The sequence below is a fragment of the Ananas comosus genome, linkage group 4, assembly GCF_001540865.1.
Source record: "Ananas comosus cultivar F153 linkage group 4, ASM154086v1, whole genome shotgun sequence".
NCBI lineage: Eukaryota > Viridiplantae > Streptophyta > Magnoliopsida > Poales > Bromeliaceae > Ananas > Ananas comosus.
The window spans coordinates 1,374,548-1,499,722 of NC_033624.1; the positions used below are offsets into that span (position 1 = coordinate 1,374,548).

The window sequence follows — 125,175 nt, forward strand, 5'->3', positions numbered from 1 at the left end:
GTAATTGATTCTTTCGCGAGGGCCCACCTCAGAGCGACCGCACAGTGGAACTGCGCCACGTGTCCAAGCGATCAACGAGATCTGAGATGGACACGTGTATTGATACCAGATACTGTATTACGTACGTTGCAGTGGGTTTTGGATTTAGTTCGAATAAAATATTAAAAAATTATTATACGAGGTTCCAAATTTAAATTTCGACCAAACTTTGGGTTTCATTTAATATCACTTCTTTTTAAATTGGAGCTAGTTAAATGCAGCAAATATAAACAATACATGAGAAAAATATCCCAATATGGTAGTAAACAATGGACAACTTTATTTTGCAATTGATCTACAAGTTAATAACAGTGATTATATATAGCTTTTGTGAAAGTTACAATTAAAAATGTGAATTTATCACACCTTCCTGCTGATCAACAAATATTATTATATTAACCAAACTTATCAAATCTCACTTGGATACATACACCTTTACAAACCAATAGGAAAAGAACAGTTCTACTGCATAACACAAACACTACAAGTTCCTTTTACACAATCACTTTGGTGGTTCAGGAATTACACAAGCTAGCATATAGTTCTGATATAGGACATAAATCGCCGTATATTTATCCTTTATTCTATGTTACTTTGCCCTGTAGTTCAGAAGGATTTACAAAAATTAAGCGTCGCGTTGTTTCTTGATAATTCGCTTACAGCGGAATCCATGCCTGCATTATAGATTAAAACAAGGCTGGTAGTTTATCAAACAATGAGGAAAAACTGAGTTGAATAAAATGTTACGATTATCTAATCTTTTGCCTTTTATGCCCGAAATGTCGAGTGATTCTAGGATGAGGGGTTGATTTTATGATTCTTCTAAAGTTCGGTGACTACCTGTTCATTCTAAGTTATGTTAATGCTACAGAAGGTAAGTTTATGCACCTTAATTGACCCAGTTTCAGTACCGCAGAAAATAGTGTCATTTGCTGCAAGAAGGCATGTAATCTTGCTCCCTGCTGATAATCTGCCTACCTTCTGCTGCTTCTCTCTCAACCAAATCTACAGAAAGTTACTGTGTTTTACAATCAAAATAATCGAAAGATAAAAAATAAAAAGAATAGCAAATTAAATTGAACTTTACTTTATTTCTCGACCAGTTAAATCCCCCATTTACCTGAAGTGTCATCGGAGTTCTACTCGAGTTCAAGTAAATGAAGTCCTCCACTATTGCCATTGCCTGCACATCCACTCCCCTCGACATTGCAATCGAGACTTGAGGTTGGCGGCGTCTTCTCCAATCCTGGTTTTTTTTCTTCCGTGTCAAATTGAATAAAAATGGTGAAAGCAAAACTTTCGGTTGGATGCAGAACAGGTACCTTTATGCTAGATCCTTCAACAGTAGCACCAGCCAAGTACATCCAGTCTTTATAAATTTGGATTGAATTTATGAGCTGTTTTCTGATCCTCCAGATTTTTGTTGGCGCCCTTATCTCGATCTTATTGTCCTCCATTATATCTATCTCCTGAAAAACCAGATTTGTGGATTGAAGAAAACTAATTCTAGAGTGATTACATTAAGACCCCTTCCTGCTAGCAGCTTATGCAGAAATACTGTTTGAGTAAAGGTGTTCTAAGAAGTATAACAGGTTTGTTATTAAAATCTCCTCATTTGCTTCTTGCTGCAGCTGAAGTAGAAACATCAATAGGAGCCTCTGCTAACCCAAAAGCTAATTTTAGCTTCTCTCACAGCTAAAAATTCATATATTTGTTAAACACATGCCTGATTTATGTAAGCATCTACATTGTGTAGTAGACAAGTTGTTCAAAACAAATAGGCACTAGTAACCATAAATGCAAGCTTAACATTGTTGAATGTTGCTGGAAATATATTGAACAAACCTGTATGCTGGAGTCAGCGCATCCAAGGTAAGCTCTCCCCTGGGCTATAGCTACGCATTTAACATGTTTATTCTTGCAGATAGTTTGCGCACTTCTTGATGCATGGGAAACCTGAATAATTTCCGCTCAAACATGAAGACAAGATAATATGCTTCCATAATTTAAGTATTTCAAATCGAATAATTTGAACTTCATATTTTAAATTGCATAAAAAAAATAAAGAAATAATTTCTTACTTTGATACTGCGGTTCTGCATTATTACAATAATTTTGTCACCATAACTGTCCAACTTTTGAACTGGTTCTTTCATCTGTATCACTTCAACACATTCAAGCTTACCTTGTACCGTTTTCCAAACCTATAGAGAAAAAATATTGTATATGAGTTTTTATTCTCATGCACTTTTCCAATTTTCAGGCTAAAAGATACAATAATAGTATTTACCCGAATAGATTTATCGCAAGATCCACTTAAGAGATTGTCCCCAGGTTCAAAAAGAGCAAAGCAAGTCACAGCTTTCTTGTGTTCTTTAACCTCTGTTGCGAGCACCGCTCTTTGTCGTTTGATGTCCCAGGCCTAAATTTCAACATCTACTTATTAGACCTTGAACCCACACCCCCCAAACCAACCACACACACACAAAAAAAAGAATGTGCATTTGCTATTTGATATGCTACATGATTTCCATTTTATGCTCAGAGAAAGAAGACATGTTATGTGGCATATATCATCAATCTCGTGCTGGTACTCTGAATATGCTACTGCTGTGAGACTTGCAGATATTTACATATATTCCCCTGTAATTATCAGTTTACATACAAATCCCTGCACAATCTAAGTTTTGTTATTTTCCTTCAAAAACTGGAATTTTCTTGTAGTTGTAAGGTAGGCCCCCACTAAAAAAAAAATAAAAAAAATCTTATCTCAGACAACTGCTTACCTTAATGGTACCATCAGAATAACCAGCATAGAGTTGCCCTTTGAAAAAGGTAATAGCAGTTGCAGCACCATTACCAGCTTGGCCTACTTCTAAAATTTGTGTATGTACACAAGAGACGCGCTGCAAATTGCCATTAGGTTCAATTAGATCTCATGCAGTTACAGGTCCCAAACAATAAAATATTTGTGTAGAGTACGTAAAAATGTACAGACCTTACGACAGCTCTAGGGCATTTCAAAAGGACTACCAAAACTCGAAATTCAGATTTTAATACCTATCAATTTTGATTTCAGAAAAGTCTGTCAAATTCTGTCAAACCTCAAACTTCATTCTTAATCCGGGAGAATTGAGGACAAAAGGACAAGCATCTTATATGTATAACATATATCTTTCATTGTCAAAAATCTGGGTACTCTTGAAATTGAGAACTCTTTAGCTGAACTAACCGGCTTGGTTGGAATGAAGTAATCCGTCACTTTTAGTAACTCTTCAGCCATCCATGTAACAGGAGAGAGGCGTCTAAGAGATTCCCGTAAACCCTCTGAAAAATTCATCAATTTCTGCTTCCCTGCATTTAAAAAGAAAGGAAAAAAAAAAAAGAAAAAAAGGAGATCCTTGAATGGCAGCATGAACGAACAAAAACTGAATTGAAACTCCCGAAAAGGTTGCCGCAATTTGCCCTATATAATTTCCTTCAAACATATTTACTACCTTCAAACATATTTACTAATCTATGAATTCAACAGCATCCTTTAGAATTACCTTTACCAGAAGTGTAATTATACACAGAGAGGCAAGCCAGAATCCTTTCATCGAGATCTGAACCAGGATGGAGAAAGCGGGATACATCACCTAGCAGGATCTCACAAGCAGAATATCTAAGGTCGTTGGGACCCGCAGTAGCCATTTCATTTCCTAGCCATGAGGCACATACAAGACAGTCATGGGAAACATTCTTTATTTTGCTTTGCATTCCTTTAGCTAAAGCAGTAAAGACAGAAGTCCCGATTTTGATAATACCCCGCGCAGCTCTCGCACTCCATGTACTTGTTTCAGAATCCTGCATGATTTGTGGATTTTATTTTTTTGCATAATTATATAATTTTGAAACCGAGAAGTTTCAATTTGGTAAGAAAATACAGATATCTAATTTAGTTTGGTTTGACTTCTTTTGGTGCATGGGGACTTTTATATGAATAGCCTGCAAATTCATTTATTCGAATCTATACATGGCAAAAAGTGCAGCTTATTACAAAAATTTCCTTATCTTAAGTTGGTGCGTGAATTCATGAGAAAGAAGTATCTTAAAATTGGGTGATAGTGAAATACAAGGGTACATATCTGAGAAAGGACATTTTTAAAGGGCATATGCAGTAATGTAACATAAGTAATTTTGCAGGGGAACACAGATGAATATATTCAGTGTGAATAATGTGAATAGGAATAGGAATTTCGCTTGAAATACTCACCTGCAGGCAAGGGTCAATCCAGTCAATGTTTCTGATCATGTTCCGATGACAAATTGATGTTAAGCCGGCCTTTCTTACTAACCAAGCAGCTGTATATGTTTCTCCTGTCCACGAATAAGTTCCTCCAAGATTTGAAAGAATAAATGCAGCTAGTGCCCGCGTACTGCTATTCTCACCAGAGGCTAATGATTCTAATAGGGCTTCCACTGCCTCCTCTTTAAATACACTCTTACCAGTAGATTTCCCCTGTTACATATTGAATATGAATAATTTTTTATCCTCTTTGTAGCTATATTTTCTATTTAAAATAAATTTAGACAAGCATAAATTCCTTTCTGAAATGAGAACATTAACAATGAACTCATAGTTTCAGTATGGTCGAGTTGCAGAAATGGTAGTTTTTTGATGTTTTGTTTGTAATGATGATGTGGACATGGCTTTTCTTTAGGTGATTGACTAACTAAAGGAATTGTTCTGCAGAACACTTCGAGGACTGGAATGTCAATTGAAACTCTGAGGTTGTAATGGAAATCTTGATCAAACTTCAGGGGCCTAAATTTGTGATTAAATCCTCTGAATATGATATAAAACTTATTTTGACAAGGGCAGTGTAATTTCACATTTCTAAACCGAAGAGGAAAATGGATGATCATCCTTATTATATCTCCTACATTTCTCTTTTATAGTATACAATTTTCTTGCCCCTGGTAACTCCAAAAGGCAATCCATTGCTCTGAACAAGGAAAATAAATGCACTATACTTTAGGAAATTATACCAGAATATCTAATTGGATCAAAAGATTTGCTGCCAAAAGTCGGTGCTCGAGATCAGATTGACGAATACAGGCCATTAATGTATGCATAATGCTAATACCTCCTTGTTGCCGTATCTGTTGAAGAAGATTAATAGCTGAGGACCTGAAGAATATTAGTGCTAGAACTCAGAAAGGTTAGTTTATTGGATCAGTATATCACCGAATATAAATACATGCAAAAAGTTCTCAGCTTTTCACATCAAGTGCATGTTTGGCCTGGCTGAAGCTTAACATAAAAAAGTGCAGTTTGTAGAGCTGTTCAAGGACTAACTCTTTTTTTTTTTCTGTGTAAATTATCCTTTACAGCTTCTCACTGCAATAGAAGCAGAACCACCGAATTGGATCTGCTTCTGGAACCCAAAAGTTCATTTTAGCTTTCTATCACAGCAAAAGCTCCAAATTGTTGGTAAGTCAAATACCTCAATCCTCGAAGCTTTTGCTTTCTGAATAATGAAAGCAGTTCTGGAAGCCTAACAAACAGGTAATAAAGGCAGTTTGAGGTTTTAAGTGGTTTTATGAAGCAGTAATACAGTTTTAGTAACATCCTTACCAGTAGCTTTTCTTCACAACAGAAGTAAAACTCCTAGAGTAGAGAAGCTCTAGACAATTTTTAGTAAAATGCCGAGTTTCCAGAAGCTTATGCTTGGGCGATCATTGCAGAAGCTAGGCCAAACAAGACAAAATGTTGCAAAGAGACTAGTATACTAGATATGAAAAATGCTACAAGCTAATTCATCAGTTAGAAATAGATTTGAGTATAAAATATACCGAGGCATTTGAAGAATCTCGTAGAAGTATTCAAGTGCGGTGAATTTCGCACGCCTCTCCTTTCTTTTGAGGAGATGAAGGAATGGGTCAACAGGAGTGACTTGTGATAAAAAATTTTTGCAGTTTCCATTTAATCGCATACACCTAACAAGAATAGCTGCCAAGGCCACACCTTCTTCCAAGTTGTTATTCATTGCCACATTTACTAGCTTAGAGAGGATTGGCAGAGAACTAATTGCTGCCAAGTGAATATTGTTCGTTACATAATCAAACGAAGTAACTAAAACTTCGATCATGGAGATTGAAGCCGCTGTCGGTGTTATTGGTAATAACGAAAGCCCCTTTAGGCCTTTTGAATTGCAAGCAACCTCCACGAGAGCTGGTAAGATTTCTAAGGTTTTCATCTCCAGAGGTGAAGGGTTTAACAAATAAATAAGAAGAGCGACTTCATGAACATTTCTCTTTAAGGCATTACCCAAATCATATAGAAATGATTCCTTTCTCTTAATGTCTTCTAAAATACTTCTGTCTTCTGATATTAGTAGAAGAAGTATGTACACGGATGCCCTGATCACCTTCTCCTTCTTGGAGGTTGAAATGCTATCCATTAACTGCTCGAGGATATCTCGTTTTATTGTACCGTACATAAACTCTGATTTACCTTCTAGCAAATCCAATATATTTGTAAATTCAAATTCAGAATCTGCAAATTTTAATGCTTTCTCAAACCTTTCCGAAATTTCTATTTGAGTATCTTTCCCACAAGTCGAACTTCCGTCACTCCAATCCTTCTCGCTGCTTGAAAAGCTTATAATTTTTCTTGCGAAGCTTCCACGAGAAACTAGTTCAGATAAGCTATACTTCTTCAGAAACATTTTGCTAAAGCATCTGAGATTATGCCTTAGTGGACTTTCTCGATTAGTCTCTTCTTTCACACCATATTTGAAGGAATATGGCTCTACCTCTCTAAAATCTAAGATTGAATTTTGTAAATTGCTGAGTGAACCTTGTGATCTACTAGACAGTAGGTAGCTTGTATTTGGTTCGAAAGATTCCTCATGAACTGGGTATTTTGGAGATTCATGATAGAATTTTGTACACTCAGGAGATGTGCACCAGGATGCACGGACTCTGTTAATATTTGCACAGTTATAAAGTTGGTTAGAGCAATAAAACATAAAATATTTCAGTACAAGCCAATAAAGTACCTTTCACCAAGCTTCGATGCTAAAAGATCTGCATCTATTGGCATAATCTTTGCTGAACTTTCTTTATGACTCAAATGTACCTGTCCAAACGAAATAAAAATAGTTCAGGTCAAATAAATCTAGCAAATAATCTTTTCTCATGATGATCTGGTTGTGAACATATTATTACCCTCATTAGCTAGAAAAGTTAGATTTCTTTTAAGTATTTAAATGCATAATGCGACATTTAACTTTTTTTATTACAAAACTGGCTTCTTCCCATGAATTAGATGACTTCCCAACTTAAACATAAGGGTTCCTTTATACGCTTCAAGGTATATTTTTACATATAAATTTAGATTCTGAAGGGGTAAATATATGTAAATAGATGATTTTGCAGGGATGCACACACATATATATATATATTGAATATCCCCACAAAGAATACATGCAAGTGACAATGTTACCTCTGAATCACTTGCCTCTATTGAATCAACATTTGAGTAGAAGGAAATTGGTGAATCTGATTGGGATTCTTCAAGCATATCTTGGAGACACCTCATTTCGAAGTTTTCCTTCACCTCTTCTTGAAATACTTTGTCGAAACTCTTAAGAAGAGAATGACCATCATTTAGTTCAGCAAAACCACCACATCTCTTGAAATTGGATGTAGAGGCCTTATCGTTATCTACTGTAATTCCATTACCCACTAAACAGGCTTGTGTATCCTGCAGAAATAAGAAATATACAGTAAAATTCACAAGATATATTGGTTTTTTATGAGAATATTTTGCGATAGTATTTATAGTAGAATGCTAAATAAATTTATTTAGTCATTTATATCTTTTTGTTATAGTAAGTAATTATGCACAGTTTAGGATTTGTTATCATAGTGCGTGCAATTTGAACATGTCAGCAACAATTCAAAAACAAGTTTGACTCAGCTTTCTAGAACAGCTTCTCCACGGGAGTACAAACTGGGAACTTTGTCCTTGTACAGGCCGGATTTGTAAAGAAAACTCCTAGAGCTTTTGCTCAAGTGTTTTGCAGGGGTCACAATTCAATATTAGTTGCATGCATGAAAATCATGACTGTGAAGGATCCATCACTTACATGCTGAAGATTCGGCCTGCTAAGTATGAGAGAGCTCTCAAATCTCGTCCCAGGAATCTGTCTATACCTGTTCATTGACAATGATCGAAGATGAGATGCAGAGTACTGGAATAGTATTATACTTGAAATTTGCAGAAGTTTAAACAGCTGAGTACTAGAATAAAACATAATAATTAGCGATAGATTTCCAAAAACTCAATTTTCACATCAATGCAAACGTTTGCGTGTTCTAATTCTATCTTATGCCCTACAAATCAACCTCATATATTCATTCTTGTTCATCCATGAGTTGCAAGCAGCAGCATCGTTACTTTGTTTTTATTGCTGTCACTAATGCATGCAAATGAGGCATACCACAATAGGCGGCGGCAGCTTCTGAAGCATTTCGTTGCAAATTATGCATGCATATCAAGAAAACGAACCAATTACTCACCGATGAGCGCACGGCTCAATCTCACGATCCTCACAAGCCGAGAATTTCTTATTCCACGGCGGAATCTCGCCGTAGGAAACCACCTGGTAGTACATCAACCAGTACTTGTACCTCCTCCCCTGCTTCCTCGCTGCCTCGTCCGCTTCCTCCTCAGTCCCCCCCGCACTCGTAGTTTTATCCTCAAAGAGGCTTTTCCACAAGCACGTCGCGAGCACCGTTCTAACCAACTTGGGGAACACTATCACCGACTGCAAGAAATTCATGGTCATCTGCCACTGATCCCCCCGAAGCTTCCGAACCAGGGCGAGGTAGAAATAGGAGTAGCAAACAATGTATCTGTTCTCAATTCCCCCGATTCTCCCCTCTTCATCCAACAAGGCGGGAACTTGCAGCATCTTCTCGGAGCCGGCGAGCCGAGAGGCCCTCTCCTCGGGCGAACCGGAGGTGATCGCGAGCTCGAGGGATTCGACCCCCCAGTAGAGGTTGGAGAGCACGGACTGGTCGGAGAACTCGAAGAAGCCGCGGGTGGGGCCGGAGAGGCTGGCGCGGCAGGCGAGGTGGAGGGCGGCGCGGGCTGCGGGGTCGGAGAGGAGGCGGCGGATGTGGCGGTCGACGAAGGCGACGAGTGAGTGGGTGGAGTGAAGGTCGAGTCTTTGGGGGAGGTGGGTGGTGGTTGGGGAGGAGGAGGAGGAGGAGGGGGAGGTGGAGAGCGCCATGGGAGGAGGAGGAGGTGGGAGTGGAGAATTGGGGGATCGGGGAGGAGGAGATAAGGGAGAGGGAGGAGAGAGGGAGAGAGATGGGGAGCATGGAATGGAACGTTCGCTCGTGAGTGGAATGGACAAGATACAAGGAGGGTGAGCCCCGCGCTACGGAGAAGACGACGTGCTCTGTGACCGAAGACGACGTGCTCCGTGACCGTTGCGACCAAGTGCTTTTTCGCGCCACGGGACAAGTTTCAGAGTCTCTCTCTCTCTCTCGATCTTTCTTTCGCGCCACATGAGAGCCATGTACTCGGGCTTTTTTTGCAAATAGCCCCCTTACAAAANAACTTTCTTTCGCGCCACATGAGAGCCATGTACTCTCTCTCTCTCTCTCTCTCTCTCTCTCTCTCCCCCCTTTTTTTTAATCATCTTTTTCAGGTCCAGATGAAAGTAAAAAAGACCGATTCACTCTTTTACGTACCTCATTATTTCTTACGTTATGGAAATGTTTGATTCATCTAGACTTTAAAATTAATAAATTTATTTATTTTCAATTATAAAATTAAAATAAAATTTATTAATTTTGATTGTTGCTATTTATTTTATGTAAATAGGATTTTAATTTCTATTCCATTCTGGAATGAGAATGGCCAGATTTATTAATGATCCAATCGGATTTTAATCATTACAAAGTAAAATACTTAAAATTCTCTCTTTCAGCAACAACTCCTTTCCTCTTCTTTTATCACTTTTCTCTCTCTTAATCAAAACTCTCATTAAAAAAATTTTAGATTTTTATTTCGATTTCTATTCTAATTAATGATTCAAATATTTTTGGATGATTCGTCATTCCATTTTTCATTTCAAAACAATCTAATTCTATTTCTCATTCCTATTTTAATTATAAACCAAACATGCCTTAAAATGAGATGTCAAATATATTAAATATGAAAAACATTCAAACATTATTTTTTACTAATTTAAATTTTCAGAGAATAATGGTAGATTCATATTATTTAACATAGTATCACAGTATAAAGTTCTGAATTCAAATCACTTGTCATGAATTTAAAAAAATAATCTCGAACTTGGAACCTCGGATACCAAACACCAAGCCCTTTGCCACTTGCATTAGAGACGATCGGTAATTTATCAAATATTCATTTTAGTGTCCTGTGGTTTACCGAATTTTTACTTCAGTACTCTCTGATTTTAACTTTGTCATTAATTTAACAAAAAAATTAACAAAGAAAATAACGAAAAAAAAAATCATAATATACAAAAGTGATATATTTTAAAGTATAGGATACTAAAATGAAAAAGTACGAAACCACGGATGTGGTATTTAAATTTTTCCCTTATTATGATGCTTCATCGTACAGTGTCGGTCGCAATGTGGCCAGCTATATAATTTCCACGGCATTATGAAAGGACACAACTCCATGCAACATCGTCCTCTGAACTATTTATTTATTTATTATTTTATTATTTTTTAATCACCAAGAATCTTAATACACAATTAAGAATCACTAAACCCATAATCTAAGACTCCAATAATTATTCCTCACCATTAATTTATAGCCCTAGAATGCTTTGCTGAATGTTTCCTTCCATTCTCTGAAACAAGAAGAAAAGAAAAAAAGAAAAAGAAAAGGTGTGATGCACACCCTGTCCTTATGGTCCCAATCTTAGAATTATTCAATAGGATGGGGTTAAAATGCCCAAAATAATGTATTGTTGTGCGTCTCTTGTGTACAAAAGAGTTGCTGACACCAACCTGGACATGGAGTGCAATGAAAGGAACTGTGCCCCATCCTTACTGTCCTAGCTCACGGCCACAATCTGCACCAACAACATTCCAACACATAGAAGAATCCTATCATGCATTAGCCAAAGGTAAAATAATTTTGCTTTTTGATTATAAAAGCGCTTTGTACAAAAGCGCTTTTCGACGATGAGCACAAGAAGTTAGGCCTAGAGTTAAGAGCAGAAACTAGGCTGCATCTTCTTCAAGTAGGAGTTTGATTAGATGTCCCAACTCCCCACTGCGAACACTACAATTTTGTAGTTGGAACGTCGCATTTTTGTGACGTAAATAAGATCGGTTCGAAGAAGATGACATGATGATTGAATTAGCTGTTACATCATATATCCATTACCAAGGTGTAAAAGGCATTCAACATTTGGACATAGTTGTGACAGAAATTAAAATTTTTTTTTTGTATCAAGTCACAAAGATTAGAAGTTGGTCATCTAAGTGAAATGTGCACCACCAAAAGAGCAATTGATAAAGCTATGGAATATTCAAGCTCCTTAAGCTAGAAATGAAGAGAAGCTGATATCATAAGGACACTCTCGACGCAAGAGAAGCAAAAGTTTGGCATTAGAGTTTCTACTTTTGGGCTCAAAACCAACAAAATTCAACAAATTTTCACTTTCGGACACAACAAAGCTGTTCTAAAAGTCAAGCTAAATGGATACTTGAATATACTCGTAGAAAATATATTGAATAGAATTTGTTACAAATTAAACATATATAAGGGAATGGGAGGAAACTATCAAAGCATAGAAAAAGTGATAACATACTGTTGTTGAGTTAAAATTAGTTAAGAAGAATATTCAGGAGACAGTATGACAAATACAAGTTCCCCAAAAAAAAGGCCACCTTTTGAAGCTTTTCGAGTTGGGGCCACATAAAAGGAAAAACGACAACAGTGAACTTCTAAAAATGTCCAAGCCACTTCCTATTGCCTAAGAAAGTGACAAAACCTTTTCCAGCAAAAAGGAAAATAAAAAGAAAAACACAGCCTACCATGAAGAACTATGATTTACATAGTTTTTCTTTTTCCTCTAAAATATTTGAGAATTTTGCAAAATCAAGCCTTCCTCAGTATATTTCAATTTTAATAAACTACTGTTTTTACCACTTTGGGCCAAAAATGTGCTCTTCATGGAATTGTCCCTAGCCAACATGATGATGATAGATAAACTTGTGACAAGATTACAGCTAGATTTTCGAGTAAAAAGATAACTCCGCTCAAAGTTGGAAATAATGAGCTAAGGAGACCGATCATAAAATCCAAAAAAAAAAAAAGGTGAATTGTTTTTACAAAATGGCCATCCGTGTGTGCTTAACATAAGATACTCCGTAAATTTACAGGCTAACCATCTCTCTGTACAGGGTCACTTTTGTACTATATGAGGATGAATGACTAAAACATATTACATGGACTTCATATGGCATGTTCAAACAGTCCTAGACAAGTTTCTTGCATCTTTCTAATGTTCTCAATAAAAAGCTACCCCTGACTTGTCGTTGATATAGTAACTCACAGTACATTTCTGCATCTTATGTTCTCAATAAAAAGCTGCCCCTAACTTGTCGTTGATATAGTAACTCAGAGTCCGTTTCAACATCTCCACCTCCACACAGTTTTTACAAACTTGCATTCAGATTGGCAACAATAAGACCCACAAATAATAGCTAACTACCGATGCCTTACTGTAGCAAATAATGTGTGGATTCGGAGATTACAGGATTCAAGAAATAGCAAATTATATGATTGCCAAATATTAGCAAGAAAATGGACTCAATACAGTAAGATTAGCTTAATTATAGAAACTGTGCATCATGGTTAGCTCTAAAGAAGCCCCTATTTACAATTGTTCAGGAAAAGACATTTAACTCTTTATTATTTACCATAGGCTATTTACCTAAAATGTGCTAATGATTATTATCTCAAAAGAGAGAATTTGCACATGTTACCTAGAAGAAACTAAAAAAGCTCGTCAAAATGTCTTCTCCAGGAAGCTCTTATTATCCAATCCTGCCTCTTACTCCATCTGATCTGTATTTTGAACATATGAAGGCTCAAATTAATATCAGAACAGTGAATAATTTCAGGCTTAAAGTGTAACAAAACCACAATGCCATTAAAAGGTACTACAAAGAGTTAATCTAATCCTGCACCTTCAAGGGCATCAAACAACATTTAATGAATGAGTTAAATATTTTAAAATCTCTTGACACAGATCTTCAAAAGTCAGAAACTTGCAAGTCCTGTTACATACATCTTTTCTCGTGTTCACTCACAAAAAGAAAAGTAAAATTACATGTTTTCACAGCAAGCATCTGAAGGTTACAATGCATGAGCACATGACTGAATGAGAGAATATAAGCCTACTATTCTATATTTCTATGTAAACAAATGACTTATATATGAAGAAGAGTAGTTCATTATTCTAGAAATGTCAATTCTCACATGATATCTAATAGATACTCCAACAAAATTTGCCTCAAGCATCTTACTATTCAAAACAAAGGCAAAATATCAATAATGACTTGTATACATCAGGCTAAGCTCTTGAAATGCTCTAAGCTCTCAATCTTAAACTCCTGTCAACTATCCGAATCAATTCATTATACAGTGTATTAAACTTATGTTTTGTGTAGTAGCAGGAAAGTGTTCTTTTTGCGTATTTACCGATATAGATATACAAAATTGTGCAAAAAACACTCCAACGCTGATATCTGCATATGTGTCCATGGCAACTTACTTTTTAGTTTCTAGCTCTCAAAGAACTTATTTCCGAGCACACCTAAAACTAAGATAAGTAAATAAGATTTTGAAGGGGCATACATGCAAACAGTACATCTCGAATGGTATTTAGTATATACAAACTCTCACATAGTTGAAAGGGGTGGGGCGCTGTGTGTGTCTGTGTACAGAGAGAGAGAGAGAGTTTGGCTAGAATACTATTGGTAGTAAACAGGTTCCGCTACTACCCCGCGCGCGCGCAAGAGAGAGAGAGAGAGAGAGAGAGAGAGAGAGAGAGTTTAGCTAGAATACTATTGCTAGCAAACGGATTCCGCTACTACTGATTTATTCTCGATAATAGGTCATCCAAATAGATGGTCTGCACTGGTAAGCATGATATTTTATAATTTGAGGTATATGCAAATTGAATTTCATAAATTTTCTGACAGTAACCTCTTACACATCGAGCAGACACAACAATCAACAGCCGAAAGTGAATATCCTTAAAAAGATAAAGATATGATTCTTGCGTTTTAAGATAAAGGGTGCAAATCTTATTTTAAATAATTTCAAAAAAAATCACCAACAAAAAATCAACTTCTCTGTGTTCTTTACCACAGTTAAAGAAACAAATGTCCCGCATCGATTATATTAAAATTAAAAAATTTGCAACTATTTAGTCATTAGGTAAGGTAAATGATGCCAAAAAATTAATTTCGATTTGGATGGCCTATTATTGGAAACAACTCGGTAGTAACTTTCTGATCCAGCTAATAAGATTGTCACCACTTTGGTTGTTCGATCTGAAAATGTTCATAGAAGAAAGTGTTGATGATGGTGGGACTATAATTAATTTAAAAAAAAAAAAAAAAACAACCCAACATGAAATAAAGAATATTAGAGCAGGACAGTAATAAAAGAGAAAAAGGATTAAAATTGCACACGACCTCCCATCCGTTCCTCCCCGGAAAGCTGCGGCGGTGGCGCATCGCAGCTCGGAATGCATCTCCCCGCTTCCTCGAGCGGGGGCAACCAGCTCTTTCTCCTGTCCTTGCGCCTCAGCACCGGGGCCTCGCCGAGGCCGGATCCCGGGCTCTCGTCGACCACCTTACGCTCCGCCGCCGCCGCCGCCTTCGCGGCGCGCCCAGATAAGCACAAGCAGAGGATTAGCCGAATTAGGTCGGGTTCGATGTGCCAGGGGCGCCGCCGCCTCCGCTGCGGCGGATGACGCACCTCGCCGGCGAGCGGCGGGAGGGATTCACGGAGGCCGGAGAGATCGAGCGCGCCGTCATCGGCGGAGGCGGCGGCGGCGGCGGAGGAGGAGGTGGTGGAGGCGGCGCGATCGGATCGGTAGGGTTTGAAGGAGACGGGGGTTAGGGTTTGGGGTCGGAGGAAGCGCCCGCGTAGAGGCGAGGGCTTCGCCTTCTTTTGGGATTCCTTCATTTCTTCTTCTTCGTTGTCTTCTTCTCCTCCGTCGTCGCGCTGGATTTCGAGGATTTTAGGGTTTAGGGTTTTGTTCATTATTCTTAGTTACAACTCACAACTACATCGGATAATAATATAATATAATATAATATAATATAATGCGTTTCAACATAGATTTTTTTTTTTTTTTAATTATAAACACGCGTAGAACTGGAAGAAGAAATATTTTCAGATATATAGAAGTTTAAATATTTAATTAATTACCTTCGAATCTCTGAAGAATAAATAATGAGGATCCAGGATTCGAACGCACGAACAATAAATAAATAATAAAAAAATAGGAAAAGGGTTGGGTCGCAACTAGGCCAGTTTCTAATGGGCCTCCATTTTTAGGCCCAATTTTGGTCCAAATTGAGTGGGCCGCATCCACTAATGGAAATGTTAGGGCTAGCCAAGTTTACGATCGGGTCCAATCTAATTTACCAGACCGGACCGGACGGGCCGGTCCGGTTTGATTAGGCTTAACCAAAGGTAAACACATTGCTAATCCCCATTAATCATCTGTACTGTTCCTCCTTAATGGAGATTATAATTATATTATCTCCATTGTGAGATAGTCAAATCCATCCTATATCACATGCACGGCTCGAATTTCAAAATAATTATGAATGGCGAATTCAATGATCTCAACATGTGGATGACCTGTATAAAATTTTTATTTTTGTGATGGAAAATATGTTGTTTTACAAACCATCCTTATCGCCCAATTTTAGGATCCTTTGCCGTAGTCGGCTTATTTTATAGCACTTTTTTTTTTTTTTTTAAGAGATAGGTAACATGTTATTCGTTTCGTTTATTTCATTTAAAAATAAATTTAGCTAGAAATGTAAATTAACTAGAATTCGAATTTAGATCTAGGATACCAACCATCAAGTCTTTTGCCACTTGCTCTAGAGACTGTCGGTTTTATAGCACAATTGTTCATCTCTTTTCTCCCTTTCTCTTCACAGCTAGTTATACCTTTATCATCTTGATTCAAGGATTTTCGACTTTGCCGCGGGGGTAATATTTTTCTCTAGTTGTGGCTAGAATTGGATTGGAATGCAAAATTTTGTGTATCAGTAGATATCATTTATCAATGTAATAGTATTTTTTCACAAAATTTTGCAGCGATCTATAATTCTTGGATTTATTTACTTGACATGAAAATAAACTCCGAGTTGAAAAAAAAAAAAAAGCAAAAAAATTAGTAATTCAATATTTGGTTATAATAAGGAATTAATCATGATATAAAATAACCAAAAATATAACAAATTAAGTTAACAAATTTGAGCTTGTGTTGGATTCAAATTTCCAACAAAATACGTTATTCAAAATAATAAATAATCATTCAAGCACTATTGTAGAGATTGTATTTTCATATGCGATCCCAAAAACCTTATTTATTTGCATATTTTATAATTTAATAGCGCAGATATTCCCGTAGGAACTCGTGTGCATGCAAATTTCAACTCTGATATAGTTTCTAAATTTTTGAATTTAAAACAATTCGTACTAACTACATTGAGAAGTTCCAACAGGGTTATTCAGGGTCTCTAATTAATAATAATCCACTTTATATAACAATATCTATGTGCTTAATATACATTTGTATTTGACACATTATGTAACGTATAATAAATTATCATCTGAGAGACTATTTATTGTCCTTATAATCTATGATTTGGCAAAGATACCTAACTTGGTCATATTAATCCACTTTAATTTTCCCAATCCAATTAAAGTTGCTATCCATGATCAATGAAGCTTACTTGTTCCTCGCAGCAAAAATAATTATTATTTAGCTAACCAAAACAGCTCCTTCTAAAACCCCATCCCCCACTACCATTCACAGTGGTGGTCAATTTCATTGGTTCCTTGATTATAAGTAGAGCTTATCCCTCTAAGATAATTGTATTTATATGTAGTTGTTGTATCTAATGACATTAAACATAATTATCAACACATTAAGTTTGAGTTCAAAATTAGATGTTTATGGCATTCGGTGACATGTCTAAATCACCAATTATTTTGTGTCATTAGAGACCTCACTAATCTTGTGAGTATTCATTTAGTCAACACAAAATATAAACCCAACCAAATTAATCAATTTGATCTGACGGTACTGAGCGCTGTGGGCCAACGACTTAATAATTGATATCTGAGATTTCAAATTCGAAAACGGGTGATTTCACATTTTTAATAAAATTTATTTTAAAAAATAAAAATAATTTATAAAAATAAAATGCCTATTTTTGTGATCAAATCCCTCTCTCTCTCTCTCTCTCATGTGATGTGTTAAAGCCCATCACATGCTTTACCCCCACCACAAGCCATGTGGAATTCAAATCCCAACCTCACTCATTAATCATTATTCAAACCAACCCCTCACCTCACTTTATCTTCTACCAAAGTCCCAACTCTTATAACAAACATCTTCTTTATTGTACATGTATAAATATAAATAGTATTAGCACCCGTACTTAAAATCTTAAAAAGCGAAAAAAAAATCTCAAAAGTTAAACCCCATGTAATAATTAGATGAAAAGTAGATGGAGACCCCTTAGCTTTAGACTGTTAAATATAAAAATATTTAAACATTATTTTTTAACAGCTTAAATTTTTAAAGTACAACGATTATTTCACATGATATCAGAACAGAAGATTCTGAGTTCAAGTAATGCCAGACTCCTAGCATATTAATTTTCTCCCACTTAATTCAAGCCTACGTCATGGCCAGACTAGAAAGTTTCGTAACGCCATTCTCTAACAGCTTAAGCTTTTAGAGTACAACAATTGTTTCACAATTTTGTAACAAATTCCTTGACTACTTTTATTTGTAATTGATATATTTTAAAATTAATTATTTCATATGCTATGAGTCGTTGAAAATTAGCGAATTTAGTAGCGTCGTCAAATATTAAATAAGTGCTCTAAAAATTAGAGTTAACAAATTAAATAAAATTTTAATTTAATTAATAAAAGTTAAGATAATAACAATCAAAAGTAGAATGAGTGACACGACCAATAAAACGTATTTTCATACTTATAGATATATTTACTACGTGCATCGTAATTTAACACAGTTCAACCAATTTACACAACCTACAATAAAATTAGTTATATTAAATATTTTTATTAAAAGATAAAAAAAGTATATTTATCATTTTGAATTAGCTATCTAATCTTTCAAAATTTTAATTTTACTATTCAATTTTTTAATTTATTTGATTTGAGTCAACCAATGACACTTAAACTTAAAATTTGAATATATTGTTTAAGTATATTTTATGCAATTCTCATAACTAGCTTAAATTTTAAAATTAAAATATCCCTGGCCAACTTGAATTAAACAATTTTAAAATTTTAAAATATCATATAGCTAACTTAAAATGGTCTGTAGTTCATAGCCCAAGTTCATCTTTACCCTCATTATTAAAAAAAAAAAAAATACTACTTTCTTAGAGGAAAAGAAAGGAAGGGTTCTAATTTAAAATAAGGTAGAGTAAAGGGCTCATTTGCACATTTTCACCTTAGTAGTTAGTAAGTCTCAGGCATTTCTCAGCAATAAATATGTTAAGACTAAGCACCTCCCAATTCACAATCTGACCCACTCTCTCTCTCTCTCTCTCTCTCTCTCTCTCTCTCTCTCTAAAGCTAAATTTCTCACTCCTCTTTCTCTCTCTCTCTCTCTCTCTCTACATCTATTTCTCATCTACATACGCAAACGAAGAAGAGGAGGGAGGGGGGAGAGAGGATCGTCACCTGATTAGGGAAGCGATCTCGGATCCAGGTGAGCAGCGGCGCGGGGGTGCGGCATGGACGAGGGGCAGGGAGCGGCGGCGCCGCCGCACGGGGTGCTGTTGGCGGCGGTGGTGGCGGCGGTGGCGGCGGGGCCGTTCCTCCTCGGCGACTGGGAGGCAGTCACGGAGTGGATCGCGGAGCTGCTGAGCCCCGCGGGGCTGCTCCTCCTCCCCGTAACCCTAATCCTGCTCATCCGCTTCCTCTCCTCCGACCGCGCCGCCGCCCTCTCCGACCTCCTCTCCTTCTCCGGCGCCGGCGCGGCGGCGCCCGACTCCGCCCCCCGCGTCGGCGGCTCCCCGTTCGGCGTCGCCCTCGTCCTCGCCCTCATCCTCTTCCTCCTCTACCACCGCATCTCCCTCTTCGGCGGCGGCGGCGACGACGGCGAGGACTAGACACCGCCCGCTCCCCGAGGCCATCCTTATCTTCTTCTTCTTCTTCTTCTTCTTCTTCTTCGCTTATTATGATGCTTTGCAAATGCGCTAGTACTGTTTTTCCGGTATGTATAAGTTTTATTTAAGACGACGCTGTAAATTACCATCAGATCCGATTCGTTCGGGGTTTGGAAATTTAAATACGAATTCAGAAACTTCGAGATTTTCATTTTTTTTTTCTTCCCTGAATTTAAATTCTGAATTCAAAAGCAACCCTCTATTTTTGTCGTCTTCTTTAGTACTCGGTACTCGCGAGCCACGCTTTACGCACTTTTTTACCACGCCAACGAGGAGCATCAAAGCCACAGTTAACATCATGGCCTCTTAAATCTCTTCTTTTGATTTTAGATCTTCTTTTATATGTTTTAACTGAACTTATTATTTTATTTCAAAATAAAGGGTTGAAGAAGTAGCTAGCTTGTCAATTGCAATCTTTTTTGGGACAAAAAAAAAAAAAAAAAAAAAAAAAAAATTCGTCGAAGTTTGTTGAGCCGTCGATCGTGACCTGACCAGCTCGGATTGTGGAGCCCACAAATGGCGCAGGGAAGACCACTTTGCCGTCGCTGACACCTGTGCCCAGTCAACTACCGCGTCAGGTGGTGGTGTACGAACACCGGGTCCACCACGGGATAATTTTTAAAGGAAACGAAAATAAATAAATTCACATAATAGAGAGCTAATTTTCTACAACGCAATCAAGTTTTTTTTAGAAAAAGAGAGGAGATAGTATTAACAGTAACAGCTTGGAATTGTTTGGATTAATTTAATTGCCCTTTTAACTGTGAGACAAATTATAATTACCCTGTTAATGTAATAATAATAATATAGTAAGTATTGCTGCAGTGTCAGTAAAGATCACGAACCATAATCTGCCAATTATAATAGGCTTCATTTGTATCATGTATTCTTCATTACCTGAACTGATCAATGTCTTTAAAGCTTCTTTTCTGTTTCCAAGTTGAAGAGGGCCGAGTCTTTCCAGATCTGTACGTAAGAAGTGAAAAAACTATGAAGATTTTTGAGAAAAGAAACATGGGCACTGCATCTGTTTAATTAAAGAGGAAGAAACTTTAATTCGAGTGTTGATCATGCAACCAAAGACACTGCATGCCTGAGGTAAATTGCTGCTGGAAAAGATCGACTTTGAACAGAAGATGGATTGCTTAAGATAACATGCTATGCAACATGTAATGTTTTGCATGCCCAGATGTTACAACAAAACAACAAAAATGTGATGGACGTTATTACGACACGCAGGACAGGCGACGCAGTATATATAAATATATTCATCAATAAATCTTGATTTTGTCTTTTTCTTTGTCACTAAAGAAAGTGTATTTATTAGAAGAGGATAAGCTATAATCTACACATTTAAACACATATAAACATTTCCTCTACCTCATCTCCAATAGGGTAAGGACTAATAACATACGCTACATACCGACCGTTCCTAGAGCAAGTGGCAAAAAGGTTGGTGGTTGGTACTCTGATGGATATTGGTACTACCCACGAATTCTTTGCGGTGAGTGAAGCCGGGTGGTTCGGACTTGCACTACGCATGGATGAGAGTCTGATAACAGCGAGGAGCTCGGAGGCCCAGACTATTGCCGGTCTTGCGAGGGAGGTGCCTGTTGGGGTGGACTCGTGGTGGGGTGAAAGCTAAGTTCATGTCGGTACCCTGTGATCTACACGGAACGCTAGGCTTGGCTACTCCGCTAGCCAAGGGACGACCCATGTCGTAAGACCCAAGTTCGAATCCTAGTTGATTCACATTTCTAGCTAAGTTTATTTCTAAATAAAATAAACGAAACGGGTAGCGTGCTATATATCTCTCAAAAAAAAATAACATACGCTACACCCCTACATTTACCATAATTGTATTGACGTTGGCAACACGAGATCATAATAATTAAGATAAGCAAATAATTTAATTAATTAATTAAAGATTAAAAATAGGAAAAGGGTTTGTTAGCTAAGTGGGTCGCAATCGGGCCATTTAATGATAGGCCTCCATTTTATCGGCCCAATTGTGGTCCAAATTGGGTGGGCTGGGTCAGGTAATGGAAGTCTCAGACCAAGCCGGGTGAACCAAGCTCAGACCCAGGCCAGTTTAACATCCGGTCCAATCTAATGTACCAGACCCGACCGGACGGGCCGGCCCGGTTTGATTAGGCCTAACCAAAAGCATTTGATACAGAGCAAATTTTTATTTATCAGTAGATATCATTTATCAATGTAATAACTAACATTTTTCACAAAATTTTGCAATGATCTATAATTCTTGAATTCATTTACTTGACATGATAAATAACCCACCCTTTGTATACATGTCTTAATTTGCTAGAGAAATATATTTTACAAGTAGGTATTCCTGTAGGAACTCGTGCGGAAAATAAAGTTTCGCATTTAATTTTTATACAATTTACTTGTAAATTTTTTTTATTGTTTAGTATTTTATGCTATGTGCATTGTGGAAAATTTTAGAATGCACCAGGTAACCGGTGACATTGCGTCTCCAACCAATCAAATCAATCCTTTTGAATTAATCCGTCAATAATAAAAAAATATTTTTATTGTATTTTTTTTTGAGAAGAGATGTGATTAGTTGGTTCTTATTGATATAGTGTATGTGTAATACAGTATACTTTCTCTTGTATTGTAACTAGGGGTGGAAATGAGCCGAGCTCGAGCGAGCTTACCTCGGCTCAAATTCGGCTTGAAATTAATTTCGAGCCTAAATTTAAGCTCAAGCTTGGATTGAAATTAATTCGAGCCGAGCTCAAGCGAGCCTAATTTCAAGTCGAGCGAGCTCGAGCCCTAAACAAGCCGCTTGAAATTCTCAACATTATACGATCAATAGTTTAATTTGTATAAAATATTATCTATAATTTGATACAAAAATATGTCTAATAGTTCAAAGTACAAAATAATTATATGAAATATAGTATTATAATATGAAAAAAAAATAATTTATGAATTGAATATCTAATTTTTTCAGTCTCACATATCTTTTCTTCCGCCTTCAATCTCTATATTATTCATTTTCATTTATGCAGTCAAAAATAAATAAATTATATAGATAAATATTAAATTAAACTATCCAATCATATATAACTAAAATTAAAATTTTATATGAATAATAATTTTTTACTTTAAAAATATTCTGTATATTTTCTCAAGCATACAATTAATAGCAAGGTAGGCAACGGCGGACATATATGTTACTTGGTAACTTAGAGGGTTTCCGGCTTGGCCACTTAGGGTGAGAGACAGAAAAAGAGAGAGAGAAACATATTGAAAATTTAGAGCTCTGTGAAAGAAAGAAAGAAAGAAAGAAAAAATATTTAGTAAAATTTTGCTCTTTTATTTGTCTATTGGGCTTGTTTTTATGGGCCAACAACATTGGCCCGATTTTAACTAAACTCAGACTATTCACTTAGCCTATATATAATTAAAATATATTATATTTATATATTTTTTAATATATATATATAGAGAGTGTGGAACTACTATACTATCAAAAATATAGAGAATTTAATGTTTTTGAATTTTTCACCCTTTGATTAAAAATTGTATGGTCAGGATGATTGCGGTTTCCCTTAGAATTAAATAATACTCTTAGAATTGAGTGGTCACTACAAGATAATAATAATATTAATCCAAAGATAAGAAACGATTAAAGGGATTGATCTAAGAATCAAAAAATCGAAAGCACCATATCTCTATACTTTCGATATAACATAGTAGCTCTACTATATATATATATATATATATATATATATATTCGAGCTTTTCGAGCCTAATTCGAATGAGCCGAGTAAAACTCAAGCTCGGCTTGAAATGAATTTCGAACCTTTTTTTTGTTCAAGCTCGGCTCATTTAATTTCGAGTCGAGCTCAAGCGAGCCAAATATCAAGTTGAACGCGATTCGAACGCGAGCCGGCTCGCTCATTTGCCGGCCCTAATTGTAACATGTACTTATTAGTATAATAATATCTATGTGCTTAATGTACATTTGTATTTGACACATTAGGTAACGTATGATAAATTATCATGAGAGACTATTGTCCTTATTATTATCTATGATCTGGCAAAGATTCCTAACTTGGTCACATTAATCCGCTTTAATTTCCCAATCCAATTTATTGATGTCCGTGATCTATTAAATTTTTCTTGTTTCCCAATCAAAATGGCTTCTCCTCACACCAATACAGCTATTTATAAAATGCCATACCCCACCATTATTCACGTTAGTAAATTTCGTTGGTTCCTTAATTATATAAGTTGAGCTTATCCCTTCAAGATAATTAATTATATTTAAATGTAGTTGTTGTTGGGCCTAATTATATTAAACATAATTACTAACATGTTAAGTTCAAGTTCAAACTTGGACGCTTATGGCATCCGTTGATATGTCTAAATCACCAACTATTTTGTGTCATTAATTAGAGCCCTTCGACAAAGCTTCTAATATCATACATGTTCGCCAATGAAGTGAATATTCATTTGGTGAAAATTGCCGTGCATGTGTGACAACATACAAACGTCCCAACCTAGTTCATCAACCTGGTCTGACTTAAAAAATAATTAAATTTTAATATAAAAGCTTATTTAAAATATTGACGGCGAATTTATTGTTTTGGTCCAATCTGGTTGAACCGAGGTCAATCAAGTCCACAAATACAATCATTGTATAAGAATTCCTAACCGTAATATGATCTAGCGAGTGATTGGTTGAATAGTATGATCAAATGGATGAAAATAATTAAAAAGATAGATTTAACAGCAGAAAATTTGATAGTACCAAACACTTGATAGTATCGATAGTATAGTAACCAGACTCTCTCTCTCTTTTTATTTATAGCATATGAGCTATTAGCTTTCGGAAGTATAAAGGGTTGGTATATATTTTTGATTTTTTAATATTTGGATTAAGAATTATGCGTTTCGAATGAAAATTGTCCCATCTAGAATCGAGTGGTCCCCCGGGAGAGTAATATTAATTCAAGATTAAAAATAGACAAAGAGGTTGATCCAAAAGCCAGAAAAGTCGAAAGCAACAATTCATTTATATTTTCAAAAATATAATAGCTCTGCAATATATATATATAGTGTGAGGCTATTATGCTTTTGGAAGCACGAAGCTTTTCGTGCTTTCAGATCGTTTTCGATGTTGCGACTTTCAAATCGTCGATCAGCTCCGTTAAATTTGATCTAGAGTATTTGAAGTATCTAGAAAATAAATTTTATGATTTTTCAATATCATTTGCCTAGTGATCGAAGAGGCTCAAAATCAATAATTTTAATGGTCATAATGAGCCGTTTGCAAGTTTAACGGTGTAGAAATATCCAAATCACGTAAAATTTTGATAGAAAATTCTTTATACTATATAAAACAAGATCTATATCTTTGATCTAAAATTTTAATGTTATATTATCATGTTTTGTAAGATTTTTATTTTCAGCCGTTAATTTTGAGCCCCTTCGTTCACTAAGCAAATAATATCGAAAAATCGCATAATTTATTTTCTAGCTACTTCAAATACTCTAGATCAAATTTAACAGAGCCAATCGACGATTCGAAAGTCGCAACATTGAAAACAAAGTGGAAGCACGGAGTCCTCCGTGCTTCCATAAACATCCTAGCCTATATATATATATATATATACCGGAATGTCATCAATAGTCCTAAGTTATTGGTGTTATTATGTTTCGGCTCTTGGATGAAGAAATTTACAGTTAGAATAATGTGGGTCTTCCAGAATTGAGTGAGTTATTAGTTGAATAGTATAATCTGACAGGTGAAAATAGTCATAAAGTTAAATTTACCGGTGAAAAATTTGATAGTACTATCGATACTATCCCAACCGGACTCACTCACTCACTCTCTCTCTCTCTCTCTCTCTCTCTCTATATATATATATATATATATATACACACACACACACACAGGGGAGTGAAAAATTATTATATATATTTAGTATTGTAGACATTCTATTACATACTTATATTATATGCTTATATCAATTTATCATATAATATAGTTTTAATATATTTAATTAGAAAATATAAGTTATAATAATAATAATAATAATAATAAATAATAATATAGTATTATAATTATTATATATAAATAATATATAATATTATATAATAAAAATATTATTATTTTAACTAAATAAGTGTGACTAAAAAAAAATCCTACAAACCAAATATTAAAAGCCTTTAAATTTTTTTGCACCATTTTTTTTTTTTTATAGTTTAATTTACGTAGAGCCAAAAACGCGACTCATTAGCATTTAGCAACCTCTCCATTCACAAGCTCTCTCTCTCTCTCTCACTCTCTGAAGCTAAGTTTCTCACTCCTCTCTCTCGCTCCCTCTTTCTCTCTCACATCTATACACGCAGTAGAAGAGGAGGGAGGAGGGAGGAGGGAGGAGAGAGAGAGAGAGGATCATCACCTGATCATTAGGAAGCGACCTCGGAGGTGAGCTGCGGCGGGGTGGTGCGGCATGGACGAGGAGCAGGGAGCGGCGGCGGCGGCGGCGGTGGCGGTGGCGCCGCACAAGGTGCTGTTGGCCTCGGCGCTGGTGGCGGCGCTGAAGGCTGGGCCGTTCATCCTCGCGGAGCGGATCGCGGAGCAGGTCGCCCAGCGGATCGCGGAGCAGCTGAGCCCCCTGGGTCTCCTCCTCCTCTCCATAACCCTAATCCTGCTAATCAGCTTCCTCCCCTCCGACCTCGCCGCCGCCCTCTCCTTCGCCGGCGCCGAAGCTGGATCGCCCGACTCCCGCCCCCGCGTCGGCGGCCCCCCCCTCCGCGTCTCCCTAGTCCTCTACCTCTTCGGCGGCAGCGGCGACGAGAGCGAGGAGTAGACACCGCCCCTTTCGCCCTTCCGAGGCCCATCCATCCTTTTCACTTACCATGCATTGCAAATGCGCTAGTGTTTTTCCCGTATATACGTATGAGTTTTATTTAAGACGACGCTATAAATTATCAGATCCGATTCGTTCGGGGTATGGAAATTTAAATACGATTTCGGAAAATTCGAGATTTTTCTTTTTCAATATATATAATATCTAATATTCATTATATATATTAACTATAGAGTCTGGAACTGGGCTTACTATTAGTACAAAATCCTATTATTGCTAGACCAGTTTTTAGCCTTTGGATTAAGTTCTTTTTAATATTTCTTAACCATATGAATTAAATATTAAATAACCCAGTGGTCCACTGCAACCCTAGGACCACTTAACTCTAACCGACTAATATCATCTGACCATACAATTTTTCATCGCAAAAGGTTAAAAATTTGATAGGCAAAAACGTTTTATACTATTAATAACGTATTCCGCCTAATTCATTATATAATTACTAATATATATATATAGATATATTAGTATAATATTTAATATTAAAATATTATATATAAACCTGAATCAGCGAAAAGTAGGATACTATCCAAACTCGGGGTCAAAATTTCTAAAACGTTCTTGGTGAAAAAATTGATGAAAGATCCCACCGAATCAAATTAATCCATGATCTAAAAGAAATATGAGAAATTCTTGAAATTCGCTCAATAAATCTGCTCTCAATTCGAAACTCCATGTGATTGCAAGTGATGCGTTCATTGATTCCTGCCTAAAATTCATTTCAATTGAAAATTGGTTATCACGATGTACGATGATCCCTTGTTTACATCCCATGGCTGAATGATTAAAGCAGCCAACTCATAATGGCAAAATCGTCAGTATATATAGTGCGTCTGGTATGCTTATGGAAGCACAGGAGCGCCTCCGCGCTTCCACTTTGTTTTCGATGTTGACTTTCGAATCGACGATCTGCTCCCGTTAGACTGATCTGACTATTAAGTATCTAGAAAATAAATTTTTACTAATTTTTCATACTTCATTGCCTATTGATCGAGTGGACCTCAAATCAACGGCTGAAAATAAAAATCTTACAAAATAATGATGAAACGACCCCCCAAATTTAAATTTTAGATCAAAGTTATGATCTGTTTATAGGTATATAAAATTCTATTCAAAATTTCAGCGATTTTGATATTTATACACGTTAAACTGCAACCGCTCACCACGGCCGTTAAAATATTGATTTTGAGCCCCATCTTGCGATCACCTAGCAAAGTGATAGTCGAAAAATCACAAAGTATTTCTGGTACTTCAAATACTGCTAGATCAACCTGCTAATAGAGCCGATGGCGATTTCGAAAGTCCGAACATCGAAAACAAAGTTAGAAAGCACGGAGAGGCTCCATGGCTTCCATAAGAATACCAGCCTAACCATATATATTATATATATATATTATATATAGAATATATTAAAGAATATATATAATTAAGCCAGTATCTTGTAAAATTAACCAAGCACTATGGGCTTTGGTAAATTTTACTTATTAAGATGCTACGCTTTAATTATTTTTATCTGTAAAATTATACTATTCAATCAACCACCTGCTTAACCCTAAAGGATCTATATCATTCTAATCATATATTCTTTAATGCAATGGCCAAAAATTTATAATTACCAATAATTCGGTACTTTAAAAAATATAAGGGCTCAATTCTATATATTATATACACATATATTACAAATGCCTCGCCATTTGCTTTGCTTTGGTTTCTTGGCAGTCACATCGTAAGCCTTAGTACCAAAGAGTCTCTTAAATCCATTTTTTTATTTTTGATTTTTTTAAAATCTTTGATAAATTTATTATTTTTGTTAACCGTATTTAGAGCATATTTTGTTTAAAGTAATTAAGATTTGAAATAAAAATCAAAATAGGATATCTATTATCTATTACTATTTATTATTTCTTCAAAATTTTGCTACATGGTAGTATTCTCTTCAATATTGTTGGTTGTGAGCTCCACCGGTTTTTTTTCCTTTACTTGAACCGAACCGGATTGTCAAGAATGAGTGCCATTTTGAACCGACTCAAGTCCTTCAAATAATTTCACCTTTTTTTACTTGAACCAAACATGATTTTTCTCTGTCTCTACTTAAACTAGACCGAGTCAAATTGCTTCATTGGGCTGAACCAGATCAATTGCTTTATACATTTTCATTTTTGAATCGTATTTTTCTTTTAATTGTTTGAACCGAATCGATTATAATTGAATAAGGTCTTTACCCTAAACTGGCTTAAGATTTTTTTTTTTTTTTTTTTTTTTTTCCGCCTGACCCAAACCAGTGTCCTCTTTTTTAGCTTGAACTAGTCTATTTCATTGGACTGAACCAGGCCAATTGATTCATAGTTTCCATCTTTCAACCGGTTTTTTTGTTGAGTGAGAGCTCCACGTTAAATGATTATATTAATTTGTATACGCATCACACTCTAAACCAAACTCGCTCATTTTTTTCTTCTAAATTATTCTATTATCTTAATAATTTGCAGAATAAAATTATTAAGTTTCAACTAATGATAATATTTTACTTCGAACGTGAACCGCGAACACTTTATAATTATATATTCTCAATAATATAATTTTTGTCAAATATTATTTTATCTGTGAACAAAAAAAATATTTTTTTCTCCTTTTCTTTTGCTTCTCTATATTGAATTTTTGCTTGAATACTAAATCTGAAATTTATTTGGCAGTGAAATTTTTTTTTAAATAATGACAATTTATTAATATTGTATTATTTAACTAAATATATACTTTCTAATATTAATTATAAATTAAATATAATATTAACTACCATCATATTGCGCTGATACCTTAACTAGTTTTTATTGTAGTGTTTGTATTCCCATTTTGGAGGAATTTGAATCCCTCATAAGTGACTTGGATTGAGAAAAGATTTTTTTTTCCCACTAATAATCATTTGAATTCAAATATAAATTATATAATTTTATTAGATTATATCATAATTTCAAATTTAAATTTAATATATGAATTTAAAATTTTAATTTTAATTTCTTAAATTTTAGTTTACAGTTTTAAATTTAAAATTTTAACAGATCTTGAATTTGAATTGTAAATTCAAATTTTGATTCAAAATTTGAACAAAAAATTTATATTTTACTAAAAGTGTAATTTTTTTATTTCAATTTGAACATAACTCTAATTCTGATTTCTCGTATTAACGAAATAAATTATTATTTTTATCATTCAGTTCGATTTCGATCAGTTTTTATTTCTATTTCGATTTTGATTCTTTTTTCATTCAATTTCAATCCATTTTTATTTTTACTTTGATTTTGATTTTCCTTCTGAACAACCAAATATGTCATGTAATTTGTTGAAAACTTGATGAGAGGGTGGTTGGGGAGGAATTCTACACTATTACACTTGCACCACATTATTAATAACAAGCCAATAATTTTCCTTCTTTTCGAACAAGAATACAATAAAAATACTTTTTTTTAACCATGATGAGACATATATTTCTAAAAAATTTTTTTTGATTGATTTATTACGCCATGTCATCAATACATCCGTTGCATTTTAGAATTTTTCGTTGTTGTGAGTCTTGTGACCTGACCGGCTCGGTTTGTGTAGCCCAAAATAGGCACGAGAAAAGAAAAAAAAATTTAGATATTGTTGATGCGGTGCTCCTAAAATTAATCAAAATTTGTTTAAAAAAATCATCCATCCTATCATAATTTTTAAAAAATAATTTATTATATATCTTTTAAAAATATATAATTAATTAAAAATAGAAGATGCGGTGTAAGTATTGTAAAATAGATGGACAACTTCGCTTTTGGTGACACCTGTGCCCGGTCAGGTACCGTATCAGGTGGTGGCGTACTAGTGTGCGAACACCGGGTCCACCACCGGATAGTTTTTAAACGAAACGAAAATAAATTCACGCAGAGAGCTAATTTTCTACCAAATCAAGCAAGAACTCTCTTACCCAAAATAGCAAATAAAAAAAAAAAAAAAAATCTTAACAATACACAAGAGTTTAGAATTGTTTGGATTGACGTAGTTGCGCTCTAACCGTAAATCAAGTAAAGCAAGAGCAGCCGATGCCCTTAGCATCATTGTGAGTGGTAGCAGCCAAATTACAATTACGTCAATCCAAACTTACGAAGAAATAAGCAGTGATTTACCCTGTTACAATGATATAAGAAGTACCGCGCAAGTCAAACGAAAACAGAGCTTAGGAAGCTATAAACTTATAAATGAACCTAAAAAGAAACTAAAAAAGCCATGTCTCACACTGATCAATTTTGGTCACCACTGATGCCTGTGAGGGTTCTTACCGTAAAATTGGACAAGGTAGAGCTCCATAAACATACTGACTTGCCGATGTAGTTCTTCGCGGCAACTATGCCCGAGTCGATGCCTCTTTACCCGAATTTAATGCCATATAATAATGTAGTATTGCTGTAGTGTCAGTAAAGATCACGAACCATAATCTTCCAATAATCATAGGCTTCATTTGAATCATGTATTCTTCATTACCTGAACTGAATGTCTTTAAAGCTTCTTTTCTATTTCCAAGTTGAAGCGGCCGGGTCTTTCCAGATCTGTAAGAACCGAAAAAACTATAAAGATTTTTGAGAAAAGAAATATGGGTACAGCATCTGTTTAAAGAGGAAGAAACTTTTGAGCGTTCATCATGCAACCAAAGAAGCCATTAGAAAACAGACAAGCATTAAATCATCACTGCCTGAGGTAAATTGCCGCTAGAAGGATCGACTTCAAACAGAAGATGGATTGCTTAAGATAACACGCTATGCAACATGTAATGTTTGCCCAGATGTTACAAAATGTTGAGAATCTAGATGACAATGGGAAATACATGAAAGATAAAGTGATAGATTCGGATTAAACATGCAAATATCTCAGTCTACATCAACCTTCTAGGACTTTTTTCGTATGGTGCAGCCAAGCTTCATATTGCATAACTGGGAACATAAAGAAATACTTCTCGCTATATCACGTTCAAGTTAGAGAGAAATTTGATCCAACTTTGTCTGAAGGAAACAGCCAATTACATGACAGTGTAACATCTGCTTACCTTCCTTTTTTCATGGTGGCATCACCACCCACCTTGCTTCAAGCCTATGAAGATAAGCAACCCATTGGGTGTATAGACTCCACTACCTTACAATTGCCTTAATGGCCACTTCCACGCATACCCAGCCACACAAACACAGCAAAGCTATTTTTCGAGATTTTTCCATATCAACATGTCTATTAGAGTTCAATAACCTCACCGTTCTCATTGGTATGATGGTCATCAAGTGCAGATGAATTTCAGGACCAGTTTGAAACTAGAAAAATGTGATGGACAGTGATGAGTCCTGTGGATGTCTCAAATTTGGGAACTATGGTATCCCTAAGCTAAGAGGAAAAAAGGTGATTAGTACGCCATGCAGGACAGCCACTTCATCACTATTGGGCACCATATCACTTTTCTGAAATTGGGGAACTATGGCATACCATTGAAATAATAATAATCATTGTTCCACCTTATCAAACCGGCGGTCATAACAACGCAGTGTATACATTCATTGACAAATACCTTCTTGATTTTTTTTTTTTATTTTTCCCCTTTGTTACTATTCACTAAAAAAAAAGTGTATTAGAATGAGATAAGCTATAATCTACACAGTTAAACAGATATAAATATTTGCTGTAGCTCAACTCTCAAATAGGTTAAGGCTGTAACATTTGCTACACTCCTACATCTACCATATTTGTATTGACGATGGCAACATGAGACCATCAAAATAAACTGTGAAAACAGGGCCTGTGCAGCTTACAAGTTGGAGTTACATCACCTAATGAACAAAATGAGTGAATTGTTTCCTTGTCATTGTCTCTCCATCTCCGTGCTCTATGGAGTGGCGACCACTTAAATTGAATAAAGAACAACTAATGCACTTAACAATCAGGAAAAAGATATAAGCATACAAGCAAGCAATGTGACAAAAAAGTAATCCAACAAGGCGTATTACAAATTCAACACCATATTTCTAAAAAGGGTAAACAATAAGGAATAATCAGGAAAAGAAAGAAGGTATCACCTCATGAACAACTTCATGCTGCCGCAAGACTCCTCAGCTTATCGCAATGAGGTGTCGGATAGTTTTTGGCCCACTGGCGCCTTTGCATCTCGAAATGGCAGTAGCGCCCAAGAATACTCTTATAATCTCTCAAAACATGGTTTTCGAGATTATCTCTAACAGAACTTCCCTGCGGAAATCGCTGCTCGAAATCTTCTTTCCTCACAAAGTACTCAACCCCGTGCTTCTCCGTGACCTTTGGAATCCGATGGTTATAAGACTTCTGCAAAGAATACTCTGGCTCGAAAAATGGAACGAATGCAAACAAGAAGAAAATCAAGATAACCACTATCCGCATTAGCCTTATAATACCAAACCCTGATGCCGGATCGAAATTATGATGATCCATTCGTTGCCCCCCCATTCCTCTTGGCCTGTAAACATTATGTGCGTGGAAAACATCACCTTGCGAACCATAGAAGAAGGATCTGAATATCTCATCAGCATCAAAATCTTCATCGAAGAATTCATTTCTGGTGGCCCTTCGCCGCCTTCTCCTCATCATTGTATTCCAAGCTTGCTGTTCATACTCATGATCATCAACAACACCTACTTGATCATAATCCTGCCTTAATTGCTCATCGCTCAAGCATTTGAAAGCTTTGCACACGGATTTGAATGCCTCTTCAGCACCGGGAGCCGTGTTCTTGTCGGGATGAACCTTAAGGGATAGTTTTCTATAGGCCCTTCTAATTTCCTCGGCCGAACAACTCTTCTCCACCCCAAGAATAGCATAATAGTCCTTGTTCCTCTTGATTTCTCTGATCAATCTAACATGCTCCTCAGTGTAACTCCGATCCCCATTAGAAGGTCCCGAATCCGTCGACGATTTGGTCTCTTCAATAACTTGATCTGCTGTAGTGAAATCAGATCCATCTAGCTTCTCGGAGGCAGCTAAAAGGTCGTCGATTGGGAGATTAGGGTTTAATCGCTGCGCGATTCTAATAAATTTTATTGCTCTTTGTTTATCTCCAGACGCCACAGCAGATTCGGCTTTTTTCAAACATCTCTCGGCCTCATCCTTGTTACTATCCATGATCAAACTACGCAATTAAATATCCCCAAATCCCCAAAATTGAAATAAGACCAATTTGTACTGCCTCTACCCCAATTCACACCGATTACACAGAATTATACAACTGAACTGGCCACAAGTGCATGAATCAGCGCGGATTGCATAAAAATATCGGATTTTAATGGATTGGAGAAAGGCGGATTAAAATCTCTGATACGGGAGTCGAAATTTAAAACAAAGAATAACGAAATGGATCAGCAATAGAAACGTTCAGATCCAATTTTCTGAATTTAAGGGGCCAAATCAAAAGGTAAACAAATTGGAGAAAATCGCTCCGTGATAAAGTGAATCGATCGAAAATGGTGGGAGAAGGGGAAGGATCGATTACCTAGATTGATGCGTCGGAAGATCGAGGATTCACTGAAGAGAGAGAGAGAGGCGGCACGAATACAACGAGGACGACTATATGCTGGATAGACCCTGAACTATCCAGTTTCTCAACAGCTCTATCTACCGCCAAACTTCTTTTTTAAGAAAATTTATTTGCACTTTAGGGTTTTTTTTTTTTTTTTTTTTTTTTTTTTGACCCGTATTGAAAACCTTCATGCAACGTGACTCCGACCCGACATTTGAATCCGACTCCTTGGCCAGACCAAGTTCTAAATCCGGGCTCGACGGGTTCGGGTTGAACCCAACCCAACTCACAGGTGCAACCCGGCTCGAGCGGCCCTGATTTAGAATCCGAATCTTAAAGCAACCGATCGCCCTATATGTACTCTCCCCCAACGCTCTCAACCAAATCCCTTGAGCCCTCATCCTTTCGCAGCCGATTCCCGACGCAGCCCTTCGTCTCCGACCCCAAGAGGTTTGTGAATCCCTTCCGAGCACTCTTGAAACCCTAGAAACCCTAGCGCGAAGAACCCTAATCTCTCGGTCCCCTTTTTCGCTTATCTCCTTGTGTTCTCGTTCTAATCTCGCGTTTTTTTTTTTTTGCTGCAAAGGGTCGATCTGTTCGTTTTCTAGTCTCGCGTTATTTTTTGCTGCAAAGGCTCGATCTGTTCGTTTTCTAGTCTCGCGTTATTTTTGTCTGCAAAGGCCCGATCTGTTCGTTTTCTAGTCTCGCGTTATTTTTGTCTGCAAAGGCTCGATCTGTTCGTTTTTTCCGCGTTTTTCATGGAATGTTGAGATTTTTCGCTGATTTTATTCTTCGTTTTTGTTGAATTCGAGCGCAAGATTGTTTTTCCGATCTTTACGATGGCGTTATTCCTGAAATGAGGTTCTTTTGTGGGGGCTTTTGTGATTTTTATTCCTTTTTTCTTTTTTCTTGGATTTGCAGAAAATATGAGTAGGCGTTCGAGCCGGACCCTCTATGTGGGGAATCTCCCTGGAGACATCCGCGAAAGAGAGGTCGAGGATCTCTTTTACAAGGTACGAGCTAATACCATGTTCCTGAGAGAGGATTAGGATTTCATCCTTATTGTTTTTCCGTTCCTGTTTCAAGATCACATCAATTTTTAAATAGAAAAGGGGTCCTGTTAAGAATTTTTCTGTGTTAAAAGTTTACAATATCTAACACGCTTGGTATGTAGGTCGATCTAGGGCTAAGTCGTAGATCTATTATTTTCTGAATTATAAGTCTCAGCTTTAGCCCTAAAAGTTCAAGTGATACTTTGTGATGCACGGTTCTTGTGCTTCCCTCAATTTTTAGGAAAAGATAACTTGTAGAATGTTGCAATGCAAACTGGTGTAATTTTTGGTGTTCTTAAGTGCATGCCCATATTATATCTTTTATAAAAGAAAATACTTGGCTAACTGTCTTTTACATTTCACCATAATCTCCTTTGTTCCTCATACTAAGAACTTTGAATGCTTGATGGGATGTCACACTGCCATTAAATGATTAAAGCCGTTTTTAGCCGTTTTTGCTTGCTATAAAGGTCTGTAGAATTCTTGAAATATTCTTTTATACAAACTGAGAAATCATTTTTAATACGTTTTCTGCAGTATGGGCCAATTGTTGGTATTGATTTGAAGATTCCTCCAAGGCCTCCCGGCTATGCTTTTGTTGAGGTAAGGTTACTCACCAGTGATTGTTAGAGGACTATGTGTTGATTGTGAATACGGCGAAATGCTAACACTTGTGATGTTGTTGTTTCTTGTAGTTTGAGGACCCTCGTGATGCTGAAGATGCAATTCGTGGTCGTGATGGATATAATTTTGATGGTCACAGACTACGAGTAAGCCTAGTATTATTGCAAAAGTAGGATTTTATTTTGGTTGTCTTTATGCAAACTTCCAGATTAATATGCAGGTGGAGCTTGCGCATGGTGGGAGATCTCAATCTTCCTCATTTGATCGTGGTAGCGGTCATGGTGGTGGTGGCCGCCGCGGTAGCATTTCTAGGCGCTCAGAGTATCGTGGTATGTTTTGGCTGAGTTTTTATTGAATATTTGATGAGAATTTTTGTATATGGAGTTGCTTCTCAGTTTTATCTTGTTTGCATCTGCAGTTTTGGTGACTGGTCTACCTTCTTCTGCATCATGGCAAGATCTAAAAGTTCGTAGCAAGATTGTAATCTTTAGATTTTCTAATCTTTTTTTTTTCTTTTCTATTGATTGAAAAAAAAATTATTTCAGGATCACATGCGCCGAGCTGGTGATGTTTGTTTCTCTGAAGTATTTCGTGAGGGTGGAGGTAAGTTGCAGCGATTCTTTGTTTCCTTTTTCATCTTGTTAGTATATACGTGGTAGTTTTTTTGTATCAAATTTTGGGCAGCTTCAGTAGAATTTCTAATTTGTCTTGGGTCAATATTCTTTTGAGAATCAGATATTCTGAATTAAGATAATTCTTTTTCTTTTCGGCTGGAATAGAATTTTAGGATTGCTCAAATATTATTTATTTTTAACCTGCATATATGTAGCTTTACATTCGTTTTTTGGTTCTAATGATGAAATCGACTTTGTATTTGTATTTTGGATGTCATATAACTGCATTGAATGGTGAAATTTAAAGCTATTGTTTTTCTTATCAGATGAGGTAGTTTGGTAGTTTAGGAATTAAGACAATCAGTTATCTTTCATTTTCGTTTGCTTCTGTGTCTTGCCGTTTGATTCTACAATTCTTTTAGCATTAATAAAGCAAAGGTCCATATCCTCTTATTAGTACTAAATTCTTCTTCAAAATTTAGTGGCGAGTTTTAAGTTAGAAAAATGGTGAGCCATACTTGCTAAGGATTATGTGAGAATTGTTGTATCGCATGCCACCGACATGGGATGTGCCTGGTGTGCCATCGGCACGGCATGCCACGTCGGCACCCCTCGGCACAACATGCTGTCATGCCTTGGGGGCACACCCTATTTTATACGTTAGCATGGTTTCCATGGGCAGCACAGGCGTATTAGCATGGGTAGAATGTGCCAGCCGTGCTAGAGCATGCTGAGTTGCATGGCACTCCTTGGGATTATGCAAAAATCCTTAACAAAGATTGCTCCTTTTCAATTCTCTGCTTTTAGTCCTCTTTGATTCCTGATTCTCTGAAGGTGAAGGGTATCTGTTATAGCCTCTAAAATGATTGTAGCATGTTCATTATTCTATATTGGAAAGATGTCCTTTGGCATTCCTTCTTTGCTGGTATTACTTTTCTATTTTTTTGTTAAGTTATGGCTGTGCTTTTTTTAGGGTTAAATCAATTTGAATGTTTTCTAGTTTGAGGATAAGAGTAGAGAAAGTACATCTCCCACTAATTATTATGCCTGTTAGTTTTCTCTATACTTCTTAATTTATACTGATCTAATGCTATGCAATCTAGCAAACTTCTATGTAATAGTAGGTTGAGCTAAAGATGTGTGATTTAACCGTGGTACCTTCTCTTTTCTTTTCTCTTTTGAACTTTTCCTATAACATTGCATGTTGGTGGAATAAGGTTGGAAGATATACTTTTATATTTCCCACTTCACTTTAATATCTTGTTTTCTTTAGAAATTATTTAGGACCCTTCACTGCATTGGGGACAGTTTCTCTCACCAGTCAATTGTTTACAGCTTTTGTGCTTTTTCATGTTTTGTGCAATGTCTGACCTGGTAGTTTCAAAATGCTTTAAACTATGTATTGCAGGTACTATAGGTATCGTAGATTATACAAACTATGATGATATGAAGTATGCGGTGGGTTGGCTATCTTTTCTAGCTATAATTGCTCTAAATTTCAGCAAAATATGGTCCTTTTATGAAGCTTTTTCTACATAGAGTTGCTTCATGATGGGTTGGGGATTATCTTATTAGGATAAAAATAATCTCATTATTTACCCTCTCTATTATTTTATTATTTTATGAATTTCGATATGTTGTCTTAAAATTTTATTGTAATTCCTCTCATGCAGATTCGGAAGCTTGATGACTCGGAGTTCCGGAATGCATTTTCTCGGGCATATATAAGGGTAAGCATGTTTCTTGTGCTTTCTAAACTTTGCTGCATTGCAAGTTGTGAAACTTACTTATCCATTTTTAAAATTTTCCTGCTGTAGGTGAAGGAATATGATGCAAAGCGTAGCTTATCTAGGAGCCGAAGCCGTTCCTACTCAAGAAGCCCCAGCCCTAAGCGCAGTCGCAGTTACAGCAAGAGCAGAAGGTTTGATAGGTTCATGTTTTAGTTGTTATTGTGAAAAGTTCTGAGTACTCTCAGTTATCAACATTGGATTAATATATTGTGCAGCAAGTCTCCGAAGGCAAAGCCGTCACGCCGTTCATTGTCGAGATCTCGCTCCCGATCTGTTTCTTCTCGTTCACGTTCAGGATCGAAAGGGCACCCCTTGTCAAGGTTTGTCTTATTTATTCAGCTAGTCCCAGATAGCTTTTGATTTTCCAAATTACTCAAGAGCTACTAGTAACAATCATGCCATATTTTGTTTTACTTGGGATAATTTTTTTTCATGCTTGGTGGACTGCTGCATCTAGTGAAATTTCAGTCTGTACCCAGATCAAAAGCAGTATATGAATAGAGTTAGCCAAGTACAATGGAATGTGTGGATCCCCTAGATAGGTTGGTTGGTGACTGCAATCAGGCAAAACCTGATTACAATAGTGTTGAATAATTTGAAATTTAAATTGTCAAGTAGGGTCATTAAGTGCGTAAGTAGGATTATGAAATGCTAAGTTTCTAGTGGGGAAGTTAAAAAGAAAGTTCATGTTTGAATCCTTTGATTGCAAGTTTCTATCTTTTAGTGTGTTTTCAAGTCTGGATAAGAGGGTATTTGTTATACTTAGTTAAGAAGAATATGAAAATGGTTCTTCAACAATTAAAAGTTTTCTGGTTGTTGTTGCGTAGAAATTTTGTCGCAATTCCATTGCCGGATATAGCAAACTCTCAAGGGCTAGTTTGGGATTGTGTTTCCCAAATGCATTTGCTTTCATTCTTTAAAGGACCTAGAAAATTCAATAGTACTTCGCAGCTCCCCCTCCAACACTCTATAATGCTGGTGCCTGGTGGGAACCCCCACAGGGGAGGTAAGAGGCAGTTTCAAGTCCTTTGTGGTTTTTGGGTCCCTCCTAAGTATGTCAGAGGACGTGTTTGGATAATACAATCCCAAACTAGGCCTCCAAGGATGGAGTGCTGGGCATGGATGCTCATATGTAACTGTATATAATGAATGGCTTCAAATGTAACTCTATATAATGAATGGCATGGACACTCATATGTAACTGTATATAATGAATGGCTTCAGATAATTCTAGAGTAGTGGGAAGAACTTGGAATTTTGAGTACCTTGTAGTAAAATGTGAGTTTGGTAAACATGATGATTATAACATGCTATACAACATTCTAGAAGAGAGTTTCTAAGTAATCAAAAAAAATACTGGACATTAATTTTGGTACAGTATAAAAAATGACATTAATATGATTGTTATGATGGTAGCTTAGAACCTTAAATATGGTAGGGTATGGTGGCAAGTAATATAAGTGCGCTTACCTTGGGATCTTTTGTTAATATCATTTGTGGTTAGTGGTTACCTCAAATAGGATTATAGGAATATCACATTAAACAAGAATTTGTGGAAAGATGGATGGAAGTGTCGAAAAAAGGATATCAGGTTATGTTTGAAGGATATGGATGTGATCAAGGATGTTTATGAAGGAGCGAACTTCTATGAAAATAATTAGGGGACAGGTGAATGGCTTTCCTGTGTCAATAGGGTGAAATTGAATTCAATATTAACTCTTTTTTTGGTATTGGTGATTGATGAGATGCTAATGCTATAGGTAATTCAGATTAGCTGCCATGTTTTCTGTTATTATGACATTCTTTCAGTTGATGAATCTAAGATGAGCATTGAACACTTGGTGGTAGTACGGAGAAGACAGAATAAACTTAGAATCCAAAATTTTAACAAGTTGGTATTAGTTTGTGATGTGGAATGCATTTTACTAATTAAAGGAATCAAGCTGGAGAAGAAAATACTTTTAATTAAGAAGATGTATCTAATGGGGGAGTGCTTCATTTTCTTTCTATAATTTAATGAGAAGTTTCTGAGGACATTGGTATAGTATAGTATTAGACTTGGATCGTTACAGTAGAGAAGTGTCTCTAGTGTAGTGTTCAATCGGCCAATATTGCTCTAGAATACAAAATTTACCCAATGTTGTAATATGTACCATGCTTTATTAATATATATTATAATTTTAAGTAACTAGTAAAGACGAATAAAAAAACCATTTTATCTGACAGTGCATAGTTGGAGGATAAGTTGCATGCGATCCGATTAAAATTGCTTATATAAGATCCTTATAGACCTTATCGTGCATTGGTAAAGATGGGGGGTTTAAAGGAAGATAGAATAGAAGATCAGCGGGAGTAATGAGAAAATAAAGCCTAGCTGCTGTTATTATTTTTGTATTCCTATTCCAACTCTCACGACAAGAGTTGGAATAGGAAACAAATCAGGATGCGATGGGATCACAATGATGAAACGACCAATTGTCCATGCTTTTTGTTCACAACAAAAGTTGTTATTATTGTCATGTCAAATTGGAATGAGATTTTACTTGTCTTATGGTCCTGATTCAGAATAGGAATAAGAGGATTTGAGTTTTATTTTGGAATGTGAATCAGAATGGGGTTCCCATTGACCCAATAATGGATTTGGGAGTTGATTGTTCCTCCTGGATCAAATATAACTTTGATAATGTAGAAGTTTTATTTTTTCAAATTTTCTTGTTTAGTGTGGTTCATGTAGTGTCAGTTTTGTTATTATTAGCTTTTTTAGCTATATGGATAGAGATGCACTTTGGTGGGTGGAGAAATTATTGCCTTGACCTAACTGCTACATCAGTCGTGGACTACACTAGTTAAAAGGCAACACATATTTCTGAATAAGAGGTCTTGTGTTTTTATGATTTTATCAAGGCCATTTGGTGAATTATATAAGATCATAAAAATCCAAGAATCCCTCATTTTAAGGATATGTGTTGTTTTTTAACTGGTGTAGTCTGCGACTAATGTGGTAGCCTATGTCCATTTCAACAGCACTTCGTGATTGTGTCTGCTTGTATTATGCCTTTGAGTTGCTGTAATCTTTTTTTTTGATTCCTTGTAGTTTGCTTTGTTCAGCGTCAACCGATGATTAAGCATGTGCCAAGCTGTCCAGTTATTTTTGTTTTTTTTGAAGATTATCTTTCTTGTTTTATAGATGTGGGCATATGCGGCGATCTGGGGATTGCATGTTAGGCTTTGATGATGCCATTTGCCTACAACTCTTTTTGGTTGCTTGAGGTATGCTGTTTCATAAATGAGCAGCTCTGAAACCTAAGAAGCATATTTAAATCCGTGCCTTATTGGTTATGACTGATAACCATCAGAGCTCAGTGGGAGCAGAAATGCTTTGGATAAGGGAACTGGATTTATGTTGGAATAAAATGAAGTGGGCACAGCGATCAGTCATCGAAAGTAATTAGGAGTTTGCGCTAAGGACTCTTGCTTGGACTTTTGGTGGTATAATCAAAATGTCACTCATGCTTACAAGAACCACAAATTCACTGTTCTCTAGGCTCATCTGGAGTACGAGTATTTCCTTTTCTCATTTGCAAGCTGTTTGAATTTTCATCGATGGATTTGCATTTAGGAATGAGTTGCTAAAGTTTCTTGAGTTGCATTCCTTTTACATATGGCTTACTCTGACGTGGAAAGAGGCGTTGAGGCTTTTGGATCCAGCTGTTAAGGCAGCGTACTGGATTATTGAATTCGCTTGTTTCTGGAACTTTTTGCAGATCCCGTTCAAGATCCCAGCAACCTAATGGCTCTGTAAGTTGTCTTTTTAATTTCCCGGCAAACTAACGGTCTGTTTGCAAGTTGTGTTCCTCTCAAATGGTTTTTATGCAGCCCCAGGCAGATGCCCCATGAAGTGAAGCCTTAGCAGGTGGAGGAGTTCATCAATGGTCCTGATCTCCTGCCGTAATAACTTGGCTCTTTTTTTAATCTATGTTGCCTATGATGGATTTGTTACAGTTTAAAAAGACACTTTGTTGCTTTTCAGGTAGAATCTGAGTGAAGCTTTCATGTTCGAGTTTGCAAGATGCTTTGTTAGAGAGAACTTGCCTAGGTTCTTTGGGTCTTTCTTATGTTGGTGGATAATTTATGGATTCTCTCTTTTGTTGTCAATTAATAGCACAACCAAACTCCCTTGTTAAACTATTCTATGTCGGTACTGTGACAGTGGTTATGCTACTTATGTCTCGGAGAAATGTGCTATGTTAACTTTCTAGGCATTATCCACACTATCATAATTGCGTCTGTCTTTTCTTGGTACAACAATCAACCTATATTTGTTTGTATTCTCTCTTTTTCTCTGCTGTGGTGCAAAAAATTCAATCTAGTTAGGATTTCTACTCTTTTGTTTGAAAAATCACGAAGCCTCTTGTTTTCTCCGGTCAGATGCTGTCGTTGTGCTAGATCATTTGGGGATAATTTTGTTGACCTATTGGTTAGGAAACTTTTATCATTTGGATTTATTCAAGCCCCTCGGTTCCTGGTCTACCTACATCATCAGACGTCCTCCTTGTGATTTTACTTTGAACTGGCGGTTCTGTTTACAATTATTATTGCTGTTGTGAGCCAGTTTAAATGAAAAAAAGATTGAACAGCAGGTTGGTTACGGTTCTCTGGTGTAGCAATTTGCCATCAACTCTTTAACATCATTTTGATCACTGATGCTCCCCATCTCACTGGCGAGCTGGCGAAGGAGTGTGCCGCTTTTTGTAAGACTACGGGACATCTTCGTCTGTAATTTTTTCTTTTTGCTTTCGCTTTGCTTCCTTCTTGATCTTGTACTCCTAGATTTCTTTGCCTTCCCGAGGCCCTTGCTGTCTCACTTTATGTTGCTAAGTTCATATACCTAATGAATGAAGCGGGCCTCACTTTATGTTGCTAAGTTCATATGCCTAATGAATGAAGCGGGTAGCGTGCAACCTTTCTCTCTCTAAAAAAAAAAAAAAAACATCACTTTGATCACTGAGGCTCCGAATGGATATCTAGGGAGCTCCTGCGTATCAACTAACTTGCTATATCTTATCAGGAAACTTCTTATAACGAAAGAACATGTTGCATCAAGAATGTGCTCGTATATTTCTCTTTCCAGGTAATTGTTTGCATGGCCGGAGCGAAAGTGACAAGAGCAGCGAAAATAACAAGATCATCTTAAACTAAGCAGGTCACCACCAAGCATTCAATGGAACTGGCCTAACTCGGACCGGCAAATAGCAGAATACAAACGAGCTGGGACCGGCTTGAAAGTAATTCGAGCCGGTTCGTGCTGGGATAACTCAATTTGTTTTCGGCTCGAAAATAATTTGAGCCGGCTCTGGAGCCAGCTTGAACTAAATTTAAATAAAATATTAATTAATACTAATTATAAATGTATTATGATTAATTTTTTATTATTAACCTTTGCTTTTGCTCTTAGTATTATTAATTAGTATTAAAATTAAAAAATCTTGCTTACCAAAAAAATAACTTTTAAATTTGCCATATATGAATCTAAGAACAATATTTATATGTATATCATTTATTTATTTATTCATTTATTTATTTCCAAGCTAAATCAAATCAAACATGACTGGGCTATGACGAGCTTGTTTTTGGCTCATTTATTTTTCGACCTTGAAAAGCGAGCTTGTGATCGACTCGTTCATTAAACGAGCGAGCCGAGTTAGAGCTAATTGCGAGTCGAACACCAGCTAGCTTTCGAACAACGAGCGAAATTGATAGCTCATGAAACTGTAGGAACGTTGGTCATTATTAGAAAGATACAATTAATTTATTTAAGAGTATGAACACAATATTTAAGAGTTTTATTTTGTAATGCGGTTCACCCTGACCTTCGCCACATAGTTCCAGACTTAAAATCTAACTTTTGCCACATGATAGGATGTTGGTCTCTTTTAAACAGACGGAAATGAGTCTAATAATAACAGCAGTAGTACTGGTAATACACCCCATATATTTTAGGACGGAGGTGCCTCTAATTATCACATTAATATTTTAATTTTAAAATGGGTGTAATGTATGGCGTACATTTTAACATTCTCGAATCGAATGATGATTGCTTAAAAAACAACAAACTAAACCGACAAAAGTAAAAAAGGACAGGTGGCGACCGATGATTGGCTTAATAGATTTCCCTGCAGTTGCTTTCTTTTGACGGCCAACATTGCGTGAACATCCCAACCTTGACAACCCAAAACAAAAAAGGAAAAAAAAAAAGAAAGAAAAAAAGAAAAAAAACGACGGACGATTTCTCGCGGCTTCTTTGTTTCCTTTCCCCTCAGTTTTATTTCACGTGGCAGCAACATATTCATGTGTATTTAATGCTAAAAAAATAAAATAAAAATATTTGTACAATGGCTTTTATTATATATTCATGTAGTTTTCTATTGCTAAAACTATTTGTATGCTAATGTTTTGTTTTTCATTAGATCGATCTTTTAGATGATATAGTATTAATTAAAGACTCTCCTAAGTTTTCTTTGTTAAAAGGTAATATGTACACCATTTAATGACATAATTTTCTGTCTAATCATTTATTTTGTTACCTTAATTTGTTTTCTATCCATTTGGTACGGCGATCATCTGATTTCCACGACGCATATTGAGAGGAGGTGCTGAGAGAATTTCCATGCAACATTCAATTTAGTTAGTTTTTTTTTTTTTTTTTTTTTTTTTTCCTTGTAGGTAAAGACTTTTCAAATATTCAAGATGGTGACGTTTGCTAGATTTCACCGTTCACATGTGAATGAAACTTTGTTTTCTTGAATAAAAAAGTATTTAGTGGTTGCATATAAAAGTACACAGGAGCACTCCACACCCTTTTAACCACAAAAAGAGAGAAATCTAGAGAGAGAGAGAGAGAGAGAGAGAGAGAGAGAGATGAGGAGAGTTGTAGCCTCTTTGTTATTCTTGGTGGGGCTCTTGCTCAAGATTATAGAAGGTGGTGGGGCTCTCAAGTTCACAAGAGAGGATTTTCCACAGGACTTTGTTTTTGGAGCAGGAACCTCAGCTTATCAGGTAATCAATCACTTAGTACGTAGTCCTTGTTACATATTAATTAACCATGTTAATTCTTGGCCAACATTTTCTTACCCTTTTCTACTTTACAAGCAAATTAAGTACATATATGCATGGATATATGGGTGATCGAGTAACAATTATTATGAGTCTGTTTGTCTCGACCGGAGCTTTTCTCAAATTGAAGTTTACAGTTTTCGCCGTAAAAACTTTAGTTTAATTTTGTTGACTTTTAAAAACAGGCCAGCTTTAGTTTTCTTTTTCTAGATTAGACAAAAAAGGTACAGAAAAAGAAGGAAAAACAATCTGTAAATTGGTGTTTTTGCTGCATAGGTTGAAGGGGCTGCAGCTGAGGATGGAAGGACTCCAAGTATTTGGGACACATTCACTCATTCAGGTTTGGTTCATTTGTGCCCTTCAACTCTCCAAATTATTAATTGTTGCTATTATTATTGTCACTGCAATATTCACTATTATGATTGCTATTCATGTTATTAATTGTGATGTTGACCTTGTATTAGTTCGGATGATGATCCGAATTTATTTTTGAATATTGTTACTGCACAAAATTGATATAATAAAACAACAAAAAAAATGTTCATTTATTTAATATATTAAAATATGTACTTCCTAGAGAATATCTTCACGGATAAAATTTTTATGGGCATCCCCCCCGAACAACTTATTTGGGGACGATGCCGATGGATGCAGCGTGGTGTGCCAGCGCCCATCGTACAGACAGAAGCGAAAAAAATAAAAATATTTGTGGGCTCTGATTTTTTTTAGAGAGAGAGAAAAAGGGAGGTGAGAGAAAGGGAAGGCCGCGATGGGTGCCGGCAGTTCCATCCCCGAAGAAGTTGTTTGAAAACGGATGCCTATAAAATTTTTGTCCATATCTCCACAATATCATTCACTAAGTACCACAAGGAATAAATTTAAGCACTAGAGACGAGGCAAAAAAACAAAAAAAAAAGAAAAGAAAAGATCAAACGAGATACAGAATATATATATAAATATATATATATATATATATTTCTCCGCCGTTTATAAATAAAAGGTATGTAGATAATATTTAGTAGTTCTTCGTGAAGAGACAAACAATACATAGTATTATATGCTCATCTTTTTATCTGCCTTTTTCCAAACCACATATAATATTATTCTAATTCCATTTTAATTGTTCCATGATGTATGATGTATAATAAGTAAATTATTTCATATATATTTATTTAAGCGCTAGTTCTCTAATTAGAACTAGTTAAAGATTCTTAGACCCATCTCCAATATAATATCATATTAAATAATTATTTGTCTCTAACAACTTAAGCCATAAAGTGTGGAATGGTTCATAAATTAGTCGATTATTTACTAGTCAATTATGAACTAGCGAAACATGCGATACAATATTTAATTTGGTTACTTCACTAGCACGTTCTTCAATAATTACTATATAATAGTTAAATTAAATCAGAATCAAAAAAATTCTGAACTAGTGAAACATGTGATTAGTATATATATATACTAGTTAAATTAAATCAAAATCAAGTATAAATGCAGTAACATTACTTTGACACCTTCAAAATTTGAAGTAACTCTCTCTGTATATAAAGTATAGTAATACTAAACCTTTTAATTAGCTCGACTAAGAGGATTAAATTTAGAACTAAAATAGTTATAAAATGGATGACCTCGAGGGTGCGTTTGGTTCGTATTATGAAAGATTACTAGGAATAAAAGATATCCGAGAATCTTATTCCTATTCATCCTATTACTAAAAATGTAAAATTTCTGTATTTGGTTCGCACGGTAATATTAATTAGTTATGTTATTTAATATTACAAAAAATATACAATTAATTTATTTATTATTTATTTAATTAATTTTAGATAATGTTATCAAAAGTTTCAACATCTTTTTAGAAAAAAGGGAGAGAGAGTATAAGTTAGAGAGAGAGAGAGCATAATTAAAAAAATAGAAAGAAAAATATAATCGAAATTAGAGGGAGTGAGAGAGTTGAAATTTTAGAGAGAGAGAGAGAAAGCTTAGTTTAGAAAGAGAAAAAAAAGTTGAATTTTCGAGAGAAAAATAAGTTTGTAGAGAGATATAAGGTTAGAGTGTAAAGAAAAATAATATCAATTAGCCTGCGGGTAGGAAGAAAGAAAGAGATTAAACATATTATGATTATCCCAATTTATTAATATGAGAATACTCATCCTCTCTCAAGGGAATGAGATTAGTACTTTGGGGTGAATCTTATTCCCAAGTGAATCCAATATTATCAACTAGATTACTTAGTGCATTTAGCCAAATACCGTTTTATTTTTTTTATTTTCATTGAATTATTAGGAATATTTAAAAGATAGCACGAACCAAACGCACCCCGAGAGTTACGCACCATACTTTTCCAATTTTAGAATCATACAGTTGATTAGTCGCTTGTGTTTGCACGTGACAGGGAGGATGCTGGACAAGAGCACAGGTGACGTGGCAGCTGATGGGTACCACAAATACAAGGTATACGTACACAAACTAAAAATTGGTGGTGGCAAAAGTTCATCAACCTTTGATCACGACCGTTCGTTCATCCTTGCGTATTGCATGTTCAATTTTGGTATTTTATCCCCGTAATTTCGTCACTGCTTACGCCCATCGCCCCATGCATATATAAATAATGTATCCTCCCAAGTCCCGGCCTCGTATAAATCCCAGAAAAGTGACACTGACCCACTTCTGGAAAAGATTAAATAGGACAAAAAAAAAAAAGTAGATACAACAAGTGTTTGAATTCAAACATTAAAAACAAAATATTGAGGAGTAAATCTTCTCATGCCATTCTTTTTTTTCTTTTTTTTTTTTCGTTCAAGTGACGAACGTACTAACAAATAAATTTTTTTTTATCATGAATACGTGTATAGTAATTACTTTGAATGAAATAATGGGTCATAATTTTAGATCAGTTACGTATTTTTCCGATTTGATCAGTTGTATGTATTTAAGCTCAATCAGTGGCTAATTTCATGCAGGAAGATGTGAAGCTAATCCATGATACAAACTTGGAGGCCTACAGATTCTCCATATCCTGGCCAAGGCTTATTCCAAGTACCATGAATTAATTATTACTAGTTTCTCTCCCTTTTGTTTTAATTGTTACATAGCAATTAATGAACATTAATTAATGGCAAGAGCTTGATGTTGCTAATCATATAATTTTGCTGCTTAATTAGATGGAAGAGGGCCTGTGAATCCAAAAGCACTGGAATATTACAACAATCTCATCAATGGGCTAGTAAAATATGGTTAGTGCTTGATTTATGTGCATAATTTTGATTTTTTTCTTTTTTTTGCAAGTGATTCTTATCCTGGTTATCTTTTTATCATCTCAATTTACTCTCTTTTTTTTCTTTTCCGTGTGATTTTTAAAGGAATTCAGATACATGTTACACTCTATCATTTGGATCTTCCTCAAGCACTTGAAGATGAGTATGGAGGATGGGTGAGCCCGAGGATCGTGTAATTACTAAACTTACCAACACAATTTTTAAGACAAGTTTTCGTACGAAATATTTTACGAACACCCCTCTATTCCTGTTCTGCTCACAAATCACACAATGATTTTCGTCAGGATTGCATAAGTAGTATTCTGTTAAGTGGCATAATGTTCTGTCGAAAACCTTACAAGTTTCTGTGAATTTCTGACAGAAGTTTCAGAAATAAAAAAAAAGACATCAGTTGAGGGGTTCAAATCCGAAAGAGCAAGTGATTTTCTTATAAGGCCTTCTTCTGATCCTTTCAATGTTTTGAATTCAGGGACGATTTCATGGCGTATGCAGATGTATGCTTCAGGGAATTCGGCGACAGGGTTTCCCACTGGACCCCTCTTGTAGAGCCTAATGTTAACGCAATGGCGAGCTACGACAGCGGAGCGTTCCCGCCTAATCATTGTTCGTATCCATTTGGACTCAATTGCACAGTTGGCAATTCCACTGTGGAACCATATATAGTAGGCCATAATTCCCTGCTAGCGCATGCATCAGTTGTTAGATTATACAGGGAAAAGTATCAGGTGAGTTTATTTTGTTGCTATCTTTTTAGGTTTGTTCCATGTAATGTATCTTATTGTCTTCAGTTGGAGTCTACTGCTAATTATTGGGTCAATACTGGGTTACAGGGTGTGCAAAATGGAGTTGTAGGCGCAAATGTATACACCTTCTGGTGTTATCCATTTTCGAACTCTGCTGCAGATATTGCAGCAACTCAAAGATCTATGGACTTTATGGTGGGTTGGTAAGTATATTTTCTATCCAAAATGCTGTAATTAACACAAAATCTGATTGTAGTAATATGACAGTAACATACCATAGTATAGTATAACAAACTATCCGAATTCAGGATCATACATCCATTGGTGTTCGGAGACTACCCGGAGGTGATGAAGAAGAACGCGGGCTCGAGGATTCCGTCATTCACCAAAAGCCAATCTGAATTAGTCAAGGGTGCATTCGATTTTCTCGGAATAAATCACTACACTTCGATATATGTTAGTGACAACTCAAATAACGTTCCCAAGACCGGCCTTCGAGACTTCAATGCTGATATGTTTGCTACATTCAGAGGTCGGATTCTTCCACCCCCCCTTTTTTTTTCCCCTCCCCCTTTGTTTCTGATATTGAGAAATGATAAAAATTGGTTATGAAATGTTTAATCGCATTCGATGCTGTTTTGCAGTTACTAGAGATGACCCACCAGCAGGCAAGGTAAATTTTCAGATTCTGCGGCAATTTGAAAGAATGATTAAATTTTCAGTTTGGTTCGCATTTTGATACAATCACATCCTTTTTGTTACTAAATTTGATTTAAATGCTCTAGTAATTGCAGCACAAGAAGTCGGAATTTAATCTGGTTACATTGTAACTAGATGATGATACATGGATATCTCCATTTTAGCTTGGGCCAAACTGAAACTACTAAATTTACACTTTAAAAGAGCTAGATTTTAAAGGTTTTTTGGACATTGGCTAACATTAGTTTTTCGATGGAGTAGTTTGTTCCGACGCGCATGCAGATCGACCCTGCTGGGTTGCAGTATATGCTGGAGTATATCAAAGAAGTTTACGGCAATCCTCCTGTTTATATCCAAGAAAATGGCAAGTCTTTTTTCATTTAATCAGCGTAGTACTTAACCTTTATGTTAATTTTAAGCGACGATCATCATGTTCTGAGTAGTTCAACAAAAAATTCTTAATTAATTACCATTTCAACCGTATATTTAGAATATTTAAGAAATATCTTCGTCTCCGCTGCTCAGCAAACTAGCTCTTTTTAATTCGAATGATGATCCTTTAGTAGCAACATTACTAACAGTGAATATAATGATCGCAACAGTGAATATAATGATCGCAACTAATCATCTGAGACATTACTATTCATCTGCAACTTAATCAGATCCACAATGTTTGTGCAATGAACAATCCATATATAATTAGGCAAATTTTCATATTCGCCGTCTAATACATTGAACACCACAAATATCAATTGAGTATTGTAATTTGCTCAATGTAATGGCCCATAGATTGAATACCAATATCAACCGCTTGTTATAACATCTGATATTTGCATTTCATTGCCGAAGCAACCATTATTGCTTGTAAATTGAATATGTAGTAGTACTATTCCTATTCCTATAACTGATTTTTTTCCTCCCTTTTCTTTTTCTCCTCATTGTGCATCACCAGGTTATGGCCAAAAAGCCAATGACACTATACATGACGCCGAGAGGGTCGATTACTTAAGCGGTTACATGGGAAGCATGCTAAGTGCAATCAAGTAATGCTTCTTTCCTATTTATTTCGTGCGCTATTTAACGAAGTAGAGCTAGGAATGTTCATGCTACTTGAAGTAAAGCAATCCTTATCACTACCCTTTACTTGTTTTTTCTTTTAACCTCTTTATTTGATTGTAGGAATGGAGCGAATGTGAAAGGATACTTCGTGTGGTCGTTCTTGGACGTCTTCGAAGTATTGGCGGGGTATCAAAGCCGCTACGGACTCTACTATGTTGATTTTGAGGACGAGAATCGTACGAGGACGCCGAAGCTCTCCGCTTATTGGTACTCCAACTTCTTGAAGAAGAAACTTTTAAAGAACAGTAAGAGGAGGTCCAAATATGCAGCAATTTTGGCCGAGCAATGAACCTGCTAAAAGATATCCTACTCAAATGGTACAGTACTCATTGTGATCTTACAGCAGATGATTTTATGTGATATGAGATCTTACTTAGAACATAGCAATAATCCAAGTTATGAGGCTTGCATGGTGGCAATACATTTATAAATGGTGTCACCTAAGTATACTCCTTTCAATGTTTTTTTAAGATTATTTGCTACCAAATGATGAAAAAAAGACCATTAGCAACATGTACTAAGGAAAAATAGACCCTCTCAAGGAACAGTTTGTTTGCATCATCTAGAAATTTCTTGTAGAAGCTTTGTTCACTGCTGTATAAATAAGAGAACTGTATCACAGACAATGAAAAGAGAATGTAAAAGAAAATTTTGTTTTTGTGACTTGAGAATAATTTCACAACAAATTTAGTGCTATACCCTCTGTTTGATGTGCATTTATTTTATAAATTATCTTATCCTCATGCTCACGCCTTTTGACTTTGTGTTGCAAGTAGAATTTTTGTAAAAAAAATGGTCTAGTCAAGTAGATTGTGTAATAGAAAAGATTTAATCATCATTTGATCTGCCATTGAGTCATAATCACTTAATAAAGTAAAACCTTATAATGCATTTTTGACGTTTTTAACTTATGAAATAACTTCTCTATTCTCAAAATTAGCAATTTTTTCACTAATTGGAACCTCATATTTTGAATCACAATCATTTAATATCATTTAATAAGAGTTTGTACGGCACCTAGTCATCAGACGCATTTTTATCTTGCAATATTTCATTTTTTATCTGGATAAACGATTGAGTCTCTTTTCATGCATTTCTTTGGACCTCCAAGGGTACTGCATTCCATTTGGCATTATCCAAACGTTTATTACTCGAGATGGAATATGGAATGTTCAATTGACTCTTTAAAAATCTCTTTAGAAGAAGCGTACAAAACTTATACGTTACATTTCGTGTCGCGCAAGTTATTACCAACCCGTTAGCAATAATAATTCGTTGGGCTCAAATCACCAGCCTAAAATGCTGAAGTCCGGTTATTATTACTAGTATGTATGCCTTATACATTTTAATCAAAATCAATTTTTTACTCGATCTGGAATTATCGGGGCACGATGTGAGATTCTAGAGGTGGCTCCTACCGAGGTTCAAGAGGTGACTCTCATCAAACCGTTTGGTGTAGCATTTTATCCCGCATAGCATTTAGCTTTCACATTTCCGGCTGGTATTCGTCTTTGATATTAATTGTAACGACTCGACCCGCTAGCAATAACAACTCGTTGGGCTCAAACCACAGTCCTAAAATATTTAAGTCCAGTTATTATTACTAGGGTATAGACTTCATATAATCTAATCAGGATTAATTTTCCACCCGATGTAGACTATTAGGGTGTTACACAAAACATCCAAACAATCCCAATACGTTGATCCGAATTTGTAAACAAACAGAAGTTACAAGCGCACTTCCATTAATTGTTGCCATTTCAAACTTAATAGTGGATCCAACAAGTTAACAAAACTATCCACCACCAAAAGTTTTCCACTTTAAATATTCTCTTTCCAATTTCAATGGTGGTTGTTGGCCACCAGAAATAAAGTGGCAGACAATTGCTTACAACTTTTTTTTTTTTTTTTTAACCCACCCTTGAGAATGAGCAATAAGCCACTGGTTTTGACAACCAATAATACCAGCTACTTATCGATCATCTTTAAAGCAAATGACAAAGAGTTTGGTGATTGGTATTCGAAATTTCAAGTTCGAATTCTAATTGATTTATATTTTCAGCTAAGTTTATTTCTAAATGAAATAAATAAAACAAACAACGTGCTGTCTATCTCTAAAAATAATAATAATAATAATACGAGCTACTTTTATTCCCATGGAGAGCTAAAAGAAGCTGATTTAGTAAACATTTACATCATTATGTAGATAAAAAGATAAACGACTAGATTTTGAGTGAGAACTAAAATCTATATCCCATCATATAATGTAAAACTACTTTTTTTTTTGAGAGATAGATATCACATTATTCGTTTCGTTTATTTTATTTAGAAATAAACTTAGTTGGAAATATGAATCAACTAGGATTTGAATTTGAAATCTCGGGTACTAACTATTTTTTTTTGTTGAGAGAGATGGGTATCAAGTACTATTTTTTTTTGTGAGAGATAGGTAGCACGCTACATGCTACGTTTATTTTATTTAGAAATAAACTTAGCTGAAAATGTGAATTAAGTAGGATTCGAACTTGGGTCTCGGATACCAACCACCAAACCCTTTATCACTTGCTATAGTACCAACTACTGTTGTTCTCAAAAGAATCGTGTATTCATGACATTTTGATAAGTTCAAGATGAAAACTAGTGCGATTCAAATTCCACACCTCTTACTTTGATGTAAGGTTAAATAATATGATAAAATAATTATTATTCTCTAAAAATTTATGTATTTATAAAATAATATTTTTTAATATTATATATCTTAACTGAAAAAGGAAAAAACAATCTCTCCCCACTAGAATTTGTCTGAAAGAGTCCAAACGTGCATTTCCGTAGTTGGAAAGTAAAAGTTGGATTGTGGCTGCAGCTTCCTCGTGACGCAATTAATTCGAAAGCGTCCAAATTACGTCCCCAGGTTCATAGATTATCTAACACGCTTGTACGTAGAAAATATATAAAGAGTTTTTCTTGATTTTCTCTTTTATATTTCCGTAACCATGTGTTCAAAATTGATGAAAAATACTATTTGTACACTCTAAGAAGGATTGTAAATCTAACACTCTTTATTTTTAAAATTTACAAAAATTTAAATAATTTTTTAGTAAAAATTTTAAAACATCAATATGACGATGTACTGACACAAATAAAGTAACTAATATTTAATATTTAATATTTAAAACGGGTTACTATAATGCTGTTTTATCCTTTATTTATTCTTATTTTATCCAGTCTTATCCAACCAACCGAGGCAAGGGCATTACTTGCTTGCAATTAGATCCACAAAAACGCATTCAACTTCGTTTGCCAAATCATTCGGATCTGTTTGTTTATATGTAACTAAATTTTTAAATTTAAAATAACTTTCAGTTGAATCAAATCTCAAGTAAAATTTATTATTTTTTGACCGTTGTTTATTTGATAAAAACTCAAGAACTTATAACTACAGGAATTCAAATTTTTATTTATTTTATGAAATATTTTCACACTAACATATTAGAGGACAGATTATATTTTATTTTCTTTTATCTCTTTATTCTGTGTAATTAATTTCACTATTATTTAGGACGAAATTATTTATAATATTTTAAAAAGTAAATTTATAAGTAAATTTAATTTACTGAAACAAACATGTTTTTGACAATTCGAATTTATGAGCAATATCAATTTATGAATCGCATAAAATATTTTACAAAAATTGTATGATATTATTCCTGTTTAAGTAACCTTCCAAGTTCCTGCTTTTAAAACAACACCCATCCTTTTCGGCAACTGCTCAGGTGGTTTCCACGTCCCCAGTGTTGGGAAGCTGTTGCCTACACCAGTTGTATCCTTACATCTTATACACCACACTTACTATTTTAATATTTATAAATTTAATTTGATGAATATGAATTGCAAAAATTTGTAAAGGCTATGTATTGAGTAGTCTCAGAGATTAATAGAAATATATCAGGCTTAGTTTCGTATTGGGGTCTAGTGTTAATTTTTATATATTTCGATGAGACCGCAAAAAATATATCATAACCGATTTACCGCGATATGCGGAATGCAACATTACGCACGTAAATAAATATAATATTTTTCTATCATACTTTCTCATCGCACATAACATAATCTCTCTACAATTCCAAACGAAGCCTTATTCAGTTCAGAAAAAAATTAAATAATTAAAAACATAATAAAATATATTTAGTTTTCAAGACCTCTATTTTAGCAGAGATTGCATGCACCAGCTCTGTACGTATGTCATATACACTACATTTTATTTTTTATTATAAATACATTAATATCATCTATAACATATATAAAGTCTATATATCAATATCACAAAGTTTTAAAAATCCCTGCAAAAACTATCATTATTCAATTTGCAACAGTATATATAATGTTCATTTATTTATATATTATATTTTTTTGAGAATGTCATATGAAATATACTCTCACATGCAAATAATTGCTCCTATATACATTAGAATATATGGAATGCGGTGCATGGTGCACCGGGCGTAGGCAAAATTTCTCCGCGTGTCCTCATCGTCGCCCACGCCTCGATAGGATCGCCCCAGAAAAAGTCTCCCTCACCACCCCCAAAATTTATCCCAATTCATATAAAAGCCCTTTCCATTTATTCCGCATATCGAAATTTGTCTCCTTTTATTTTATTATTATTATTCCAATTTCCAACAACGTCTCTCTCTCTCTCTCTCTATAAATATATACCCATCTCGAGTATATTTTCGATTTATAGAAAAAAAAATTATATAATAGTAATATAGAATCCCCGTAACGGGATCTTGTTCCGTTGTCTTTTTCGTCGAAATTCGAATTTTTTTTAGGGTTTTTGGAGATGAAATTTGCGAAGAAGTACGAGGAGTACATGCAGGGGAGGGAGAAGGAGCTCCCCGTTGTTGGATTGAAGAAGCTTAAGAAGATGCTCAAGAGGTGTAGGAGGGAGCTCCAAACCCACCAAGAAGAGGGAGAGGAGGAGAGAGGTGGAGGGGTAAATTGTAGAAGTGGTGGGGTTGGATCTGATGGTGTTGGGTGCCCCGGACATTGCCCAGGTATTGGAAATTTTTGGGGATTTTTTTGGTGTTTTCTTTTTTGTTTGATATGATTGGAAAAGATTTGATTTTGTTTGTGGGTTTCTTCTCTTTTTTTTTTTTTTTTTCATCTCGAAGTTNATGCCCTATTTTGTTCGTGTGATTTAAGGGGCCTATTTACTCTTTTTTTTCTTAAAAAAAGAACATATCATTTTAGTTTATGGAAGCCCTTTTTCTCTTCCTATGTTTGGGTGGTAATTTTTGTTTTTTTTTTTTTTTCTTTGGGTTTTGTCCCTCCTACATTTCCCTTTCCACTATAAACAATAAGGCCTTTTGCTTTTATTATTATTATTATTATTATTATTATTATTATGATTCTTTCGTGCATGATCATTTAAAAGGATATACCTTTGCTTTTATCATAATAAGAAAGAATATAAAAGAGAAGGAATTTTTATGACATTTTTTTAAACTTTTTTCCAAGAGAATTCTGAATTTATATTTTTATGCTATGTAGATAATGATTTATACTAAATTCACAACCTATAATTTCTATAACCCTAATCACCTCATTTTGTGATGCTTAGTTCATTGATCACCTCATTTTATTCAATGATCTTTGAGTTGTAAATCACCTTGTCTATTATAGTTCACAAAAAAAAAAAAGAAAGAGAGATTTACGAGATGTATTAACAACTAATTTTCTATTTTTAGCTTTACTTTTAGCTGTAATGATTCTCTTTCGTATCAGTTTGAAAAGAAAAACGAAATAATACATATATATATATATATATATATATATATATATATATATATATATATATGTATTATTTTAGCTGAAGTATAGAGTGATATTTGGTTCATCTCACTATGTTCATCTCCCTCCACTTGAATGTAAAAGTAAAGAAGATAATTTAAATCCATAAATTTACATATCATTTTCTCTTCTACTGTTTGCAGATAAGCATACACACAAACTGTTCCTTTTGTTTTCCATCATTACAATTAAAAAAAGATAATTCCCTGTTTCCAACTAATATCTTACTTATGTCAACTCATGATCTTACTTATGTCAACTCATGGACTTGTTCTTCTTTCTTGATTATTGATAGAGCCAACAATAATTTAAAGTAACCAAATACCTTACCCACTGTTACCCCCCTACATTTTTTTAGGCACTAGGAGAGCTCAGAGCTTTCATTATTAAATTTGGGTGAAGTCATACTGAAAACAAAAGAAAATTAAGATAACACACTTTTTAAGCTTATGTCGTTTTCCGTAGATTCCAAATTACCATCTTTCTAATTTTTTTTTTTCAACAAGTAAACTATAGATATTTCGCTGTCATGTTTAGTTCAATTCCAGTTAGTTAGTATTGAAGAAACTGGATCATGTCTCAACCAACTAATGCATGCAGCATGCCCCACTGTACTACCAATAGTTATAAAACTGCCATATTGCTTTTCTTCAAGCTTTTCTCTGTTCCTTTTCATTCTTTTGGTTTGATCCATAACAAAACCTTAGATTTCGTAGATCGCAAACGAGTTTGACATATCATTATAGATGCTTTTAACCTATGTAAAGATTAAATTGCTCTTTATTAGCGATTACATCGTGCTATTGTATGGTTTTATATGTCCAGATGTTGTCTTGTAAACTTCTAATGGTTAAATCTGGAAAAGAAGAACTTAAATTTCAGCCAGAAGAACTGAAAAGGAAAAGGATTTTATAGAGGTATTGGTTGATGTGGGATAAGCTTGTTTGGAAGTATTTAAAACTTTGTACTGGATTGAGATAGATTCCTACTTAATTATGAGCACACTTCTAAAAGAAAGATGATTGGTTTATCATGTTCTTAATATGGTCTTGATGTGTTGATTAATAGAGTTCATGATTTCTCGGCCTTGAATCACATTTAGTTGCATCTTTCGCTCTTTTTGCCATCTTCTTCCTCAAGTCTTTTTTCTACTCCTCTCTTTCAGTTCTCTCTTCCTTTACTACCTACCAGCCTATCCTCCAATGATTCATCTCATTTGTTTACTTTTTTCGCTAATTTTGTTCTTCACTTGTTTTGTTGATTAACATGCAGTGTGTGATGGAACTTTCTTTCCCTCCCTTCTCAACGAGATGTCGGCTGTTGTCGGTTGCTTTAACGAGCGTGCGAAGAACTTGCTCGAATTGCACTTAGCATCCGGCTTTCGAAAGTACGTTCTATGGTTCAGAAGCAAGTCTCACCGAAATCATGGAACAATGGTCCAAGAAGGCAAAGACTTGGTCACCTATGCAATTATTAACTCAATTGCCATGAGGAAAATTTTGAAGAAGTATGACAAAGTATGCTCCTTCACTCTTTTGCTCAAATTTCATTGCCTTCTTCGAGCTAGCTTATGGAATGGCTTCTTTGCTCCAAAAAAGCAGTGGCTAAGAGTTTGGCAAATGAAAATTCCTAAGCTTTTGTTGTGGCAAGAAACTACAATAAGTTTTTGGACTGTAAAAGTAGAAGCTTCAATTTAAAACTTTTACTGTAATGAAAAGATGTTTGGCAAAGTTTACTACATGTTTGGTTCTTCTTTTGTTGCTGCTTTTTCTGCAAGAACCTCTAGTAAAGCAATTGACAAAAAGAATAGTTTAAAACCTCCCTCGTTGTGTGAAGCAAGAACATGATTCCAAACCTCAAAAGCAAAGCTTCAACGTAAAGCTTCTGCTGTTGCTATAGAGAAAAGCTATTGGGACGATTTTACATATATTGCTTCTTCTACTCACACTACTCAAATGACTCGTAATCTAACAACACTATGCTTCTTTGAACATCTCTGTAGTTTTTATTCAATGGCTTCTACTTAATAAGGTTATTCATTTTACAGATTCATTACTCAAAGCAAGGGCAGGCATTTAAAGCAAAAGCTCAAAGCCTGCACATTGAGATCCTTCAATCGCCATGGCTCTGTGAGTTGATGGCCTTCTATATCAACTTGAGGCAAAGCAAGACCAATAACAAGGCGGTCATGGAGCTTTTTGGTGATTGCTCACTCACTTTCGATGGTGAGAAGCCCATTTTATCTTGCAACCTTTTTGACTCTATGAAGGTGGAGATCGACTTGACATGCTCCATTTGTTTGGTAAGTTTTTCCTTTGTTTTTTCTGTTTTTGAGGTAGATATACCTCTCTTTTCTTGCTAGACTATGTATTTTTCGTTAGTAAAATATAGAAGCCCCTAGCTTTAGATGACTTGCTAATGTAAATAATATCGCACTTTACTTAGATTATGTGCTTTTTCATTCCTTAGGTTGTTCTTATTAGTACAAATTGCATGTGAATTTACTTTGTCTAGTGATAATTAGTCCAAGAACATTTTTTGTGGCAATGTTTAACACAGGACTTGTCAATTGTTTCTGAGTAAGTTCCAAATTTGCTTGATTATACCATGGTTTTGATTTCTTCTTATTACAGGAAACCGTATTTGATCCTGTTTCTCTCACTTGTGGCCATATATTCTGCTATATGTGCTGTTGTTCTGCTGCATCTGTAACTATTGTTGATGGGTTAAAGGTCGCAGATCCGAAAGAGAAATGTCCACTATGCAGACGTGTATGCCCCTTTCCCGAATTTTCTCTTTTTATCCTAGTAATTTTTTTTCCTGTTGTGTACAAAATACAGGTTTATTTGATTATTATGAAACATTTTTATGCGCATTATGTGATGAATCTTGATATTAAATAACAGGAAGGAGTATACGCAGGTGCTGTACATTTAGACGAGCTAAACATTTTGTTAAGACACAGGTATATTTTCACTTACAAGTATTCATTCTTCTTAGAAAAAATAGACAATTTGTGCATATATTCCCCAACTATAGGTCTTTTAGAAACAGGTTCCTGGACTTAAAAGTTCTAGTTAATACCCTGTGCTGCCATGTTTTTTGGTTTTAGAATATTAAATAAGGGTCTGTCAGAGCTTACTGATTTTAGTTAAATGAGTTAATTGAAAGGTTCAAATCCAAAAGAATAAAAATCAAGGACCTATTTCAAAATGATCTGTAATCTGTAGGTTGTTTCAAAATGACCGATAATTACTTTATTGAACATTTTCTTACATTTTGTTTGCTAATAGCTGCCCGGATTACTGGGAGCAGCGGCTTCAGACTGAAAGAGTCGAGCGGATTCGTCAGGCCAAGGAACACTGGGAATCGCAATGCCGAGCTTTCATGGGTATCTAAGAGAAATCAACCTTGTTGCTTTTGTTTAGCATATTTGCTACTCTTTTCTTTAGCATAAAAATAAAAAAAGAGGGAATCATTAGCCATTGTGTTTCAAATTCATGAACAATTATCCAGGTGATTTGCTGCGCCTTTTTGTAATAAATAACTGTTGGTGTAGTTGTCGTCTTCATGGAAAAGTGACACTATGTAGCTGTCGATGATTTTCTATTTCTTTCCACAGAATCTATGATGCTTTGTATGTCACCATTCTATTAAGCCTGGTTCTGTTTACTGATTTGTCGGGCGAAATTTTGTCATGGTTTTCTTAATAAGGCAATGACTCTGTAGTATTGGCTTCAAACCTATTTGATGAGTGGTTTTGTGAAATATGGTTCTTTGTCTGGAGACATCAATCAACTCTGAAAACCTAAACTATTCACTACCTATGATGAGCAAAAAGCATCACCATTATTCTACAGCACATTGTCAGGTACATGAAGCATTACTTTCTTTAATATACCTGAGTAAAATGTGGTTGTCGCAATATACTCCTACAACTTAGGGTTTTTAACCGAATCAGGTACATAACAGGTTGTAACCAAAATCGCATGCAGCACTTGATTACACATCAAAAACTTGTCAGAATACAAAGGGTAATATAAAGCAAGTAAAATGACCAAATCAGAAATAACTAGAAGACATTTTAGCTGAAATACTAACTATGGTGACACTTTATTGGAAGTTACATTTATCCAGAGAGAATACGACTAAGGCGACAAATGCAACATAAGTACATCCTCACACAAGTCAAAACCTCTACTGATGTGCATTATCTCCCGGTCAAATAACATAAATTTGATTCACTTTCATAATGTGATAGAGAGTTAATAGTACATTTAAGGACCGCAATAAGAACTAAACATCGGAAAAATTTTCTTTTTATCCCTATCCAATTCCTACCGTGGCAAGCAAGTTACACTATAATCATAAAGGCTATTCAAAAAGGGGTAAAATAACAATCCATTAACTCAGTTCCACTACGAAGCAATGTAGTGCTTTCCTCGCACATGGTACCTTTGACAAAGCTTCTTCAGCGTACCAACCGAGTGTTGCATCTCATTCAGCTTTGTGTCCATGAACATTGCCTGCAAACATTGTCGAGTTTAAGCATAGATACGAAAAAGACAGTGCTAAGCTGCAATAAAAACCACAGTAAGCCTTCGCCTCCCCTTCCTGAAATATTGAGCCAATTTATTATGCCTTTAAACAACAACATCTCATCACTTTGCCTCCTGCTCTGTGTTCCGTTATGTGATATCTATCACTTTGTTCACAGATCAATGGAGTATAGATTTGGAATTTCTAAAGGACAATGTGAAAATTGCAATATAGGTCTCTCCACTGATTTTACCCAAAGGAACAAAAAAAAAAAAAATCCGAATGCGTTATCAGGCATCACATCAAGTTTTATTCTCCGAAAATTACAAACTATACCTGGTGGTCATCGCCGTACTTCTCTATTAATCTGCCGATATAAAGTCGTTGCAGAGTGGTCAGAGGTGGCAACGGCGCCAATTTACCATCCCTCCTCTTCTTTCCAAGAGCAGATTTGAGATCTACATTATCAATATATATATGAACACATCATTATACAGCTCCAAAGATGAATAAAAGAAGAGAATTAGAGAATTAGATAGGTATTATACAAAGCGCATTAAAGGGCAGTTTGAGTATAAGATACAAGGTATTGTGAGTGACAAATAGGAAGAATGAAGCTTACTTATAACTTAAAAGAACATAATATTCAATATACTTATATCAGCTACCTTTTCTTTTCTTTTTTTTTTTAAAAAAATCTGAAATCACAAGATTAAAAAGAAGAAGCAATAAAAAACTAGAAAAGGTTCTGTGATCCAAAGTTGTGATAGGTAGATACCAGAAGCCAAATTATACCAGACCAATTACCAAATTTATGACAACAAATAACATCATTAACTGCATATAAAATACGACAAAAAAAAGCATATAAAACCACAAACACTGAGCTAGAACTGCGGCTTCAACCTCAAGACGTTCGAACTTTCAAATCATTAAGCCGCAAAACCCAATTTTGCTCAGGAAGGAAACAACCCCCCCAAAAAAAAACTTAATTTTTCCGTCGGTGAAATTGCGAAAATTAAGCCAAAACGACGCTTCATCCTCAGGAGACTCTAAATTTTAAATTTTTAAGCCGCAAAATCCTTTTTTTTTTTCTTGTTGTGACATGGATTGAACGAAGAAACTAACCGTCGTTTTCGAGGTCGCTTCCGGTGTCAATGGGATCGAACTCGGAGGCGCGGGCGGGGGGATCGTCCGCGCGGCGCTGGGGCACCTGGAGAGGGGAGCTCTGGACGATGTGGGGGGTGCGGGCGCGGACGCCGAGGAGGTTGGGGTTGGCGACGACGCCGAAGGAGCGGTAGTTGCTGATGACGCTGCCCTTCGCGTCCCACTCCACGGCCGTCGCCGCGTCGCCTCCTCTTCCGGCGGCGGCGAGGGAGGGCGGGATGGCGACGGCGGGCTTGAAGACGCCGGGCTTCTTCTTCGGCAGGCCCACCCGCACCTTCGTACGCGATTTCTTGTACTTGCGCCGCGATCGCCCCATCCCCCTCCCTCGTTCCAAGCTCTCTCTCTCTCTCGCTCTCTCTCTCGCTCTCTCTGGGGGGAACGAGGGTTTAGGGACGTTCTTTCTAGGGTTTCTTTCTAACGGAGCGTACTATAATATCGGGCTCTCGTCAGAAATCTTGATATTTTGCACAGATAACCCTGTATTTTGACATATTTACGAACACGTGTAGTATAAATGATCGAAAAATATGAGTTTAAAAAGTAAATGTAAATCTGAATAACTTGTATTTTACCTTTAACAAATTTAGAAGCCATTATTAAGAGATAATGCTTTTGCATAGTAAATTTCTTCAATTTTATCTTTGCATATCGCACAAAAATAGGTATAAATTTTACTCGTTAGATCGACCGTTCCTAACGCAAGTGGTAAAGAGTTTGGTTGATTAGTACCCGAAGTTCGGAGTTCGAATCCTAATTGATTCACATTTTCGACTAAGTTTGTTTTTAAATAAAATAAACTTCTCCCTAGCATCCAGGGCAAACATTTTTAAGAGAGGTGTTATCACCTACTATTTTTCTCAATACTCACAATTCCTAATAAATTATCTAAACCCTTGGAAAGTGAGGGTGTAAAATTTATACCCAAAAGTTGGATACAAATAGCATTTCTCTTATTAGAGTCTAGACAGGAAGTGCCAAGTACGGAAACAAACTATGTGAAAATAGCAATCAAGTCTTACATCTTTGATCATTATTATACTTGCAAAGTAACAGTTTACAGTACATGAGATACAAATAGAAAGAACGGCAACAAATCATCAAAAATTCAACCCTAACATTCCCGGATCACTGTGGGAAAAACAAAACAAAACAAAGCAAAGTATCATCTCCTTCCAAAACACCAAGCCCAGTATCATTTGTCTACAAGTTAATGCCCAAGCTATACAAAGAAGCTGTGTGTGTGTGTGTATGCCCATCAAAAAATTACACCCATCATATGGATTGCAAGACCTCTTTTTAAGATAAAGAAAAGTATAGCAAAACCATGAGGACCAAGTCAAAAGACTATAGACATTGTTTTCAATTCTCGAAACAAATGAATCTAGTTTGGCGTAATCATTTTGACCAAAACCAACTAGAACAACCCATATAAAGGTATATCTTGAAAATGATTTTTTAATTCCCAAACCATTTCAATCAGCTCTCAGCTGCAGAATCTCTTTTGCAGTTCTCTTTCTGAAATACTCCATGTGCTCCTGGAAATAAGAAAACAGATCGAGATGTTTATCCATATACACCTGCGAAATTTGAGTTTTCATACATGCCCTTCAAAATGTTAATGTTAATTTCTTAGATATACAAACTTGCACCCACAAAATGCTCCCCTTTGGAGAAAAAAAATAAAAAAAAAATACAAAACCAACTTTAAACAACGAACTGGATCACTCCCAAGATTGCTAGATATAAGTTAAAAAACTGCACCTCTCAGGGTATACATGACAGATTTTATCTAGTGTATGTATGCAAATAAATGAGTCCACAGGGATGTGAAAGTACATATCACAAAAATAAAATGATAAAATGTTACTGACCTGGCCAAAACATAGACTCAAATCTCTGCTGTAGAAGTCAATGTACTTGAGCATGAACATACCACAGTCCCATCTGTCATGTTTAAAAAGGGCCTCCATAGAAGAGGAAAATTAATTGACTGATATTTCTTAAAGTTTCAAGTGTTTCTCAAATAAAAGTGCATCGGCCATAAACACAGGTAGCCTGTAGTCTAATATCACCAACTAATTTACGCATTGCAGACACAAAATAATTATTTTTTATATAATAAACTTAAAAAACATAATCCAGAAACACAATAGAAACTGAAGGGTTCTAGAAAGTAGGATAATAGAAGTTCAGCAATTTCAACTTGATCGAAAAAACAATGCATATGAGAGTCAATGCATAGGACAAAAATGTACCCATTCCTCTGCTTTGGTATGCCATCGACTTGTTCTATCTTCCAAGAAGTCATATCTATTTCTTTGTTACTTTTGTCCATCACCTCGTCCATGAGATATCGACCCTGAAAAAAAAGGAAATTAGCATATATGTGCATGTCTTACCAATCTTACGCTGGTTTCACATGGTGGTTAAATATCTAGTACTGGCATATCCAGCTCTTCAGAAAAGGAAAACCTACTACATTTCATCTTACTCTCTAGCAGAGCTGCTGAAAACATGGGCATAGTTTGATATGGGTAATAAGTGCAGAGCAAAGGCCTAATCCAATATGTTATCCATCGGAAAGAAAATATTACCATGCTAGACCATTCTACTACATTACTTTTTAATTGTAGATGAGAAAAACTGGTCCATATTGACGAGCCTTGTATTTTCAATTTTGTACATGACTTAAAATATTAAGCTGAAAGATATAAGAGCTTACCAGTACTTCTAGGACAGCAAAGTCCATGCGACCAAATGAGTCAAGATATTGGAAGCTTTTACTCTTCACATTAATAACTGCCAAGCACCAATGATTCCCTCTGTGTATAGGAACAAATATCTGCGCAGTAAATTCTGACAATAAGTTGAACATGAGAAATAAACATGCAGGTTTAAAGAGAAATCAAGGACAACAAACAAATTGAAGGGTCACAACAACTTTACTTTGTCACATTCAATAAGGCCATACCCTAACTTCTTCTGGGTAGTCCATCTTCTTACAGCTTTGTAGTCATAGCCATTGTCCCCGCTGATTAGCTACAAAGTAAATGACAAAAAGTTCAAACTGATAAGTATATTAGAAGGTCCATTGTACTGAAGATATTTCACCAAATAGCAGCCTCAATATCCACATCTGACCAAATAAAAAAAGATGTTATCTGCCACTGAAATAATGCTGTACGCATGTAGTCTCATAAGGCTGCAAAAAAATAGACCTTTGGATCTCACTCTACATTCCATACCAAAGAATATAACCTTATTTTAACAAACGCATCATAATTGTCATACTCTCAACCATCATTGATCATTTCTAAATGGTTAAGCAGTTGTCGTATACTAGAGTTGTTTCATAAGAATAAACTCTAACACACGAGTTCCTGGCTCCAAGAACCTAAAGCAGTTTTGTCTATTGATTGGGCATACCAAGCAGTCCTTTCATCTATACATGTATCTAATGGGTCAGTGGTCCTACGCTTTCTTCCAAAATGTATGTGAAAGAAGGTTTAGGAAAGCATATATAGGTTCATTATTGATGAGGATATTTTGGTTTAACAAGTTATTTCTAATATTACTCAATTAATGTTAAGCATTTTCTTCTAAAAACCATTAATTTGTACAATCAACAGATTGAGCAGTTAGCACGACAAGCATGAAGAACAAAACCAAAAATCTACTGCAAGACAACATGCAATGGTGTGAGAAGTTAGATAGATAACCACAAAACAGTCTCCTTCAGAAAGTATTTCAAGTGAATTACATTTCATAACTCTTAACAAAAAGAAACATAGATAGTAACTTAATACATCAAATAAAAACAAAGAACAGAAGGTAAAAATGTGAACACAATAGAGGGGGGGAAAAATTTGTTAATCAGCTCACCTTTTTGTAGAAAAACGTATTAAAGAAATGGCATTTCAAGAACTTCTTTGGTTCTCTTCTTTCACGTTCCTTTAGTAATTCAAGATACAAATTTATGACCTATATAGAAAGATAGACTTGATTAGAGAATAACAAAGTTTGCTCCTCATGAAATTAGTCATTCAATCAACGGAAATCATAATTACAACCGAAAATAAAAATGCGGAACTTCCACCAAAAATTACAAAGAAAATCACCTCATCATTCAACCACCCACCACTTTGCAAGCACTGCAGGATCTCTTTATTAATCTCTAGGTTGGATGCCTTGTGTGTTACTAGGATTCTGTTACTGCAAGGATCAAAGAGAGTGACAGGTATAGCTACTTAAGCAAGTGAAGTAAACAGAGCTCAAATGAAAGTACCGTGACAGCTGTTAGGGTCTATAATTACTACATTTCCCATACCTTTCGCCACGATACAAGGCATCAGTTACTTTGTCCTCTTCTTCTTCTGTTAGGGGAGAAAAGAGTTCATGCAGATCCTGAAATTGTTAGACGTGATGCCAACATTGAATTAATATGTTAGTAAGATAACAGAAAATACAAATAACAACTTTTACAATCACCGACATTGCATAGCCAGCTGGAAGAAACTACACATTTGGTCTGTTACAGATCTTTGTGATTAAAACATAATTTAGAGGTGTACTTCATGATAAATTTCATGTGATAGGACCTATGTTGCATGGACACGGACATAGGATAGGAGCATAACATGACACATACAACCTGATACAGCAAAAGTGTACTGTCTACATACATTGGGGATACCGAATGGGCCGACAATCATACCAATACATGCATAGGTGTGTGCAAGTGCATTTATACATAAGCTGGATGTTAATAGAGAGAGGTATAGAACAAACATTGTTCAAAATGACACACTGAGAATTCAGTAATAACAGGTACAAATATTAAAGAAAAGGAATCACCTCTCTGGATTTTGGGGGTGGTCGCTCACGTGCACTGCGGTAGCCAGATAACTTCTCCTCGGTCACCTTCTGCTCTGATTCCAGTCTCCTCAAAATGGGATCATGCTTCCTCGACGCTGCCTCATACAAATATTTATAAAAGGGAATTCTCTTTCGCGACTCCAAGGCTATCTTACTCGCATCCTCGACCCTCCGATTCACAACGTGAGAAGAATCAGGCACTCCATCCGTCCTCCTAGAAACAAAGCTCAAGTCCACTGCCTCTCTACAAATTGAGCTATGGAACGCAACCCTCCTATCATTGGAAACCCTAGAAGGATCATCTCTCGAGCCGAAGAGCCATCGCGAGTACTCCTCCCATCCCCAGCTCTCACCACCGCTCTCGTCCTCACCAACCGAGGCCGCGTTCTTCTTCGGGCGACTCCACCATGAGACCCAATCGGAGCTGAAGAAATCGTCCAAGAACCGCGAATCGGAGATGCCCATCCCGAAGCTGCGGCGAGGGGTACCCTTGAGATGCCGCGAGAACGGGGGGATTAGGGGCTTAAATTTCTTACAGGGGGTGTTAACGGCGGAGGATCGATCGCGGTGGCCGAGGTCGAAGAAGCGAGGGCGCTTCCTACAGTCGATCACGGCGCCCATGACCATGGCGGCATCTCGACGACAGAGGAGGAAGCGCGACGATTGTCGGGCGCCATTGACGGGCTAGGGATCCATGCAAGAAACCGTAGACAAGAGGAATCGGAGAGAGAGAGATGTGGGGTTAGGGTTTGGGGGATTGATGGGAGGAGAGGAAGGAGAGCGAGGATTAGGGTTTCGGAGATGGACGGGACGAAAAAATAGCGAAACAGAGGATTCGGAATAGAGAACGGTCACATTTTGCACGTTTCGCTTTCGTTTAGATTTTCTTATTTTCTTATTTATTATTTATTCATAAAGAATGACGTGATTTTTTGTTTACTTTTTAAATATTATTGTGAAAAATAGAAAGCACATTTTGCATCATAATCCACGTTAAAAAATAGGAAAAAAAAAACACAATATATAGTAAACTAAAATACAACAGAATAATTTCCATATAATAGTGTGTATTTTGCATCTGTAGCATAATGTGGTGTAAAATAATTTTGAGACAAACAAAAATCAATCACAATAAATGTATTTAACTACACAATGAGACTCTATGTGGTGTGTCAAATACATGTCCAGTGGATAAATGAGGAACTTGCAACAAATTTCACAACAATTTCCTTTCACACATACAACTGTTTCTGCATTACAGCTTCCAGTAGAGACCCTGCCGATGAAGAACCCCTGCGACGATCGCCCAGAACAAGATCTGAGCAAAGATTACATAAAGGAGAATCCCCACTCTCGTAGAATGCCACAATTCGACGAATACGTGTTTCCGAACCCAGTAAACCTGTCGATTTATCGTCGCACATTGTTGTTTAGGAGGTCGAGTAGATCAAAAGGATGTGAATAGCTAGTAGTTTACCAGTGTATTGTTAGTGCTCTCGTAATACCACCCATTGAGGAATCCCTCGAATATGCCCTCCGCGGCCATTACAAAGACGAGCATCGCGTTCATCCCGATCCATTCCAGCGGCAGAAAGAAGTTCTGCAGGCCCACAATATCAACCTGGTATAACAAAAAAGAAAAAGAACTAGTACTCTGAATTTTTTAATGGATAGAGCTTCTGCAGAAGCCATAAAGGATGAACAGATTCAGCTTTAATCACCAGGAAATAGAAGATGGAGAACACTAAAGCACCGGCTCCGGCCGTGACGCAAACATAGCTCAGAGTGTACAATTGTTTATTGAGCGGAATCGCTGCATTCAAATGGCAAAAGATGTAATAGATCCTCATGGAAATAGTGAACTTTTAATAGGTTCAAGCAAAACAAAATTGACCGCATACCGTGAGAGAAATGCAGTATAATTCCAAAAATGAGAAGCGCAAAGCCCATGGAAACCCACTGCTTTAGTCTGTCAACATGGCTCTGAACCACAACACAATACAATAAAGATGGAAAAGTCATAGAAACTGGCACATTACCATCTACTAATCATTTATATATGTTATATATGTTGAACCTTCATATGAACAAGAACATGTCCACAGTGCACGCCGATGATTGTGCTTAGAATCGAGGAAATTGAGCTGCATACAGAGAAACTCAAGCATAAGGCTCAGAAATAAGATACCGGTAAACTGATAGGTAATTTTGCAATTGACATATGTTCAATTTCTTATAAGAAAAGGAACAAAAAATGGAAAAGCAGAAAAATTAAGGTTATCTAAACTTGGAAATCAGTTAACCTTAGGATTCCTTCGGGGTCAAATGGAGCAAGACACCATGCTGGAGCATCCTTCGGAAAAGGCCCCTCGAACGGTCCGTTAGCAGTGCAAGCCTGCAACACTTCATACGACATAAATGATTCACAAATATGGATTCATTGATACAAAAATTGAAATGTAAATTACCGACCTTCGATCTTTTCCAGGCTGGATGCTGGTACATGTGGTTGATCCCAAGAACATGTCGATCAATGAAACCGGCCGCATTACAAGGTGGATTCAACTTTCCCCTTGTACTGCATGCCACCTATTCAGTGAGAACATGGCAAAGTAAATTGATAAGCTCTTCTGTTACGAGTCGCAATGATATTCTAATGAACAGCGAAAAATGCACCATTTTGCTAGAAACACAAGGTTATTCTGCAAATTGCTCTAATATATTTCATTGAGGGTAAATTTTACTGTCATCAGAACAGTACAGTGACTACCCATACACTTCACGGACATCAGTTAAAAATTGCTTACTTTTAGAACCTTCCCGTAATCCGGGCTATCGACATAGTGCACCCTAAACTCCCAGTCAGGAACATATATTCCATAAAGTAGTCCCAGGTAGATCGCAAGAACGCAAGCAGCAAGGATCCTGATAAGTTTAGAGACAAGAAAAAATGTCCTCAGCATCATTAATTCGAAAACGAGCACAGTACTGATAACATATTGACATATGATTTTACATGTTTTAGGGACGTAAAACCGAAATTTTGTTGAACTTAAAAACATTTAAAACTGTCGCGAAGGATACCATTGCCAGTAGTACATCCTAAATATAGACCATCCTGCAGCTGATTGATCCTCGGTCTTCCGATCCTTTGTAATGATTTCCAACATTGCTACTACCAAGTAGGCAACAGCAATTCTCTACAAGATCAAATCGAAAAAGGAAAAAGAAAAACAAGCATTAATTCTAAGTTAATAGGAGAAACCATCTTAGAAAAGTTTCCAAAGTGTAGTTAGAGTTTACCTGAAGTATGCCACACCATCTAATGTGCTTCATGTCAACTCCATATGTAAGGTCATCAGGAGCATGAGAGTACCCTCCTACAAAAGCATTGTAGGATATTCACCAGTATATACTAACATCAACTGTATCAATCTTTTTGCAATTAGGATTGAACAATATTATTATATTTTTAAAAATAAGATATTCCATGTTGTTATTTTAGTCTTTTTGCTTTACTCTCACATATTAAAAAAAAAAAAAAAAAACACTCAAGAGAGCGGATCCAAAATTGTATATTGTACGAGGATGGTAGATTTAAACTTTTAGAAAGTAATATCAGATACATCGGAAACTAATTTTATATTTTCTCGCTGTTACTGTAACTTTTAGAGACAAACAGTTGCACGATTTGATAGTAGCAGATTTTGAGTTTGAATCTTTTCAAACATTTACACTGTGCTTGGATGGAGAGACTGTTGTTTAAATTAAGAAAAAATGGGAAAAAAAAAAACTTTTTCTCTTTCTCTGTCCTGTTTTTCTCCACTTTTGGAGAGGAAAAAAATTGATAAAATGTCATTTTCTCTTAATTTCTCTTCTCAAATTTCGATCCAAACAAAGAGAAAATTATTTTATCTCATTTTCACTCCATCCAAACTTTGATTTAATTTCCTCCCTATTAAATCACGTCCTCTGTTCGTTGAATTTATTCATCCTATTCATACCCAATCTAGCAAAATTAATAAAGAGTTTTAAAAAAAAAATTTAAAAAAATCAAATTCCTCAAAATTAAACCTTGCAAGATGATCCCCCAAAAGAGCAACTTGAGAGTCCTAATCACCACTCTCCTCACCGCCCGAGCCTTATCCGGTATCCTCTGAAAATACAATAAAAAAAAAGGTTTAATTGCTTATAAGTCCTTACAAATGTATAAAATTTCATAATATTGGTTGCACATAAAAACAGTGACCTTGAGGGAGAGGGGGATAGCCACGCCGACGATGAAGAGAAAGAAGGGCATGACGAAGTCGGCGAGGTTGCACCCGTCCCACGGCGCGTGCCCGATCACCGGCCACTCCCCGCCCGCTCCGTCCACCAAGATCATCAGCTGCATCCCATGCATCATCACGACCGTCGAATCAAATTAATATTAACAACAATCTTTTATACCAGCCCATAAGACCCGTTCGGCATTCAGAATTATATTCATCTTATTCTATACAATCCAATTTCGACAATCTGACAGTCCGACAGTAAAAGAGAGAGAAAGAGAGAGAATTTAAGCAGCGGAGGAGAGTAGACATGCCGCGACAGTGAGGCCGCGGAAGATGTCGAGCGCCGCAACGCGCTTCGCCCGCCGCGGTTTCTTCGCGTCGTCGTTGGCGGCGGCGGTGGTGACGGGAAGGCGGAGGCGGCCGGGGTCGACTTCGTCGGCGTCGGCGCCGGGTCGGTGGATGAGGCCTTCGCTCGCCATGGAATGGGGAGGAGGGGAGAGGGGGGTGGAGGCTGGAGCGGTGGAGTGTGGGGAGAAGAGTTTGTATTTTTGCGTTTTTATTATGTGTTTTTTTTTTATATATATAATTATGTGTGATCGGATAAAAGATTCCTTTGTGCATGATTGGTTTCTTACATGTAACCGTCGTGTAATATTATTATTTGCAAAATATTGCTTGAAATCGGTGCACCCCTGCATGTCGTGCACCCACCTTTCAGGGCAGGGCATATATGTTTCATGGAAGGTGAAGGTTGAGCGGAAATATTCTTTAGAACAAACTAAAGATTGAGTGAAAATTAATTGTTTATTTTTATAATGGTAAAACTAAAGTTTTTCAAGTTTTATTTATTTTTTTGGCTGAAAATGAATTTTTACAGCCAAATCAATATATTCGTCTCTGTTTTTGATGAAACAAATACATCATTATTAATTAAAAAAATAAAAAAATATTGTCATTAGCTGGAAATTGGAATCTTGGATTGTAAGGACATTAAGCACAGGCAGATCTGATGCACCAGAAGCAAACAATAATAATTTAATAAAAAATACTATATTTAATTATTTTTCTATTTGCATCAATTTTTGTGATGGGACTTGGCATAGCATCACCACTCTTCTCAATAAGCCACAAAAGCGCCATTCCCAGTAAGTAACTATAAAAATGGGTCATTTGTATTGCTATCGACAACTGTTTTTAAGTTTCGAACTTTTCCAATGTCCATCGAATAAAGTTCATTAAAAGAGTTTGATACCCAGAAGATACTTCTTTTAATTGATTGGCTCAACTAATGATTTCAAAGTTAGAAAAAGAAGTTGCAGCTTTTGGAATTGTACTTGGTCCTGTATCATTCATAATTATTAATCGATCTAAATGTGATTTGTGTTGTAGAATAGTCAAAATTGGTTGCTTGATTCTTTTGGATTATTCAAGATGAGGCACATCACTAACCACTCACTAGGAAGTTGATGGCAATTGGTGAAAAGTCTGCGAACAAAATATAATTTTATGTTTTTGTTGTTGCAGAAACATGAAATGAGCATTTTAAATTTTAAGTATGAGTTCTAATTTGAATAAAGAGACGTTGTCGGAGAGATTTTAAGTAAAACTATTAGTACTTAAGAAAAAGCAAATGAGATTGTGCAATTTGATTCATGCATCTCATGGACCTTGATATTGTGCAACTCATATATTACTGTTATATGCCAAGTGATTTAAAACCTTGTTGTATGTATGGAGGTATTATGTGTTCCTACCTGGAAGAGGTTTGTTATTATTATTATTATTATTAAGTATCATAAACAAATATCATCACTGAACAAGGCAAGATAAAAGAACAATTTGACATATGGAAGATTTGAAATCACACTGAAGAGGATTATTAGGATAAGATGGTCTAGTTTAAATTTCTCCAATGAGACCTAATTAGTTTACTGTTCCTGAAACATTTGACAGACACAGCAGAAACATAAGCAAATATCATCACATGTGAGACTAGGACTAAGAATCTCTGATTCTTCAGATAAACTGTGAATTGAGATCTACTTTTAGAATTAGAGGGGCATTTCAAAGAATAGCTTCAGGAAAGTATCTGCACATCCACATTGAGAGAGGGTGCCAAAAATTGAAGGAAATTTACAATCGAATAAAAAAGAAATTTCCACTAAAAAAATGAAACTAAAAGATATTATAATTGGATCCATCTATCACATGTTTACAGAGTGTGGCATAAGTAAACAAAGAAAGAACCCAAAAAAGCAGGAGCTAGAAAGATCCATAAAACAAGCGAAAACAAATTCATTCTCAGCATGATACTCTTAACTAAGCAAACAGATAAGAAGAAAAGGCTTTAAGAGTGAGCATTTTCTTTCGGCCTCGCTCTCCACCCGCCAATTTTATTCCTAAATAGAAACCATGTATAAGCTGCAGGGTTTTTTTTAAAAAAAAAAACAACAAATTAGCCAGTGAATTACAAAAATAAATGAAGAGAAAAAGCCGTGCACATACCTCTGCGACCACCGCCGCCACAGTTACCATCAACAAGTCTAAATGCTGCCTGGGGACAGCTCTGCCACTGTTTGTTGTGTGTTTTCATCAGACAATAACATTTGCTTACAAAGATTAGGGGTATTAATTGTCAGATAATTTGACCAATTTGATTCAACAGAAGAACCATTTTGCATTGCTGCACCTCGCACCTTAAAATCAAGTAAAATTGATCCATGAAGTAAGAACTAAATTCCCTGCACGGTTCTTGGCCATTTCTTCGCAAACCTTGTTAATCTTCTGGGCACAATAAATAATACAAAAAGCTAAGTTAGCAAATTATATAGGAGCGAGTACATGGAGTGCCATATCAATTTAAAATCAAGTCACTAATTCCACCCCCTCAATCATGTTCGATACGACCTTTTTGACAAAATAGCAAAACACGATACACTGGCAAATTTTCATGTCCTTACTTTCAGAAAAGATTAGGTCTTTTTATTAAGAGATAGAAATATGCCTTTGAGCATACAGAACTCGATGGAAAAATACAAACAAAACACTCGAACAATGCTGAATCAATACTTTGACCGATTTCATTCATCTCATCATGTACTGTATCCTTAAGTTCAAACGGCTCACAAATAAAGGACAAATGATAGTCATATTAGCACCGGTATACAGAAATGAGGGTTTGTAATATTCGGATCTCATCAGGAACTCAGAGATACTTGATTGTATTCACGCGTATGCATCACTCCGGCATTCTCCAAAATCTACCACAATCCTACAATCCACAATAATATCCTATATACTGATTGTTTTTCGTGTAGTTAGCTAACATCTTGATAATTTGGAGGTTCCAAATTCAAAGCCTACCTAATTCGCATTTTTAACGAAGTTCATTTCTTTAAGAAAAGAAATGAACGAAGCGGAAAGGAAACTGAGGAAAAGATCACATTTGAAGTGCAAATTAAAAACTTTTACCGGAGTTGAATATTCATCCCTGTTGGAAATTATAATCCAAACTTATGTTTAGTTTGATTAGAATTCTAGTTTAAAAATCAAAGCACTAAAATTCACGTATAGAGTACCCATCGTATGTCGATCCAATTGCTGATCCATCACTCTCTAACGCTATTACCCAACTAGGAAAAAAAAAGAAAAAAACAATATATAAATGGGAAGAGATAGATCGAGAAATTACAAAGAATCCCTAAAAAGATTACAACTTCTGAATCTCTTACCACGGGTGCTCTGGAGCCGCTTACAAGAGCAAAGTAAGAAATTTAAGAAGATGATAAAAATAGTCGAGCACCAATGAACCCTAACCCCGTATAGAGAACCCTAATATCGCCCCAAAAATTAAAAGAAAATCTACAAAAATTTGCTCGAATTGGAACAATTTATGCAGCTCACCACATATTCCCAAAAAGCGATTAAGGTAAAGATCTGCAACGAAGAGGATTTGTACGTACGGACGATAGATGTAGAGATCGAAGGGAGATTTGAGGCGCGATTGCGAAGAAAACCTAATTATACTACTTCGGGCGAGCTCCTTATCACACACTCCTCCTCCAGATTCTAAGTAAGAAACTAACTTATATCAAGAGTTTAAGTATCAATGAGAGACTAATTTTGTATTTAAGATAAAATTTGATTATTTTAGAAAATAAGAAAAATAATGTTTGAATAAATGAGATGAAATACAAAGAATAATTAATAGTTATAAATAAAAAATAATAGTAATTATTTTTCTTACTATATTTTAAAATTTAAATTTATATTTTTAACTTTTAAAATTTAAAATTTGAAATTAAAATTTAAAATTTTAATTTTAAATATCAAATTTTAAATTTAAGATCAAATTAAAATTTGAAAGATATAATATATCAAATTTAAAATTTAAAAATTAAAAATATCAAATTTAAAATTTAAAAATTAAAAATATTAAGTTTAGATTTTAAATTTTAAATTTTAATTTGGATGTCATAAATTTTAAATTTTAAATTTTAAATTCTAATTTAAAATAAAAATCTCTCTCTCTTTCCGGGGATGGGAACAAATAGTTCCGACCCATTCCGGATCATTCCGGAATAACTCATTTATATACATAATAATTCGTCAATTTTAATTACAATCAACTTTACAATTCACTTTGACCACCTAAACAATCATATCACACTTAGTGGTTTACTTTGACATTTGCATTAGGTTTCGAATCCAATAATTTATGCTCGCGCTTATATGTACAGAAGGTTGTATTGAGTCGAGACAACAGTCACGTCTCGTCGGCTATCATCCTCACAAAGTCGGCGGCCGCCTTCTTCATGTCGCCTTGGATGCCATCCACCATCTCGCCGAGCGCTTCTATGGCCTTGTCGACCTCCTCAATTGCCAGAGCGTATTCTTCCTTCATCTTCAGAGCGAAGAAGAAGGAGCCGGCGCCGCGCCCTATCAGCGAGCCGACTTCAATTTTCAGCTTGTCGACGTGCACTCTTACAGTATCGAGTTCACGCAGCTGTGTGGAGACATCTCGGACCATCGCCTTGATCACGTCCTTCTCGCCTTCCAGCGCGGCCTTCTGATTGCCCCACAGAGCGTCGAACCATGGCTCCGCCGCCTTCATGGCGGTGGACACGACCGTCGCCGCTGTCGTGGCCCACGTTGGCGCTGCCGCCGCCGCCAGGGCCACAGAGCCGGCTAGAACGGCGAAGAAGGCCACTGCATAGAGGGCCTTCCAGCGCCCCCTCCGTTTATTATGGGAGGTCAGCTTCTCCTCCAGCTCGGACTTCACCTTGCGCAGCTCTCTGAGCAGAGAGCTTTGCTGCTCCCCGACTGCGCACAGATTGTCGGCACGCGCGCGCATGTCGCCAAAGAGTCTCCCCAGCAGCTCGGCAATTAGTTTCCTTTCTGAGTCGAGGTTGTTGTTGTGTTTGTTCTTCTTCGACTTGGCTCCGCTCTGCACTTGAGAGCGCACCGCCGCCAAATTGGAACGCCACCGGCCGACGACGCATTGCTGCAGATCTACGAGCAAGTCCAGAGAGGTAAGGGTGCACCGTAAGTGCTCGGTCCCAAAAATGACAACTTTAATGTTGCTAAGCATTCCAGTCTTGGGCCCGAAAGCCGGAGCGAATACGGTGAGGGGGAAGGAGGCGGAGTCGGGGTCGGGGTCGGGGTCGGGGTGGGCAGGCGGCCAGACAGCGGTGAGTTCGGATGCAAGCGTCCGGGTGATGTCTGCCAACCGCAAGGTTAGCTGGGATCGGTAGTGGGAGTTGGCGGCGTTGTCGACGGTTATGCCCAAGACCGTTGGTGTTTGGAGCCTGCTAGTAACAGAGCCCATCGTACGTACGTGGAAGATGATGGTGGGAACTGGGAAGAGGTGTGGCCGTGTAGGAGTACAAGCGCTAGCTCCCACAGGTGAGGGGCCGAATATATACAGATCGAGCCTAGCTAGCTAATTAAGAATGTGATGAATTTCAACTTAATTGTTTATGATTTTGACAAGCATGCAGACTTGTTTAATTTTGTGGCAAGTAGACTTGTTTACGGCCCACAAGCGTCACAACGGACAAGAAGGATGAGTTGGAAATTCCTATAAAAACGCCCCCCAATTTTATACAAACAAATAATAAGAGATCCACAACTCTCCGGAGGCGCTCCCACAACCACAAGGGAGGCGAGTCAGGGGACGGAACGAATATAGATAGCGGACAAAAATAAATAGTTTTTTTTTTTTTTTTTTTTTGAGAGATAGGTAGCACGCTATCCGTTTCGTTTATTTCATTTAGAAATAAACTTAGCTAGAAATGTGAATCAACTAGGATTCGAACTTGGATCTCGGATACCAACCACCAAGCCTTTTGCCGCTTGCTCTAGAAATGGTCGGTGTGCCTGTATAAAGTTAATGTAGATAGTTTGGACACGATGCGCATTACAGAGTGACACCCATCGGTATCTTCCACATATGATTTTTGTCCAGAGACTGGAGAGTCTAGGCACGTTGAAGTTGAAAGCATTTATTAATATTAAAATTTTATGCTGAACATCGTGTTCAAATTAGCATTTTTGAGGATGCTCCCAATTGGCGCCACGTGGCTCGCAGGCGCCCATCCTACCATCCATTTTTCTTCCTCTACTTTTTTCTCTCTCTAAAAAATTATATTTTTTTAAAAAAGAGAAATAGACGGTGAGATCGATGCCTGCGAACCACTTGGTGCCTATTCGGAGCGTCTCCAAATATGTTAATATGGACACTATGTCCACACAATTTTTGCCCCCACCACAAAACGCGTTTAAGCTTAGGCAAACAAATTAATAATAAGAGAGCCACAAATCCCAAAAGCCCACTCCTAGGAATAAATTATATAATAATCGTTCGAAATTACTCATCTTTTTTGTCTTGAGGATTTTGGACGGGAATCCAAATATTTTGAGAAATAAGATAAATTACATTTTGGTGATTGAGTTGGAATAACAATAATAAGAATGGGTATGACTTATGATTGAAAATAAAAATAATTTATCTAAATAATATTATAATTTGGTTAGATTTGTAGTTAATTTTCTAGTTGGATTAGAATAAATATTTAAATCTATTAGTGATAAATTAAGATTTAAATATTAATTAGAGTATGTATCTAACTACATTAGGATAAATATTTAAATCTATTGAAGATAAATGAAATACAGATTTAAATATTAACTGAAGTAGGAATCTTAATTGGACTAGAATTCGCGTACGTTTTAAAGAATGCATTATAAAAGCACTCTTTAGGATACTTTTGGAGTAGAGAGTATGGCAGCGAGAGGGAGAGAGAGTCCTGGGTGTGCCATATTAGAGTTAGCCATATGTTGAGTGCACAGGTGTACGTGGAGAGTTATTTTCTTTGTAGGTTTATAGAAGACGAGAGAAAGGTGAGAGAAATTCAGAAAGAGGGCTTAAATTGTAGTTACTCTATATAGGAGAGAGGTTATGTATAATTTTTTCTTATTTAATAAATCTTATTTTTTTCTCATATTTTTTATTTTGTTGTTTTCTTTTTTTTTGTGACTGCATCAATTTTCTCTGAAAAAACGGATTTATGGTAAAAATCTTATTTGACACTTCTGTTACGAAATCTCAACAATCAGTACGGAATCAACAACAGTTGGTATCGGAGTGAGTTGCGAATTCTCAAAATTCGGTATCGAGGCGAATATCGAATTTCTAACAAATAATAAGCATCTAAATGTTAGTAAAATAATATTTTAATAAGTTGATTAAGTAATTAATTAGAAATACTATATGACATAATGATGAATAATGACGTTTGATTAGTAAATAATTTTAAAAAATAAGTCAATATAAAAACTAATTAATTATAATTTTAGTTAATACATTAATTATTTATATGTCGGGGAGTCGAGACCCACCGTGACAAAGATAGTAGTAAAGATTCATGCATGCTGCAGTTAGACGTGCCCGGACAACGAAAAATAAATGCTGAAGTGGACATGCTCGAGCACAAAAAGCATTTTGTCTAGAAGGATGAAAAGACATTAAAGCACCTAGTTTAGAATTTTAATAAGAGATAATATATATTTAATAGACCTTTTAAGCATGCGCACAAAGAGGTGAGAAATACTTGGTCATAAATGGCCAAGGAAACAACACGAGATGACACAAATGGCCAAGGAAACTGCATTCTTTTGAGTATGCACAAAACAGTTAGAAAATTACTTGCCTTCATTTTTCAGCCCATAAATTGCTAGGGGTGGTAATTCAGCACGCTGTTCGCGAGTCAGATCGCGTTCGACTCGAAATGAGTTCGAAATTGAATTTCCTGTTTAGTAAACAAACCGAACACGAACTGAATTTTTCAAATAATTTCATAAACAAACCGAATACGAGCCGAGATCAGCTTGCTCGTGTTGGGCTCGATAACAGTTCAAATATATATACATTCTTATTTATAAAGTTTAAATAGTTTATATTTTTATATATAAATAAAGTATTACATATATAATATAAATTTTTTTTATTTAATTTTTAATCCAATCTAAATATAAAGTCCAACATAATTATAAAAAAAACATTTATGTAAAAAATTTCAACCATTAAATCTAAGTTTAATGCGTAAAAATTTATAAATTTATTTTCTATATATATCCTTTCTAATCCTTTCAACTGTTATTCGTGTGCTAGTTCGTGTTCGACTTGTTAATAAATGAGTCGAACGCAGACTTCGACTTGTTAATAAACGAATCGAACACGGGCTGAATTTTTTGATTTGATATTTTAACGAGTTAGATTATATTGAGTAGGTCTTAGCTTGTTTGTGTTCCACTTGTTGACACCCCTATAAACGGTCAAGAAAACCACACAAGATGAAACAAATATTTGCCAAGGAAACCACACGATATAACGACAATTTGAGGAAATGGAATGTGCAATGTGCCTACGGGCATTTTCCGTACGATAGGCCCTCAAAATTTATTTTTTAATTAATGAGTCCTACAAAATTATTATTGTAGAAATAATTTTTTTATTGTCCAGACAAGAGTCACAATGGACAAAAAGGACAAGATGGAAATTTTAAATTGAGCACCACTGCGACAAAAACAATCTATAACAACACTTTGAAATATCGGTACAGGTCAAGAAAAAATGCCGCTGGCTAAATTACTGACACTTTTAAAAAGTGTTGCTATATGTGGGGTCGCTAGGAATATAGTGATGGTTAAAGAGTGTCGCTATAATCTAAAGAGTGCTGCTAATTTATCAATACTTATTTAAGCATTTAACAACCGTTGAAACTCTATCTCGTCGCTGCAGTGGCGGAGCAGGACGAGAGGGAAGAGCTCTTCGTCTAGGATTTCATGGATTGAGTGAGAAGAGAATGAGAAATGGTAATCGATTTTTCTTTTTTTTTTCTTTTCAGTTTGTAATTGGGCCGAATGGGTTGGGTGGGATGGGTTGAGTAGAGTAACTTTTTATTTTTGGTTTGATTGGGCTTCATATTTAGGCATTAGTATATTTTTTAAAAAATTTTAGTATAAATGGAACACTTATACAAAAGTGCCCCAAACATTTGTCCATATAATCTAATTCTGTTGTAGTGCACAATAATTTATTTATTATATTTCAGAATACAGTAGTATATTTTGGTTTGATTGGTGATAATTTTTTAATTTTTTTTCAAGTTGTTAATCTAAAATTTCAAATATGACCTCTAATGATGGACGGTGGAAATTACTTCTTTTTTTTTTTAAACTGAGCAATTTTGATAACAAGCACCAAAGAATCTCCCAATTTTAGATGCTAGAAGCTTTACAGGTAATATATTAGAACATCTAAATATTAGCAAATCTGATCTAAAACATTTTAAATGTCTAATCTAGGACAGCAAATGTGATCAGATGTCTATTATTCATTATATAAGAATTAAGGTATATAATTGTAATCTCAGATATTACAGATTACATCCAACAATTTAAAATTTCATTTAAAACTTCTCAAATTGGGCTTTTTTAAAGCATCAGCAACGGTGGACCAGGTCCATACAACATTGAGAACTAGTGGCTTTTGCAAAGAAGGTTTCGTAAGAGACACAAAGCCACCATAATGTAAAAGTATTACGATGTCAGATCTGAGCTAATATAAAACTGGTAAATTGATAATGTGGGCTACCATGAAAACGTCCTCTAGTTTTCACAGATAATGCCAACACACACTTGCAAAGAAGATTAAAAAGCAGAAAAGGAAACAAAATAAAAACAAAAGGGGAAAAAAAAAAGAGGTTCTGCTACTGAGATATGATCCTCACTACTGACAGCACTGACAAGGGAGGCAGGTTGGAAGAGCAGAAACTCTCCCACAATTCTGCAGTTGATGACTCATTTTCCGCGTTTTCATTACTAGTATTATCTCTTGAGAAGCCATTATGGATTGAGTGTATGATGCTCCGAGATGCTTCGCGCGCCTCCGGTAGTCTATCATTCAGCAGCTCAGCTGCCACTTGAAGCAGTGTAGCCAATCCAAACTCTTTCATCACCTCCACCTCCTGAAAAGTTAAGAGGCAGAAAAAACAGATACAGCTTGAAGATATTAACTTCCATCGGCAAAGATCAAATTGTCGAGGGATTTCGATTACACCACTGAACTTCAATTTGTTTCGGTTGATGCACTAGACATCAAATCGATGCAAGAACCCGATTGCAACAAATTGAAGTTTATTTATCCACCACTTTAAGCCCCACACTTACCATCCTCGAGACACATTTCGATATGGCGACGGCGGATTTGGCCCGGACTCGAAGGTTAGTATGGTTGACGTATGACTTCAACTTCTTGAGCAGAGGGAGAGGAGGCAGAGATACCGCCATCGTTTGAAGCGCCTTCTCGGCTTCCTCGCACACAAACCGCTTATCTTGAGAGGCTTTCAGCAAGAGCTGAAGCAGCTGCAGGTGCAGTAAAAAGTGCAAAAAGAGTGTTCGAATTCATTCAGCAAAGTTCAACTAGTTTTAGTTCATCTCAAATTTAACTCAAAAAAGTAAACATACCAAGTTATCGAAAGCTGCTTCTTCTTTGGTGGAGGATGACAGCAGGAGGCGGCCGAAGGAGCGAAAGATATCGGCGCAAGCCATGATTGATGTCTTGCACAATGCACTCCTAGGGTTCTTCATTGCTTTCACTATCACCACCATTACACATTCCCTGGAGATCAAATAAATCGAATTATAGGAAGCCAAATTTTTGGCTATGCTTTGAAGCTTCAACCTAAACATATCCAGATGTTATACACATCAAAATCTTTCAAAAATTTCACATTTTTACAATTATTTCTACACAGATTCATATCCAAATCTCAATTTGGTGCCAATGAGTAATAAAAACCAAATCTCAATTTGGTTAATTTCCTACCTTCCTAATAATTAAAAAGAAAAAAAAAACACATTTTTGTGGATAAGCTAGAATTCTAAATGGAAATGGAACCCAAACTTCCTCTTGCTTATTACAGATCAAGTTTTCATGTCGCTAATTATGCAGATTTTAGAAATAAAAATGACGAGAAAAAGTTGTGTTTGGCCCGAAAAATTCAAACTTTAAATTTATATTCTCCTTTCTATAAATTAAGGGGGTCAAGAAAAATGAAAACAACTTACATGATGGGAAGAAGAAGAGAAGAATGATGAATCGCGAGTCTCCGCACATCATTTAAAGCTCCACAGGATTTAACCCAATCTTTTGAATCCAATTCCGCCAACAAATTCTTAAAAAAAAAAAAAAAAAAAAAAAACCCAAGATCAACCATAATTCAAAATTCAGAAACGTAAGAAGCAAATTTTATGTATCAAATTTCTAAACAATGTTGGCCCCAAAATCCAAGCATTTAAATGGCTCACCGCGATCTTGGACTCAGGATTCGGCAGGGGCTCGAGATCGTCGGAGGCGACGTACTCCACCGCCTGCTCCGCGGCCTTCGCCGGCTGCGTCTGCAGCGGCAGTGGCGAGTTCTCATCGTTCTGGCGCGAATCCCGAGGCACCTCGGCCGTCGGCGCTGCTGCCGCCTTCGCCGCGGGCTTCTTGGGCCTCTCGGCGACCGACGTGGGGAGGGCGTTGTCAAGGGATCGGAGGGCCATGTTTAATTTGCTTTTGGAGATGGAGGGGAACGGGGGATTGGAAAGAGAAGGGAAGAGATTTGTGAGTGTTTTGGTTTTGAGGGACATTTGAAATTTAAATTGGGGGGATCCACTTTTTTGGAAGGCTAATTTGTAACGGCTATATTTCTCTCTCTCTCTTTTTCTTTTTCTTTTTTCTCATCACAGTTGGCGGAGTTCTGATCTACGGTTGCTTTGGGATCCGGGCCTTCCAACCGTTGGAGGAGGTTCGGCAACGTTAAAGGGGTTTGAAGAGGCGCGCACTCTTCTGGCCAACTAAACAGAGTTTTAAATGTTTGATGAGAATTATTTTTGAGGTTAAAGTACGAATTTATTAACCTTTTTTAAAATTTAATCTCTGCTTAAGAAGTATTACATTTATAGCCTCGGTTGTAATAATTTAATATCAAAGATTTTATATGGAACAGTTTTAAGTTCTCCTACCGTCAAGCAAGCAGCATCCTTGGGCTTTAGAAGTGAATATGTAATGCACATTTTCAAAACTTTTTCTACCTTGAAAAGCGCAACAATAACAACGGATCTATCACATACTGTCCGTTTCGTTTATTTTTTTAAAAAATAAACTTAGTTGAAAATATAAATCAACTAATATTCAAACTACTTGAGACCTCGAATATCAACCATCGAGTCTTTTACCATTTGCACTAGGGACAGTCGGTATGAGCGAATAAAGTTACACTGCATCTGGGCCGAGAGGCGACCAAAACTCAGTGAAACCAAATAGTGAGATAGAGCAGCGTTTCTTCATTAGATTAACAACAGCTGTTTTTTAAGATTAACGGATGGTACTAGTGGCTTGACATATTTGCCAATGCCCATGCCAAAATTGTGATAGTTCTTCAGAGACCCCATTTAGCACCGAGGATCGGATCGGTCACACAGTAAAACGAGGGAGCAATATTAGAGGAGAGAGTTTTAGCGGCTCACGAGGTATCAGGTGGTAGAAACAACCTGCAGAAATTTTTGAACTCAATTCCAATCTATCGCCTAGAATTCAAAATTTCATTCAAGCAGTATAATTTGATTGCCGATGCCTCGAGCTGCTAAAACACTCCCCCAACAATGCCTACTCATTTTGGACTATCCAATGCAACCCTAAATATCAAATGAGGCCGAAGAGAACAGTGGAAAATTTAAAGCAAATTACTAGGAAAATAATATAATATACTATAGCCTACTTTTGCGGGATAAACAGGGTTATCCTCTGAATTTGGAGCATGGTGATGCATGAATCCACCATCTAAGTTATATTGAATTCCCACCATCTGTTGTTAGGCAGCAGTAGTTTGAGTTGGATAGCGAATTGCATGCCTTGTGTCCTCCAACATTCACAGGATACCAGCGGGAGAATCATATTCCATTCCACTGGGAGAAAACATTCGACTCAAAGAATTGCTTCCAGGCGTTCAGAGGCTTCTTGGCGTCAACTTCGGGGCAGCTTTCATCCAATAATCTGCCGTTCATAAATAATCCTCGAGCTGCGAAACCCATAAGCTCAGTAGGGTTCATGTAGCCACGAACTCGAGACACAATACCACCCTCATAAGAGAACCCCACTCTAACATTTTGAAAAGAATTCGCCTTCCGAGTATGATCAAGGCTTGGGACTGGTTTCTTCTTTAACTCATCAACAGCATGGGAGTTGTCTTCCTCCTCTAATGAGATCAGATTCCCCATGCCAAATGCTTCCCAATCTACCTGTTGCCAAAGTGCATAACCATATTCATTATTATGTATCTGATAATTATCTGGTGCTTCTGATGAGTTTTCCAGTGCTAATTTGTCAACTAGGACTTTTAATTCTTGTAGCCGGTGACTGATTCTTGATGATACAGCATCGTATAGAGCCCCTCTAGAAATTTCAGTGTCATCCTTATTGATCAGCAGATCGGTAAAATTGATTGGATCACCGATGACCACTATTACCTAAAAACAACAAAACCAATTAAGGCCCACCTGAATTTGCAAAGAAAGGGGTAGTTCCTATGTTTCTAACAATGAGACAACGACGAAAAGAAACAGGTGAAAAGAAAGATCACATGTAGTATACCCTTTTGCCGGTCTTGGGAAAGTGTGTTCCTATAGGCATGATGTTTTGCATTCCTGTGTGAACAAAGGGAACAACCATTGGAGTATCATCAGCATCCATCACCAGCCTGTGAAGCCGGACAAATTAATGAATACAGATAAGTAAATTCAAAGAATTAGAAAGAAGTTAGCTACAGAATAGTAGTTCAGAAAACAGCACACAGGCCACTTGCTTGATCTTTCTCAACCATTTGCTTCTTCATTCTTAGGAAGAGCTAATCTCAACCAATGAATAGAAAAGTAAGCAGAGAATAAGGGAAAGACTCTTGTGTGTGTGTGTGTGTGTGTGTGTGTGTAATCATTTGATGCAAGTACAGTTTTAAGAGACTACTGATAGCCCCAAGACTATAGATGTCACAATATTCTAAATCTATGTCAATAAACTACAGTAGCACAATTATAAGAGACTGGCAATTATTAGAGAAACACTCAAGTTATGCAGACAATATCATATGATGTGGTAGACCAACATTTGCAAATAGCTGTAAGTGTATGCCTCGTTTGGTAACACTCTTTTTTTTTTTTTTTTTACAACTCAAATTTTGTGCCTTTAAATGCACCAGCAATCCATGGCTGTAACTTGTTTGGTTTATTAAACGAGTTAAAAGAAGATTGTGTAAAGGTGATCACATGTATTTCCTGACCTGCCAACACCTCTCTTAGCAGAGCTGATGGTTTTCCCACCATCCCGTGAGCGACTTCCTTCTGGAAATATATGAACCCATCCACCATTGTTTAGCTTTGACAGGGCCATATCCATTCCCTGTGAATACAATCCAAACAAATTTAATTCATCAAGAACAGATGGATGAATGTAAAGTGTAAAGCTGATCTTTTACGCAGAATCTGAAGTATGACTCACAAAAATAGAGCATTGACAATTCAGTATTTGCATGCAAAGAGTAGAGCTCTTAAGAAACACATTAACCTTTAATACAACACACGCAGTAGAGTTTTATAATGTTTTCATCAAAATTGACAATTTACAAGTGAATAAAAGTTCCTTCTAATGAATAGTCAAATGGTTCGCACCAACCATCTATAGTTACAAAAAGGCTATCTGCGCATGACTACAGTGTTTCAATAATTACTTAGTTCTATTGGAATAAATCCAACCTTTAAAAGAGTGGGCATTAATCCCATTCTCTCTCTGAGGTCAAAATGTTACTTTGCACAAGGATTAGACCATCTTATATTGAAGCTCAGTTGCCTGAGTCAAATTTGGTTGATTGCAAATACAGGTTTGGTAAGCTATATGTCTATGCTATTAAACAATCACCTGATACGGAACATTCACGGGATAAAAACAAGCTGTCAGCAGAAACTACAAAAGGATTCAAGCATCATAATCTTACTAAAATCTAGAGATACCTTTTGATAGATGCCCTCACCACGAGAAACAGGTAAAACCTTAACACAGCGAAAAAAGGCAGACATCATTGGGTTGGTAAAGCATCGATCGCTTGCACAGAGAGTCCATCTTAAATTGTGGGCATCCAACATAACACTTGGCGGAAGCAGAGACGCAATCACAAATGGGTCGTCAATGGAGGCCACATGATTACTAACCTAAAAAATAATTCAAAGAAAGAAAGTGCAGAGTTCAGTTGAGACATCATACTTTAAGCACAAGAAGACTAGTGAATTAAATAAAGAACATCCTAAAATATGAGCTGGCGGACAATTTAAACATTCCAACGAAAAGCAACTATAGACCAACATCCACCAATTTTTTTTTTTTTTAAAATCATGCAATTTGCAGAAAAGAACCTATTGACGACAGTGTAGGCAATCCATTTCCATATTATAATGCATCTCTTACTCTACTAGCAACTAGTATATTTAGCAAGATTTTTAAGCAATGCTTTGGAATAAGCTTATACAGTAATATGACATACCGTTATAAGGGGTTTGCCCTTAGGTCTTTTTAATAACGCCTGATGTAATTTTTCAGCACCATATATCTGCACAACTTGAAAATAAACAATCATGTTAGATTGGATCAAAATTTTGTAGTGGGATATTCAACTTGATCGACTCAAATACCTGAACATAGTTGAGGCCATGCATAAACACATGACAAGCACCGCCAATTATAGGAACTGCCAAAGCTTGAAGAAAGCGGACTATAATCGAGTCATCAATGGATTTGACGTCCTTCCCAACTGCAATTATGTAAACAACTTCAACAGATATTCTACTTGTCTTGCTGGAGCTCAGACTTTTCATAATCAACATAATGATATTCAGAGACATGTTTTTTCGATTTCGTATAGTTCTATAAATCTCTTTCAAGCCTTCAAAAATATTACCCCAGCTATTTACCCATTATAAAACAAGAAAAAACTATCCTTGTCGGTTTCCTACATTGATTTGATAGTAGTTTTGCTATAACCCATATGAAATCTCTCGACTCTACAGGAGCACTATGACACTGATTACTTGTCAATTCTACTAAACAGTTACCAAATCAATGACTTGCATTACGAGAAAAGAGGAACAAACCTTTCTTGCGATAGAATCGAAAAGAAGCCGAAGAGGAATACGAAGAGGAAGACGGAGAAGAAGCGAGAGACGAAGGATCCCTCCACAGGCTCCGGAGTCGGAGCGCCCACCGCTGGAGCGCCGCGGAGTAATCGGACTCGGCGCGCCAGTGGCGGTGGCGATCCACCGCCACGCGGAACCGGTCCCGGATCCGGAGCTGCAGCGCGTGCGCCCTATCCTTCCACGGGCCTGATCCGCGCGCGATCCACCCCTCCGCCATTAACGGCGACGCAGCGACCTCGTTTTCCACCACTAGACTAGATCAACGAAGAAGAAGAAGAAGAAGAAGAAGAAGAAGAAGGAGGAGTAGGAGGTAGGGTAGGGTTAGGGTTAGGTTTGAGAGAGAGGCGAGTTTGATCGGAGAGGGTTTGACAGAGAGAAAGAGAGAAAAGAAACAGGGGGCGAGGGCCGGCGCGAGGCGAGGGTAGCGGTGGGTTCTAGAAGAAGGGGAGAAGAGACCAAGCTTTTTCTGAAATTAGTTCACCACGTCATCCATGGACCGCCGAACCTTCTCCTATCCTCTTCATCTTCTTCACAATGGTTCTTAATTACAAATTACAAACTATTGAGTGGTTCTATGATGAGGTGGTGCACCGTGTTCAGCGGTTAATTTACATTTCCCTGGGACGTGTGGGCCCCAGTAAAATTTGCGACATTGTGAAAACCTGAGCGCGGGTTTCGCTGTTGGTGTAAGCTGTGGGTTAGATTACAGTAATGTAATTAAGAGAGGAGAAATATCGGAGTGGGGCCCACGAAGTTGGGGATCTCCTATGTGGGGCCCACATAAGAGTGGGAACAAGGATTGGATCATTTACAAATACGGATTCTTTGAGTCGGATTATGCGTCGTGATGTACAAATTATCATCCATGGAATTGGAAGCCTCTAGAAACGTTTGAAGTTTCTTAAAAAATATTTTGCATAATAATTTTTTTTATCACATTCATCTACAATGTCGAATACATAATTACCAATCCATCAAAATGTGGATCAAATACAACAATAAATATCCTTTAAAGGAGAGAAAAAAAAAAAAATGAAATGATACACCTTTGAAAGAATTTCTAGCAAATGAAGATCTTCTCTGCTGCCGCCACGGCAGTGTCCACATTCAAGTAATTGACATCAGCAACTACCTCACCAAAGTCATCTGAAGAAAATGGCCAAAAAATGTTTTATGTTAATCCCCCAACAAAGAAGTGAAAAAGAACACAGAGGGATATAGAGGATAAATAATCTAACCTTCATAAATTGTCCTCACAAACTGCACATAATCTGGTATAAGATCCTTGTATATGATGCCATCAGGATGAGCGTCCAAGATAACCAGGACTCCTGATTCATTTAGAGAAGAGATAAAGTACTTAACAAAACAAGACCACACCATTTTTGCGCCGTTCCTAACTCCCTATTAAAATTAGGAGATAAAATCATAACTAGCAAAATTATAACAAGTGAGAAAGCAGAACAGCAATGCCAGTTTGATAGAAAATTCAGTTTTTTAAAGAAATTTTCTATGAAATTTTACAACAGAAATATGTGATGACTGATTTTAAACAAATATTTCTGATAGTGAACTGTTGCAATAATATACCTGGTGCGACCCAACTTCTTGTAATATTCGAAGGCATCGGCGCCAGCCAAAGGATATTCCTCAAGTTCAAAGAATCATCGTAAGCCACATTGGATCCTGACAGATAAGTAAGCCTTTACATTGACCGATTAGTATGTAATAGCAATTCTGAGAGCAAAAAATTGCCTTTGGAAAAAGGAAACAGCAGATTTAGCTACATTGGCATTAATGTACCTCTCTGACAATAGCCCATATTGTAAGGAAACAAGTTCTTTTCATAGGCTGGATACTCTCTGGCATGGAACCTGCAAATAATAAATTGATAAGCAAAAGATAATCTTTGAAGTATTTATCAACTAATTTACTCTTCAGATTCTTTTTGGAAAAGAAATGAAGATCAATGTACTCTACTGAAGGAACCAATATATTCTGTAAATGAGTATTCGCAAAGCAATGACCGAGTCTTTGGCAGTGGTCAACACAGACGATTTTTTATAGATAGGTGATTCATTCGACACTCGCACTGTAAATGAGTATTCACAAAGCAATGACTGTCTTTGGCAGTGATCAACACAGACGATTTTGTATCAGACAGGTGATTCATTCGACATTCTTGAATTCCTGTTGGCACTGAAGTCTTTCATGCCTCTGTGATACCCAAGGAACTTAATGTCTAGTTATTTAGTGCCCTCTTCTTCCCTATAGTCTGTGCAGCATCAATAAGTCATAAGATTTTGCAAATATTGAAACAAAGGAAAACTGATCTACCGGCCAAACATTGGAGAAGATATATCCCTTAATAATCCAGTGTTAATTAATTAAGTAGCACCAATGCAAGAACAAACACTGTCAGAATCCCAAAAAGATCATTTGACCATGCAAAACAAGCACATGAGGGTAACTCAAAAGGTTATTAGAGACCAGGTGAAACAAGCACAATCTTAATCTTCCTTGCAAGAATCCCATTCATTGTCGTTCCTATGACTGATTACCCTAAAAGCTTAAGTCATTAGAGAACAATCCATTTTTCTGAGAGACAAGTAGAGACATGAAGTCTCAACCTGCCTCATTCATCAATTAGAGAGCAGTGTATTGATGCACTTATATTCAACGTTCTAATCAAAGTACAGAATGATACATATCAAAAGAGCTTGCTTACTTATACTCACAGTATGCCAAGCCTCCCTGTGCCAGTGGCAAGGAAAATGTGCCCATGAAACAAGTCGTAGCGATTGAGTGACACGTTCAATCCTACTGAGGGTCCCCTCGAAGCAATCAATTCAAACAAGAACGCAAGGTAAGAGTTGAGCTCCTGCACACAAAATTTAAGTACTACATCATTTTATCTTGTCTCTAAAGAAACGTAATAGTTCCTAAAAAAAGTTATAGCTTCTCCCTGAAGAAACATAAAAAAAGAAAAAATTCAATTAGTTTGTAGCAAATACCTCATTTGCAAAGCGCCTTCCATATGGTGTTCTTGTTAGCTCGCATTTGTCCTTCTTCAATCCCTCCACATCCGGCACCTAGCATCGTTTTCCATTTTAGGACCTATTGCTTTGGGTAATAAAATATTCAAACGAGTAACATTGATTTTTAGGATAAAATGCTGCTACTAAATCCCCGAACTTCGCACTTCAAAAATGAAAATTAATTTAGCGCCTGAACTTTTCCTATAACTACTCTATCCCTTTCCCTGAACATTCCTACATTTTGTAATTTTCATACCAGCTATTAGCTTTTATGATTTAATATAACCAAATTTTAACTCTTTGTCCTGTAAATATAGCATCTTCATTCTAATTCATTTAGTATAGGATTAAGATAGTTTTATCATACACAGATTGCAATATCAACAAACTAAAGAATTTATCCACGCATTTTATTAGCTATACTCACAGGCAACATGGTCGGATCCAACAACCGTTGGATCTCCGCGGGATCGCCGCCGGAGAACACGGCGAGATGGGCGAGCTCCATCACCGGCTCCGGCGGCCACCACACCATCTCGTCGGCGGCGGCGGTGGCGCCGCCATCAACTCCAGCGAGGAGATCCCTTCTCGGAACCTTCCCGAACCTCCGGGGGAGCAGCAAATCGTTGGAAGGGCGGAAGGGGACGAGGAACCGGAGGCAGGATCGGAGGTCGCGGGCCTCGGCGGCGGGCACGGCGGCGGCGGCGCGGTGGCCGCCGAGGAGGGCGAGGAGGTCGGCGGCGAGGGATTGGGGAGGAGGAGAAGGGGATGAGGAAGAGGAGTAGGGTTTGAGGGAGAGAGGTGGGTAGGGTTTGGAGGAGGAGGAGGGGGATGTGAGGGAGAAGGAGGAGAAGGCGACGGAGAAGGTGAAGGCGAGCTTCAGGGAGAGGGAGGAGGAGAGAGTCGCCATTTGGGCTCGCGGATACGTCGGAGGTGGATAACTGCTACTTATTCCCCGAATTACTTATTCTCGGATCAAATGGACCAATGAGTGCTTAGCTCAACAACTGTAACTTTGGCTTTTATTGCTTCCCACAATCATGTTTTTACGGTTTATTTTTTATGTCCTTTATACTATTTTAGTCAATTAGATTATCCATTTTAATAGAATTAATGGCTCATAACAGAAACACGCGGAAAAAAAACGAAGAAAACTGTAACTCCACTTTTCATTTTCAGTACTGGAAATATTAAAAGTTAAACTAGAATTTGACGACATTATTATTTAATAAATACTATTACAAGAGTTCACCAGATAAGAAATGAATAAGAAAAAAATTTGATGTAGTTACCTATGATGCAACAGTGTCGAGAACTATGAATTCCGCAACTTACAAAATTTGATGGATTATACATCCAAACCTGAATTACAAATAGAAACCAAGTTGATACTGATAGGCTGCAAAAATAATGTAGGAAATAGGAACTAAATCTTTTTATTTGGGTGTCGGATGGATATCGTCCAAAGAAGATCTGAATCAGAGAGAACCGTGATCTTCTCCTCGAGGGCGATGTTCGAAGTGCTTATCAAACCGCCGAAGCTCATCGCCGTGTCATCTGAAAAATCAAAGGAAAGAAATTTTGAGGTTCAAGAGGTGCCACTCTATACAATTGATGCCGCTGTATGCAAAATTGAATATGAAATTTAAGTTAAAAAGAAGAACAGAGGCTCAATTAAAATTTTCTTTTTTTGTCAGTACCCCCTTAGCTCGAGCCTTTCTTTTATTTGGGCACTTTCATTTGAGTCGATGGATTTTCCATTGGCATTTCAGGTCAAACTCAACTCATAATTTCTAATGACTATTGGCTATTCTATCGCCGAGTCCACTGTAATAGATGGAAGTTCTCGAAACCAAGAAATGCGGGCGATGTTTAACTAACTACTGAAATAAATAAATAAATAGAGTTCGGGGATTTATATGACCAAAAAGTATTGTCGAACGAGCCTCTATACTTTTTTTTATAATGAAATAAAAAAGATAGTGAAATAATGTACTGACCTAGATTCCACTTAAGACCAGTGGTAGTGGTGCTCGCTGACGGTGCACCGGCAGGAATCAACCCACAGTGTGGGCCTTCTACGGATTTCAGGACGAAGATCTCATGAGAATGGGTTCTTGGGAGAAGATATATCAAACAATCGTCTGATAGGAGGACGATACGGGTGTTTGAGAACCGATAAAGCACATTGATGTTTCCCACCTCGTGATCGAACCTTCCTCCTAGCGCACCCGCAACAAGAATGCACAACTGCTGCTAGAGAGTGTTAGTAACTAAGTTATATGGCATGTACTAGTTACAAAATTCATGCAGAAAATAAGAGGAATGTAAATAGAAATTACAAAACCAATTTTTTAAGTGAAAAAAGTATATATTTCTTTATTTGGAGTAATAAAAGTTCATAAATTGACAACCTTCTAAGAATTTTAGTTGCCAAAAGGTAATGACTACAAAGTTTCAAATAATCCAGTGTGTCATCCCATCTTTATATATGAAATCAACCTTGTATTGATCTGATGGTTGCAATCATCATTACATCCAAATATAAGGTGTGTATTCTGCATGGCACAATCAGACAAGAAGTACTTGGGAAAACTGGCAAATGATGCCAACGAAACCAAGTGTTAAGGATGGTAGAGATGGGGTTTTGTCATATATCATATATCACACTTATCTTTAACATAGGGGAGGAAAAGCAAAGAACTAATTAAACAGGGTACTATAGATGTCTGAGTCAAGGAAAGCAAATAAACTAAAGAATCTTCATGGCTTACATTAGATTTATCCAAAGTAGGTCTATTATCACAGATAAAAGCTACACATTTGTGCAGATCAGTAGTATCCTGATCATCTGCTTCATCCACTATTTTGACTTCCTGGAAAAAATAAAAACAGGCAAGATGCATATTAGCAACTAACCTTGTAATTGATACTACTCGCATACACAGGTCATTAAGCTAAAACATATCACGATAAAAACAAAAATCCTGGACAATTTCCACATCTTATATGCGACATGACAGATGATCAAGCATTTCATCACGAGAATCACCATCAATGAGTGAAACACTGAAAGGCACTGAAACTATTACCCTTTTTTTTAGATATCACACTATTCCGAAAATCTCATGCACCTACATAATGCCAATTTCTTACAAAATTAAATCTCAAACTGCATGGTATTACATCAGTCGTCAAGGAGATAATAAATGAAACTTGCTAGAACAATTGAAAAGTATCTGAAAGTAGTAAGTCTTTCTAGTGCCTGTACTGTATGGTCATGTTGTAACATGGAAGATACAATTTAGATTATCAAATCAACCATTTTTATTAAGTTATTTATGTTTTCAAATGCACATGGAAACTGTTGTAAGCACACTAAGAAATTAGGTTCATATATATTCTACCAGATTATTTCATGTCAAAGATAAGTAAAACAACCAGGGAAAAGGAAATTCATTTTGTATAATATGTTAGACCTAAAAAGAAGTAAAGCCAAAGAAAGATACCAAATTAGAATAGAACTCCTTCACGTCGTCTCTTATTGAATCCATATCTCCTTTAATTACGTCAGGCTTGTATCTAAATGATGAAAAGAGGAGAAGAAATCAGTATGATCATAGTAAGTTCCTGGACCTAGAGTATAGAAAAGGAAATGCTTAACTGCAGCAAAAAAGCACTTCAAAACTTATATTGTCATGTATTTACCTTATTATCTTAACTAGAGTATAAAGAAAAGGAAATTATATTTAAGCTACCAATTGCAGAGGGCAAACATAAAGGCATAAAACAAGTAATTTTTTTGGTGGAGTTAAGCATTTCCTTTTCTATACTCTAGGTCCAGGAACTTACTATGATCATACTGATTTCTTCTCCTCTTTTCATCATTTAGATACAAGCCTGANGCGCGTCCCTTTGTGCTCTACTTTGTTTTTACTGCATTTTCTCACCTTGGCATTTCTTTTCTTTCTTTTAACCTTTTCATTTGCAAGTAACTTGAAAAGTCACGGTTATATTTAAGCTGCTAATTGGAGAGGACAAGACTAGATCCCATCCAGTTCCATTTTGTTCTATTGTTTCTTTGACATCTATCAGCATCTTTTAACAAATTACACTATCCACAAAGCCAATATAACATCTTACTAAAACCAGATTCTGCAGAAACTGAAGTATTTCTTTGCTTTGTCATATAACTCGAAGAATGACAGCGGGATAATATTAACAGAAAGAAAAGTTTAAATGGAGATAACTTGTTGGTTGAAAGCAGCAGAGTAGATTGACAAATGGATCAGGAAAATCAACAATATGTTCTATCAAGACTGCAGGACAGGTAAATGGTTGCTCAGACTATCAAGCAATTTTCACCAGAAACCTGATATCTTTCCCAAGCTCAATTTATACAATCTTTTGACATTCTATAGAGCTTAGAAGAGTCGAGCCTGTAGCTGGGAGCCAACAAGGTGAACGAATAAGTTGAGGAGGCAGAGAGCCGTCAAACTACAAATTTAGACAATCACATAAAAGAAGTTTAAACTTAATATATGCAAAATTACTTACAAAATTACTACTAACATATCAGTTTATAAATTTTTTATCACAAATGTACGGACTGAATTTGACAAAATTCAATGAATCTGATCTGTACCTAATAATTATGGACCTGCTGCTACTACTACTACTTCCTTAAACTCAATTCCTCATTACCAGGACATTTTTCTGCTAAGATTATGCATGACAAACTCGTTTATTAAAAGGGGCCGAATATAGGCAGTGTAAGCCAGGTCAAAACCAATCTTACTCTAGCTTAAATGGAGTATAGACACATCATTCAGCAAGATAAACACCATCATCTACAAGCAAAGATAATCTTACTAAAACTATAAAGTCAAGTTAAACCACACTACGCGGCGACTTTTAAAATCATCAACCAAACACTTGCGAAACCCTAAATCAAGGTGAGCAAATTCGATCTAAACCTGTTTCGAACGTCGAGGGGGTCCTGATCGGGGAAGAGCCGTGGCATCTCGTCGTAGATCCGATTCGCCCCTCCATCCGCGCATACCCGCAACCGTGCTGCTCTACATCAAAACCCAAACACCCCACCCCAACCCATAGCACTTAGCCGCGGATCGATCGCGCAGCATAAACCCTAGGGACAAAAAAAAAAAAAAAAAAAAAAAAACCCCTAGGTGGAGAGAGGAGGAGGGGGCGTACCGTGGCTCCACAGGAGAGGGGCGAAGCGGGGGAGGCGCTGGTTGAGGACGACGAGGGCGTACGTTAGCGGGTGGCCGTTGCTCCCCGAGGGAGGCGAGGGAGGGAGGAGGAAGGTGGAGGCGTGCGTCATCACCTCCATCGCGATGCTCTGCTAACGTGCGCCGAGAATATGAATAAGCGGTGCCGCGGCAATGGCGACGAGGTGTTGTGATATATATACACACACACAGCGAGGTCGATGCCGGACACGTGTCAATTGAAGAATTGCAAGGTGTGTTGTGGATCTATCCAATGAAATTATGACACGTGGCGGAATTGATGTTTAGTAACGTGCGACGAGGGAGCATCGTACGCAGAATCGTAGATCATTTGGTTTGACTTTTAGACAAGGAACGTTGAGCGAGAGATTTGCTGGATGGGGACACGTGTACACGTGGCTTCTAGTCGAAAAAATATTTTATGCTATTTAATTAATTAGCTATAAAAAAAAATGGATCGGTTCTTTTTTAAATTTTTACAGAAAAAATATTTAAATTTTTGTGAATTTAAGAATAGAAAGGATAAGATATATATTTTCTTTTGAAGTGTATAAGTAGAATTTGTCATGTTAATTAATATATAAAAAAATATTTTTAGCACTATCCAATAAATTTTCTAAAAAATTAGTTTACGTATTTTGTTTTTGACTCCGAGTGGTCAAATTTGTACACTACTGTTCAATTTTTTACTGTTTTACAAATTTAATTGTATTGTGTAACTACTTAATTATACTTTTTTATTATTTATTTTTCAGAAAAAAATATCTAATATTTATTAGGTTGGTCATTAATATTTATTAGGTTGGTCAAATCACGAATGAGCGCAATTGACCCGGCAAGGACAATAATTGGCTCACGTAGATCGATGGAGTTTTTTAATTATATACGTGGGTATCCACGTCGCATCACATGACTTTAGTTTTTTAATTAATTAATTTTATAGCAAAAAAAAAAATGCACGTCAAAACAAATCATTTATAAAACATATTATTATATACAGAGTAAGAAGGCTTTTAGGAGTCGATTATTTTCTTTTTTGAGAAATAGGTAGCAAGCTACCTGCTTCATTCATTAAGAAAAATGAACTAGGCGTACATGATGAAGGCAGCTGAGGCCTCCTTAAAAACCGAAGGCAACCAAAAAGTCACTAAAAAAGTACAGTGTACAGAACAAACCACGGAAGTAACTAACTAAAAGAAGTAAAGAAATCAAATACGAATGTTAAAGACAGAATTTGATCACAGGACCTCGTTCCAAACTTTGGTCAAGCACTTAACACGTTCTAGGGCCCGGGAAGCATTGGGACTCGCGTCTTGGAAGATAGTGTTATTACGCTCGGTCCATATCACCCACCAAATTGCCACCAAAAGGGTGAGACTATGTGTCCTGAGCCTTGCGTTGTGAATGCTCGCTGTCTCCATCCATAGCCAGCGGACATCCCCCGATTCCAGTTCGCTTCTCTCTACAATTCCAGCACTGACTAGAAGATATCTGGCGGAGACACATTCTCGGAAGAGGTGATCACAATTTTCTGGATTTAGCGCGCAAAAAATGCAATACTGGTCCACTGTACATCCTCGACGAATCAATCTATCTGCTGTAAGTAATCTCTTGCGTAGAAGTATCCATATAAATACTTTGTACTTCGCCGGAATTCTCAGCCCCCATAGCTGGACATAAATTGTGTCTGTCACACCGCCATCAGTGATTAACTCGTAGGTGGATTTTACCGTAAATGTTTGTTTGGCCGTCCATCTCCACTTGATTATATCTGGCGTGTCCGATGGATTATATTGATTAAGGAGGTTTTTAAGTAGACTCAAATGTCGACGCCAGCCACTTGTATTCGTTCTATCGAGGCTTCTGGTTATGTATCTCCATCTCCAACCTTTCTCGTTCCAGCATTTAGAAATTGTAACCTCCTTGTTCGTGATTCTGTTATACACTTCAGGAAACTGGGTGCTGAGCGGGGTTTCTTCACACCAAATATCTATCCACATTTTAATATTTCTTCCGTCGCCTAGTACAAACGAAACACCTGTTTTAAACACCTGTCTGCAAGTCATGATGCTTCGCCACCACTGGGAATAGGGCCTGAACGCTCTTCCCTCGTACAACGGTTTCCGTCTAGTATAATATAATGCTGTAATCAACCTCCTCCATAGCAGCTGTGGCTCTGTGAAGAAGCGCCACCACCATTTGGTTAATAGAGCCGTGTTCATTGCTTCCATATCTTTAATCCCTAGTCCCCCTTCTTTTTTGCTTTTGCAAATCGATTTCCAGCTCACAAGACATGCACCCCCTGCAATTTTGGAAGAACCTTTCCAGAAAAACGATCTTCTCAATGCCTCAATACGGTTCAACACCCATTGTGGCGCTTTGTAAATAGCGAAGTAGAATAACGGGAGATTCGATAGCACCGAGTTGATCAGAACAAGTCTTCCCCCCTGTGAGAGGAGTTTTCCCTTCAAGCCTTCAATACGTTCCTCTATACGATTCACTACCGGGGCCCAGTCTTCCCTCCGCAGCGATTTAGTGTGTAGTGTCATCCCCAGGTAGCGAAACGGTAACTTGCCTACTTTACACCCCAAGATGTTGGCGAGTCTGTTAGCTCTACTAGCATTGTGTCCCAGGTAGATTAGTTCCGTCTTACTCGTATTTATCTTGAGGCCTGAGGCCCATTCAAAAATCTTCCATAGGAACAACAGATTTCGCATTGCTGACTTCTTTGGCTCAGAAAAGAATAATGTGTCATCCGCGTATTGGAGAAGCACTGTCTGACAATTACTGGTCGGACCGATACCCTGCAGTAAGTTGTTCCTTCTTGCTGTTTCCGTAATTCTAGCGAGAGCGTCTGCCACTAGGATGAATAGATAGGGCGAGAGCGGGTCACCCTGTCTCAGCCCCTTTTTTGTTTTCAGCCAACCTGTCGGCGTACCATTTACCAGTATAGCGCTTTTTGCATTGCAAATACATTGTTCAATCCAGTTCCACCATTTCTCGCTGAACCCAAGCGCCTTCATTATACCATGTAGGAAGGTCCAACTTACTTTGTCATAAGCTTTCTCGAAATCAACCTTCACGCTGACACATTCCTTACCGGATTTTGCGCACCAGTTGAGGAGTTCACTTGCAGATACGAACGAATCAGCCAGTAGACGTCCTTTCAGAAAGGCCGATTGTGATGGAGATATTATTGCCGGTAAAATGGACGCGAGCCTATTCGCCAGCACTTTAGAAATGATCTTTTGTATTCCGTTCAAGAGACAAATCGGCCGGAAGTCACCAACTTTACACGCTCCTTCTTTTTTAGGAATGAGACAAACATAAGAGTAATCTGATGATGCCGTGAAGAGCGTGTTATTTTGTAGGTCTAAGAATATGTTAAAAATGTCCTCCTTAACAGTCTCCCAGAACTTTTGGAAGAATATTAGAGGAAAACCGTCGGGTCCGGGGGCCCTGTCACTACCGAGCTGGAAAGTAGCTCTCTTGACCTCTTCTAGTGTTACCGGGCTAGTAAGGGTATCCGGGTCTGAGAGAGAGTCCCCCTGGTACAGTTCGCTCCAGTCTCCGAAGGATGAAGGTCCTTCGTCCGCCCTCCCAAAAAGACTTTTGAAGGAATGAAGAAAATAGGATCTCATTTGAATGTCGTTGTGAATTTGTCTGCCAGAGTCCTCTTCAATAAACTCAATAGTATTGCTCCGCTTCCGTCCATTGGCCACTGCATGGAAAAACTTCGTGTTTCTGTCCCCTTCTTTAAGCCAGTGTTGTTTCGCTCTCGTCTTCCATAGGATCTCTTCCTCCTTGAGAATGAGTTGCAGTTGTGATTTGAGTTCAGCACGTTTATCCTGAGTTTCCTGGGGCAGGGAACTCCGTTCCTCCATCAGATCTATAACACGAATTTTCTCCTGAAGGCACTTTATAGTGTTGGATATACTATGGAAATTCATCTTGCACCATTCCTTCATCCTGGTTCTACAGTGTCTAAGTTTCGCCGTTAGGGTGAGGATAGCCGACTTCTTGTTTGTGATCTCGTTCCACCAGATAGGTACATTATTGGAGAAGTCTTCCTTCGAGAGCCAAACCTTCTCAAATCGAAATATCCGCGTAGGGAGGTGGGTCCCTGTAGCGAGTGCTAACGGTGTGTGGTCGGAGGTAATCCTCGGTAGAGCAGATACCTTACAGTGCGGGTACGTCTGTTCCCAATCTGTTGAAACTAAAAACCTGTCAAGCTTGGCCAGGGTGGGTGAACTCTGCATATTCGACCACGTGAATTTCTGGTTAGAGATAGGCAGATCAATGACTTCGAGCTTCGCGATGAGATCAGAGAACATGTACATCGCTTTAGTGCTCCACAAACTCCCCGATCGCTCTGCTTGGTTTCTGGTGAGGTTGAAATCCCCACAGATGACCCAGTTGTTGGCGCAAATTTCGCTAAGCGATAGGAGTTCAGAACAAAAGTCTTCTTTCCCGTCCCAGGTAGGTGGCCCGTATACATTTGTTAGATAAAAGCACTTTCCAGAATCCAAATGCCTTAGCTTTAGTGTGAGCGAGTATTCTCGGCTTAACATCTCCGAACAAGAGAAAAATTTGGAGTTCCAACACGTAATTATACCACCGGAAGCCCCCCTTGCCGGAATAAAATGACATCTATCAAAACAGGAACCGCAGGACGATCGGAGGAAGGAACGAGACACAGAATCGACTTTAGATTCTTGGATACATATGACCGAAGAAAAGTGTTTCGACACAACAGACTTGACGCCACGACGCTTGACCGGGTCGTTAAGACCGCGAACGTTCCAAGTAATAATGTTAAACATAGAACTGGCGACACACACAACAGGCAACCAGAATGCCGCGAAACAAAGTGGGAAATCCACACAGTACAGACGGCCCAAAAAGCGACAAAAACCTGTATCCGAACAGACCACTAATCACCCAAGCAGAAGGAACTTATGCAGCTCCTCAGCTTCGTTATCAGTGAGCTTCACCCCACAGCGCGCACTCTTCGACACGACCTTTTTGTAGTTCCACTTGCGCGCGAGGTTCTTCGAGCTATTGCTTTCCCCTTCCATAAGGATAGTTTTTCGACGCTTCGCTCGCTCTAGCGCCGGAACCTTTGCCACAGATAGCAGCCTCGCACTAGATCTGGTCGGCCCCTTCTGATCGCCCAGGGAACAACCGTCTTCTCTGACCAGATGGGGAGACTTCAAGGGAGTCAGACGAGCATCACCATTCGATCCGGTTAAAGCGCCGACCGACAACGTAGTATAGTCCGGATCGTCGCCCCCACCCACGTGTACAAGCTCGTCGCCTCCGATCCTCACATTGGACCGTCGCCCTCTAACTGAACCACCCACGTGTACAAGCAGTCCGCCTCCTTCGTGCAGGTCCGAGGCCGTGAGCCCCAGCCCGGGCGAAGCACCTCCGATCCTCACATTGGACCCCGATCCGTTGCCTCGATGCGCCAGGTCCGGGAATTGGGGTCCCCTAATCGGAGGACGATCGCCAGAGGGAGCATCGGCCGACCACTCGAAGCATCCAGGGCCTTCAACTACCTCCAGTAACTTGGGGCCACCCATGGGGCCTAGTAAGTTGGGTGTTGGGCCCGGCCACATTCGATCCTTAGGGGGAGGGAAAGATTTGAGGACCCCTAAAAGCCCCAACAGCTGCTTAGGTCCAAATGGCCCCCACACAGCTCCTGAGTAGTGGTAATAGTAGATGGGCCCCTGCAGAGAACCAGTGGCGGGCCCCAATCCAGATCCAACAAGCCACTTTCCTCCAGTGGGGCCTGCTTCCCTCGAAATGTGTGCAATACCCGCTCCGTCTGGCTCCGCGAGGCACCAATGGAAGGCCCACTGCTTACAGATGAGAATATCCGACCCGGAGCTCGAGGAGGATAGGGAAACCAGCGAGTAAATATTTCTACGCTTTTCCCAGGTAGAGAAATAAAAGCAATAAGCCCCCTTAGTCAACCTTTCAGGGTACGGCTTCCAGGGCCAAGCCCCTGGACTTTCAAATGCTCCTTGATAGGTCAGAGATCCATCTAAGGGGCGAAAGATCTCCATGAGTGGCCTGGGGTGGGGGGCGCCGCCTGACAGCGAGTCGCTTCTCACACCGTCATTGTCAGCTATCACAGAAAATGCTGCCTCCGTACCCGTCGAGTTCAAACGCTGGTCCGTTCCATTACGCATTCCAAAGATCGCCGGAACAGATCCGAGCTTCGTCCCAGCAATCGCCGGAACGACCGAGAGCTTCTTTCCGTCGTGCCGTTCGTTCGGCACATCCGAAGTAGGCGAGACCGAGCGCTTCTTTCCGTCATGCCGTTCGTACGACACATCCGAAGTGGGCGACGTCTTCAGTTGAGAGGGTTTACCATGGGTGTAAGTCGCTCGACGCCTATCCCGAATTTCAGAAGAGTTCCACGACGCTTCGTAGCTCGAGGAACCGCCAGCTGACGACCGTCGCCCTCTAACTGAACCACCTGAGCGGCGCTGAGCCTCTTCTCCAGTCTGCTGCGGCTCATGTTGGTCCATCCTCTCGTTGGGCGGATTGCCAGGGGCGACAAAATCCCGACGCCCCCATCGCTCCAGTTGGATGAGCACCGACCGCGACCAATCACCCACGGTAATTTCAAGATTTTCTGGAATATCTGAGAGATAATTCACAGAGATGAGGCATCGGTATCCCGTGAGATCGACCATGCGGATCGACGAATCATCCGCGCGAATGAACCGACCAAAGCCACCAACGAGCGCCGCCACCGTGCGGGATGACCAGCACTCGTATGGTAGGCTTACCAGCCGTATCCACACATTGTACGTCAGCTGCGCCCTACGAGCACCACTCCAGGGATTCCAGGGGTAACATTGTAGTCTGAGCTCCTCCAGAGAGAGTATCTCTCTACGGAGAAGCTGCTCGCTCGGCACCCACTCGGGAAGAAAGATAACGAAGTCGCGTTCGCTGCACTTGGCAACATGGAAATCAGTAGAGAAGCCCCCGAAGCGGCTCGCCAACTTATTAGCAATTGTCTCCTGTGGGAAGTGGCCGAGGGTTTTCGGAGGCAGAACATCTACTAGTATTGCGTTGCGACAATGGTTCTGTCTGGTGTGGAACTCCTCCGTCAACGGGACGAAAGCGCTGAGGTAAGAAGGTCGAGCGCGCATGGCTCTGTACACGCTCATCGGAAGCCGCTCCATGCAGGTTCTAGCAAAGTGCCCTTTCTTGAAGCACCTCCAACACCGGATGGTGCCTCGGCAGTTGAACGCCTTGTGGTTGTTACCGAAGCACCTGTAGCACTTCCCACTGAGAGAACTACTTCCAGGGGGGGCGGGGAAGGAAAAAAATTTAATGGATTGTCGAGAGTGTTGAGTTGGTTTCGGTTTCGGTTTGGGGGTAAGGAGGGCCTCCTTATACGTCCTCTTTATACTGGTTGAAACGGTGGGTTTAGATTCCACACACTCCCTGTCTGACCTCCTTCTTTCTCGCGTGAGGGACGTGTCGCAAGTTCGCTGTATGGGTGCTTCGTCCACGGGGTGAAAGGTAGTAGTATGAGTTAATGCGCATCCTGCCTGATCCGCCCACCACACCTTCTTGGAAGAAGCACTTCCATCAATGCTAGGTATGCCCGGGTTGGTGTCCCCATTAATGCGGGGAACCTTGGTCGAGTTGGGTTTATATGTCGGTTGATGCAATCTACTCCCCAACCTCCCTAGTAGTGGTAGTCCAGCCGAAGTCGCGGGAACGAGGAACGTACCTGCTGGATCCTCCTTACACCATCGAGATAACCTGCTCCGGTGTCCTGCCTCCTTCCCTGTCTTCTTTTCATAAGGTAACTCCTCGACTTTCTCCTTGCCCTTCCCCTTTTCTTTCTCCCTTCCCTTCTCCCTTCCCTTCTCTCTGTCCCCTGTTTTCTTCCCTTCCTTCTTGTCCGAGGCGAGAGGAAGCAGGCGATCGGAGGAGACGGTGGCGCCCCTGCCGGGGGACGAAGGCGCTGTTACTTCGTCCATTAATCTTTGTTACATGGAGCCTTAATATCAAATGTGCTCTAAAAATAGGAGTCGATTATTTTCACTTCCGACAATTTGAGACTACTTGATCACCAAAAATAAATATCATAAAATTTAAATTTAGTTTTCAATAAAATTTTAAAAAATTATATTATATTTAGCCATGTTGATCGTCGATTCAAATTTCTCATCATTTGAAATAATATGTTAGTTATAAAAGTATTCTAATTCAAATCTAATTAATATTTGATATCTAATAGTGAAATAAAATTTTGTTTGAAGAAAGTGATGCCACAAGGAGCTTGCGAAGGCTTGATTTAGAAACATTATTTGACTTCGATATACAACTTGGAATATTTGGAAATTCATTTGAATCCAGATGTCTAAATGGATAAAAAAATTTAGTGGGAAACTCTACAAAGACGCTTTCGTGGGGAACTTTAGTGCTGTTGACATGTGTTATTTTTGCCTTTACAGAAGGGTTCGTTGAATTTTTTTAATACTAATATCTCAAAAGAACTTTTTGATAAATGTAAAAGTTTCATATGACTGCGAATCGAGGCCTCTTAAACGAGACGTAATTAAAGAGCGCCCCACTAAAGTTTTTTTCCATCTAAATTGCGCTTCTGGTGTCCTAATGCATGCAGCCCACTCATCCAAGATCTTGCATGCACTTCAACCTCGATCGCATCAGATTACTTACAGGAGTAGCACAAGAGTTATGGACCCAATCTAAACCCGCATAAGTTAATAAAGAATGTGATATATCGATCAGACGTAAGCCTACTAGATTTGAACCCAGTAGTACATATATCAATTCTAATGGCTTTGTTGGTGGAGCTAAGCTTAAAGTATAGAGTAATAAGCAAGGAGTTAATTAACAATCTCCATGAAGCAAAAAACTGTAGTACGTACTTACCGATGGTTTAACTTGGTAAATGCTACGTTCGTATCTCTTAATAATTATGAAAAACTAGAATATTCCAGTAATGAGGATGAACGCATAACAAATCACGCAAACATCAATTATTTATAGGTGGAAATCGGAATTTGTTTAGGAATTTGGTGCAATTAAACATAATCAACTCAGTAAGGCCATAGATCACATCTAAGATGCTGCATGTATGTTGCATCGATCTTTAAATATTGAAGATCCCTGTAGGGACTAAGAAAACAATACGTACGAATCAAATAAACTGTTGAGATGAACACGTACGTAAATAATAAAATGGTCCTTCCTTTGTTTTTTAATTTATTGTAGAACTAACTAACATGTGAGACATATGTTGAGGAACAAAGAGCACATGCTCAGCCGTCTTCTTTGTTTATCATCATGAATGTTACACGAGATTGGACTTAATTAGAAAACAAAAGAATAATATAAATTCATATACATAAAGAACTTAAGTTGGTTTACTAATTTTTGGGCAAATACTCTAGAGCTTTTGTTCATGATCAGGCACATGCATATTGCGATTCACAGATGCATCGATCACTAGTCAAATATGAAAAGTTCTGAAAATAATTAGTATATATATATAGTGCAAAGCATATGAAGATAGAAATTTTAACTCATTAAATGTGGGATGCAGGAATTTAAATTTATGACTACATGAAATTGAGATGGTTTTGCACATTTCATACGTTTTTCCCTTTCATCTACAACCAGGAAGAAAAGTCAAATGAAGCATTAAGATAATTTTTCTAGTTAATTAATTATAATGAACTTCCTTGTCTTGATCGGTCCCGCGACACGTGGCAGATCACGAAGCAATCCAAAGTGAGGATCACATTAATTAATTAATCCAAGAACATGATTACTGATAACATGTTCTTATCAGGGTACTTGTATCATATGAGTTTAGATGAGTTCTACTTTGGCCTATATGCTCTATCTACTTTATAATCTATTCATGAACTAAGCTGTTGCTTAATTGCATGTGTTAGTAGTGCGCTAATTACAATGAGATATATCATGCGTAATACAACAACCCATTTTCCTCAAACTATCAAGATAATTCTTAATCTAACTTTGTCAATTAAAAATGATAATATTTCAACCCATTTTCCTAAAAGCAGGTGTCAGATTTACAATAACTGGTATTAGAGCGGGTTGTAGATTCTCAACAATTAAAGTTTAGTATTAACTATAAAAGGATTTAAAGACATAATTTTTGTACATGAAAAGAGGAGGTATTTGTATTAAGCTATGTATGACCCCTTCAAACTTTTGCTGTTGCTATTGTGAGCACTATCAAAGGATATATAATTTAAGTATATATTTAACTCCTTAACTAACTTGCCAGCTATATTTTTCTGCTTATATATGTCACATGATTGAAGCAATTCCCTTGATTTGAATTATTATCTTCCAATGACTTGTTTAACCTGAATAATTTTTATGCATATATAAATGATACAAGCCATTTTAAGCTAATTATCATTATAATGACTAACACAAGAAATACTAATTAGGCTCTTTGATTAAATAATTTTTAATTCCTTCTTATCCACACATGGTCTAGAGAATAATAAAGACATAAATTGTTGTATGGACCCCCCTTATAAGCTAGGGAGCCAACACCATGGCAATTTGTTTATAAGTTCACGAAAAACCAAAAAAGCTAAACTTTATCATAATTTTTCTCAAAAGTGTTATTCTGGATTTATTAGTTATTAAACTTAGTGCACATTAAAAAATTTAGTTCTACTGACATAAAGCATCAGCTTCATGACTAATTATATTATAAAAGTAATGCAATGTTATTTAATGTATACTATATATATGCTTCAAAACATTTTCTTTGTCTTTATATATAAAACACTAACATTGATCCAAAGGACTACAAAATGAAATTCGTACTAGTACTTCACTTGCTATATATTTAGATATTAAGGCACGAGGGGAAAAAGATTTAATAATTAGTGCAGCTGCACCAACCATGCATGCATGATTGTATATACACAAACTAATTGAATATTCGATCTTTTGCATACAAATGTATTGCTTCTAAAAGCTTAAAACTAAAAATTTCTTTCTAAAAATTATGTAAAATTGAGTAAATATCTATATATGTGTGACACCTAAAGTTGGTATTTTAAAATCTCTTCTTTTTTGCTTTCGGGGAAAAAGAAAAAAAAATGCTCTCTTCTTTTTATTACCATTTCAATATTTGCACATGCTGATAGAAAAAGATATATATATTCAATAGTCTGAGAAATTAAGGCGAATTGCGCAATTTATTTTATAAAATTAAATATCCCTTTTGCACAAAAATTATTTACCAAAGTCTCAATGGCAATAGGTGATTGTAACACTCAAACTGCTAATTTCTAAAGTATTAATTTGTAACATTTTATAAGACTCTTATAAACAAATAAATGAAGTATTAAAAACTACTCAAAATTAAATATTGTTATATTTTTATGTTCTTCCACTATATATATACTAAAACTTACACGCGAAGGGTTCTTAATTAAATTCAATTCATTTATAAACCGATCAATCATATCTCCAATTTCAACTCCATGACATAAACGTGAGAACACAAACCCTGGAGCTGCCAAAGCCAAAAAATGTAGATAAAAATTTTGCAAACACCACCTCAACTATTGTCCATTTTCAAAAAGGTCTCTTAATTACTTAATTTACCTTATTGTTTATTAATATCCTCGTAACTTTTTTAGCTTGCTCTAATTAGTTAAGTTATAAGTCGTTGAGTGTACCTATTTCATTTGCTAAAACCTAGTTAAAAACAAAATATTTAATAAGATTATTGATAAGTTTAATAGCATTTTTACTTAACTCGGTAAAGTTATTTCAATTCATAAAAATAAAAGTTGAAATAAATAAAAGTTGGGGGGTTTGAGGGGATCTTGTGTACCTTTTTCTTACCCAAAAAAGAAAAGAAAAGAAAAATAGAGTCAATACATGGTTGTTCCCTCGTGAGGCATCTCAACTATTTAAAACCCTAACTTTTTTAATGGATAATTAAAAACCCTAATCACTCAAGTACATTGTACTCGGCGAATCACGAAGCGCCACGTATCCACAGGGCATGTGGGCCCCGCATGACGTGCACGCGGTCTCTGTACACTCCGTCCACGTTTATATAAAAGCATAAGGAGAAGATGTAGCACAAATGAAGGAAAAACAAACACAAATGAGTGAAATGGTTCAAATGACCAAGGTTCATCCTCTTCCTTCTTCTTCTTCTTCGTCCTCGCAGTCATCGTCGTCGTCGAGCATTACGCAACGGAGAGAGATTTATACAGTATGGATGAAATCATTGGTGTTTAATGGAAATGGTTGCACCATTTACGATTCCGACGGTCGGATAGTTTACCGTGTCGATAACTACGATTGCAAGTGTAGCGCCGAAGTCTTTTTAATGGATCATAGTGGCAAAACACTTCTCAAGATCCTAAGAAAGGTATCATTAAGTTCATTTTAATCTGATCTCTGATGCGTACGCCAAGTTATAAAAGTTTGTTCGACCTTATTACTATGTTTACTTTTGAGATTCAAAATCTCATTCATACTGCTTTCTATAGTAAAAGTAGGTCGTAATGTAGGAACTGCATGGGTTGTTTCTTATCTTGTTCTTGACTCCTTTGTGCAGAAACTTCGACTTTTTGGTCAATGGGAGGGACATCGATGCTGCGGCGCAGATGGTGAAGGGGAGGAGCCATGGTTTAGGGTTCAAAAAGCTTGTGGAAGTTTGAGGAGAAGCCAATCTAGTGAAGCATGCACAGTTAGGGTTGGATGTGGAACATGCTTTAAGATTGATGGATGGGCACATAAATCAGAGTATAGGATTAAGAGCATGGATGGGGAGGTAGTTGCAGGGGTAAAGAGGAAGCAAACAACTAATGGGGTTGTGTTGGGAGAGGATGTGTTGAGCCTAGTGGTTGAGCCCAGTGTGGATCACTTACTCATCATGGGTTTGGTTGTGGTTTGTGGCCTAATCAATCACTGCATGTGAAAAAAAAAGAAAAAAAAAGAAAAAAAAAAAAACTTAATTTCCTTTTGTGACAATTTATATTTTTGTTTCCTTTTAATTACTTCTTTTTGGAATGTATACGATCGAGATTCTTTGAATTGTAGTTTGGATAAAGGGAAAAAGTTGAGGGAAATTTCGAACAGAAAGAATGAGAAACTTGAAGAATGTTTGTACAAACTACAGCCCATTATCAACTTCAATTGTTTCATTTATTACACCTAATGAATAATATTCAATATATACCTCCTCCATGCATGCTTTATCAAACAAAATTATCTCCTACATGTGCCCTTCATGGTAGCATGTGGTGTATTTATTAATAGATATATAATTTCATCTACCATATCTTTCGACAGGATGGCACGATTTTCTGAACAAGAGATAAAGGAATATTGCTTATTAATAATAATTAGTGGTAGCACTATTGGATCCCCACTTCCCAGCCCTCAGGTTGATCTTCAAACTTTTTGATAGATTCAAAAGATAAATTTGAATTAAATGAGAGAAAGTTAAATAATACCAGGAGTCTACTAGTATTTGAAACTGAAATTAAATAAGATTATGAGCCTTGTGATATTCGAAGAAATTAAATGAGGCTTCCAAGACCTAAAATTGCATTAATGAGAATTAAGTAGGAAAAAATTGTGCTATTCAAAAACTATGCAGGAGATTAGAATTGATTATGAAGCTATTTTCTATTAGAATTGATCATAAAAGGGGCAATGTTCAAAACTTTTGAAATTCGAAATAAAGAATTTTGGAATATGATGACACATAATAATTAATGTACGTTAATATTCTCCTACTACTATTTTTGTTAGGGGGCCACTCTCATTGTATGCAATTTACTTGTTAAATAAATGAACATACGGCCATTAGCTCGAGGTACGTACATATATCATTGACTTTTTGAATATAGTAATCACATATATGAATAATTATACATATATCTTTCTTATATATAATTATAAAATATATAATTTTATGATAATTTAAGTTTTTAAAGATACATGGTTAGTTTACGCCATTGATCATACTGACTCAGCAGACACTGCATATCTGTCCGTTGTATCCCTCACAGACCGTGTCGTGCCAGACCAAATTGGGCTGATATGGCTCGATCTAACTAGGCCCGATTGATCAGGTCGTGCCTTCTCGGCATGTATCAATTGCAGGCCATTGAATTTACATCCAACACCAGCACCTGCGCCTCGAATTTGTAACGTTTTCAATCGGAAAAATTCATGTTGGGTTTAATTTCTAGCTAGTTCAATTCTAAGAAAATTGGAAAATCAGACAGAAAGAGGGAGAGAGATTGCAAAAAAATAATTTGCCTTCACTTCCATAATCGCGACAACTTAAACATTTGATATTTCTAAAAGCATTTTACTTTATTTACTTCCTTCTAAAATATTTGATACTTCCAAAAGTATACTGTTAGAAAGAGCATTATTAATTACTTACACCTAATATTTTCATGTGTTCATGTTTAATTCACACTAGCCGTCAAATCGTAACCTATTCTTCAATTAATAACTGAATGGTTGGAGTGAAAACATTGAATGTGTAACGTTCAACCGAACCAAAAGTATTAGATGGATTAAAAGTTAATCGATTTATGATCCGATAAAGTAATTAAATTAAGCTAAAAAGTACAGTGTAATGTGGAATAGCTAAATTTTAATTTAAAACACGTAAGTCGACTATGTTCATAGTATTGTAAAAGTTAGTATTCACCAAATTACTAGGATTCTACAGTACACAAACGATAAAAATTTATGAAAAATACGATACGAGACTTAAACCATTGACCTCTGGAGCACGCCCAATGTATACATTTAGTGCAAAAATAATCAAGTAATTAAGTATAATTAGTTCGTATTATGCAAATAGGATCCCTTACATTTATTGAAGTACGAACATTAATTTTTTAGGTAAATTTAATAAGCTCACGGATAATTGAAACCATCCAATTTCCCTCCTCTTTCTTTCTCTCTCTTTCTCTCTATATGTATGTGTATACATAATAACACACACTCATGCATCTCATGTGTGTACTCACTGAGCCCTCACATAAATTCACAGCAACCCTTTTACACCCATCCAATCAGTAAAGCCCATTTTGCAAATTTTGATTTGCTACTTTTTTCGTATTATAATTAGTACTTTATTATAAGTTGTACTATTGTGTTGTCATTAATTGCACTAACTACTTCGATTAAAACCTTGCAACTAAGCATTTACTGTTATAACATGATTGAGGCTACTATTTAAATTATCTAAAAACTAAATTTTATAATTTTTTGATAGCATCAATTTTCTGATCTAGAGAGTCCTAAAATAAACAAATAAAAAATAAATTTTTTATAAAAAACTAGGATAGAGGACTATTTTTGGATTAGAGGTACTAATATTACTTTATATAGAAAAAAAAAACTATCAAATTAATTTTCGCCCACTTTAAAATAATTCTATACTGTTAAACTTGCAACCTCATACCGACCATTAAGATAGTTGAATTTTGAGACTTTCCGAGCACTAGACTAATAATATTGAAAAATTATAAAATTGAGCTTTTAAATATTTCAAATGGTGTAAATTAAGTCTAATAAAATAGATCGTCGATTCAGATGTTCCTTAACCTAAAATAAAAAAGGAGCATGAAAACATATCTGTGCTCCTAGAAGAATAATAACCTCACTCACTATACAATTCGTAAGTATAACACTAATATACAATTAAAAATCTGCATACTATATTAAGATATCAGTACATCAACAATATATGTAAACATTAATTTTGCATAATAATAATAATTATTGTAAAATCAGTACTTATTTTGATAATGGTTGTATTGGGTCAATTCGGCGCGGACAGCTGGCAAGCGGGGATTACATCCATGATCTATGTCAAAACGGTGGACCGGGAGTATATAAGACTCGCCAGAAGATATGAGCCGCGTTTGTTCTAAAAGTTGTAACAACCACAAGTGGTTATGAGCAGTTCCAATCGGTCGAAGGTAGTCCTCCAAATCAGGAGATAGTGGCCGATCGTGCAATGACGATAACTGAACGCAAGGGCAACTTTATAAATAGGCATACGGCACCCTGAAAAAGGATCTTCGTCCCTGCGCACAAAAGACCATCTTTATTTCCCTGCAATCTTTCTTCCTCGCATTTACCGCTTTTTCCTAGGAGTAGTTCTTGTAACTTAGATATTCGAAGTCTGTCTGCCCTCTCGGCATCACTCCCCTATTCTTATACTTTTTCATTTTCTATTCAATAGAAAGTCACGTTCGGCTATTCAGGCCGACCAGATTTCGTGTTGTGCTAGTCGTTCAGCTCATCTTTCAGTCAAATTCTGGGCTTCCCCTCTTCATTCGGCTCATCCCACTGAAACGAGTTTACTGTAGAGGTCTTCGAACCCGGCTGATTCGATCTCTCATCGGCTGAATCGCTTGATCCGTCGTTGGCGCAAACTTCGAGGGTCACCATCCGCGGCCGCTCATCATCCCGACGTTCTTCCCGAGGAGAATTTTTGACCAGGTCAAGGGTCGGGACTTTCGACCACCAACAGGTTGTTTGGAATTCAACAATAAAAACGTCCACCGCCACCAAAAAAATAAATAAACAAAAAATATGGATGAAAACAAAAAAAGAATTGCACCAGATTTTTTAAAAAATTTAATCCGAACTATTTTCTGAATCTCTCTCTCATAGCTTAGTCACAAATTAGCCGTACACCTCCGCCAAACTCCTTTAATTAGCCACAGCTAATTATGCGGCTTAATTAAGTTCTCCTCGTGGCCGTACACCACTATAATTGCTACATAATAACGTTTCCCATCCTATTATAATTATTAAAATTATTTTAATTCATTTAAATTTTATAAATTTAGATATTTATTCTAATCTATTTACGATTTAAGAAAAAGAAAAGAAAAAAAAACTGAAATTTTCTTCCCACTTTCCTAGGTTGCCTCCGAGAAAGAGCATGCACAATAATTTAAAGTTAAAGCAAATCTAAAAATTTAAGATAAAAAAAAGCTTACAAACGTACAAACCCATATAAAAAAATTCCATCTCCAAAAATAAAAAAAAGGGGAAGAGTTCTACTAAAATATTCGAACTAGCACAATAATTAATCTTTCATGTTTAATAATAATGACAATAAATAATACCATCAATTGGTAGGTTGAGTTAGTGGACACTTTCTACACCCAACATAAATTTTTTAGTCAAATCATCATGTTAATTAATTAAAGGGCCATTTTTGTCGCACGTAAATTTAAACTGGTAATTGCAATAAAAAATTTCCTTAAAGTAATTTTTTTTTTTCCATTTGATTATAATAACATTTTCACGCATTAAACAACTTATTGAAACGATCTCATATGTATTTTTTTTTAAATTTTTTTTATTATTTTGGCTCCTTCACCTACCAGCAACCAAATACAAAATGATTAAAACTAATAACACCAACAATTACACGAATCCTACCTCCCAACACCACCCAAATCCACCATTTCACTTCCAAGCAAAATAAAATAAGAACATTCAGGAATTTGAAAATGTTTCGCCAACTATGCTAAGTTCGTGACATTAAGCTGTCAGAGAACGGTGTTTCTGATATTTTTGATCAGGAGGTGCGGCACTGGGTGATGGCGGAGCAGCCGCGGGAGTAAGGGTTGGCCTGGGCGCCGGGCTGGCAGTTGTAGTAGGAGGCGCCGCGCTGCGAGCACGGCACACTGTCGCTGCTCAGTGCGTTGTATCCGATGTAGTTCGACGTCGCCAGCGACCGACGGCTCCCGAACTCCGAGCTCAGCCCGTACTCCTCCTCGCCCGCGCCGCCGCACTCCCCCACCGTCCCCGCGCACGCCGAATTCCTCGCCCAGACCAGCTCCTCCGCGCGGCGTAGGCCGACACTGTTACCGGCCGAGCCCAGGGATGAGATCACCGCAAAACATGCGGCGGCGAGGAGAAGCAGCGCTGTTTCGCGTGGCCGCGCCATCGGTGTATATCAGTATATGGTAGTTGCTCTTATATGTTGTTATTGTGTTTGTAGGATTAAAGAGAGGGGGTGGTGGAGTGGTTTATATAGGAAAAAAAAAAAAAAAAAAAAAAAAAAAAAAATGGGTAGGGGAAAATGGCACCTATTTTCGGTAGAATTACCAGAATGCCATTTGACTAAATATATTAAATTACTAATAAGTAGATGACTCTAATAACACATCTCTATTTTTTGCTATTTTCTACTATATTGATTTTATAGATAATATGATATCACAGTTAGTTCGAAATTCTCTCAATTCTAAAATGTCGTGAATTTAAAACTCAAACCCACCAGAAGAGCGAGTGTGATTGCTCAATCTTTGAATAACAACTTTCATAATATTTATATTTATAAATTTTGAAGGATTTAAAGTGGTATGTATGATTAAAGGATATGTAGGAAAACTTGGTTTAGGTTTTGTGTAGAAATGAGAATGAGGAGATTAAGGACTTGGGTCAGAATCAATTATATGTAAAGTTTTGGACTTGGCTTCAAGTTTAGTTTGATTCTTTCAGCTTAAACAAAAATTTGTGTTTGCGTCACCGGTAGCGACGTGCCAACTATCCTTGATTATGCTAAATCTTAGAGGACGGAGAGTCGTTCGAGTGATACTAAAAAAATTAGATTCTAAGTAATCCAATTAATTATGTCTTAAACAATCGATCGGATATAAACGTTTGATAAGATGATTATGATTGAGGAGCAAGTGACGGTGGTGTCAGCAAAGAGAAAGATTGAGCTACATCACGAATCAAAAGAATTATTATATATATGTAAAATAATTTGAACGCCGAATTGTCTGTTCTGATATCATATGAAAGAAACTACTAATCTTTTAAAGTCTAAATCACGAGAAAGCATTGCTTTGAATGATTTATATTCAGCAATTTAAAAAAAAAAAAAATTTTGATACTATATTTTATTGTCATTTTTGTCCAAGTTTGCGTCTCTTCCAAAATTTTTACCTAGTAATTTAATGAACTTAATATTAAATCATTTTCGACTCCCAACACTTTTTTGACCCATTCGTCCTGTGTGTGGTGGTGCTGATGCTTCCTCTCATCTCACACCATTTTACATGTCGTTCAGTTCACCAACTCCCCCAGTTAAGATCGATGCCCAGATGACCCCACCATGTCTCTCTCTCTCTCCCTTTAGCTTATTTTCATTTAGATATTCTGAGATTATCATCTTGGGTTTTTATATACACAAATTTTTGTGTTATCTGAAGGTCAGGTTCGCATCGGATATTGATCGTGTTCGGTGTCGAGTACGTTGTCAGTCGATTGGATATCTGAATCTAAACTCGACGGATTAGAGCCTAAGTTCAAAATCTTAGGTGGTTGATATAAAAATTCTTATGGAAAGTCAAAAATAACATCTTTGGGTGCGAGAGAGAAATAAATTAATGAAAGGTATAGTAAGCTTTGGAGCAACTATAATTCAATTTGAAGTTGAAAGTGATAATTGGCTATTTGTTGGTCCCAACCTAGGCTTGCATATAAATGGTTTTAGCTTGATTCCAAAGTTAGGTTCAAAATCAATATCAGGATGAGATTGAGCATTATCCAAATTGATTAGGGTGGATGGCCAATACTAAAACTAAAACCAAGTTACAAAGTTGGAAAATTTGGGAAAATAAAAGATGGCTTTGTCGAAGTAGAGAACTCAACCAAGTGATTAAGTATTATGATTTGTTTGGTCACACTTCTGCTTCATATTTTTGATTTTCGCAAAACCAAAATTAACGTTTTTTGAGCGAACGGGCACCGAATGCTTTGCTCTAATCGAGATAAAACCTTATTCAAACTATTGAACACATATTGTGAGGACCAAGTCAATCATTTTAATTTAATGTTGGGGTAATTAAAAATTTGAGGTTACCAAGTACAAGTCATCTACAAGTGAATTTTTTATTTTTGCACAATATATGTGACTTCCTCCCATGATCAATAACAAATACAAGTAGAGATGGTAGGTGCACCAAAAGAGACTTTTGAATTTTGATTATTAAGAGCTTATTGCATTAGAAACTTCTTTATGCATCTCCAATGCAAACTCAATAATTAGGTACAAAATAGATTGTTTATTATTATTGCTACTTAATTAATTACCATGCTTTTCTTTCTTCTTTAGTTTTTTTTTTTTTTTTTTTTTTCCGAGTAAGCTTGTAAGCTATTGATTAGCAACTAAAATATCATTCAACTGCACTAGATAGTGGCGGTAGTCATTATTTTAGAATTTTGTAACGTCGCACAACTACAACTCCTCTGGAGAACTTGTAAATTCATTAAATAATTATTCTTAATTTATCGAAATTTATACATCATGTAGCGTACATAATTTTAGCTCCAATTTTTATGATATGTTTTTAATCTAACCACCCAATTATTACAAAATGCTTTTGATTTGCACCAAGTGTCTTCAATGCTACAAACTAGTGCATTCCATCGAGATTGAATTTAATAGAATAAGATGCATGAGCCGAGACTTTAGAGAGAGAAAATATGACACCTTTTACAAAGTGCTCTTTAACAGTTTTTTTTAGTGAGATACTTCTAGTAAATTAAACAAGCCAGGTGGCACGCACACAAGGATTGATATGTTTGGATTAGGAGCAAACACTGTTTAGTGTAATTAGATAGCTAATTTCGATTGATTCGGCGTGAATTTATCAGTGAGAAACTAAAAAGAAAGTCAAATAAACTGAATTAACCAAATTTATGCAGATCCATCCAAATTAATTTGTATCCCTCATTTAATATTTAATATATATATATTCCTTCCCATTATTTAATCATGTATTTTAAAAAAGTAAAAAAAAAACCAAACCAAGCACCTCCTCAAAAAAAAAAAAAAGGAAAAAGAAAAAACCTCTTAATTATGAGGTTATGGATTGGGCCCGATATAAACAGGGCCCAAGTGTTTTAAACGCTTATCGGGCCCATCAACGGCCCCAGAATCAACGAGAAGCCATCTACGTTGTATCCTTCATCCACCGTTCATCTTTAATCCGACGGCCAATATTTAATAAGCTAATTTTTTAAAAAAAAATATTCTTCATAAACCCTGCCGCTTTAGAAGGGTTTAAAGGTCCCATTTTGCTGAACCGGAGCTTCGCGGGAGCTCTCGGGGCTCTTCGGAAGGGATCGAAAAAGCCCCAATTTTGGTGCAAAATGGTTCGATTCTACCCCTTTTTCTTTGTTAAATCGAGTTCTTAGTTCAATTATGATGATCTCTCCTTGCATATTTCGATTTGGTTCCGTTTTTGCGGTTTAATTCGTTACATTATTTCTTGGGTGTATTTGTTAATGCAATAAGATGATAATTTGATGAAGCATTTCATTCTTATTCAGGCCTTTTTGTTGTTTGATCCACATAGTTTATGGTGCTCCTTATTGCTGAATCAAAAGATGTTTCTTTTTTGATGAGTAATATAGTGTTTGTTTGATACTATATAGGCAAGGGGATTGAAGAAGCATCTGAAACGGCTTAATGCCCCGAAGCATTGGATGCTCGACAAGCTCGGCGGAGCTTTCGTAAGTAGAGAAAATTGCATTATCTATTTGCAGAGGCGCTCTTTGGTTCCACGTAAAACTGTTGAAAATAATTTTCACTGTAAAATTTTTATTCCCATGTTGTTGCATGCTTCGTTTATAGTTTTCAAATTGCAGTTTCCGCAGCAAAAAAATCAGAATACGAAACTAGGTAAAACTATTTTCCGACCGTAAAGTGTTTTACAAAGAATCAGACACTTAGAACGCTTCTTTTCAGCCTCACAACTATGTTTGAGCCCCTTTTATGCGCGACCATGTTTTCGAAGGTCGCCCTTTTCATATCTTCTTTGAATTGTTCGTTTATTAGGCCCCGAAGCCGACTCAAGGTCCTCACAAAGCGCGGGAGTGCCTTCCTCTGGTTCTTATTTTACGGAACAAGCTGAAATATGCGCTGAGTTACAATGAAGTGACCTCAATTTTGATGCAGCGCCATGTAATGATCGATGGAAAGGTCCGGACGGACAAGACCTATCCTGCTGGTTTTATGGGTCTGTTCGTCAATCTATCTGTCTGTCTGTTTGTCTATTCTTTTTGTTTTAATCAATCATGATTTGTTGTACACATATTATTCTGCGATGTTATGTGAATTGCAGATGTTGTAACAATACCAAAAACGAGCGAAAACTTTAGACTACTCTATGATACGAAGGGTCGCTTCCGTCTCCGCTCTATCAGCGACGAAGAAGCTAAGGTCTGTTTGTGAATTTTGTTGTTTGCGGTAGCGGTGAATACGATTGCTCTTTTCCTCTCTTTTTTTCTCTGTTTGGTTCGTACAGCATCTTTAGTGCTTGTTAGAGAATAGAAAGAGATGTTAAAAGTTTACGATTCGAATACTGATAGTGTGACCTTTTCTTATATTTCAGTTCAAGCTCTGTAAGGTCCGGTCCGTGCAGTTTGGGAAGAGAGGCATCCCCCACCTCAACACTTACGACGGCCGCACGATACGCTATCCCGACCCCCTCATCAAAGCCAATGACACCATCAAACTCGACCTCGAGACGTACAAGATCACCGACTTCATCAAGTTTGAGGTGGGCAACGTCGTCATGGTGACCGGTGGAAGGAACAGGGGCCGGGTCGGTGTGATCAAGAACAGGGAGAAGCATCCAGGGACCTTCGAGACGATCCACATCCAAGATGCAACAGGCCAGGAGTTCGCGACGCGTCTGGGGAACGTGTTCATCATCGGTAAGGGGACGAAGCCATGGGTAGCCCTTCCTAAGGATAAGGGCATTAAGCTTAGCATCATCGAAGAGGCTAGGAGACGCCGCGCAGCATCTAGTGGATCTGCCACTGCTTAATAGTGTCTGTGTTTGTCTGTGTAGTAGTATGTTATGAATCTAGTGACTAAATAATGGGGCAGTGAATATCTTTTAGCTTTGATGAAGTTTTAAGATATTCTCATGTAGAAGCTTACCACTCATATATTTCTAGATGATCAGATATGCTTTGTAATATATGATAGTTTGTGTTAGTTGCTGTGGGTAGTGTGTGTAATTATGTTAGAAGCTCTTTGATTTGAGCACATGGAGGAATCAACTTCGCGAGAGCATTTTAGAGTATTATCTTTTAGAAGTTCTTAAAATATTTGTGTTTTATTGTTTATTTATCTAAATGTTGCTGTTTGACCTGCCTGAGTTTGAGGAACTTGGTGTTACATATTCCTCGTTGCAGGGATTTTGCTTATGGCACAACTCTTGTTCATTGGCAATTCATATGCATATATTGTAGCTGATGAGCGGTGGGATTATCTTTGTGTAAGTGTAAAATATTTTTTTGCAGCTTTTATGCACGTCGTTTTTGTGCATGCATGTTGTAGCTGATGGGTGATGGGATTGTTGGCGCGCAGAACTGCTAGGATTTCGTGCTTTGATTCGGAGGTGAAGGTAATAAATTGGAATGTTTATAAATTTTTTAAGATCTAGTTTCACAGTATATATATATTTATAAATTGGAATGTTTAGTTTCGAGTGTTGTAGAGCTGCAGAAACGACATCTCTCTTATCTAATAATAGATCTCGCACGGCCCGGCCTAGTTCATTGGAAATTGTAGGCCCAATGCAATCCACATTTTGGCATAGGCTTAGTATGCATGGAAAAAATACGATAGAATTTTTTTTTTTTTTGAGAAAAAGGTAACTTGTTACCTGCTCTATTCATTAAAATTATGAAAATTATGAACTAGACTATAGGATGAGATAATAGACCTCAGTCTAGATGGAAAAAAAAAAAAGGTTTAACAAAATACGAAGTAGCTACTTTGTCGAGGTGAATTCTTCCCACAAATTTTTCAAGTACCAGATCTTCTTGATCACTAGAAAAGGATCCGCATTAATTTTTCTAAAAATTGTATTGTTTCTAGCCTTCCAAATAACCTACCAGCATGCTATCAGCTCGGTTAATCTAGAATGAGTAGGTTGCTTTTTAAATCTTGAAATCCACTTATCCCAAACATGGGTACACTTCGTCATCCAGATTTATCTATTGGATGCCTCCAAGGCTGTTGTTACTAGGAATTTACTAAATACACATTGCACGAATAGATGGTTCACGGTTTCCTCTTCCAACTTGCGCAGTACACAAGAAATAGTTCCCGTCCATCCTCTTTTAAGTAGGTTGTCCGCTGTAAAATGCCTCTTCTTAAGGACGAGCCAGGTAAAGATTTTAACTTTCAAAAATATTTCAAGACTCCAAATTTTACTAGCACGTGCGTCTCTTGTAACCCCATTACTAAGGGCGGCATATATCGATTTAACGGTGAAACTTTCATTGGAACTCCACCGCCAAACCACTTCATCCGATCTCTGTTCTACCTTGAACCTTGAAGTTCTATCCTTGAGGGCTAAGATGTTAGGGTTACTACCATTTACTCCATCTCCATTCATTGCTCGCCGTACACTCACATATCCTTAGATTTTTCTGCACAACCCTTTCATACACGTTAGGAAAATGGAATCACAGAGCAACTTTCCTACACCATCTGTCCAAACAAAAATCGATTACTTAAAACATGCTTCCACCAATACACGTTATGACTTAAAACATGCTTCCACCAATATAAGAATGGTCTAAAAGATAGCGTTATTTTTCTTATTTTTAATAAATAATAATATGTAGCGCAAAAGGCTAATTAAGATGTAATTTTTACGATAGGATCCTATCAAAAAGCCCCAAAAAAAAAAAAAAAAGTACCTATATCTACACGCCAAACTTAATCCTACCGAAAACCAAACCTCTACTGTTTTTCCGAGTCCCTACTAAGCAGCAGCAGGTGAAACAAAACAATCACGCCACATACGCCACATGAATTTCGCTTGGTAATAAAGATTCGTAAGTACACATATATCTAATTACGTCCTCTCAAATGGCCCATTAAATGTCTCTCCAAATTGGACTCTTCTCCTTTAAAAATGCCTTTCCCTTTCCGTGCCTACTCGATTCCACTTCACCCCCCCCCAACTTTTTTCGCAAAAAGCCATCATAAATGCACACATTTTTCATTTGACAAATCACTCGCCAGGGACAAATAATCCAACGTCGAGCCTCGTCACCAGTTCAATCCTCGTCGCTCTTGACACATTTGGAGAAAATTTATAGCGACTAGGATGGGTGACCCTGCATGTTTAATCAAACAAGTTGTGTAGAATAAATGTTCAACGTGTTATACTTCAATGCGAAGTCTTGGTAGTGTATTTGGTGGTCACGACTTTAATTTTCAGCTGATTTTTCCTTTTGTCGTTTTGATCAGATGGTATCGGTTCTGAAATAAATACAATAATAAACGCACATTAAAAAAAAACATATATTTTTTTTAAAAAAATAAAGTTTATTAGGAAACTCTCGCGCTCCGACATTAATTCAATCAAAATCAAAATAAATTCGGAGGAGTTTCAACTTTTGAAGCTTCTGCTATGACAAAAAGCTGCGCGAGAGATTTCAATCAAAATACTATCGATGTGTGTTTGAATAATTTATTCGAATAATATTTCTGTTAGAAGATATAATTAGCCGCCACCAGAAATTCAAACATGTGCCTGTCGTATTAGACCAACTTCCATTGTGCCTAATTATTTTATCCATCCTAACCCTATTTAGCAATAGAAGTCTTAATTTTCCCACTAAGGGAGTTAGGTCTTAATCCTAGTATCAATCACATCTCTAACAAGACGGCATCCACAGCATGAACTGTGTCCATTTCATCTCTATTTTTAATCCGCAACAAGTAAAATAAACTCAAAATCCTAAAATGAATGAAAGGTGGATATTCGACGGTCCATAGCTGATGTGGTGCACCAACTGCAGGCCCCAATTTCTCAGCAGGCTGGTCAATATTCTCTTCTTAACCAGAATCCTCAAAGAAAAGCCACAGCCCCCTTGTCAGGTAACATAATCTTCAAAAGAAGTGAAAAAGTCTTCTAATAGCACCACATCCTTCTTTGTCTTAATAATTTACAATAGACAAAATTCTCTAGGAATTGTTGACTAAGCACTCTGGTTGGAAACTCAACCATAGGGTTTGCCCCTTCTATGATCCCTTGTGTGAAAAGTTGGGGAATATGCACATCACACATGATTCCACATGAATAAGTCCAAATTCACTTCCTTAAACAAACAACAACTGAAAGAAAACAACCAGCATGAAAAATGCCATCCTTAAAAGTACCACTAAACAATCACAATGGAAAGAGATAATATATATATTACACAAGAAAATATAATAAGATGAGAAATATTATATTATAAAAGAAGGCATCAATTACTCTTTATCTTGAGTGATGCTAGTATGGCTTTTGAGAAGCATCCCTTGAAATATAATTAATAAATCAATTTTTAGACTAATTCAACAATATTTTGAATACATTTTGATGTACATATTATGAAATAGCAATTGGTGGTATTAGTTTTTTTTTTTTTTTTTTTTCAAAAGAAGGATGTTCTATTACTCATTACTTGCTTTAATAGAACAAGATAGTTGATAATTTTGGCTAGAGCTTGACTGGATTTCATTGTAGATTAAGAAGAATTAACTAAGATCCCTATGCCGTGCCCAGCCAACATGGTATAACTTAATCTCATTACTTGTATTACACGGGTGGAAGCTTTGGAAAAATCTATTGTGGAGTCCAATCACTGATAGTGATAGGTAAGAAAAATCTAAATACAAGAATATACCCACATTCTTTTAATCATTAATAAGAAGTTTTTCAGGTTATCTCACACAGAGTCTACGTACTTGGAGACTTTTAATTGATACAATTTAAGAGGGCAAATGAGACAGTTATTCAGTATTCACCACAAAATTTGTCAAGGAGATAAGATTAAAAAGCAAGCTCAGTAAATTTTGTCAAATCAAACATGTCCATCAAAGAGCTAATCCAAAATTAAATTTCAGGATATGTTTCCCAATCACCTACAGTAGGTGCATCTTCCCCCTCCCCCTCCATCTGTGTACTCAGATTAAAAACAGCCACAAAAATAGGATGCACAATAACAGATTAACAAACAGTATATTAGAAAATATCAAAAGGAATTGCGCCTTGATTCTATACTCCCTCAGGATTCCAAACTTTCACATATGAAAGTATGTATATATATATATATATATATATAGTAGAACATATGTCTAAGATATAACATATACTTGTACATGCAAAAACATCATCAAACTGTGACCTTTGAATGCTTGCAAAACTTACATAACATTGCAGGAATTGGCATTCTCATCGTTGAAAACTGCATACTCGTACTGGTCCCTGGGCGGCGACGACAGCCTCGACCCCGGCGGGCCGTAGTACAAGTCCTCCAGCGGCAGCTGCTGCGGCTGCGGCGCAGCGTAGTACGGCGCGAACGTGTAGCCCTGCGGCATCATGTGCGGCACCGGAGCGGCAGCATAGTCCTGCAGCATCATGTGCGGCACCGGAGCCGCCGCATAGCCCTGCGGCATCATGTGCGGCACCGGAGCGGCCGCATAGCCCTGCGACATCATGTGCGGCATCGGAGCGGGCGCGTAGTATGCGTGGCTAGTGCTCGGCTGCGCTGTATTGTAGCTCACAATGGCCGCCGGCGGCGGCAGGTACATTTGGTGCATGCGCACATCTGGTGGTGGCGCGGCGGAGTCGGCTTCGCGTTTGTTGTCGGCGGGCTTAGAATTTTGGCCCTTCTTTTCCTTCTTGTTTGCTCCGGTGCTGCTACCGGCTTCTTCGCCGGAGGTGGGGATCTTGGCCGGCGGGGCTTCGGAGGAGCTCTGTGTTTTACTCTCGTCGGGTTTTGGGTCGTCTACTTTGGCGCTCTTCTTGGGCTCGTCACTGGGTTTCTGCGGCTCCTTCGCGGGTTTAGTGTCGATTTCTTTGGGTGTTTCGGAGGGGGTCTTCTGGGATTTGTCGGAGGTTTCTTTTGGTGGATGGGGCTCTTTCTTCTGGGTCGTGTTAGGGTTAGGGTTAGGGTTAGGGTTCTGGGGGGCTGTGGTAGGGGGGGGCTTCTGGATCTTCGGCTCCGGCCAGAGGTCGGCCTGCTTCCCGGACTTGAGCAGCTTCTTAATTAGATAGTCGGCGTCGACGTTGCCGGTGACGGTTACCTTATTATGTGGCGCGTCCACCTCGCACGTTGAGACGCCTAGAAACGGATTCGTTCGTTATTTATTTATTATCCAGAAAGAAAGAAAGAAAAAATTAAGTTTTTTGTTTGAGGGGTGGGGGGGGGGGGGGGGGGGA

The 125,175-nt window shown here is 37.1% G+C and overlaps 18 protein-coding genes and 1 long non-coding RNA gene across 43 annotated transcripts; 6 read left to right on the forward strand and 13 right to left on the reverse strand.

Moving 5' to 3' along the window:
• On the reverse strand, positions 411 to 9,341 carry LOC109708848 (putative E3 ubiquitin-protein ligase LIN-1). Of its 2 annotated transcripts, none has more exons than XM_020230717.1 (17): positions 8,611 to 9,341; positions 8,178 to 8,244; positions 7,547 to 7,792; positions 7,086 to 7,165; positions 5,878 to 7,008; positions 5,071 to 5,212; positions 4,295 to 4,540; positions 3,588 to 3,885; positions 3,272 to 3,393; positions 2,826 to 2,945; positions 2,330 to 2,461; positions 2,121 to 2,243; positions 1,885 to 1,995; positions 1,362 to 1,508; positions 1,160 to 1,285; positions 928 to 1,044; positions 411 to 713 (listed from the first exon to the last, which is right to left on the reverse strand). In XM_020230717.1, exons 1-17 carry the CDS (start codon positions 9,324 to 9,326, stop codon positions 696 to 698), a joined length of 3,942 nt encoding a protein of 1,313 aa, XP_020086306.1. In that variant the 5' UTR covers positions 9,327 to 9,341; the 3' UTR covers positions 411 to 695. The 2 variants fall into 2 exon arrangements, with proteins under 2 accessions (XP_020086306.1, XP_020086304.1); XM_020230715.1 differs by having other exon boundaries at positions 7,532 to 7,792.
• Positions 10,779 to 15,523, reverse strand: LOC109708419. Of its 3 annotated transcripts, XR_002215725.1 has the most exons (4): positions 14,797 to 15,523; positions 13,078 to 13,159; positions 11,089 to 11,153; positions 10,779 to 10,928 (listed from the first exon to the last, which is right to left on the reverse strand). XR_002215725.1 is itself a non-coding variant. In XM_020230151.1 (2 exons), exons 1-2 carry the CDS (start codon positions 15,368 to 15,370, stop codon positions 13,146 to 13,148), a joined length of 588 nt encoding a protein of 195 aa, XP_020085740.1. In that variant the 5' UTR covers positions 15,371 to 15,523; the 3' UTR covers positions 12,897 to 13,145. The 3 variants fall into 3 exon arrangements, 1 of the variants encoding a protein (XP_020085740.1); XR_002215724.1 differs by having other exon boundaries at positions 10,855 to 11,153; XM_020230151.1 differs by lacking the exons at positions 10,779 to 10,928; positions 11,089 to 11,153 and having other exon boundaries at positions 12,897 to 13,159.
• On the forward strand, positions 18,920 to 19,724 carry LOC109708479. The gene has a single exon (XM_020230239.1). The coding sequence runs from the start codon at positions 19,132 to 19,134 to the stop codon at positions 19,507 to 19,509; it is 378 nt and encodes a 125-aa protein (XP_020085828.1). The 5' UTR covers positions 18,920 to 19,131; the 3' UTR covers positions 19,510 to 19,724.
• Positions 30,443 to 34,161, reverse strand: LOC109709509 (chaperone protein dnaJ 49). 3 transcript variants are annotated; one of them, XM_020231775.1, is made up of 3 exons: positions 34,000 to 34,161; positions 32,558 to 33,735; positions 30,443 to 31,051 (listed from the first exon to the last, which is right to left on the reverse strand). In XM_020231775.1, exon 2 carries the CDS (start codon positions 33,630 to 33,632, stop codon positions 32,571 to 32,573), a length of 1,062 nt encoding a protein of 353 aa, XP_020087364.1. In that variant the 5' UTR covers positions 33,633 to 33,735; positions 34,000 to 34,161; the 3' UTR covers positions 30,443 to 31,051; positions 32,558 to 32,570. The 3 variants fall into 3 exon arrangements, with proteins under 3 accessions (XP_020087364.1, XP_020087363.1, XP_020087362.1); XM_020231774.1 differs by having other exon boundaries at positions 32,558 to 33,740; XM_020231773.1 differs by having other exon boundaries at positions 32,558 to 33,821.
• On the forward strand, positions 34,397 to 42,437 carry LOC109709558 (serine/arginine-rich-splicing factor SR34-like). 11 transcript variants are annotated; one of them, XM_020231845.1, is made up of 16 exons: positions 34,397 to 34,476; positions 34,948 to 35,039; positions 35,616 to 35,681; positions 35,774 to 35,848; positions 35,911 to 36,031; positions 36,121 to 36,167; positions 36,248 to 36,305; positions 37,725 to 37,774; positions 37,990 to 38,046; positions 38,134 to 38,237; positions 38,322 to 38,426; positions 41,294 to 41,376; positions 41,463 to 41,661; positions 41,791 to 41,904; positions 41,983 to 42,054; positions 42,137 to 42,437. In XM_020231845.1, exons 2-12 carry the CDS (start codon positions 34,953 to 34,955, stop codon positions 41,373 to 41,375), a joined length of 852 nt encoding a protein of 283 aa, XP_020087434.1. In that variant the 5' UTR covers positions 34,397 to 34,476; positions 34,948 to 34,952; the 3' UTR covers position 41,376; positions 41,463 to 41,661; positions 41,791 to 41,904; positions 41,983 to 42,054; positions 42,137 to 42,437. The 11 variants fall into 11 exon arrangements, with proteins under 11 accessions (XP_020087434.1, XP_020087436.1, XP_020087435.1 ...); XM_020231847.1 differs by having other exon boundaries at positions 41,983 to 42,038; XM_020231846.1 differs by having other exon boundaries at positions 41,871 to 41,904.
• Positions 44,925 to 51,729, forward strand: LOC109709557 (beta-glucosidase 22). Of its 2 annotated transcripts, XM_020231843.1 has the most exons (13): positions 44,933 to 45,162; positions 45,496 to 45,559; positions 47,618 to 47,676; positions 48,186 to 48,261; positions 48,387 to 48,458; positions 48,585 to 48,672; positions 48,970 to 49,225; positions 49,331 to 49,446; positions 49,552 to 49,775; positions 49,888 to 49,916; positions 50,204 to 50,306; positions 50,895 to 50,985; positions 51,122 to 51,729. In XM_020231843.1, exons 1-13 carry the CDS (start codon positions 45,025 to 45,027, stop codon positions 51,348 to 51,350), a joined length of 1,545 nt encoding a protein of 514 aa, XP_020087432.1. In that variant the 5' UTR covers positions 44,933 to 45,024; the 3' UTR covers positions 51,351 to 51,729. The 2 variants fall into 2 exon arrangements, with proteins under 2 accessions (XP_020087430.1, XP_020087432.1); XM_020231841.1 differs by having other exon boundaries at positions 44,925 to 45,162; positions 48,970 to 49,446.
• Positions 55,713 to 60,586, forward strand: LOC109708480 (probable E3 ubiquitin-protein ligase BAH1-like 1). Its single transcript, XM_020230240.1, has 6 exons — positions 55,713 to 56,118; positions 58,187 to 58,431; positions 58,962 to 59,216; positions 59,548 to 59,685; positions 59,821 to 59,879; positions 60,208 to 60,586. Exons 1-6 carry the CDS (start codon positions 55,905 to 55,907, stop codon positions 60,311 to 60,313), a joined length of 1,017 nt encoding a protein of 338 aa, XP_020085829.1. The 5' UTR covers positions 55,713 to 55,904; the 3' UTR covers positions 60,314 to 60,586.
• On the reverse strand, positions 61,004 to 63,084 carry LOC109709027. Its single transcript, XM_020231070.1, has 3 exons — positions 62,582 to 63,084; positions 61,790 to 61,911; positions 61,004 to 61,440 (listed from the first exon to the last, which is right to left on the reverse strand). Exons 1-3 carry the CDS (start codon positions 62,934 to 62,936, stop codon positions 61,333 to 61,335), a joined length of 585 nt encoding a protein of 194 aa, XP_020086659.1. The 5' UTR covers positions 62,937 to 63,084; the 3' UTR covers positions 61,004 to 61,332.
• LOC109709026 (putative ubiquitin-like-specific protease 1B) lies at positions 63,617 to 68,367 on the reverse strand. 3 transcript variants are annotated; one of them, XM_020231069.1, is made up of 9 exons: positions 67,475 to 68,366; positions 66,948 to 67,024; positions 66,739 to 66,832; positions 66,503 to 66,601; positions 65,567 to 65,659; positions 65,343 to 65,462; positions 64,876 to 64,979; positions 64,492 to 64,584; positions 63,617 to 64,155 (listed from the first exon to the last, which is right to left on the reverse strand). In XM_020231069.1, exons 1-8 carry the CDS (start codon positions 68,120 to 68,122, stop codon positions 64,509 to 64,511), a joined length of 1,311 nt encoding a protein of 436 aa, XP_020086658.1. In that variant the 5' UTR covers positions 68,123 to 68,366; the 3' UTR covers positions 63,617 to 64,155; positions 64,492 to 64,508. The 3 variants fall into 3 exon arrangements, 2 of the variants coding, with proteins under 2 accessions (XP_020086658.1, XP_020086657.1); XM_020231068.1 differs by having other exon boundaries at positions 64,492 to 64,564; positions 67,475 to 68,365; XR_002215875.1 differs by having other exon boundaries at positions 64,139 to 64,155; positions 64,492 to 64,979; positions 67,475 to 68,367.
• On the reverse strand, positions 68,528 to 72,311 carry LOC109709271 (heparan-alpha-glucosaminide N-acetyltransferase). Its single transcript, XM_020231422.1, has 13 exons — positions 72,081 to 72,311; positions 71,745 to 71,882; positions 71,570 to 71,651; positions 70,799 to 70,875; positions 70,580 to 70,695; positions 70,303 to 70,420; positions 69,968 to 70,084; positions 69,799 to 69,890; positions 69,573 to 69,639; positions 69,397 to 69,478; positions 69,217 to 69,308; positions 68,973 to 69,116; positions 68,528 to 68,897 (listed from the first exon to the last, which is right to left on the reverse strand). Exons 1-13 carry the CDS (start codon positions 72,246 to 72,248, stop codon positions 68,751 to 68,753), a joined length of 1,440 nt encoding a protein of 479 aa, XP_020087011.1. The 5' UTR covers positions 72,249 to 72,311; the 3' UTR covers positions 68,528 to 68,750.
• On the reverse strand, positions 73,675 to 75,840 carry LOC109709273. Of its 5 annotated transcripts, none has more exons than XR_002215950.1 (4): positions 75,673 to 75,840; positions 74,466 to 74,553; positions 74,275 to 74,378; positions 73,675 to 74,168 (listed from the first exon to the last, which is right to left on the reverse strand). It is a non-coding gene; the product is annotated as an uncharacterized LOC109709273 (long non-coding RNA). The 5 variants fall into 5 exon arrangements; XR_002215949.1 differs by having other exon boundaries at positions 73,675 to 74,190; XR_002215951.1 differs by having other exon boundaries at positions 73,675 to 74,378; positions 74,466 to 74,550.
• LOC109709272 (crescerin-2) lies at positions 81,720 to 84,183 on the reverse strand. Its single transcript, XM_020231424.1, has 5 exons — positions 83,641 to 84,183; positions 83,401 to 83,507; positions 82,798 to 82,951; positions 82,501 to 82,695; positions 81,720 to 82,298 (listed from the first exon to the last, which is right to left on the reverse strand). The coding sequence occupies exons 1-5, from the start codon at positions 83,962 to 83,964 to the stop codon at positions 82,041 to 82,043; spliced, it is 1,038 nt and encodes a 345-aa protein (XP_020087013.1). The 5' UTR covers positions 83,965 to 84,183; the 3' UTR covers positions 81,720 to 82,040.
• On the reverse strand, positions 84,628 to 88,909 carry LOC109708918. Its single transcript, XM_020230854.1, has 7 exons — positions 88,510 to 88,909; positions 88,051 to 88,169; positions 87,903 to 87,968; positions 87,376 to 87,573; positions 86,649 to 86,767; positions 85,967 to 86,072; positions 84,628 to 85,842 (listed from the first exon to the last, which is right to left on the reverse strand). Exons 1-7 carry the CDS (start codon positions 88,766 to 88,768, stop codon positions 85,267 to 85,269), a joined length of 1,443 nt encoding a protein of 480 aa, XP_020086443.1. The 5' UTR covers positions 88,769 to 88,909; the 3' UTR covers positions 84,628 to 85,266.
• On the reverse strand, positions 89,442 to 92,490 carry LOC109708919 (the record flags this gene model as incomplete). The annotated part of the gene is given in 7 exon segments (XM_020230855.1): positions 89,442 to 89,697; positions 89,790 to 89,882; positions 90,142 to 90,237; positions 90,355 to 90,425; positions 91,290 to 91,432; positions 91,566 to 91,643; positions 92,017 to 92,490. Coding segments are annotated over 7 exon segments (1,041 nt in total), but the record flags the coding sequence as incomplete, so codon positions are not given.
• Positions 92,780 to 97,007, reverse strand: LOC109708920 (thiamine pyrophosphokinase 3). Of its 3 annotated transcripts, none has more exons than XM_020230857.1 (6): positions 96,804 to 97,007; positions 96,566 to 96,662; positions 95,099 to 95,171; positions 94,364 to 94,465; positions 93,590 to 93,839; positions 92,780 to 93,146 (listed from the first exon to the last, which is right to left on the reverse strand). In XM_020230857.1, the coding sequence occupies exons 1-6, from the start codon at positions 96,940 to 96,942 to the stop codon at positions 93,016 to 93,018; spliced, it is 792 nt and encodes a 263-aa protein (XP_020086446.1). In that variant the 5' UTR covers positions 96,943 to 97,007; the 3' UTR covers positions 92,780 to 93,015. The 3 variants fall into 3 exon arrangements, with proteins under 3 accessions (XP_020086446.1, XP_020086445.1, XP_020086447.1); XM_020230856.1 differs by having other exon boundaries at positions 93,590 to 93,842; XM_020230858.1 differs by having other exon boundaries at positions 93,590 to 93,842; positions 96,566 to 96,667; positions 96,804 to 96,934.
• On the forward strand, positions 108,912 to 109,838 carry LOC109708705 (protein LURP-one-related 11-like). The gene is made up of 3 exons (XM_020230521.1): positions 108,912 to 108,944; positions 109,083 to 109,286; positions 109,476 to 109,838. The coding sequence occupies exons 1-3, from the start codon at positions 108,912 to 108,914 to the stop codon at positions 109,836 to 109,838; spliced, it is 600 nt and encodes a 199-aa protein (XP_020086110.1).
• LOC109708496 (rapid alkalinization factor-like) lies at positions 114,235 to 114,933 on the reverse strand. The gene has a single exon (XM_020230268.1). The coding sequence runs from the start codon at positions 114,864 to 114,866 to the stop codon at positions 114,495 to 114,497; it is 372 nt and encodes a 123-aa protein (XP_020085857.1). The 5' UTR covers positions 114,867 to 114,933; the 3' UTR covers positions 114,235 to 114,494.
• LOC109708495 (40S ribosomal protein S4-1-like) lies at positions 118,018 to 120,010 on the forward strand. Its single transcript, XM_020230267.1, has 5 exons — positions 118,018 to 118,087; positions 118,370 to 118,447; positions 118,773 to 118,953; positions 119,059 to 119,156; positions 119,329 to 120,010. Exons 1-5 carry the CDS (start codon positions 118,085 to 118,087, stop codon positions 119,764 to 119,766), a joined length of 798 nt encoding a protein of 265 aa, XP_020085856.1. The 5' UTR covers positions 118,018 to 118,084; the 3' UTR covers positions 119,767 to 120,010.
• LOC109708706 (pollen-specific leucine-rich repeat extensin-like protein 1) lies at positions 123,949 to 125,093 on the reverse strand (the record flags this gene model as incomplete). The annotated part of the gene is made up of 1 exon (XM_020230522.1): positions 123,949 to 125,093. A coding segment is annotated over one exon (936 nt), but the record flags the coding sequence as incomplete, so codon positions are not given.

Bases quoted from the DNA above. Each gene is read 5' to 3' on its own strand.
- LOC109708848 (XM_020230715.1), bottom strand. From the start codon at position 9,326: ATGGCGCTCTCCACCTCCCCCTCCTCCTCCTCCTCCTCCCCAACCACC. The intron at 7,166-7,531 runs GTAACATTGTCA...TCGTTTGGACAG, and splicing joins TAGAGGCAAGTGATTCAGAG to GTACATTTGAGTCATAAAGA. The intron at 3,394-3,587 runs GTAATTCTAAAG...TTTTAAATGCAG, and splicing joins TAATTACACTTCTGGTAAAG to GGAAGCAGAAATTGATGAAT.
- LOC109708419 (XM_020230151.1), bottom strand. From the start codon at position 15,370: ATGAACAAAACCCTAAACCCTAAAATCCTCGAAATCCAGCGCGACGAC.
- LOC109708479 (XM_020230239.1), top strand. From the start codon at position 19,132: ATGGACGAGGGGCAGGGAGCGGCGGCGCCGCCGCACGGGGTGCTGTTG.
- LOC109709509 (XM_020231775.1), bottom strand. From the start codon at position 33,632: ATGGATAGTAACAAGGATGAGGCCGAGAGATGTTTGAAAAAAGCCGAA.
- LOC109709558 (XM_020231845.1), top strand. From the start codon at position 34,953: ATGAGTAGGCGTTCGAGCCGGACCCTCTATGTGGGGAATCTCCCTGGA. The intron at 36,168-36,247 runs GTTCGTAGCAAG...AAATTATTTCAG, and splicing joins CATCATGGCAAGATCTAAAA to GATCACATGCGCCGAGCTGG. The intron at 36,306-37,724 runs GTAAGTTGCAGC...TATGTATTGCAG, and splicing joins AGTATTTCGTGAGGGTGGAG to GTACTATAGGTATCGTAGAT.
- LOC109709557 (XM_020231841.1), top strand. From the start codon at position 45,025: ATGAGGAGAGTTGTAGCCTCTTTGTTATTCTTGGTGGGGCTCTTGCTC. The intron at 48,673-48,969 runs GTAATTACTAAA...TTTTGAATTCAG, and splicing joins TGGGTGAGCCCGAGGATCGT to GGACGATTTCATGGCGTATG. The intron at 50,986-51,121 runs GTAATGCTTCTT...ATTTGATTGTAG, and splicing joins AGCATGCTAAGTGCAATCAA to GAATGGAGCGAATGTGAAAG.
- LOC109708480 (XM_020230240.1), top strand. From the start codon at position 55,905: ATGAAATTTGCGAAGAAGTACGAGGAGTACATGCAGGGGAGGGAGAAG. The intron at 59,686-59,820 runs GTATGCCCCTTT...ATTAAATAACAG, and splicing joins AATGTCCACTATGCAGACGT to GAAGGAGTATACGCAGGTGC. The intron at 59,880-60,207 runs GTATATTTTCAC...GTTTGCTAATAG, and splicing joins AACATTTTGTTAAGACACAG to CTGCCCGGATTACTGGGAGC.
- LOC109709027 (XM_020231070.1), bottom strand. From the start codon at position 62,936: ATGGGGCGATCGCGGCGCAAGTACAAGAAATCGCGTACGAAGGTGCGG. The intron at 61,912-62,581 runs GTTAGTTTCTTC...TTGATAATGTAG, and splicing joins AAGCGACCTCGAAAACGACG to ATCTCAAATCTGCTCTTGGA. The intron at 61,441-61,789 runs GTATAGTTTGTA...CAATGTTTGCAG, and splicing joins AGTACGGCGATGACCACCAG to GCAATGTTCATGGACACAAA.
- LOC109709026 (XM_020231068.1), bottom strand. From the start codon at position 68,122: ATGGTCATGGGCGCCGTGATCGACTGTAGGAAGCGCCCTCGCTTCTTC. The intron at 66,833-66,947 runs GTATGGGAAATG...TGATCCTTGCAG, and splicing joins GCCTTGTATCGTGGCGAAAG to TAACAGAATCCTAGTAACAC. The intron at 64,156-64,491 runs GTCAGTAACATT...TCTTATTTCCAG, and splicing joins TGAGTCTATGTTTTGGCCAG to GAGCACATGGAGTATTTCAG.
- LOC109709271 (XM_020231422.1), bottom strand. From the start codon at position 72,248: ATGGCGAGCGAAGGCCTCATCCACCGACCCGGCGCCGACGCCGACGAA. The intron at 70,421-70,579 runs GTATCCTTCGCG...TAAACTTATCAG, and splicing joins AGGATGTACTACTGGCAATG to GATCCTTGCTGCTTGCGTTC. The intron at 69,891-69,967 runs GTCGGTAATTTA...GAAGTGTTGCAG, and splicing joins CAGCCTGGAAAAGATCGAAG to GCTTGCACTGCTAACGGACC.
- LOC109709272 (XM_020231424.1), bottom strand. From the start codon at position 83,964: ATGTCCCTCAAAACCAAAACACTCACAAATCTCTTCCCTTCTCTTTCC. The intron at 83,508-83,640 runs GTGAGCCATTTA...TTTTTTTTTAAG, and splicing joins ATCCTGAGTCCAAGATCGCG to AATTTGTTGGCGGAATTGGA. The intron at 82,952-83,400 runs GTAAGTTGTTTT...TTTGATCTCCAG, and splicing joins TCTCTTCTTCTTCCCATCAT to GGAATGTGTAATGGTGGTGA.
- LOC109708918 (XM_020230854.1), bottom strand. From the start codon at position 88,768: ATGGCGGAGGGGTGGATCGCGCGCGGATCAGGCCCGTGGAAGGATAGG. The intron at 87,574-87,902 runs GTATGTCATATT...ATTATTTTTTAG, and splicing joins AGGGCAAACCCCTTATAACG to GTTAGTAATCATGTGGCCTC. The intron at 86,768-87,375 runs GTATCTCTAGAT...TTGTATTCACAG, and splicing joins GTGAGGGCATCTATCAAAAG to GGAATGGATATGGCCCTGTC.
- LOC109708920 (XM_020230856.1), bottom strand. From the start codon at position 96,942: ATGGAGGTGATGACGCACGCCTCCACCTTCCTCCTCCCTCCCTCGCCT. The intron at 95,172-96,565 runs GTTTAGATCGAA...TTCATCATTTAG, and splicing joins CCCCTCGACGTTCGAAACAG to ATACAAGCCTGACGTAATTA. The intron at 93,843-94,363 runs GTAAGCCATGAA...ACTCTCTAGCAG, and splicing joins CTACTTTGGATAAATCTAAT to CAGTTGTGCATTCTTGTTGC.
- LOC109708705 (XM_020230521.1), top strand. From the start codon at position 108,912: ATGTGGGCCCCGCATGACGTGCACGCGGTCTCT. The intron at 108,945-109,082 runs GTACACTCCGTC...TCGTCCTCGCAG, and splicing joins ATGACGTGCACGCGGTCTCT to TCATCGTCGTCGTCGAGCAT. The intron at 109,287-109,475 runs GTATCATTAAGT...TCCTTTGTGCAG, and splicing joins TTCTCAAGATCCTAAGAAAG to AAACTTCGACTTTTTGGTCA.
- LOC109708496 (XM_020230268.1), bottom strand. From the start codon at position 114,866: ATGGCGCGGCCACGCGAAACAGCGCTGCTTCTCCTCGCCGCCGCATGT.
- LOC109708495 (XM_020230267.1), top strand. The intron at 118,448-118,772 runs GTAAGTAGAGAA...TTCGTTTATTAG, and splicing joins ACAAGCTCGGCGGAGCTTTC to GCCCCGAAGCCGACTCAAGG. The intron at 119,157-119,328 runs GTCTGTTTGTGA...CTTATATTTCAG, and splicing joins TCAGCGACGAAGAAGCTAAG to TTCAAGCTCTGTAAGGTCCG.